General features: G+C 37.2%; 12 protein-coding genes across 21 annotated transcripts in view; 5 read left to right on the top strand and 7 right to left on the bottom strand.

Annotated features, from left to right (window-relative positions):
• The window catches only part of LOC113094202 (uncharacterized), a 4,709-nt gene extending 1,403 nt beyond the window's left edge, over positions 1-3,306 (bottom strand). Inside the window, exons 1-7 of the mRNA XM_026259905.1 lie at positions 3,205-3,306; positions 2,672-2,722; positions 1,615-1,947; positions 1,210-1,521; positions 702-1,037; positions 356-483; positions 70-250 (exon numbers count right to left, since the gene is read on the bottom strand). Coding sequence (XP_026115690.1) covers positions 70-250; positions 356-483; positions 702-1,037; positions 1,210-1,521; positions 1,615-1,947; positions 2,672-2,722; positions 3,205-3,226 — 1,363 coding nt within the window. The 5' untranslated portion in view covers positions 3,227-3,306. The remainder of the gene's footprint in view (positions 1-69; positions 251-355; positions 484-701; positions 1,038-1,209; positions 1,522-1,614; positions 1,948-2,671; positions 2,723-3,204) is intronic.
• A 911-nt stretch (positions 3,307-4,217) lies between these two features.
• Positions 4,218-9,317, bottom strand: ankrd33ab (ankyrin repeat domain 33Ab). 2 transcript variants are annotated; one of them, XM_026259893.1, is made up of 5 exons: positions 9,157-9,317; positions 8,240-8,576; positions 7,473-7,602; positions 7,071-7,211; positions 4,218-6,198 (listed from the first exon to the last, which is right to left on the bottom strand). In XM_026259893.1, exons 2-5 carry the CDS (start codon positions 8,510-8,512, stop codon positions 5,345-5,347), a joined length of 1,398 nt encoding a protein of 465 aa, XP_026115678.1. In that variant the 5' UTR covers positions 8,513-8,576; positions 9,157-9,317; the 3' UTR covers positions 4,218-5,344. The 2 variants fall into 2 exon arrangements, with proteins under 2 accessions (XP_026115678.1, XP_026115681.1); XM_026259896.1 differs by lacking the exon at positions 9,157-9,317 and having other exon boundaries at positions 8,240-8,626.
• A 1,365-nt stretch (positions 9,318-10,682) lies between these two features.
• Positions 10,683-22,792, top strand: arhgef25b (Rho guanine nucleotide exchange factor (GEF) 25b). Of its 2 annotated transcripts, XM_026259835.1 has the most exons (16): positions 10,683-10,901; positions 12,629-12,755; positions 16,261-16,604; positions 17,094-17,162; positions 17,249-17,373; positions 17,460-17,526; positions 17,609-17,712; positions 17,816-17,885; positions 17,991-18,080; positions 18,171-18,263; positions 19,104-19,154; positions 19,240-19,317; positions 19,519-19,710; positions 19,782-19,962; positions 20,067-20,242; positions 20,407-22,792. In XM_026259835.1, the coding sequence occupies exons 1-15, from the start codon at positions 10,806-10,808 to the stop codon at positions 20,237-20,239; spliced, it is 1,860 nt and encodes a 619-aa protein (XP_026115620.1). In that variant the 5' UTR covers positions 10,683-10,805; the 3' UTR covers positions 20,240-20,242; positions 20,407-22,792. The 2 variants fall into 2 exon arrangements, with proteins under 2 accessions (XP_026115620.1, XP_026115631.1); XM_026259846.1 differs by lacking the exons at positions 10,683-10,901; positions 12,629-12,755 and adding an exon at positions 13,178-14,638.
• On the bottom strand, positions 21,352-38,939 carry b4galnt1b (beta-1,4-N-acetyl-galactosaminyl transferase 1b). Of its 5 annotated transcripts, XM_026259881.1 has the most exons (13): positions 38,565-38,939; positions 38,141-38,286; positions 35,281-35,409; positions 33,196-33,418; positions 32,693-32,869; positions 31,219-31,325; positions 29,103-29,140; positions 28,841-29,021; positions 28,642-28,740; positions 27,823-28,010; positions 27,594-27,734; positions 24,640-24,877; positions 21,352-24,137 (listed from the first exon to the last, which is right to left on the bottom strand). In XM_026259881.1, exons 4-13 carry the CDS (start codon positions 33,408-33,410, stop codon positions 23,923-23,925), a joined length of 1,599 nt encoding a protein of 532 aa, XP_026115666.1. In that variant the 5' UTR covers positions 33,411-33,418; positions 35,281-35,409; positions 38,141-38,286; positions 38,565-38,939; the 3' UTR covers positions 21,352-23,922. The 5 variants fall into 5 exon arrangements, with proteins under 5 accessions (XP_026115666.1, XP_026115647.1, XP_026115669.1 ...); XM_026259862.1 differs by lacking the exon at positions 38,141-38,286; XM_026259884.1 differs by lacking the exon at positions 38,141-38,286 and having other exon boundaries at positions 35,281-35,406.
• Positions 38,940-51,558: 12,619 nt separating this feature from the next.
• On the top strand, positions 51,559-70,127 carry os9 (OS9 endoplasmic reticulum lectin). Of its 2 annotated transcripts, XM_026259816.1 has the most exons (15): positions 51,559-51,747; positions 52,039-52,215; positions 52,397-52,460; positions 52,695-52,771; positions 53,033-53,131; positions 63,268-63,469; positions 64,512-64,673; positions 65,089-65,201; positions 65,328-65,370; positions 65,502-65,593; positions 65,829-66,062; positions 66,152-66,386; positions 67,584-67,793; positions 68,434-68,543; positions 69,069-70,127. In XM_026259816.1, exons 1-15 carry the CDS (start codon positions 51,598-51,600, stop codon positions 69,204-69,206), a joined length of 2,106 nt encoding a protein of 701 aa, XP_026115601.1. In that variant the 5' UTR covers positions 51,559-51,597; the 3' UTR covers positions 69,207-70,127. The 2 variants fall into 2 exon arrangements, with proteins under 2 accessions (XP_026115601.1, XP_026115606.1); XM_026259821.1 differs by lacking the exon at positions 67,584-67,793.
• Positions 70,128-72,377: 2,250 nt separating this feature from the next.
• c1galt1lb (core 1 synthase, glycoprotein-N-acetylgalactosamine 3-beta-galactosyltransferase 1, like b) lies at positions 72,378-79,852 on the top strand. The gene is made up of 4 exons (XM_026259805.1): positions 72,378-72,817; positions 73,503-73,760; positions 74,805-75,469; positions 76,603-79,852. The coding sequence occupies exons 2-4, from the start codon at positions 73,541-73,543 to the stop codon at positions 76,864-76,866; spliced, it is 1,149 nt and encodes a 382-aa protein (XP_026115590.1). The 5' UTR covers positions 72,378-72,817; positions 73,503-73,540; the 3' UTR covers positions 76,867-79,852.
• Positions 79,210-85,892, bottom strand: tac3b (tachykinin precursor 3b). The gene is made up of 7 exons (XM_026259815.1): positions 82,552-85,892; positions 82,354-82,466; positions 81,175-81,265; positions 80,924-80,956; positions 80,779-80,832; positions 80,418-80,478; positions 79,210-80,265 (listed from the first exon to the last, which is right to left on the bottom strand). The coding sequence occupies exons 2-7, from the start codon at positions 82,450-82,452 to the stop codon at positions 80,247-80,249; spliced, it is 357 nt and encodes a 118-aa protein (XP_026115600.1). The 5' UTR covers positions 82,453-82,466; positions 82,552-85,892; the 3' UTR covers positions 79,210-80,246.
• A 2,933-nt stretch (positions 85,893-88,825) lies between these two features.
• Positions 88,826-92,563, top strand: apof (apolipoprotein F). Its single transcript, XM_026259771.1, has 2 exons — positions 88,826-89,591; positions 90,613-92,563. Exon 2 carries the CDS (start codon positions 90,629-90,631, stop codon positions 91,844-91,846), a length of 1,218 nt encoding a protein of 405 aa, XP_026115556.1. The 5' UTR covers positions 88,826-89,591; positions 90,613-90,628; the 3' UTR covers positions 91,847-92,563.
• A 459-nt stretch (positions 92,564-93,022) lies between these two features.
• Positions 93,023-104,978, top strand: stat2 (signal transducer and activator of transcription 2). Of its 2 annotated transcripts, none has more exons than XM_026259725.1 (24): positions 93,023-93,171; positions 93,952-94,083; positions 94,238-94,385; positions 94,734-94,829; positions 94,910-95,002; positions 95,089-95,167; positions 95,255-95,331; positions 95,443-95,594; positions 95,679-95,837; positions 95,922-96,011; positions 96,730-96,789; positions 96,956-96,976; positions 97,073-97,166; positions 97,422-97,469; positions 100,076-100,159; positions 100,262-100,360; positions 100,481-100,616; positions 100,719-100,771; positions 100,862-100,956; positions 101,051-101,190; positions 101,352-101,540; positions 101,860-101,911; positions 102,552-102,610; positions 104,148-104,978. In XM_026259725.1, exons 2-24 carry the CDS (start codon positions 93,953-93,955, stop codon positions 104,534-104,536), a joined length of 2,544 nt encoding a protein of 847 aa, XP_026115510.1. In that variant the 5' UTR covers positions 93,023-93,171; position 93,952; the 3' UTR covers positions 104,537-104,978. The 2 variants fall into 2 exon arrangements, with proteins under 2 accessions (XP_026115510.1, XP_026115501.1); XM_026259716.1 differs by having other exon boundaries at positions 93,024-93,171; positions 102,549-102,610.
• A 942-nt stretch (positions 104,979-105,920) lies between these two features.
• gpr84 (G protein-coupled receptor 84) lies at positions 105,921-114,151 on the bottom strand. Of its 2 annotated transcripts, none has more exons than XM_026259759.1 (2): positions 114,034-114,151; positions 105,921-108,790 (listed from the first exon to the last, which is right to left on the bottom strand). In XM_026259759.1, exon 2 carries the CDS (start codon positions 108,787-108,789, stop codon positions 107,569-107,571), a length of 1,221 nt encoding a protein of 406 aa, XP_026115544.1. In that variant the 5' UTR covers position 108,790; positions 114,034-114,151; the 3' UTR covers positions 105,921-107,568. The 2 variants fall into 2 exon arrangements, with proteins under 2 accessions (XP_026115544.1, XP_026115535.1); XM_026259750.1 differs by lacking the exon at positions 114,034-114,151 and adding an exon at positions 110,182-110,391.
• Positions 114,152-114,215: 64 nt separating this feature from the next.
• On the bottom strand, positions 114,216-119,158 carry prss60.2 (serine protease 60.2). Its single transcript, XM_026259783.1, has 8 exons — positions 118,998-119,158; positions 118,034-118,054; positions 117,788-117,956; positions 117,225-117,493; positions 116,988-117,133; positions 116,479-116,692; positions 116,278-116,391; positions 114,216-114,809 (listed from the first exon to the last, which is right to left on the bottom strand). Exons 1-8 carry the CDS (start codon positions 119,044-119,046, stop codon positions 114,805-114,807), a joined length of 987 nt encoding a protein of 328 aa, XP_026115568.1. The 5' UTR covers positions 119,047-119,158; the 3' UTR covers positions 114,216-114,804.
• Positions 119,159-135,610: 16,452 nt separating this feature from the next.
• Positions 135,611-140,776, bottom strand: LOC113094118 (trypsin-like). Its single transcript, XM_026259793.1, has 8 exons — positions 140,627-140,776; positions 139,683-139,703; positions 139,435-139,603; positions 138,873-139,141; positions 138,636-138,781; positions 137,971-138,184; positions 137,770-137,883; positions 135,611-136,185 (listed from the first exon to the last, which is right to left on the bottom strand). Exons 1-8 carry the CDS (start codon positions 140,673-140,675, stop codon positions 136,181-136,183), a joined length of 987 nt encoding a protein of 328 aa, XP_026115578.1. The 5' UTR covers positions 140,676-140,776; the 3' UTR covers positions 135,611-136,180.
• Positions 140,777-142,204: the final 1,428 nt, after the last annotated feature.

Genomic DNA, 142,204 nt, shown 5'->3' with positions numbered 1-142,204 from the left:
AATGTGCTGTAACAAAGTCATTTATATTAATTATAATGCATTAAAATGTTATTGTTTATAGGAACTCACTGTAAATGAAGACTGAATTGCTGGGCTGAGACACTGGTTTAATTTTAGAAGACGTAAGATGGAATACACATTCATACTCTCCTTGAGGCACTGGGGCATCCTCTGTGAAAGATGCGGGGTAGCCTGGCATGTTTTGACGCTGAGTCAAATATGCACCATCCTTTCGAAACTCAAAGTACCCCTAAACAGGAAAGAAAGACTGCTGTATATGTACCTAAAACATTATTTGAAATGTAATTACAAAATAATTCAGGGTAACAACAAAAGTGTGAGTGGGGTGATTTACATAGTCGTCTGATTTTAAATAAGCTGAGTGGATGGAGCAGGAGATTTTCATATTTTCTTTGTCCGTGACATAAAGTTTGGGGTCAGGACCATACCTATCCACAGACAGTTTAGGACGGGGCAATGTATCTGGCAAAGTGGAGAGTGAGAGCAAGACATTTACTAGAAAGGTCACATTAGTTAGAGTTTTATGGGTCTTAGGTATAACAGACACTATTTTAATTTTGTCACCCCCCACCCACCCCAATAATACCAGTTAATTAAAACACATTAGGTAATTTCATGGGGCCTTTAAACCATTTTCTTGTAAAATGTCATTTTGTACAATTACCCTCAAACTGTCTCACCTGAGCAAACAATATAGAGAGTGCCTCTCTGCCTGCAAACGTCAATTTCCTCCACTGAACAATCTTTGATCTTTTTTTCTTCCCCAGTGCATCTGATGCCCCCAACTGTCTGTGTGAACTGCCGTCTGTTGTCCAAAAGCCTTTCCCACTTCAGCACATGCCCACATCCCAGTTCCCTGCACACCACTTCAGCCGTGGCAGCAGCGGCAGATGAATCGGCTGTGGTATCGATTTCCTTCTGACAAACAGGTTCCCACTTGCCTTTGAGAGTGATATCCAGATATCCTAGACAGCTCTCGCCACGTTCCTGCTCCCAGAGCCGAACCGGAAGCTCTTCTAATGGAGCACACGGGTAGAAAATATACATACACACTTTACTTGTATCCCAAATCAGATCCCAATTGTTTCTTCTAGACGTCAACTAAATGAAAACTACATTTAAATGATGAATGGACACACTTAAACACTTAAATTTCCTCATAAAAGGGAATGCATTGCTCTTCTGTACCTGGGATGGCTTGTTCACTGTTGGACAGAGATGAATGTAAGAGTTTCCCATTGTACAACATCTCCATACTGCAAGCAAACTCTATTGGGACAACAACATTTGTCTGTCTTAAAACGATACTGGTGACATTTGTGAGAAACACTGAACCAGCGAGGGTCCAGTTGGTGCCAGGGGTGACGGGGAGGAGGCGGTAATACAGACTCAGTGTGAAGTTTGTGGCTAGGATATCGCCTGAGTCACAATATACATTGTAATTTTCACCCTTACGAAAAAGTTTGGGTTGCACAGTCACTTTGGGATGAGGGAGGGCAGCTGGGAAAAAGAGAGAAAGAAACAGTGACATTCAGTAGAAAATGTCTAATACATAATACATTAAGATATAATCATATGCTTAATAAAACTTACATACGACTAAGGTTATAGGGCTGCTTAATTCAGAATATGGATTCTTTAAGTGAGTTTTAGTGGATTTGTACCAGCATACAATTTTTCCTTCAAACTTGGCCGTTGCAGGGATTGTGAAATATTTGACATCTGAATGATTGATGACGTCAGATGTCACCCAGGCTTCTGAGGTTTCTGGGGTCTGCGAGGGGCTTTCCAACCTGCCCACAGACAAAGTTATGGGATACGGAGCATTCCAGGTGGTGCTACAAGCAACCTCTACTATAGTGTTTAGCTCAATATTACTTTCATTTATTCTGAATCTATATCCGAATGTAGGGGCTGGAGCATATGCTGGAGGTGAGAGACAGAAAAAGAAAAGGACAAGGACAACACTCATTATAAACAGCAATGTTGGATCAGCATTTCTGCAGCTGCTTTTCATTTAATTTACTATGTGCTTGTTCATTTTCGAATCGATTATCATATTCAGCAAATCCTATAATCAACACTAAATAAAAGCAAATCATAACAGGCAATTTGTAGTCTAACTGTTTCAAACATTAATTCTTGAGTAAAACTTTTAGGCTTAAAACAAACAACCATATGTGACACTGAAGTTTAGAGTATTGGTTGCTGAACTAAAAATTCAGCCTTTCTATTACAGGAATAAATTACATTTTAAAATGAGTTAAAATACAAAGCAGTTATTATAAATAAATAAATAAATAAATCAGGCTTTTTAAAAAAAAAAAAAAACAAGTTTCATGTTACTGCGTGCATCATGAGCTGATTATTATTATTGCACATCCAATTTAATGTCTATTTATGTTTTTACAGACACAGTATACAGTATATACTTTTTAAAAAGAATCCCAACAACCTATATTAACGTTTAGTTAATGTATTTTTATGAACAGGACAGTTTAGTGAGAATACTTCATACATACAAACAACGTGACAGATAAATGTAAGATGACTAACTGAGAAAAGATAAACTTCCTTCTTCATTTTACTGACCCGACCATACAGTATGTGTCTATCAGCTTATGAACAGGACTAGGTGAATGATTCTTACCCTGAGACTCTGCGTTTCTCACACACATTATCCAGCACACCACAGTTAGCGCTATGAAGAAAGAGTGATTGCAATATACTGTGAAAAACAGCATTTTCCCAAACTAAAGTACATGAAATATCCATGTTGCAACGTGCAACATGCAAGACATTATACTCAGATATATACCAAAAAAAAAAAAAAAGTTTATATTTTGCAGAGTTAGCTTTAAGGCCTACTGTCTGTGAATACATTTGAACATGTATTAATGTGAATTAAATTAAATTAACTCAAGACAAACTTCTACCCTGGCCAGACTGACCTGTCTGAATCTGATCAGTCCTGCTTACTCTGTGTTATATGTTTAGAAACAATAATAGTTATATAAATTAATTTTCTCCCTCACTGTGAAGAACTGGGTACCCTGATTCAAATGTTCTAATTTATACTGTTAGCTGCAATTTACTGTAAATATAATTAACTGAAACAAAGTTAATTTGAATTCAGAGAAGCCAGTCGTTTAAAAACATCAGGTAAATTAAATAAACCCTTACCTCCTATGTTGGGAAGAATCATCCTGACACCAGCAAATGAAACTGCAGCACGATAAGAATGAAAACTGCTTAAATTCACAACAAAGCAGAGCTGAAATTTCCAACTGGTGAAACACTGTGTTAACCAATAGGAAGTTCACTGACCTCAAAAAGGATGCAATTTTTTTTCTTTTAGCCCACTACATTGTGTGTAAGCTATTTCAGTGAATTTTGCTAAAGTTTTTTAGCAATATATATATATATATATATATATATATCTTAAATTAAAGTATGTAAATGTATTAATTCTTATATAAAAAAATCATTGAAATAGTTTACACACAATGAAGTGGGCTAAAAGAAAAAAAAAGCATCCTTTTTTTGAGGTCAGCGAACTTCCTATTGGTTAACACAGTGTTTCACCAGTTGGAAATTTCAGCTCTGCTTTGTTGTGAATTTAAGCAGTTTTCATTCTTATCGTGCTGCAGTTTTCATTTACAATATATATATATATATATATTTTTTTTTTAGTACAATTACAATTTTTCTAATTGGCCTTAATTGATTTTGACACCTCTGTCCACACATTAGAAATCTTAAAGAAATATCTAACAATTTTCCTTTTAAATTTATAAGTGGTGTGAATTCCTTAATTCTAAAATGTTTAGTTGTCACTTATGGCCACTCAGTTAATTTCAGATCTAGTCTTTATGTTCTGTAATATTGGGTGCACATCATTTATCTCTCCTTGGTGATATAGATCTTAAAACTACAAAAGGGATTCCAGAGCATGTCTTTTAGTAGCCATGGCTCACGATCCCAAACTTATCCAGAGACCTCTGCCTGACCTGAGAGACAAGGCTAGATCTCTAATCCAGCTTGGTTTTACCGCTGCTCTCCACATGGTTGTGTTGCATAACTGTGAGAGAGCAGATTACTGACTGTTCAGCCTCACGTCTGTCCCTTCAGTGCTGTCAGAGATGTAAACAGGTAGAAGAGAGGGTAAGAGATAGCCAATAAGATATTTGTGTACTTCGGTTTACATAGTTTATTAAATCATATTTACAGTATGTTACAATACAATCATACACATTTACAAACATAATACATCATCAATATTATTTGTATATCTTCCTTCTTTAACACACCTGATTGAAATCATCAGCTCATTAGAAGAGAATCCATCAACTGAACTGAGTGTGTTAGACAAGAGAGACATACAAAGGATCTCCTCAGGAACAAAGTTCAGAACCACTGCCTTTAAGTTACTAATATGTAGCATAATATGTAGTAGATGGAGGTAAATAAGGTACAAGAATGTACCTTATAGCATTGTACTTTTTCTGAAAGTACAGTAGTTGCAAAAAATAGTTTTTTAGTTTTTTAGGAGGTGAATAGGGTATTTTGTTGTCATCTGACCAAACCGCAAAGCTGGTCTCGTTGCATCCGCTTGTCAAGAAAGTATTAATAGCAGTATGAACGGAGTGCTATCTATGAACTTTTAATGTAACTTAGCTATTTGTTTTTATTGCAGGAATTTATTCAGTTTTAATATCCAAATTTTAGTGAGAAGAAGAAAAATATATATTTTTTAGATAGCAATCTGCGTTTGTGATTGACATTTGTTATGAGTGGTATATTTGCTTCAAAGGCATCTTGAGTGAAAAAACTCCATATTTAAGAAAGCACATACAAAAGAAATCTGATCTGGAAATGATGTAACCTGATTACAGAAGTTTGTTGCACATAACCCTAATTGCTGTGGGATACAGTAATTTTGCAAGTAAACTGTGGTTAATGTAACTGTGTTTTTTTTTTCTGAAAAAGCACTATTCAGTTCTGATGATGTACTGTATGTGATTATTTACATACAGCACTCTTTCAGGAATTATTCTACACGTAAGTCATCCAATCAGAGACCTTAAAGCCTATAAGACTGACTTAAACCGTCATAGATAAATTGCCCTGATAGGAAGTTGGAAGGGATTTTCGTGAGACAGGAATGCACCACTGAGGTTTCAAAATGCACTTCCTCTTTTCAGGGCCCATGCGTTCTTCACTGCATTGCTTTACTGAATCTGTCATCAAGCATTTCCCCACACACAATTACACTGAAGGCATCTACAACCTTACTGAGGGTTCAGAAAGCCCATCTTAGTCATCACGCTTTTTCCTTTTTCCTTTTTCCTTTATCCTTGTCTTTGCTTTTCTTCTCCTTTTCCTTTTCCTTCTCTTCCTTTTCCTTCAATACTTTCTTCTCTTTCTTCTTCTCATCCTTGGCCTCCTTATACTTCCACTTTGGAGGCTCCAGGTAACCTTTCTGCTTTTTTTTCTTCTTCTCCTTTTTTGGGGTGGGCTCAGAGGATTTAGTAACTTCAATCTGTGGGATACAGCCAGAGGGGAAGATGCTACTGCGCCTTGATGCCATACTACGAGGAATGAATGTGCGCATTCCAGACTGAGCAATGGACAGCACACTGCCGCGTCTCTCTGTATCGGCACAGCAGGACAAAGAGACAGACTCAGCCGAGTGGACAGAAGAAGAAATGAAGGAGATGGAGCTGTTTCGATGGCACAGTGAACTCTCCTCCAGCTGCTTCTGTGAGTACTTCTGCATCAGTTCAGCCACAGCAAGCCGACGTTTACCCATCTGTGGAGGGCTGCTTGGGCACAGCGGCCGTGTGGCCGTGGCTATGAGCGGGCTGTGTAGGCTGGTGGTCATTCGCACCATGTGATCCATGACACCATTTTCCTGCGGGTCACGTGGGAAACTGAAACCAAAAGTACCCTTGAGATGATGGGTCAGCTTCTGGCTGGCACTCTTATTGGCTGTTGCTTTGCTGACCAGCACCTTAAGGTTGGGCCACTCTGGAACGTAGGTGTCACAGAACTGTTCAGCTGTGGGATGGAGCGCAAGGTGACGCAGACGATTCAGCGTGTCAAAGCGACCTGTTTTCAGTGCCCAGTCACGTGCACATTTACCACGGTTGGAGTCTACAGCCTTTACATCAGCACCTAAAACAGAACAATACAGAGAATTTAACAAGTTGTATATCAGAAGAATGCTGGAGGAATATACTTCTAAAAATAAAGAATACTGTGTAAGAAATCCCTTTGTCTGTCTAGTCATGTTGTGTCTTCCACAGATCTTTTGCTGGGCTGCTTAATTAATTAATCTTATGGATGCTACTGAGGCAGCTGATTCAATGCCAGCTACGCCATTCTTGATTGGCAATGTGGGATACTTCTCGTCTCCCCCCAGTGATGTGATGGATATATGCAATGCCAAAATAATGAGGGACCATTTTCAACATATCAGCATGTGTGTGTTCAAGGTCGCTGTGATTCTGCCAAGTAAGACATGTTCCTGGATCATCATCTTTTGAAGACACTGGATCAACATTATTGTACAAAAATATAGATTTAACCCAATCCCAATCCCTACCCCTAAACCTAACCCTACCCATAATATATTCCTAAAATCAGTGGGAAATGATTCGACTGATCTCACAGCAATTCGTACATATTTTACAAGGTTGCTAATTCGTAGGAATTTGTGTGACCTCATTTGTACAAATTCATACAATTTCTACTTAATCATAGATATTTTACGAGTTGCACAATTCGTATGAAATTGTTTGAATGACCTTCACTTAACGCCGCCCCTAAACCTACCCGTCACTGGGGTCTAGACAATTCGTACAAATTGGTAATCAGACAGCATTGTAACAAGAGTGTAGAAGCACCTTACCCTGATTGTAAACCTAAAACAGATATTTTCTGAAAAAGTTATATCTCTATCTGATTTCTTGATTGGAATGGATGTTGATTCAGGAACATTTTTTACTTGGTGAAATCATGCTCACCATTTGTTCAACTATACTAACCGTGCATTATAAGAGCTGCCACCACATCATTCCTGCCCTGTATGGCAGCTTTAATGAGGGCAGTGAATCCTCTGTAGTCTCTGATCTCTGTCTCTGCTCCAGGGAAGTAATTCATGATGTAGTTACATATGGAGACATGACCTGTGTACAGAAAGATTAAACACTTTTTTTTTACTTTATAGTTTTGAATATATACAAAATGAAGAAATGGGGTACATTCATAAAAACTCAAATAGTATTTAACACGAAGTCTTTGTCATTCCTTAATTCTATGTAAATTAGAGTTATTCCATCATATTCACAAAAATCAACACTATTTGCCTGGAACACTATTATTGAGTCCAGGCAGCAGTTCATCTAATTTCCACCAAGACATTGGCATCACATATTGCAACAACTGACCAGCTTGAGCTGCGATCATTAAAGCAGTGTTGCCTTCATTGTCTTGGTGGTTAATATCCAGATGTGGACAGCCGTGCAACTCGTAAACAACTGGAAGAAAGCCTTTATATGCAGCCACCATCAGTCCATTCTACAAGAAAGAATCATGGTAATTCTTAGACAGGTGAAAAGGTAAAGAGATATGAAAAAATATATGGACACTTTAGATCAACAGGTAACTATGTTCTAATCAACCAAACTGTAATAACCCCGTGACACTAATAAAATGATCAAAAACTGTTCCATGAGTTTTTTTTTTTTTCAAGACAGTGGTTTCCTCAGGAATTTCCAGTGATGAGTTAGGAGTACAATATCTGTTAACATTACTTAAACTGACTTTTTCTTGCTGTTAGGTTACAAGTGCATGTAGCCATGCCGCAAACATGAATTTTGAAAGTGTTAACAAGTTGCTACATAAAGACTATGTAGTCTGATTTCTTAAGTAAACATACCCTTATTGCAGTTGTACTTCACATCTGGAGTGACAATGTTTGTCTTATCTTATCAATTGTCTTATCATGTCTTATCAAGAAATGTTAACTTCAGACATAATTCTACTTATACAGTAAAATATATTTACATTTTGGAAACCAAAACAGCGATCCAGGTTGACCTAAAAATTATATATAAAAAAAGTACTGTACATATTTTTATTGCATGATTTTACTCCTCTGTGATTGGCCAGTCTGTCTCATGTCCTTTTAATACTAATCTGTCATCTGTCTTACCCTGCCATTAAGGTCAACTTCCATGACCTCATCATAGGTCACACCTCGTTCCAACACTCTCTTCAGTGCCTCTGGGTCATTTTGGACACAAGCCTCATATAGTGTGTTGGCAGTTCCTTTTTTCCTTTCCTCTTGTTCATAATCCGGAAGAACAGAATCATCGGACAACAAGCTTCCAGAGTCCGACTCTTCTTCCAACAATGAGATTTCATCCTCGTCCGGGCCTGACCCCAGATTTGGGTCCACAAAGGCAGATCTTTGAACTGCTGCCATGCCTCCAGAGATCAGTCTTGCCTATACCATCTTTGTTGGCATATGAGGAAAGTGAGGCCCCTGTCTTGAGGTAAACAGACCAGATAAACCACAAGGCTCTCTGATCAAGTGAAAGAACCTTCAAATAGATCAATAAACAAACAAATAAAGCACTGTCAGTGATGGCAACCGTTACCATTCAATTGACTCAAAAGCTTATGATGCAAGAAAGTTAGGAGTTTTCATAGCTCCAGATTTAGCCTGGGTCAGCTGTGCTGTAATTGTCAGTTCTAAATCTGGCCTGCTCAGGCTTAAAATACACAGATATCTGTAAACAGGCTTATATATACGGTACACTCTAAAAACACACGTTACCTCAGTTAACTCTACTATTCATATGTGTATATGTTGATACAACAATTTTAAGTTGTTACAAAACTGGTAATTCTATTAATTAATTAAATGTTGTTCTGGTTCTGTGTGTCATACAAAAATAGCAAAAAACAAAACCAAAGGTTTCAACAATAAAGTAAAAACATTCTCTTTAGTGCTCTAATGAACAATTTAGAAAACCGCAGGATGCTCTTGAAAGCTTACTGACAGTCTGGCAATACATTTTAAACTAGATTTCAAATAGATATAGATTTCAAAAGAGTTTAACTCACCTGTGTTCACACTTCAGAAGAAGTGAATGCTGCTAATCCCTTAAAAAATGTCTCAAGTCATTATCAGAAACCTTAGCTTGCAGAAAATACAACCATCAGCTTGACATCTTCCTCATCGTGTGTGCAGTAGTATGTGATGTGAACACACAGGGGTGTATAAATGCTCTGTAACACCTCAGGTCATTAGACTGACTAATGCCTTTCGGGATCAAAAAGGACCTAATTCTTTTGGAGAATAATCACCTTTCACACACACATACTCAAAATGGTCTCTGATTCTTTATCTCCGTCTCATACTGACAAACAAACCCAATCATGCTCTCACTTGTTAATTAAAGTATAAGTATTAAAGATCATGCATGCAATAATCCTGATGAAGTTTAACATACAGTGGGTGTGTTTCAGGGCTTTGTTTGTTTTATGTCACAGGGACTCACCTTTTAGCTCAGAGAATTATATGGATTGTGATGAAAAGTAAATTACAAGCTGTCTTTGATAAGATTTCAAGACAGAATGACATACTTTGCTGACTAAACTGTCCTTACATGACCAGTTGCAATGTTTAATTATTAATTAACATTTTATGTCTGCCTCTTCAGAGAGTCAAAATAGGACAAACCATCTCCGTAAAGCAGCCCCACAGAAATTTGTCTGATTACTGTGCCACAAATAAATACCAATGATCATTATGGAATTAACAAAAACATTTTGTGCTTATTAACTGAACAAGCAGACTCACAATAAGATTTTATGTAAAAATATATAAATAACCTACAGTAAAATTGCAAGCAAATTTGCATTCATTCTTGCAATTCTAAAGGAATTTTATATTTTATATTAAAATATAGAATAAAAACTTGTTTATCATCAAGTCTTCACAAAACAACACAAGTATCTAATTTAAGCACATATTAAGTTAATCCTCCTGTATCCCAGCAGCACTTAAGGAAGTGAGTGATCCTTGTTACTCACACACACACACACACACACACACACACGTGACCCAGGACCACAAAACTAGTCATAAGGGGACATTTGAATTATTATTGAGATGTATACACAATGTATTTCCATTGATGGTTTGTTAGGATAGGACAATATATATATATATATATATATATATATATATATATATATATATATATATATATATATATATATATATATATATATATATATATATATATATATATATATATATATATATATATATATATATATAATGATTTCTGGCATAAAAGAAAAATATATATAATTTTAACCCAATACAATGTATTACTGGCTATTGCTACAAATATACCCATGCTAGTTATGACTGGAGTTGTGGTCCAGGGTCACATAGAAAACATGCTGTTTTTTATTTTAGAAGTACATTAGACTAACCCTAAGAATAACATTCTCAACCTTTCAATTTTTTTCTCTCGTTGCACTCTTTCTCTGGCCCAGGGAGGTCAAGATGGAGCAAGAGGGTGTTGGAGAAGAGGGAGGGATTGGGTGGTGGACAGCAGAGGGGGAGAAGATAAGAATGTGTGTCTGTGAGTCAGGAAGAGCTGAGTGGGGATTAAGCGGGACAGCACTGAGAAGACACAGCAAAACATACAAGCAAAAATTTCCTTCATCAGTCTGGAGACAGAGAAGAGAAAGAGAAGATGAAGAGCTTGGCCAAACTTCAGGGAAACACAGAGCAACTGCTGATGTCTCTATCAAACACTCTCCCATCCTTGGCCCTGAGTAATCAGCACTGGGTGAGCAAACACAAACTTACATGTTAACTTTTAAATTGTTCCATTGAGCTTTAATAAAATTCTCATTTTAATTACAACAACAACTCTAACCGGAACCATAACCATACATTATTGCATATTTAAAATGATAAATATAAACCACTTTTGGAGACCACTTTCAACCAAACTATAGTGTAAAGTATATACTGTACATAGTCATATAATAGACTACTGTCTATATCAGTAGAAGCTGAATGTTGACTCTTTATGACATACTAAATGATGCATTTTCAGTGTGTGATTTTGTAATAATGTACATTAACTTCTTTTACATCAATGTTTATTAAACCCTTTCACAGACACATTTCTACAGTACGTAAATGTTGTGTCTGTATATTACATTTCCCTAGATATCAAAAATATGCATTCGCAAAATGTAATGTTTTAATGTAAGTACAAAGCAGCATATTAAACCCCAGGACATGTCAACTATCCTTATGCTGACTGTTTTAATCAGTACACAACACTATATTATTATTAGTTTTTACCTTTCTTACAGTATAGTATTTTCTCTCTTGTGCTTGTGTAAATAACTTGGATGCTTTAGCAATACCATAATAATGTGCAAGCATGCCAACAACACTTTGTCACAAAGTCTGTGGCTCTTTTCTTATGCCTAAGGATGCATGTTTTCTGTTCACCAGCAACACAATCAGCAAAAATTACATGGACCGCGTGCAAATCTGTCTCAAGTATTTTTAGTGAGTCTTTACAGTCGCTGTCTTTTTGAAAGACGGTGGGCTTCTTTGAACTTCTCTAAACAGAAAATGATTACTTCATAGACTTTAAGTCTTCAATAGAAATTTGTCAAACCTGTCACAACAAGTAATCAGCTCAGTGCAGAGATTGCTCCAACTAGGCCAACCTGCCGAATGTTTGCTGCAAACAAAGGAAGCAAGCACACAAGATAAGGCCTCGGGCACACTGTAATTTGGATGTATTCCTACAATAGATACAGTAGGCATGATCAATCAATCAAAAATCAACATTTATTTATACAGCCCTTTACAAAACTCAAGGTGAACCATGTGCTTTCCAATAAAAAAAATTCAAATAATTATAAAATCAAACAACAACAAAAATACATAAAATACATAAAATTGTCACAACAATTGCTAGATATTAAAAGCCAGACTAAATAAGTTTTAAGCTTAGCTTTAAAAAGGCCCAGGTCAGTTGTGGTAAGCTTATCCGTGGGAAGCATATTCCAGAGTCTGGGCCCAGCTATAGAAAAAGCCCAATCACCCCAGTGTTTGTATCATGACCTTGGGACTTCCAGCAAAAGTTGATTTGTTGACCTAAGAACCCTGTTTGGCTGATAAATAGTGAGCATCTCAGCTACATAAGGAGGGGCGAGGCCATTAAGAGCTTTAGAAAACAAACAATTATACACACTCATTTTAGCTTAAAATGCATTGTCTGGATCGTCTGTTAATGGAAAGATGTGTAAAGACTGTAAATCCCAACAAAAACATTAAAAAACATGGATTGTCAACATATCCATATAATTACTTATAATAAAAAAGGAAAATAAAGACATCAGGGTCATATTTCACCCAAAATCCTAAATGTTTTCTTGAGAAATAAAGTGTCTTGTTGGTCTGGATGAGGTATGCATTTTTTAAGAGTCATATGAATTTGCCCTTTCAGAGCTTGAGGATAACATAAAATTTTATGATCCGTTTCAGATGCAAGAACACACCGAAAGGAGTCTTTTACTCCAAGACAAGCAGGGTTGTTCAGAGAAGGGTACAGAGTGGGAAAATGGAGAACAAAGCTGGAGCTCAAGACCCAAACACATACCTGAGGGCAAAGGTGAGGGGTCAAACATACCCTTGCATTATGATTAGGAGAGCTCTTCTTTCCACTGAACAGGAATTCTTCATTACACACACAAAACATGTAAACACACTCTTTCTCATTCTCTAATAAATTTACATGGAGATGCCCAAAAACAAGAACAAAAATCCTTACATGGTTTATCTTCAGGTGAATATTTGGTAACACTTTAGAATAAGGTTCCATTAGTTAATGTTAGTTAACTACTTTCGTTAACATGAACTAAGCAAGAACAATCCTTCTACAGCATTTATAAGTCTTAGTTCATGTTAATTTCAAGATTTCCTAATGCATTATTTAAATCAAAAGTTGTGCTTGTTAACATTAGTTAATGCACTGTGAATTACCATGAGCTAACAATGAATAACTGTATTTTCATTAACTAACATTAACGAAGATGAATAAATACAGTAATAAATGTATTATTCATTGTTTGTTCATGTTAATTAATACATTAACTAACATTAACTAATGGAACCTTATTCTAAAGTGTTACCGAATATTTCACTCTGTACAGATATAGCCTACATTATTCCAAGATAAATGTTTTAGTAGCCTACCATGAACGAGAAAAAGGAACCTTTTATATGTTTCTTGATGTTTCACCATAAGATGGCAATACTAGGTTGTTTTTAAATGTGGAGTGAACTGTAGTACCTGAAGACTGATATACATCCTGTGCTATTATTCGTTTATCCTGTCTTTACGTCTTGTGCATACGGAAGTGTATGTTGTCAAGTGTTGTAGCCTTTCTAGATTCACTCCAACAACAGTGTAGATTTATGGCACATTTTAAAATCAAACGCATGTTGAATGTCACCATGAAATCAAAATCGACAACTCTTATTTTAATGTATTAATGCAATGTTTATTATAGGATAAATTAATAATCTGTACACATCATTTATTCTTTTATTTTTTATTTTTTTTCTCAAAAACTTGAACTTTCCCTCCCCATTCCAGCAAAATGACAAGAAAGTCCCTTTCTACTTTTTTTTTCTCAAGAATGCATTTTACTCTCCTTAACTTCACAATACAGAAGAAAATATTATAAGAATTTTCTGAAGTTAAAATTTACCCATATTTGAATTTTTATATATTTTTTTACTGGTTCATGTAAATGTTTCATGAAATAAAACATGATGCTTCTGTTTTGCAAGATTACATCTAAAAATCAGATTAACAAATGATTCAACCAATTCCCTGCCCTGCATTTTTCTTCTTTTTCAATAATTTGTTAAACTTTCTTGGATATATGTCGTATAACATAAATATATGTTTCACTGTTTCCATTTCATTGTGACTTTAAGGAACTTGTTTGGAAATGGTCATTATTTTTATTATTTTTTTAGCACTAAAAGGAATTTGCCATTCCTTTTAGTGCTGCTAGATGTGCACAGTTAACAGCAGCTAGAAAGTAAAGGTGAGATAACATTAGGAGCATCTCTCACCCTCTCTCACACACCAACTTTCAGTACAGTAGTAATAAAGTAGGATCACTGTTTTTAAATACCCCTCCCATTTTTTCACTTTCTGACCCTCTTCTTTGCCGAAGAGGTGAAGAGGCAGTCTACAGAAATAATATCTTTTTGAATCCAGGCATGATGTGATGTGGGTCTATGTGGATAAGAGCAGAGGGATTATACAGATGTTGCATGTAAATTCAGAGCTCAGGATTACCTCTGAACCGAGAGTAGGAGAGTAGGAGTAAACATCGTCACAGTGCCATGCTGCAGGGTGGTGGTACAGCTGTGTTTACCCGGCTGGTATAATGGGGCGTCGTGGCCCAGGGGTGTGTGGCGGTGCACACTTCTGTCGGAAAGTTTTGGCCAGGTGTAAGTGCTGCTTCACACAGCAAGGTAAGAGATCCGTTAGTAGCTTTTTCACTTTTGACATGTGTACCTTAAGTGTATTTGCACATTGTTAGGCTTTGCTGTTTTTACAGGATTAACATTCTGAATGTGTTCCCAGAAAACTTGATAAGGCCAAAATGATTAATTGACAATAAAATCTTAATTTATAGAGTTTGAAAAACATCGCTTGCATGTAAACTTGTTATTTTGCTTCATAATAATACATGCATTCAACCTTTGTAGACATGAACTGTTATTTTGTTATTTTGTTCACCATTAACTTTTAAATTTTTTTGTGTGTGTGTGTGTGTGTGTTAGTGTTATTGTTCATGGATTATCTATAGAAATGTATTATTTCTGATGTATTGTGTGTGTGTGTGAATGGTTGTTGCAGGATTATGGTAATGTGACCTTTAGAAACAGCTAATCCATATATCACACAGAAATTGTAGAATCCCCTCTGTTCTGTCCCTCATTCTCTCTCTCAGCCTTTCTTTCCCTTCATGCCCTTCAGATAGGGCATGTTTCCCCCATTTTGCACTGTAAAGCTTTTAAATCGTGTGTGTGTGTACAAACCATTTTAAGCTGTATCATCTGCTTATAAGGCAGAATCTCTTCAGTGTGCTGCCAGTTATATTTATATTCCACCTTTCATGACTATGTGGAAAATTTAGCAAAAATAACTACAAGATGATTATTTGTGATGGAGCTGGAAATTCCCTTGCGATATTTCAACCTTATAACTCTATCTCATTCTCATTCTCATACATGGACATTTTACCTACCACATTGCTTTTATATTAGTTGATTGATCGTTTGTTTGATTGAAAGAGTTTAATACTTTTATTCAGCGAGGATATGCATTAAATTGATCAAAAGAAAGTGACAGTAAATACTTTTACATGGTTGCAAAAAAATTGTTTAAAATAAATGCCATTCATTTTTTTGAGCAGCACAACCATTTTTAAATATGGTTATAACAATAAATGTTTCTTGAGCACAAATAAACATATGTGCAAATGGAACTTTGCAGATGTGCCAACTGAGATTTTTTTAGCAAGTCCGAAATTAGCCAAAAAAAAGTAAAACTACTTCAAACTATGTTTTAATTTATCATTTATTATATAAAAAAAATATTTTATAGCAAAGTATTTTTAAACCATAATATTTTAATAGACAAAAGATGAACTTTAATGGTAAATATTGTTAAAATTATTAATAAAGAATAATAAATTACTAAACAAACCATGAAAGACATATCACTTATTTAAGGCTGACCAACGGTAATGGAGAGTAAAGGTAATTTCTAAAGATTTTTATTGTACTTATTGTAGTGGTTGTCAGTACAATATCAGTGCATATTCACAGTATATTATTTAATTATGCATAAAAATATATAGTCGGTAATATGTGTAGTCAACTAAAAATTCCATCCAATAATTTGTAAAATGTTGCAACATTATATTTTCTGATAACAGAAAATATCACAGCTGCCATTATTTATTTAAAAAAAAAATTCAGTGTAAATATGAATGCTGTTTATTTTTTTCGTTTGTTTTTTTGGAAATGTTGTTTTAAAGCTCTTCTGCTACATTTCTTTTCTCTCTCTGTCTGTCTGTCTATTGTAGAGGCATACACATTGACAGAGCTCAGCGATGTCTCCTTGCCTCCTGATATACCTTCAATCTCCATCTCCATTGATGACCTTTCTCCAATCTCACCCAGCAACCATCAGCCTCTTTCCACCAGGCAACCATCTAGCACACCCAAATGCTCCATTAAAGCCTTCAAGAGATGGTTGAGCAGCCCAGTTCGAAGGTTTAGCTTGGGCGGAGGTGGCAAGAGTCAGAGCTCAGAGGACATTCAGGGCCTAGATGGGTCATCCTATGTGTTTCTCCCTCTCTCACCTGCTCAAAGCTCATTGAGCCCAACAGCGAAGTCCAAAAAACTGTCCCGCTCCTACAGATCTCTGGTATGGACATCATTTAGTCTATACTGTTTAAAAGAAATGTGGTCAGTTAGATAGTAATAATTTTCTTCAGCAAGTATGCTTTAAATTAAACAAAAATGACAGAACAGACGTTTACTTTGTTACAAATTCATCAAAGGATCCTAAAAAAGTATCACCGTTTCAACAAAAATATTAAACAGCACAACTATTTTCAAAATCTGCATTATTACAGCTATTTCTTAATGATTATGTGAACATTTTTAAATATATTAAAGTAGAAAACATAATAATAATAAATAATAATAATAATAATATATCACAATATTTCTCTCTTTAACAAACAAATGCAGCCTTGGTGTTTTTCTTTCAAAAAAAAAATCCAACCCCAAACTTTTGAATGGTTCTTTTTATTACAGAGACGGGGGACTTGCTGTTATTTTAATATAGTAATATATTAATATTATTTTAATATACCAAAACTGAACACCTTTTTCTGTCTGTGGCATACAGGAGTGTGCTGAACTTTCAAGGTCGTCATCTCCTGACAGTTACCCAAGATACCTAAATGATCTCTTGCAGGTGCACAACACTGAGTACTAGACTTAAGGTTTTTTTATACGTAATTGCTCATTTGTGCTTGTGATGGCTAATGAATCCAATTCCAGGGGCATCGATCTTGCGATGTGCGTTCTGTGGAGAGAGATCTGGACTTGACTGATGAGACACAGGTACAATCACAGAGTCCAGAGGATGAGGAGCAGGAGAGAAGAACAGCCTTAGAGAAAAGCATGTAGGTAATTATAAGATAATAATAATAATAATGATATTGTTAATAATCCTTCTCCGAATCTGGCATACCTTATGTCTCACTTATAGATATGTGCTGACAGAGCTGGTAGAAACAGAGAAGCTGTATGTGGAGGATCTGGGGCTTGTGGTGGAGGTAACATATAAATGCATTCAGTTAGTAGATCTTACTCATTCTTTCTTTTTCTTTTTTAACTCTCATTTCCTCCCTTCTTCAGGGTTATATGGCTACAATGAATAGTGTTGGGGTGCCCGAGTATTTGGAGGGAAAGGATAAAATTGTGTTTGGGAACATTCATCAGATCTACGATTGGCACAAAGAGTAGGTCACCTATTGTTCTGTGGATGACCAGGATCTGTGTCTATTGAGGTGTGTACACCTGACCTTCTTACAGCTGCTACCATTATTTTTTCTTTTGTCCCAGCTATTTTCTTGGAGAGTTGGAGAAATGTGTGTGTGAACCTGACCTGCTGGCACTACTGTTTATCAAACATGTAAGTTTATGGTTTGCTGGAGATATGGTAAACATCAAATGCAGTAAACCATCTTGCATAAATTGAAACAGATGTTAAGAATCGAATATCTCTGTGTGCTTGCAGGAGAGGCGGCTCAACATGTATGTGGTTTATTGTCAGAACAAGCCAAAATCAGAGCACATTGTCTCAGAGTATATTGAAACCTATTTTGAGGTAAAATCTGAATGTAATAATAAGGCAAAGTTTGCTTGTTGGTGTATGAGGTCAATGTCTATGACTGTCCTGTACTCTTTCTCCATGTAGGAGCTGAGGCAACAGCTGGGTCACAGACTGCAGTTAAATGACCTGCTCATCAAACCTGTTCAGAGAATCATGAAGTATCAGCTGCTGTTGAAGGTGTGTTCGTGTAAGCATGTGCAAAAATACATGCTCTTTTTATTTTATTTTTCAAATGACTTAAAAATTATGACAAACAATGATGTATTAATATTTGTGTTAAATTGGTAAAGGATCAGAATGGTCCCGTTCTATGTCTTCGCCACCAAAAGTTTTCTCAGTCCAAGTAATATCTGACAGAGTTCATGATATAATCTAACAATTTGTTTCCAAAATTGTGTTTATTCTTTATTTCATTCCTCTGTCAGCCTAAACTTTTTTAAGTTTTTAAAATTAGTCTATAATGCTCACCACAAAAATTAAGTTCAAACATTATAATAATTTAAAATCGCTATTTTCTATTTAATGTATTTCCAAATGTGATTTATTCTTGTGATAGTGAAAGCTGCAATTCAGAAGTCATTTCTCAAGTCTTTAGTGTCACATGATCATTTTAAAATCCACATTTTTGGTGCTTAAGTAACATTTTATGTTAAAAACTCTGATACATTTTTGAAGGGTAGGGTATTTATTCCAGGGATTATCCTCAAACGTGTTTAGTCATTGTTATAAATCTTGTCATTGTATGTGCTGATACCAAGTACAGCAACAAACAGGTAATGATAGTATTATGATGTCTTTTGTTGCTATATAGTGATTTGTAAGAAAATAAAACTTACCATGCTGAAACCAGTTTAAAACTGTATATAGTTAAGTTTTTAAAAAATGTAAATGAAACAGAACTTTTGAGACATTTCCTCAGTTTTCTTTTTATATTCTTGTCCTTCTTTATAAATTAAGGAATCCATAATGCCTGTTCTTCTAATATCCTCCCTTTTCTGTTTATGTGTTTATTTACAGGACTTCTTGAAGTACTACACTAAAGCAGGCAGACAAACAGAAGATCTTGAGGTAGGCACAGTACAGGCTTATAAGACTGAGCAACTCAGGTGACACTGAATTATTATTCTGTCCTCTTTTTGTGTCCTTATCTCAGAGTGCAGTAGAGGTGATGTGTTTTGTGCCAAAGCGATGTAATGACATGATGAATGTTGGAAGACTACAGGGTTTTGAGGTGAGATGACACACAAATACTCTGCAGAAATGGAAATGGTTTACTTCACCTTGGACTGCTCCAGAATCCAAAATGAACACAGCACAGAGTCCATTATTTATCAAATAACCTATTTATAGAATTTATAGTTTTATTAGCACTTCTACCTTTATCTTACACTAAAAATTCACACGGATCACCCATGATTGATTGGGTTCATAGGGTCAGCTGAGAGCACAAGGGAAACTCTTGCAACAGGACACCTTCAAATTCATTGAAAATGAGAACAGTATTCTCTCCCGTCCCAAAGAGAGACGGGTGTTCCTCTTCGAGCAACTTGTCATCCTCAGTGAGCCAATCGACCACAAGAAAGGTTTTTGCCTGTCAGGATACATCTATAAAAACAGCATCAAGGTGAGAAGCAGAGAAAGTGGAAGATTGTAGACAAAAACAAATATGAGCATAAATATTTGTGTCTTTCGTAGATTAGTTGTTTAGGAATTGAGGATCATTGCCTATATGATCCATGTCGGATGGTGTTGACGTCTCGTAATATCGATGGAAGCACGCACCGATTCATTCTTCGAGCATCATCTCCAGAAATCAGAATGACCTGGGCAAATGACATCATACAGATTCTGGAGACACAGCGCAACTTCTTAAATGGTATCATCATCATACCTTCCAATGACCTTTCTGTGACCCTGCCTTAGAGCAGGATTCTTAATGGACTCTGTTCTGTTTCTTCTCCTTCATCTCACCTGCCATAGCCCTGCAGTCTCCTATTGAATTCCAGAGAAAAGAAACTGAATCTTTTAATCTGGGAAAGAGCTTGACAACTTCACCCTCACTGAACTCTGGCCTGCAACCCTATAGCTCTGCCTTCACAGACCCCCAGGCTCTGCCCTCCTGGACTTCTTCACAGCCTTCTACGCCTCACTGAAAGGTTAGTGTTTGCTGGGTTGTGAAGTTGCATTATCATGATTTGTCCATTAAAAGCTCAAAAACATGTCCAGAATTCCCTCTGATCTCATGGTGTTATATTTTGTAAGAGTATTGATATTTCATTTAAAAACTAACATGATTTCACTCTTCTCCTATCATTTTCAGATTTCTATCATTCCTGAAAAGGCATTTTCTTATCTTCCTCTGTCATCAACTCATAAAATGCCTGTCTGCTACCCTCAGTAGAACATTACAAGGAGATAAAGGAAGACTTAATCAATTTTCAAGTTAATTATGTCTGATAGAAAAGTGATTTAATCATTTATTAGAACCTAATTATTCTTCCATTATGATATTGCACACAAACTGAAAATCTATCACAACCTTTAGCATTTTTACATTTTTTGCTACCATAACAAATTTAAGGTAGTGAACTGTATATGCTAAACTTAATGTCACTGACAGGATATATTTCATGAAAGAATGAATATGATCATATAAATTATTTTTGTAGCTACTGCTAATTCTAAATTACTGAAATTGTGGATGAGGAGGTGATATACTGTATAACCCCAATTCAAGAGAAATCGGGACATTTTGTAAAAATGCAACAAAATCAAGAATCTGGTATTTGTTGACTACCAAAAAAAAAAAAAAAAAATGCGAAAAAAAGATTTCCAAAGTTTAATGTATTTTGATTTCCAACATAAATGTATTTTGTAAATATGAACAAATTTTGATGTTGATGACTGCACCACACTCCAAGAATACTCCATAACAAGAATGGTTGCCATGTCAGGTACTGTAAATAAATATCAGGTGTGTACTTGATCCTCTATTAGGTTGTATCCAATGTGTTACTTTTTCTTATTTCAATTTAGACATTTTCATAAGCAGTGTATATTCACTGAATGACTGAGTTTCATTTCAAAAGCTGTCAATTAAAAGGTTTTCAAGTTATCCCTGAAATCTTTGTCTATATTCTATAACAAGATTTACTTAATATTTTTTTCAGAAAAACAGAACAAAATGTTATCACCAAAGCCTTTATCTCATTCCATTGGACAACAAATGCTTTTTCTTACATTTACAAAAAAGGAAAAAAAAAAACATTGTTTATTTTTTTTATTTTCCTCTTTTATATTTAAGTGACTTTTACATACTACATTATTTTCTTTACAAAATGATCGATAGGCAGCCACACTTTTTTAGGGGGACAGAGAATTAGCAACCTACTGGTAGAGATAAAAACACCAACAGAAATTAGGAGTCATGCAGACACAGTGAGAAACCCAAAGATGGGGAGACAGAATCATTGCAGTGAAGTGAGGGGCAAGCAGGGAGGTTTTTAGAAATAGTATAATCAAAAAGTCAATCTCCTAATTTAATACGCAGCCAGAAAATCGATATTCTGCTTCCTATCTGTTCAAGCTCCCATGACCTTAATCTCATCTGAAACTAACCATAAGAGTCAAATAGCCTTACACCAATGCTTTTACATGCTCCTTTTTGATCTTGCGCTCATGCTTACACCTGGATATGCAGGGCAGATAAATGGATGCATTCTCCAAACAGAATCATAGCAGCTCTATTCTTACAGTAGTATCGCAGGACTTCAATCTTCTCTTGTCTTTTTCAGGACTAAAATGAGCTCAGTGACTGGTAGAGAGTGATAAAAAAACATTTAAAAGGATTTCATTCCTTTTTTCTGCTTTGAGGGGTGTCACATGGCATTCAAGATACGAAACAAGTGCACAAGAGTTAGTTTTCAATTCCATTTTACACTATTGCTTGCCATATTGCACCTGCGATTTTTATACTGAAGTGTTTTTTCACTTCCTTGACCTCTTTTAAGGCTTGCTGGACAGTCTTGCACTTATTTACTCCTGTATGACACAATTTTTAGACAGGATGTAACAGAAAGTCACATATTCGCACACACTTTGACAAGGCCATAACATTATTTGAAGAATTTGTGGTTCAGTGGATAATGCAGCAAAACGTCATTAGGGCCTCATGCTGTTCATGAGCGACAATGTAAAGCCCACTTGATGTAGTTTCAAAAACACTTATCTCTCTCTCACACACACACACACACACACACATTAAACAAACAATATGCAGACAAATATAACTACTAAAATTATGCATGAGGATGCTGTACTGTACATTGGATTAAAAAGCAATTACACTGGCTTCTTACATGCTTTTACTCTACAGAAGGTGGCTGCACACAGTCCAGGTCTTGTTTTTAATGACTTAATTCTATCAAATATAGAAATATTTGCAAATCAAGGTTTGAACACATTTAAATAGTTTATCATTACCTTTTGATCTTAAAGGTAAATTTTTGTTGCGGAATATATAGTGACTTTTTATGCATGTCTTTTAAATATCGAATCACTTTTTTCTTCAGTTTTTAATGGATTACTTGAACATCTGCATCATCTACTCTGAAAGGTCTATCAATGTTGCTTTTTCTATTTTAATAAAGTTAGTTATCTCAGCCATTCTGCATAGCAAAAGCCACCGACTGAACTTTTGAAATCCAGCTCAAAAAATAAATAAATTAATTAAAATAAAATAAAATAAAATAAAATTAGGAAACAATCTTAAAAAGACCCCAAAATAAAGGAAATAAAAAAAGTACAAACAATAAACAAGTCACACCAGGACAGTGATTAAGCCTTTGGCACAGTCACTCTTTAGAACTAAAAAATATCAAATGCAGATTTTACTGATGTACAATGAATCACCCCTCCATCTATCACTGATAAATCGGTCAGAGTGTGTATGTGAGAGAGAGAGAGAGAGAGAGAGAGAGAGAGAGAGAATGAAAGTGATATGTTGGATTGTCTGTGGTTTTTGCTTGCTAATGATGTTCAGTTTGTTCCTTCTTTTAGTGGCGCTGAGGGTCCGGTCTCTCCAATTGAAGTCCATTTGTTTTAGTGCAAACGTACAGAGAGATGACCCTCAATAAAACGCACACAGACACACAAACACAAGTACACACACGATTAATGCCAGGCAGGGAGCTGATGTGAGCTCCATGTGAATGTCCCAAAGAAACTTTTAACTGGATTGAAAAATTCTAAACATCATGGTTAAAAATGTTTCCCTCCACAGACTTCTCTTCGTTCTTCATTTTCAAAAGAAACTACTTCTGTATTCTCATCTGTTAAAGGTCTAGTTCAATCAAAATGAACAATTCTGTCATAATTTAAGGAGCTTGAACATCTGCTTAATAAGTCTGAAATAACATCCGCGTGAGTAAATGATGACAGAATTCCTTTTTGGTCTTAATATCCCTTTAAAGTGATACTGAAACATGATTGGCTGAGGAGAAAAGGATGGCTCTGCATAATTTACGGAATGCTATGATCTGTATCTGAATAATTCTTCTGAACAAAAATCAAGCTAAAGAAAGGAGACATCTTCAAGTATAGAAAAAAAATCTTAATCAGCCAACACTGCATCTCATCCGTCAGTCATGTTCGATCACATTATGATCCTTTCCAAAAGAAGAGGCCTATTTGAAGTCCCCCATACTCACATGGGACCATATACAGTACATCCACAGCACACTTCCAGTGTCTTCACAAGCCCCTTCACCTCCTCAGAGAGAGAGTGTTTGTTTGAGGGAGGATGAGAGAAAGGAAAGAAGGCATAGTCAGGGAGTGTTCAGTTGTGTGTAAGACACTGGAAGCGGTTTTTGAAGTACAAGAGGCCATTTCTGGTGTGTATCGCATCAGATGAAGCAGGAGGGTAACGGAACTTCGCGTAAATTTTGTCACTCTCCGACTGGCCCCATGGCAGCTTGATCTTGGTGGCGTGGTTCACGATGACATCATCACAAGACCCAACATGCAGGGAGCCAAGCCCATCAATAAAAAACTCTGTAAAACAAAATATGGAAATGAGGAAATCAGAGTTTTTGTAATTTGCATATATATATATATATATATATATATATATATATATATATATATATATATATATATATATATGTAGATTGATAGATACTTAGATAGATAGATAGATAGATAGATAGATAGATAGATAGATAGATAGATAGATAGATATGTATGTATATAGATATATATGTTATCAATTTAAACATATTTTTACATTATTCTTTTGTAGAATCTGTTATACATATTTTCAGGATTATTTGATGCATACAAAGTTCAACTGCATTTATTTAAAAGATTTTTATTTTTATATACCGTACATGTCTTTACTGTCACTTTAATTTAATGCATCCATGCTGAATAATTTATTTAATATTATTGTTTACTGAATATTTATTGAATAATTTAAGTATTTATTGCTTTCAAATCTTTTGAATGCTGGTGGTGTGTAAACACACACACACATGTTTGTCCATAGAAAACTCACCCAAATGCGCAACACGGGCTAGCCGGGGGTCAAAGCCCACCTGCTGCACTTTATCTGTCCTGGCAAGAAAGAAATTGATGACTCCATCAGTGACCACACAGTGAGGAAAGCCCTGGATGATGTGATGGAAGCCTCGCCGCATGTGCAGACAGTCCCCATCTTCCTCTCCAGTTTCAATTGAGATCGTCTGTCTATAGGTGGCAGTGTAGCCTGTGACTTCACGCACCGCTCCTCCAACCTAAACACACAGCAGCCAAACACTAAGAACAATGCAGTTGAACGGGAGGTATCGCTTCCTATATAAAAAAAACACCTTTCATCTATTTTTGTCTCTTTCTCTTTATAAAAGCAGGTGTGCTTTTCTCCATCGCTAGATCTGCTACTGCCTAAACAAAATTTATTTTTCATATTTTGTGATTCGACAATCAACTATGGAGGACCAAACCTGCAGAAATAAATACATACATATATACATACATAAATAAATAAATAAATAAATAAATATAATAAAAAGGAAAATAAATAAATAAATAAATTGTCGTATGTAACCTTAGAGATGGTCCCTAAACTTGCGAATATCGAGCATCTAGCGCCAAACCAACATTATGCCAGTGGGTCGATCGCATTTCCAAAAAGCATTGTGAGTCTGAGCAGACTGTAGAGACATTAAGTGCAACTGGTTTTATGATAAACGTATGCTCACAGTGTTTTGGGGGTCTCTCATATTAAATCCTATAGTGTTTTTGAACCACTTTAATAAAGTGTATTATACTGTATATATATAGTAGGCTATTTACAACACTTTGTTAATGAATGCTTCAGCATACTGTAGTATTAACTATAGTGAACTGTAATAAATACTGTAGTATACTTTAATTTTTTCTACAGTAACCTGAAGTATATTGTAGTATAATATAGGCTACCATACAGTTGTAGAAAACATAGTACAGTATTGGGTAAAGTCATTTGTTTATATTACTATAATTGTTATATTAACTGTAGAATTACCACAACAAATTAATTAAAATACTTTACTATAGCATGGTTCAAAAACACTACAGTATTTACTTCAAATTACTACAGTATTTTTTCATGTGGGCTGTTGGACCATTTAGACCTCAACAGATTTAAACAACTGTTTCCTCTCTTTGAATTCCCCAGCAATCACTGTCAGGAAATCATGCACATTCTTCTCGTGCACACCCTGCACACCCTTCCTAATAGATAGAATAATCTCTTCTCTCAAGGAGTTACATTTTGGAGCTTGTCATAGCGCAGGAAGGTTTTAGTTGCTATGGTCACAAGAGCACTGATGTTGTACTCTGAAATTGGACAAACAGAAAGGCAAATAGACATGGAAACATGATGGTTTGGTTTCCTTACTATATCAATAACAAATAACATTTAAATCACAGAGTGAAACATTGTTTTGCCATGAGCAAGTGTAAATCCGCTGACACTGTTATAAAAAAGGATAAATTCAACTGTAGCAGAAAACAACTGCTTATTAAATTATTGATTTTTAGACAGCGGTACCGGAACCACTTTCTGTCATCTGATTATAACTGGTGGCTGATAGTGAAATATGTTATTCTCTTGGCTTGCATTATAAGTACATACAAATCATACTTATCCCTGCATACTGTATGCCCACTACTCAAAACATTTCCAGGCCGATAGGCTGCCAGAAGGCAATGAAAGCACGCTCTCCTGACAGTGTTTAATGGATGAGAAATCAGAAGAAATCCTGATTTTTTTCTTCTTGCCAGTCAAGTTTTGCTCATGATTATCACAGTATTTTTCATAGTATTATAGGTATTAATCACAGTATTAATTTACCATTAATGGGGAAGGAAATGCTTTCTACTTGTTCATTAGACCTTGAGAATAAATATAAGTGTTTGTATGATATTGAAAAATGCTTGTATTATTAATGCTGCTTTAAGAATTACATTTTAGTATACAGTAGTAATATATTTGTCTATTATAATACAACTCTAATATATTATATTTGTGTAATATATCAGATGCTGAAATACCGCTAGATACCGATAGATCATGTGTTTGAGTTTGGGCAATAGACAAAACTACACCATTCATTCATACAGACTTATTAGCAACATGAACTGACTGGCTGTAGTCCTGTTTCTTCTGCTGTGTGATAGGATGTCAGATGAATCTATATTGAGTAAAACTGTCCACAGTTCATAATCATTATCAACAGAAATGTTACCATTATCTCAATATGATAGCGGCCTTAGAACTAATCTTTCCAATTATTTTAACCACCTAGTATTTTAGCAGTTGTTTGAAGTCAGTTCCCTTTACATTTGCAAATGTGTCCAAGAAAATAACCACAGATTTCTAATGAACATAATCCAAAAACAACCAGCAAGTGTCCAAATATATTTTTAAGCAATCTTTATGCTATGCTAAAAGCCACTTAAATGATATTTTGTTACATGATACAATATCAATCATATAATTTATGTGTGACATACTGTAGATGCACAATTATATTTTGGTGCCACTGGATAAATAGTAAAAGATAGAGATAGGACATTTAAAAAAATAATTAATTAACAGAGACTGAGCCTGTTGTTGTGGATATCGTGAGGTGGGACTGCGTCTTCTTGATTAAAGGTTTAACTGGGGACTGTGACGGTTCCAAAGGTGTAAGTCCCTTACCACAAGAGGGACCTGAAGAAACACCTTGCTTCCTGTGCAATGGAAAAAGTACTCAAGGGGTTTTTAAGCTTCAGATGCGCACCTGATCCACTCAACACCTACAATATCTCTGCAATGGCTGTTCAGTACATAAGACTGAATTAAAAGTGCACTGACTGGTTGTTTTGTTTTTATTTGATGGAAAATATTCACAGTGCTTTGTAAAACCCTTGCATTAATGAGAGCTGTCACATACTTTACATATCATGCTACATTTATTTTCTCACCAGGTCAAGTGTGGTTTTCTCCAGCACATCCACCAGCTTCTCCAGCTTTGTGTTGGCAGTAAAGATAAAGTCATCATCCACCCACAGCACATACTTGGTAGTGACCTGTGACACGGCCAGGTTACGACCAGCAAACCAGCCCTGAGACACAGATGTACATATTCAGATCCCATCATACTGCATGTAAACGCAGACAGAAATGTGTCATAATCTCAATCAAGTGACCCACCTTTCCGAAGGGCATGATGTAATGTTCAATATAAGGGCCTGATACTGTTTTTGGGTGCTCACTGTCATCTGCTATCACTATTGTAACGGTTGGATAGTACTGTCGTATGCTGTCAATTAAGTCTTGGAGCTTGTCATAGCGCAGGAAGGTTTTAGTTGCTATGGTCACAAGAGCACTGATGTTGTACTCTGAAATTGGACAAACAGAAAAGCAAATGACACTAAAATCAAGAGTAAAACATTGTTTTGCCATGAAGAAGTGTAAATCTGCTGATACATCTGTTATAAAAAAGGATAAATTCAACTGTAGCAACCCACAACTGCTTATTACATTATTGATTTTTTTGACAGAAGTAAACCACTTTCTGTCATCTGATTATAACTGGTGGCTGATATTGAAATAATAGTGTCATTCTCTTAGCTTGCATTATAAGTACATTCAATTTACTAATTTACTTTACTTCTGATTTTGCATCTTTGCACAGGTTATTTTGATATTATTTATATAATTTTATATCTGAATATTTTGAATTAGCTTTTTTGGTGGGCTTTTATGATTTATTTATAAAAAAAAATTGTATTTTAGATTTGTGTTTGTATTTTTATTTTATATTTGTGTTCTATTTAGCTAGTTTTAGTAAAAAAAAAATGTCAGTACTACAAATTAAATGTATTTATTCAGGGAGCATTTATAATTTAGAAAAGAAAATCCATCTAATTATTATATTTTCTATTTCTACTATTCTACTATTTCAATTAAAAATAGCTAATTTTAATAGTTAATAGTTTTGGTTAACAATAACAGCAATGATGTATTTACCTTTATCTGCATCAGAGCCTGTGTTGTAGAGTTTGGGTGTTATTCCATGACGGATCTTGATGGTAAAAAGAGCTTGATGTCCTTCTGTGTCTAACTGCACTGAATCACAAGCACATCAAAATAAAGATTATCCAGTCCTGAGTTTAAATGTACATTTGGGATAAGTATTTTTTACAAGAATTACCCAGAAGCTGCATACCTGTGTCAGCTGTGCTGGGGTGGAACAGTGTGTTAGTATATGTGATAAACTGGAGCTGTCGATTCAGACTGGACAAAAGGGTGCTGCTCAGGGTCATGTGCATCTCGCCATCACCCCTGACCTTTACCCCCTCTACCTCTGCTGCAACATTAAATGTGCCCAGTGATGCTGAAAAGTTCATCTACAGAGAAAGATGAAAAACATAGTGTTCAGGAAGCATCCACACCACAAATAGACACAAATTATTCATAATATCACTTACAGTATATACATCTCGGGGCAGCTCTTTTAAGGCCAAACCTGAAATACATTACAGCCATGTATTCAGTGCAGGAAGTGAAATTGGCAAAAAAAAAAAAAAAAAAAATGTTGGGGCTTAACTTCCCTGTTAATATATATTATTAAGACCCCAAAACAGCAAATAAAAATAAATTGTAATCCAAAGAAACCATTGCAGTATTCACAAGAAGTACAAAGTCGGTCTGCTTGCATGCAGTCATTTCAGATTAAATGTAGTTCTTCACTCCTTTGAGAACAGAGAAAGACTAATTAAGTTAGCAATAACTGACTCCAGGGTTGTCGCTGCATTATCATTATGCATTATTTGTCTAACAATTCAACACCACAGAATCAATTATTCCACTTAAACTACTATTATCACACCTCATGAGATTGTTCATGCTTTATTTCAAGACATTTGTCACGTTTTGTCCTTAAAACGCTCTTGTGTGTTATCTTGTTTATCTAATCCTAAGCCTAAATATAAGACATAATTAAAAAATAAATAAAGGCTTGGGCAATTGATATGCATAATAGGCTAATGTAGTTATTAGAAATGTGTTAAGTATTAGTATTTATTATTATTAGAACTGTGTGAATTACCTTAGCCTGTGCATCTCTCAACAACAGTGTCCGGCTATTGCATCTCTACTTATAGCAAAACTAAAAGTTTAACTGCTTCAAAAACAGCTACATTAAAAATAGCATGCAGTTTTACAGCTGTGAAAATATTTTGATGAAGTTGCAGGGCAGCATTAACAACAAGTTTCTGTCTGTGTGTGTGTGTGTCAGAACTGTTATCATTTGTTAATAATTGATATTTCTTTGATAATAAAATGTAATTTCTTTTTTTTAAGTTTGACATTGACATCTTTTTTTTTTATTCATTGGTCATTCATGTCTTTTGGAGATTTTTTTTTTTACATTTAATAACATGCTCTCAGTTCTCAGTTGTGAGCTTCACATTATTATTCTGCATAAACATATATCACAATATCGTTGCATATATCACTAAAATCTAAAACACACACACACACACACACAAAAAAACAATCCAGGCCCATTGGAAGTAATTACTGTGGCTAAATTTCTGTTAAAACACACACATTTCATTGCGGTTTTAATTTTTTTATTTGTAATTTTCCTAAGCTGTAAGTTGTAATCATCAGAATTAAAACAAATAAATCTTAAAATTTTTCAGTTTGTGTGCAATGAATGTAGAATAAAAGAAAGTTTTTTTATTATTATTATAAAAAAATAAAGACTTTTTTTTTTAGATGCACCTGCACTATCGTATATGACTGAGCTGGTGATTTTTCTTCACTGAAAAAATCTGACTGCTGATTCTGGCAAAATATCAATGCTGGAACTACTAGATCTTAGTGCTGTGTTAGACGGTATTGATCATCTTCTAGAGAGACTGGAAAACTAGGTCTGGCTTTCTGTGATGTTGCTTAAATGGCTCAGGTCATACTTAAAAGAGAGAGAGGTTATTATGTGAGTATAGGAGAGCCTAAGTCTAAGTGGACGTCCATTACAGGTGGAGTCCCACAAAGCTTAAATCCTGCACAGCTCTTGTTTAGCCTGTATATGCTCCCACTAATTTCTTAATGAGAAAGAATCCAATTGCCATCACAGTTCTGCTTATGTTACCCAGATTTACCTAGCCTTATCGCCAAATGACCACAACCCCATTGACTACCTCTGCCAATGCATTGATGAAATTAACAGTTGGATGTGCCCGAACTTTCTTCAATTAAACAAGGAGAAAACTTGTAGTCAAAACGAGTCATTCATTGTAGCTTTTGAAAAGTTATTTCTGTTAAATAAAATATCTCCTTTTGAAGTGGACTTTGTAACTTTGCAGACATTTTTTATGCTCAAACAGCAACATTACAGACTAACTAAAGTTGAACAAGTCAAAAAGCATAATAGGTCCCCTTTAAGTGTTAAGACCATGGGTTGTAAATCTTATTTAATATTGACTGTAATATTCTTTATATTATATTAAAGATTTATTATTATAATGCTTAGTCTCATCACAGTTCTTCAGTCACATGGCAATACAAAAATCTTACTAGGAACAAGAAGTGTAATACCTGGTATAAGGATAGTTTTAAGAGGCCGAACCTCCACTCCCTGTGTTGGGTACTGCAGAGGGTTGTTAGCTTCAGCTACAATCAGTAGATCAGCTGGGGTCTGCGACCTATACAAACCAGGGTTACTATCGTTAACTAAAACTAAAACCATAAAATAAATCTTCAAGATCAGACATTCTCTGCATATACAGAATTCATTTAATAACTTTTATAATATTGAGAAAACAGCATATGCTGGTTAGGTATATTTTGAAGTATGCTAGCTGGTGAGCTGATATAAGCTGGTCCTTGGTTGGTCATGAGCTGGTTTAAGCTGGTCCTGAACAGCGATGGATACAGAGAACCAGTATTTTTTGGACCAGTACGTAGTTGTGTCAGTACCGGACTACCGATAAGCTTCAGGTCAATCAAAACTCTTATCAATACTTGCGTTGTTTTATCTCTATATACTTCGGAGTTAATGGCAAATTAAAAGCTGATCTCACAACCCAATCTCAAACTGACTTCACGCCTGCTGTGAGAGGTTTGACATAACACGCAGCGGCACCATCTCAATCTCTGTCCAGCACAGGTAAAATACTTGTAATGCTAAAGGTAAGGTACGATTCAGATTTCTTTATTAAATAACTTACAAAGTAATTAGAAAACTTTCTGAGATTTAATTTAGTGTGATTTAATTTCTGCACGCTCTTTCCCTCTCAAAATGTACAAATGGCTTCAAACCATCACATTGTGTCAGCACTACAAGCAAGCTGCACACTGCACAGTGGAAATTTAAACCACTTTGCACTCCCGTGCTTTTGACATTGTGCTCATACACATTTAAAGCGCACACACATAAGACTGCCTCAAATACAGCTCACAAAATCAACCTTGTGCTTTGTGTAAGCTATTATTGCCCCATTCTAAAAACAAAAGTTTACTGCATGATCAAACATAATTATATATTTTTGAATAATGTCTAAAAAAACAAACCCCCCTCCACAAATTATGATGAGGAAATCTCTTTCTCACTTTGAAGGGAATTTTTTTTTAAAAAATGTATGTTTCATGTATCTTTTCTGTTTGCTTAGAGGCATTTACAAACTGCAGTACTGACGTTCAGCAGTAATAAAATAACTTGAAATGTCTTTTCACATCCTTTTTTTGCACCAAATTGTAGAGAGAAGTAACAGTATCAGTATAGGCAGTATCAGTATCGATATCAGTCAAATTTAAACAACACTTGTCCCTAGCCCTGAGCTTGTTATAAGCTGGATATGAGCTGGTCCTGAGCAGGAACTAGTTGCTTTGGACCAGCACATGATCAGCTTAAACAATCTCATAACCAGCTAAGGACCAGCTTAAATCAGTTCAAACCAGCTGTAATGTTTCAAAACATACCTAACCAGAATATGCTGATTTTTTCAACAGCGATATAGATTTATGAATCAAACAGCTAAACACTGACACTGGTATAAATGATTAAATGCACCTCATTTGGAAGCTCTGATACTCTTTGGCGCGCCGTTTCTTCATCTCATGGAGCTGGGAGGCCTGGAAGGCAGTGTGCAGGGGATGGGCAGACACTCTAGGGAACAATAGCTGAGCAAAGGGCAGGTTGACCCCTCTGCTTTCTCCTTCACAAATACACCCGTTGCGAGCCAAAAGCCTTGTGAAAGAGGAGGAGAGTTATTTTTGACCGGAAGGAAAATGTTTGCATCCTCCGGGTGACAGTAGACAGTCTCTGTGTACAAATATAAATCAACGTGTCACTTCTTAGTTAACAAAATAAATTCATGTACAGAATTTAAAGTGACGCTTACAGATTAGTAGTTTTCTGAATAACTTTAAAAGTTTATGGTCATTACATTTTTGGTTTTCAAAGAGAAATATATTATTGTATACTGCAAGGATTACATTAAATTTTCAAAAAATTCACACTTCTAATGAAATTAAAGGTTTCCATTTCAAATAAATAGCTACTGACTAACTGACCTAGCCACACTCTCCCTCACTCTGTAAGGGATGGTGCTAGTGCTGGGATCCGATTCAGGAAGTCTCTCCTCCAGCAGCCGCTCAGCTCCAGGACCCAGTCTGTACCGGACATCCACAGTGCTGTAGACCCGTGTGGGCCAGGAATGTAGCACTGCCAAAACCAGCACCACTGATGCTACCAGAGCTAACAGCACAGTCTTACGTAGGGAACGCATGCTAAAAGCTACGACACAAACAGAAACACAACACTGTTGAAACTTCCTTCAGTGTAATTAAATTAATTTGTACAAAAACAAAAGGGGTTTAACACAAATTAGCTTTCTCTTAAAGGAGACTTTTTATGCCTCTTTTTTACGAAATGTAATATAATGCTGAGTACACACCAAAAGAGTTTTCACATCTTATAAGATTTTCAAAATGTGATAGACCACAAACATAAGAATAGAAAATCCTATATTTTGCTCCTATAGTGTGTGGTGTGCCATGATGTGACAAAAACAGCACACCACACATGAACAGATTTTCAGAGAGTCTCAACTGTGAACACGGGAAATCTCACTAAATCTTGCGAGACTTCAGCATAAGCATGACAGACGATATGCAGGAAGAAATTGAAATGATAGTGTTTGGAATTATTTTTTACACGACACATTGTATAAACATTCGTGATGTTGGCACAAATCAACAAGCTGATCCTCCATCTCAGCTGTCCACATCAATTTCACTTTGTGCTATGTCATGCCTGCTTCCATCTTCCATCATCTTGCTTTCTGATTGAATATTGTTTCGTTTCAGTTGACAATCTCCAGAGCGTCCATGCGTTTGTTCTTGGGGTTCCCCCCACACATCAGGATTTCTAATCCTAAATATTAAACGTTTAATATTTACGATTCGCGATCGGGGCTGCTCCGACATTCTTCTGATCAGGTTTGGACACTCTTAACACACCCCACACCAAGGGAAAATCTGATAAAATAGTCTGTAGAACCATCAATATAATCGGGACATAGCTAGGATTGTCGGAAGGGGCGAAATCGGCCCAAAATCAGCCTGATTATCTTTTGGTGTGTACCCAGCATAAGTCTCTTGTGTCCCTGGAATCAGGCTGTGAAGTTTTTGCTCAAAATACTCCACAGTACTTATACTTCTATCATTTTGAAAATGCCTATTTTGAGTGGAAGCAGAAAACACACTCTTTTTTCATGCCTGTCTCTTTAAATGCAAATGAGCTGCTGCTCTCCATCCTCTTTTCCAGAATAGAGCTGCTTCATTACAGCTGGGAAGCCTGCTAAAAACATCTGTTTTGGTTCTGATTATCCTGTTTATTGTGCTGAAATCATGTATTTTAAACCATATGAGTTTAAAACTCTTCATATATATATACGGTTTTCTGAGCAAACAAATCCAAAGCACACGGACAGAAAATGGCTAAACTAAGTTATCTTTCACATAGGAGTTTACGTTAAAAACACACAAGTTTCAAAAACAGTCAGTTATGTCTGTTAAGGTAAACTGCTGGGAAATAAATCACATGGTTATTTTAGATCTGTTTGGTAGCAGCAATGTACAGTAAATAAATCAATAAATCCAATGCTGTGTTGTCTCCACTGAGGCTGGGACTCTAAACAGTGTTTTGTGCTCGTCTGTGCAGCCAAAGGCAGAACAGTTCGTATGTTTTGCTCAAACTTTCACCATGGCATTAAAGCTTCTACATCGTTGTCACTTGCAATTTTTACATATTAAGGGGCAATAATATTATAATGAGATCTCTTTTCCACGTCACTTAGGGAGCAAAATCAGACACGCTCGTTTTCTCAGACGCTTGCAGAAACAGGCTTACCAAAACAAAGTTACTGGGTTAATCTTTTTCTCATTTCCTTGGTTGGTAGATGCACCGGGGACCTGATTATGGCACTTAACACTTAGAAAAGTCAAATTTTTATGATATATCACTTTTAAATGAAATAATGAAGCATTCACTTCAATTCAATTTCTTAATTCGCCTTCCCTTGACTTCCCTTCACTTAATAATAATGTGGATGGAAGCACTTTAATGATTCCACAAACACATCATAATACACTTACTCTATCAAATCAGAGCGAGAGGTACAGCAAGTTGCCATTACTGCTCCTAAAGGTCCATGGTACTGATTGGCTCAATCTTGATCTGACTGTCAGTAGCTGATAAGGTTGATGGAGGGCTCTCTCCATCTGCTGAGGTAGAAAAAAAACCTTAGTCATGTCAGTTGTAGGCGTTCATTTACTGTATTCATTACTGTACATAAAACATTCCAATGTACACTCTTTACAAAGGTTCTTTATTTGGATCTGTGGTTCCAGGATGAACCTTTAACATCAATGAAGGTTGTTTTTTGTGGAAAAGGGTTATTCAAACTGTGAAACCCCCATTTTGCAACCTTTATTTCTAAAAATTTACTCATTCACTATATATTCATAAGACTTCTGAATGCAATATTTCATGAGGAAAAGGACCAAATGCCAGGCTTTATCATTTGAAAATGTTGACACAGTAGTCGCCATTTAAAAAACACATAAGACTTCCTCAAATACAGCTCACAAAATCAACCTTGTGCTTTGTGTAAGCTATTATTGCCCCATTCTAAAAACAAAAGTTTACTGCATTATCAAACATAATTATATATTTTTGAATAATGTCTAAAAAAACAAACCCCCCCTCCACAAATTATGATGAGGAAATCTCTTTCTCACTTTGAAGGGAATTTTTATTAAAAAAATGTATGTTTCATGTATCTTTTCTGTTTGCTTAGAGGCATTTACAAACTGCAGTACTGACATTCAGCAGTAATAAAATAACTTGAAATGTCTTTTCACATCCTTTTTTTGCACCAAATTGTAGAGAGAAGTAACAGTATCAGTATAGGCAGTATCAGTATCTATATCAGTCAAATTTAAACAACACTTGTCCCTAGCCCTGAGCTTGTTATATTCATTACTGTACATAAAACATTCCAATGTACACTCTTTACAAAGGTTCTTTATTTGGATCTGTGGTTCCAGGATGAACCTTTAACATCAATGAAGGTTGTTTTTTGTGGAAAAGGGTTATTCAAACTGTGAAACCCCCATTTTGCAACCTTTATTTCTAAAAATGTACTCATTCACTATATATTCATAAGACTTCTGAATGCAATATTTCATGAGGAAAAGGACCAAATGCCAGGCTTTATCATTTGAAAATGTTGACACAGTAGTCGCCATTTAAAAAAAAAAAAGATTTTACACAAGATACACTATTCAGCTAATATCAAACAAAATCATTTGGTTAATGATTTTAAATAGTAAGTTACATCATCATCCAGGATTGTGAAAACACACCAACCTGTGGAGAGGAAGTAGGGGTGGTTTGGATGGGAATATATATACCTGTTTGTTTGTGCTCTGGTTCGGGTGGTTTATGGGGACACAAATTTGTATGACATGGACAGAGGTTTTACAATGTGAAGGTAGTTTGTGAGGACACTGCCTATGTCCGTGTAATTCAAAAGGCTTAAAAACATACTTGAAAAATTTAGTTTTTTTTAAGTCTAAAAATGCACACATTTTTCTGTAAAGTGTAGGTTTAGGTGTAGGGTAGGTGTATGGTGATAGAAAATACTGTTTGTATGCTACAGCATAAAAACCATTATGGAGAGATACGTAAACCACCAGTACATGTGTGTGTGTGTGTGTGTGTGTGTGTGAGCTGTAATTTTTTCCAGCTACATTGAAACCATTTACATCATATTTTTCAATTAACTTTTTTCATCATTTACTTTTAATAATAAATGCTTAATATTATGCTGAGTGATATATATTATCATTATTATACAAATGTCAAAGGTTGTATTCTGAGTTTCTCTCTTGAGTATACTGTTAAAGAAACTAGTGATAACCCAACATGATGACCCAACATTTCCTGTGGTGCATAGCAAGAGATGAGAGGATTACTTGTTGTTCAGCTACTATGTCAAAATTTGTAGTTAGTAATTACACATTTTAGTTAAACATTTTAAGTAATGTAATCAGACTACTTTTAGATTACAACTATCTCGTTTATTGCATTGATTTAAATTGGATAATCTATGTTGAGATTCTTCTTAAACCAAATGATTATGTGAATGTGGACAAAACAGAAAGACATTCAGTGTGTATAACCAGTAGGCTATTTTAGAAAGGAACACTAAAGAGGAAAAAGGAATTAGGTAGAATCATTAAATTATTAATAATTTATTGCTATTTGTAAATAGTAACTAATGATGTAATCCTGTAAATATTTTAAAATGTAATTTAATCTAATTACAAGTATTTCATTTTTGGAATCTGATTACATAATCCAGATTACATGTAATCAGTTACTACCAAGCAATGCCTATAGCTAATTGCAATATTCAGTCTTCACATGATCTGAGATTACTAACAATGAGGTGGTTTATGCAGTATCCTGATTATAATAATCTAAAATATAACAAGGATGTAAAATTTATTTTAAGACACAATTCAATTGTCTTCATCTCTACAACAAAAATATATTTCTATAAAGTGAAAAGGCCTTTTCTGAACTTCAAGAATATCCTTTTAATTCATTACCACCTTGGTAAATGTGGAATATTCAACAACTTAAAAATGTTTGCATGAAAAGGAAATCAACAGTTAGTCGCTGTCAGCTGATACAATTATTTAAAAAAAAAAATATATATATATATATATAACAGATGAATTCATCAACAGAATTAGATGTTTTGGTTTTGAAGACATTTGTAAACAATCAAATACAAACGGGAAAAACATTGCGCAACTAACGCGGTGAATAAAACATTCCCCTGCACTTTCATCCATGGCTCCAGAGATAAAAACGACTTCCCTCCGGCTCATCATACTGATGTGTCTATCTATACAGAAGACAGTAAACTACAGCTATAGCTACCTCACACAGGCCGAACAGCTGACAGCATGTACCGTTGGCCTTCGAGACAGAAGCCGTTCAAAGCCTTGGCAAATAGTCAATAGCCATTAAGGGACACGATAACGGGCGTACTCATCATTGCCTCTGTCTTATGCCCATTCTGCCGCCTGTACAACAATACAGATGACGCCATATGTCACATGAACAGATAATTACATCAGGCAATGCAGAGCCATAATTCCATTAGAAATATACCCAAATAAGCAAATCCATAATTAAAAAAACACAGAGTAAGTGGCGATCAATTTAGCTGTGCATGTTTAATTAGATTCACTCAATCGTGCGGCAGAAACAAATAAATGTGCCGTAAATAACTGAGAAAATGATATCGATGCTAATCACAACAGGGCGGATGAGCACCCGAACACGTTCAGATAAATCTTACCCGTAATGTCGTAACCAAGAGGGATCCCCTACCCTTAAAATACCTCCGGCGCGCTTGTCATGTGGACGCAAAGAGCTGATAAATTGAGAAATCCCGATGGCATGGCATCCACCTCTGAGACAGAATGAAGGAGAGCGGAAAGGAGTCGGGCTACCCCTTCAGTGAATAGCGATGGAGGGCTGCGGCGCTCAGGAGGAGGAGAGAGTATGCAGCTTCACAACACCTTAACGACTGCCGCTCAGGCTCAGCACAAGGGTTTATAAATGCTTAATGATCTTAATGGAGACTGTTTTTTTGTTGGGAAATTAACTAGATTTCTCGCACATCATGAGCGCATCTACGTGGTAGCTAGGGGTGCACCCCCGACCCCCCGACCCCCCCTCCCGAAATCTGGCTGACCACCCCAGGTGCCCCACCCTTCCAGATCTTGCTATAGGTTTGTTTTAGTACATTTTTAACTGTCGGATCCTGGCATGTGTAGGCAGCTGCATGCCTATGGCCGCTTTCTTCTCCTCTTTACACTTTATTTTAGGCGGTTTCTATAGCGTGATATATGACAAATATCCAGAGCGCATAATGTTACGTGATCCATGTAATGAGCGAGGACAAATCTCACCACTCGCGAGCGGATTTTCTTCACTCATAGAAAACTGGAAGCGTGCATTTAATTATATCCTACATTGTTCTTTTATGAATTGGCGCTGCTCTCGCTCAGATATTACGGGTATGCTCAAACGTTGTCGCATCACTAAAGACCAGAAGAGCTTTTTTCTAATTCAGATGAAGAGTCATATCTAACTAAATGGAAGCAGGCTAATTCTCTATTTATTTAATTTATTAAAAGCCTACTTATTTAAAGGGATAGTTCACCCAAACAACAAAATGTCATTAATAACTGACCCTCATGTCGTTCTAAACCCGTGAGACCGCCTTTTATCTTCAGAAGACAGTTTAAGATATTTTAGATTTAGTCCAAGAGCTCAGTCCCTCCATTGAAGCTGTGTGAACGGTATACTGTCCATGTCCAGAAAGGTAAGAAAAACATCTTCAAAGTAGTCCATGTGACATCAGTTAGAATTTTTTGAAGCAAAAACTACGACTTTATTCATCATTGTCTCCTCTGTTGTGAGAGAGAGTTAAAAACAAAGCAGTTTGTGATATCCGGTTCGCAAACGAATCATTCGATGTAACCGGATCTTTTTGAACCAGTTCACCAAATCGAACTGAATCGTTTTAAGTGGTTTGCATCTCCAAAAAGCATTAATCCACAAATGACTTAAGCTGTTAACTTGTTTAATATGACTGACACTCCCTCTGAGTTGAAACAAACCAATATTCCGGTGTAATTCATTTACTCAATCAGTACACTGACTGAATTGCTGTGAAGAGAGAACTGAAGATGAACACAGAGCCGAGCCAGAAAATGAACGTAAGATTGACTCTTTCACAAGTCAAGAACCGGTTGCATCGGTTTTGCATCGTTTTTTTTTTTTGCAGCAGTCGATCTTTCGAACATTTCAATTCAATAAACCGGTTGAAGTAAACGCTTCACTGGTTCTTTTGCCCTCGACGTAATGTCTTTTGCGATGGTAGCCCCTGATTCAAGCCTTCGGTTTACCCGTGCTCATAACATTAGCACAGAATCAGTTCAGAAACAATCACCAAAAGAATCAGTTCGGTTCAGACACTCTGTGTGTTGGTCTGCTTCACGCTGAATCACACATACGCAGTATCATCAGCTCCTCGGTTCTCGAATCGGACACATCTGACAGAAACGGTTCTTGGCTCATGAACGAGTCTATGTTTTGTTCATTATCTGGCTCGGCTCTGTGTTCATCTTCAGTTCTCTTTTCACAGCAGTTCAGTCAGTGTACTGATTGAGTAAATGAATTACTCCAGGATATTGGTTTGTTTTAACTCAGAGGGAATGTCAGCCACATTAAAAAAGATTAAACAGCTTAAAGTAATTTGTGGATTAATGCTTATTGGAGACGCAAACTGTTTAAAATGATTCAGTTTGATTTGGTGAACTGGTTCAAAAAGATCCGGTTACATCGAATGATTTGTTCGTGAACCGGATATCACAAACTTCTTTGTTTTGAAACTCTCTCACAAAAGACACGGACGGAAGAGAAGACAATGCTGAATAAAGTCATAGTTTTTGCTATTTTTGGACCAAAATGTATTTTCTATGCTTCAAAAAATTCTAACAGACCCTCTGATGTCACATGGACTACTTTGATGATGTTTTTCTTACCTTTCTGAACATGGACAGTATACCGTACACACAGCTTCAATGGAGGGACTGAGAGCTCTCGGACTAAATCTAAAATATCTTAAACTGTGTTCTGAAGATAAAAGGAGGCCTTCCATGTTTGGAACAGCACAAGGGTGAGTTATTAATGACATAATTTTCATTTTTGGGGCGAACTAACCCTTTAAGGGCACCTCAGTCACGATATAGCCAGCCCAAGATTAAAACTCACAACTCTAGGGTTAGGAGTCAAACTCTCTAACCACTATAGGCCACAACTTCCCCTTTCAAATAAGTTTTTTAATTTTGCCTTCTTTTTACTTACAAAGACCCATTTACCACATTTTAATTTCATTGCTCCTCTTGATCTGACATCATTCAATGAAAAGAGCTATTTTCCTCCAAAATATAATATGTGTTTGTTTCAGATGAAGTCAAAGTGTTCTAGCTACTCAATGAGTTTGTATGTTTTGTTTTTAAGTATTTAAACAGGTTTCAGTCAAATGTGGGCAGCCAGAGAGCCTGCCACAAACTTCCTATCTCATTGTAAATAAAAATGTAATTTTTATTTATGCATTAATCACTTGGTTTTCACTTGCATTTGAAAGGATGCGATTCTGCAAACATCAGGATGCAGCTGTTTTCTGTGTAATGAGGAAGCACCGACTAGGTACAAATACTGTGAGTACACATATTTCTCAATTCTTTATTTTTGTTTGCAAAACAATTTTTTTCTCACATTACTTCATTTTCTTTTGCAATTCTTTATTTTTGTTTGCAAAGATCACATTTACTTTTTCTCAATGCTTTTTTTTTATTTGCAAAACTTTATTTTCTTTTGCGAAACTTTATTATTTTGTATATGTATGCGGCATTATATTGACTCCACAATCCTATGGTCATAATAAACTACAGTAGGTTCAATGCTGCTGTCACCAATCCACTTTAAAGACAGAAATTTTGAAATAAGTGAACTATTAAAAAATATCAACACTGCATGTGTCAGACACAGACGAGGACACAGAGGATTCAGTGATAAGGTAGTTTAATGTGAATGAGAGGTTTCAGACACAGGTGAATCTTGACACGTGGATAGAACGGTGACAACACAACTTCCCTTATGGTGAACGGTGATCCAGATGGTGCTCAGATGAAGACGATGGGGACAGGAAGACTGATGAGGATGAAGAGGGTTCAAGAGTTCAGGTAGGTTTAATATTGGCATTCAGGCAAGTGAGGAGATCGGTGCAAGACCAGACGATGAGTGATGGTGACTGATGGCTTTATATGTGGTTCTGGTGATGATGCACAGGAGTTCAGAATTCGGGTGATTGGGGACGAGTGGGTGTGGCGTAAGTGTCCGATTCCGGGAGTGTAGAAGGTGTGGCTGTGACAGTACCCCCTCCTCCACGGGCGGCTCCTGACGGCTGGGATCTTGTGCGACGACGGGTCTACCTTGGCCACGGGGAGCGGGGCGGTCTGGATGGTCTTGATGAAAGTCAGTGAGAAGGCTGGGGTCCAGGATGTCGTTACGATTAACCCAGCAATGCTCCTCCGGGCCGTAGTTTTCCCAGTCCACAAGGTACTCCAGTTGAGGACCCCGTCGTCGAGAGTCGAGGATAGCTCTCACCCGGAAGATGTCGTTGTCGTCTTCGATGGCCGGAGGAGGAGGTACGGCATCATCACCAGGTTCTGTGGATGGAGGAGACAAAGGTTCAGTGAAGGGTTTGAGGAGTGAGACATGGAATGAAGGTGAGATACGGTACTGTGCAGGGAGTTGGAGTCTATAGGTCACTTCGTTCAGTTGCCGTTCAATAGTGAATGGTCCGATGTATCGGGGACTCAGCTTACGGCAGCGCAGTCGGAGGCGGATGTCCCTCGTCGAGAGCCAGACTTGTTGTCCAGGTTGGTATTGCGGCGTGGGTCCTCGACGAGCGTCCGCTTGCTCCTTATGCCTCCGCACTGCCCGCTGGAGATGCACGTGAGCCGAGTCCCAGACCCTCTCGCTCTGTCGGAACCAGTGATCTACCGCTGGGACCTGCGAGGGCTCACCTGACCATGGGAAGAGCGGAGGTTGGTATCCAAGGACACATTGGAAGGGGGTGAGCCCGGTGGTAGATTGCTGGAGGGAGTTCTGAGCGTATTCGGCCCAGGGTAGGTACTGGCTCCAACAGTCCTGGTTACGGTGGCAGTAAATCCTCAGGAACCTCCCCAGCTCCTGAATCTTACGCTCCGTCTGGTTGTTGGTCTGAGGATGGTATCCCGAGGAGAGACTGACGGACACCCCTAGAAGACGGAAGAAAGCTGACCAGACTCTAGAGATGAATTGGGGGCCTCTGTCGGAGACGATATCTTCTGGGATGCCAAAGTGACGGAAGACGTTGTGGAATAGTGCCTCTGCCGCTTCGAACGCAGTGGGGAGTCCTTTGAGAGGGATGAGTTTACATGATTTTGAAAACCTGTCGACCACTACCAGTACACAGGTGTAGCCTTGAGAGAGAGGGAGGTCAGTCATGAAATCAATGCCGATATGGGTCCATGGACGTTCAGGAATGGACAGAGGCACCAGTTTACCTTCCGGGAGTCTTCTAGGGGTGTCTGCTATGGCGCAGACGGAGCATCCTTTGAGGTAGCGGACCGTATCCAGAGCTATCGATGGCCACCAGTAACGCTGTTGTAGGAGCGAGAGGGTCCGCCTCCTGCCTGGGTGTCCAGAGCCCGGAGAGGTGTGAGCTAAGTCCAGGAGGTTAATCCGATGTTGAGGGGGGACGAAGAGTTTCCCTTCTGGACCTCCCGGCGGAGCAGGGTGTTGAAGGTTTTCCTGTGCAATCAGATGATCAATACTCCACTGGATAGGACTAACTATCATGGCTGAAGGGAGGATTGGTTCTGGAGATTCGGGTTCGGGATCTGCTTGATAAAGATGGGAGAGGGCGTCGGCTCTATTGATCTGGGAGCCAGGGCGATAGGTGACCTTGAAGTTGAATCTCGTGAAGAACAAGGCCCATCTAGCTTGGCGATGATTCAGTCTTTTGGCTTCACGGAGGTATTCCAGGTTCCGGTGGTCGGTTACCACCTCGAAAGGGAACTGGGCTCCCTCCAGCCAGTGACGCCATTCTTCCAGAGCCAGCTTAATGGCCAGTAGTTCACGGTTACCGATGTCATAATTCTGCCCTGCCGGGGATAGCTTCTTCGAGAAGAAGGCACATGGATGGAGTCGTGGTGGATTCCCCTGCCGCTGGGAGAGGACTGCTCCGACCCCGGTGGATGAGGCGTCCACTTCCACGATGAACTGGTGGCTGGGATCAGGGTGGATGAGGATTGGAGCGGTCTTGAAGGCTTGTTTGAGCAGGTGGAAAGCTTCAGTGGCCTCGGGGTTCCAGGACAGAGACTTGGGCCGGTTCCGGAGGAGAGAAGTTAGAGGGGAGCTGAGTAAACTGTAGTCCTTGATGAATCTTCGATAAAAGTTGGCAAAGCCCAGGAAGCGTTGAAGTTCTTTTATGGAGCCGGGTTGAGGCCAGTGTGTGATGGCGTCCACCTTCCCCTGGTCCATCTTCACGCCACATGGGTCGATGATGTAACCTAGGAACTGGACTGAGGGCGTATGGAACTCACATTTTCCGGATTTGAGGTAAAGGTGGTGTTCCCGGAGTTTTCGGAGTACGAGGATGACATGATGGATATGTTCTTGCTTGGATGTGGAGTAGATGAGGATGTCGTCGATGTAGACAATTACGAACTTGTTAAGGTAATCTCTGAAGACTTCATTCATGTAGTTTTGGAAGACGGATGGACTGTTGGATAACCCATACGGCATGACCCGGTATTCATAGTGCCCGGAAGGAGTGATGAAAGCGGTCTTCCATTCGTCCCCCTTCCGGATGCGGATTAGGTTGTAGGCGCTCCTCAAGTCCAGTTTCGTGAAGATCCTGGCTCCGCGTAGTTGTTCCAACGCCGCTGGGACCAGGGGAAGAGGATAACTGAATTTGACGGTTTGTGAATTGAGGTGGCGATAATCGATGCACGGCCTCAAGCCTCCGTCCTTCTTGGCGACGAAGAAGAAGCTGGAAGCGGCAGGGGAAGTAGATGGTCGGATGAACTCCTGAGCGAGGGCTTCCTGTATATACTCCTCCATGGCCTTCTGCTCCGGGATGGACAGGGGATAGATTCGTCCTTTAGGAAGGGTTGCTCCAGGCAGGAGGTCAATGGCGCAGTCCCATGGCCTATGATGTGGTAGCTTTGTTGCCAACCGCTTACTGAACACATCCTGGAACGCCCGATATTCAGGAGGGATGATATGATCCATCTTCGTGTCGGGGCTCTCCACTGATGTGGACTGGACCGGTAGGGAAGACTTCCTTAAAGGAGGACTGACCTTGGGGATTTTAGCTGGAGGAGTGATGCAGGTATGATGGCAGGACATTCCCCATTTCAGGATCTCGCCAGTGGGCCAATGGATGTGAGGTTGGTGGAGGTTAAGCCAGGGGCGTCCCAGGATGATGTCTGCGGTGGATTCCTCCAGCACCATGAACGTGATGTCTTCTTCGTGCAGGAGTCCCACGCGGAGGATGATTGTGGGGGAGAAATAGTGGACACGACCCTTGCCCAGCGGCTTTCCCTGTATGGTGGTTACTTTGAGTTCGACAGGGCTTCGGTGATGTTTGGCGTTGAGACGAGTTAAGGTTTGCCGGTTGATGAAGTTCCCCGCCGAACCGGAGTCGATGAGGGCTTGTACTGAAACAGAAGAGCGAAGGTGTCTTAGAGTAACCCAGGTCTTAGTTAGATGAGCAGTTTGAGGAGGTATATGGATGGTACTCACCGCTGGGCGTGGAGGTCGAACTGGACAGGATGGTAAGAGGTGTCCATCTCCCCCACAATAGAGACATAGCCCGGCGTTGATCCTCCGCTGACGTTCCGATGCGGACAGATGGTGAGAGTCCACTTGCATGGGTTCAGGTGCTGGAGGAGCGACAGATGGTATAGCGGGCGGAGGAAGTACAGCGGGAGTGAGCGGATGACAGGCAGTGAGTCTCTGGGCAACTCGAATGGATTTCTGAATGAGATTCTCTAGTCCTAGTGAGTCTTCGTACACAACTATCAAACGTTGTATCTTGTCATTCAATCCGTGGCGATATGCTGTAATTAAGGCAGTTTCATTCCAGCCGCTTATGTAAGCGAGAGTACGGAAGTGTATGGCATAATCACTCACAGATTCATCTCTCTGTTGGTGAATGGTAAATAATTGGTCATGGACAGACAATGCAGAAGTTTGATGGCCAAAGACGGATTTTAACTGGGAACAGAAGTTAGTGACGGATCCAAGGGCAGGTGAGTTCGAGTCCCAGAGAGATTCAGCCCATTGGAGGGCCTTACCTGAGAGTAGGTTGATGATGAAGGCTACTCGACTGCGTTCGGAGGTGAATAAATGAGAGTTGGATTCCATATAGAGGGAACACTGTAGCAGGAACCCGCTGCAATCCTCCGCCGTGCCGCTGTATGTCGCTGGTTTGGCCATGGGACTCGCAGGGGCAACTGAAGAAGTGACCGGAGTTGTAGTGGTGTTTGAGTTGTTGACAGCCGGTGAAGAAGGGGGAGTTTGTTGCATCAGTGAGGACCGTACAGTGTGAACCAGTTGCGTGAAGGGATCCGCGGTGCGGTCCTCGCCCGTTTCCGAAGAGCTCTGCATGCGGTCTGGTCTTCTGTCAGACACAGACGAGGACACAGAGGATTCAGTGATAAGGTAGTTTAATGTGAATCAGAGGTTTCAGACACAGGTGAATCTTGACACGTGGATAGAACGGTGACAACACAACTTCCCTTATGGTGAACGGTGATCCAGATGGTGCTCAGATGAAGACGATGGGGACAGGAAGACTGACGAGGATGAAGAGGGTTCAAGAGTTCAGGTAGGTTTAATAATGGCGTTCAGGCAAGTGAGGAGATCGGTGCAAGACCAGACGATGAGTGATGGTGACTGATGGCTTTATATGTGGTTCTGGTGATGATGCACAGGAGTTCAGACTTCGGGTGATTGGGGACGAGTGGGTGTGGCGTAAGTGTCCGATTCCGGGAGTGTAGAAGGTGTGGCTGTGACAGCATGAACCTCCTGCTATCTGTGATTTGTTTACTTTTGCTGAGACTTCCATTGTTTATTTTCTCCATATAACTTATTTAGCACAATGACAATGTAACTTGGAGTAAAAAAAGATGGATAATGAATAAGCTAATTACAAAGAGATACTATTTATATCTAATATAATGGCATTTTATTTCTCTCTCAGATATTTTTTTATTCCCTCAAAAATGGTCTATGCTGCGAACACAACGTAGGCTACCTTGTGGGGCTGTGGAGAGGCATCCAGCTGCAGCCTCGCAGACTCACTTCTTGCAGACACCAGTGGCTGGACACCAGTGGATGGACAGCAGACGTCATTTCCGTATCGTCATTCACTTTTCAATTTTAACACGCCATGTAGATGTCAGCGGTAAGAAAAAAATAATAAACTGTTGATGATTTATAGGTCATGTCAGAATTCAAATGCACAAACTAGCTAGTTAAAAAAAACGTCTTGTTTTCAAGGTACTGTGTCGTGTTTTTTAAAGGTATAAGTGAACTCTGGTGTGCCTCAATTCTAGAGCTAACGTTAGGTTGCTACAATAGATTTTCCAATTAAATCGTTCTTTGAGTGGTATGATTTAATATTGTAAACATGTTTTTTATTCAATTGGATGTGTGAAGATTGTACCCAGTTAACGAGATTTCATAGAACAGTCTTGGTAGAGAATAGTCTAAAATGCTAGGTTGTCTATGCACACGAGAGTTTGTTAGCTAACTATGTTTTTTTGTTTTTTAGTTGAAGTAGTACTTTTCCCTATGCAGGTGTAAATGCCTGATGTTTAATATGTTTATGATGATGTTTAAAGTGCTTTGGTGGCCATGGGTCTGTTGAAAGTGCTATATAGCCTAAATGCAGTCCATTAACCATTTTACATATTTTGTATAGGAGAATGTTAACATTTATATAAGTTTTTTTTTTTTTTTTGTTACCACACAATTTTTTACAGTCCATCTACCACACACAACTTTTCACCTACATTGTTCAATTCCTTTTCTTTTTTTTTTAAAGTTATTAATTGGATTTTTGTAAACTCTTATGAATTATAAGGTACTACCGGTATTTCATATGTGTCACTATACTTATTACGTAAACAATCTATTAATACTACCCTCTTCTTTAAGGCAAATCACATTAGTGTGCGTAAAGGGACGGAGCTACCACCAATACAGAAATGCACATAGTGCTGCAGCCGGTATCACTGCCCGCTGTGCAATTCAAACACAGTGGGGTACTGTGGAAACGGAAGACGTGGAGACCTTTGAAGGATTTATACAGACCCTGAATTTCGTGAGCATTGCCCAGACTGCTAGTTTTAGGGGGCAGGAATGAGGTGTGGTGTGCACAGTGTGCAATAGTTTATTTGGAACTGTTCATGTTTTATTTTCTCTTGAAATAGTGACTTCCCCCACAACCTTACGGGCCTGACTGTGGCATCTTCATTCTGATGGTCAGATTTGACAAATTTTACTAATTAGATTGTGTAATTTCAAATAAATATTGCAAAACCATGAAGTGTTTATTTGATCTGGATTGTTTGGTAAATTGTCTGATCATGTGAATCTACGTATATATTTTAAAAACAGAAGTGGTTACATTTACAAAAAAAAAGAAAAATAAAGGATTGAATATCCAAATGGGCAAGGCAAAAAAACTGTGGTCCATTAACATGTACAAGTCTGTTGTATTGACAAAACGTTATAGTCCATTGATCTAGGCTGAATTTAAGTCACAAAAAATAGTGATATGATCTGAACAATATATATTTTCAAGGTGGTTCTTGTGAATGCAGTTTGCATGAATTATTGATGTTATAATATTAAGTATATTATTGAGAATTGTTTTATGTAAAGAGATATGATAAAGATAATATTTCAATTTGCACACAGTTTTTATATTATATATTTTAAGTCATAAAAGTAAAAGGACAATACGGAAAATACGTGTGCAATTAAGCCTGCAAAGAATGCTGTCTATCCACTGGTGAAAACAGAAAATAAATATGCTGTCTATCCATGGGTGAAACTATAAAATAAATATATGTCTATCCAGAGGTGAAAATATAAAATAAATATACTGTCTATCCAGAGGTGATAACTAAATATGCTGTCTATCCAGAGGTGAGAACTAAATATGCTGTCTATCCAGAGGTGAGAACTAAATATGCTGTCTATCCAGAGGTGAAAATATAAAATAAATATACTGTCCATCCAGAGGTGAAAATATAAAATAAATATACTGTCCATCCAGAGGTGAAAATATAAAATAAATATACTGTCTATCCAGAGGTGAGAACTAAATATGCTGTCTATCCAGAGGTGAAATTATAAAATAAATATACTGTCCATCCAGAGGTGAGAACTAAATATGCTGTCTATCCAGAGGTGAAAATATAAAATAAATATACTGTTCATCCAGAGGTGAGAACTAAATATGCTGTCTATCCAGAGGTGAAAACATAAAATAAATATACTGTCCATCCAGAGGTGAGAACTAAATATGCTGTCTATCCAGAGGTGAAAATATAAAATAAATATACTGTCCATCCAGAGGTGAAAATATAAAATAAATATACTGTCCATCCAGAGGTGAAAATATAAAATAAATATGCTGTCCATCCAGAGGTGAGAACTAAATATGCTGTCTATCCAGAGGTGAAAATATAAAATAAATATACTGTCCATCCAGAGGTGAAAATATAAAATAAATATACTGTCCATCCAGAGGTGAAAATATAAAATAAATATGCTGTCCATCCAGAGGTGAGAACTAAATATGCTGTCTATCCAGAGGTGAAAATATAAAATAAATATACTGTCCATCCAGAGGTGAGAACTAAATATGCTGTCTATCCAGAGGTGAAAATATAAAATAAATATACTGTCCATCCAGAGGTGAAAATATAAAATAAATATACTGTCCATCCAGAGGTGAGAACCAGGGGCGTCGCTTCAGCCCCCCTAAAAAATTATTTGATTAATTAATAAGTGATCGCTTCAGTCCCCTTTAAAAACTCATTTGAAACGGTGGCAAGCTGCATCAAGTTCCGGCTCCTCCCCTGATCTGAGTCTGCACGGATTCAGCGCGTTTTTCAATCCACAGGGGCGCCGAGCAGAGCGAACATCAGAGAGTACAAGGTGTGTGTGCGTGTGTGTGTGTTCTCGCATCCAATACCAATACGTCTTCGCTGCGTTCACCTTCAGCCTTTATCACGGTGTGACAGTTGTTTTTTCTTCCAACAAAAATGAAGCGATTAACACCCATGAAAACATACTTTAGAAAACGATCATGATTTATTTTAATTTACTTTTCAAAATTCAAAACATATTATTGTGTATTTCGGCATTACATTATGCAGCCATTCACAGAAATGATTAAAGACACACATCATTGTCTGAAAGCACTAAATGTCACAGAGAGAGAAACATCATGTGGAGTTATTTTGTTTTGTATTATTAAATATGATTTTGTATTAAGTAATAATGAATCATTAGTGTATCATGATACATATATTAGAGTAAGAGTAAAGGGATCTGTGATTTGTTTTTTTGTTTTTTTGTTTGTTTTTTTTAAGTAATTGATTTATAGAAGTGGCAAATTGATAATGGTGTTATTTTTAATAAATAGAAATAAATATAGAACAGATTAAACATATTGCCAATAGACAACTACATTAATACATGTTTTGTCTATATTCTTAATGAATATTAGCTGGTTAGTTAAATGATTTGAAATGAAATTAATTTCCAGGGGCTGACTTGATGTATAACCAACCGTATTGTTGATTATAAAGGCTAAAAAGCTAAAAATTAATAATAATAATAATAATAATAAAATATAATAATTTATTTTTCATTGTAGATGGATATACAAAATTTTTTTGTCGTGCGGGAGTAGGTCTGCAAATGAGCAACAGTCAGGTGAGAATAGAACAGACAGCCTCACACACACAATACCACTGTATTCCCAAGATTCATTGCAGTCATTGAACCCTTATGTTGTTTTAATTTTCTGCCAATTTCCACGTACATTTCATAAGAAAAAGCAGTGGTATCATCAAAGGATAAACATGAATGTCCTAATACTGAATCAGGAAGTCTTTATTGTAAAAATCTACATTCCCAATTCAAAATTTTCCAGTGACTGGTCACATCTAAAAAACTGTATTAGTTTTTTTTACAGTGTTGTATATGGCTCAGTCAGTACTCCTACTCCCATATATGAAATTCAGGGAATACAATGGAATAGTGGATTGCAATAAGGTTAGTAGTATACAACCAGGGGCGATTCTAAGATTTTCATTTTAGGGGGGCTCAGCCCCCAATAAGGGTATGATTAAAAAATTCTATTTGACTATTAGGGTAGGGCTGTGCGCTTTCACATGCTCTATAGCGACCCCATGAGTCCGAGGCCTAACATTACATTGATGCGCAAATACTCGGGCGGGTCCCTCCAAGTCCAATAGAACTCATTTTCGTGGCTGGTGGGTTGCTATTATTGCATGTGATCCAATCAATGCACGTCTTAAACCTGACTGGCGTTGGTATTATCCAATCACGTGTCAGCTTTTAACAGCATTGTCCAATCCCCGTTCCTTAGAGCACATTGACGTTCACCAAATAACAAGTCATTTGACAACGCTAGTTTGCGATATGAGAGAACTATGGCTTCCTCCTTGATTAAGTGGTTAAGAGGATTATATGTTTTTTTCTTAACATTTCTCCTGTCGGTCTTTGGTTTTTTGAATTTAGAGGAATTAAATGAAATGAAATATGGAATACAAATTCTTCCCGATCCTGTTATTATGGGACAGGTACGGTTGTTTTGGCTAGGGATGCAGTTAGCTAGGGATGTATGTTTATTTTACCTTTATGCAAAGCTTGACGAACAAGACATGAAAAAAATGCCTATGTGACATATTTTACTATTAAGTGTCTACTAAATGACTCCAATAGAAAATAGCAAAAGTTAGGTACAAAAAAAAATCTGTATAGTAAAGTTAGCAATGTGGTGTAAACTATATCGACAAATTTACCTGATTCTCCTTTTCTAAGATGTTTCATTTTCTTTGTGTCTCTCATGTTTTGTTTCTTCCTTTTTTTAGATGGAAGATGTGATGTTGGTCTCTAATAAATACAAGCAGCTGTATGAGTGTCGTTTGCCAGCTCAGGCAGTGCGTTTCCATCAGGACCCGGTGTCAGAACCTGATGTTCAGGGCTACAGTGGCCCAGGAGTCCCTGATCTCCTCAAGCCCATGCAGACTGCACCATGCCTAGTTAAGGTTGACATCCCCTCTAACTCTGTCACAGTGACTTACAGACTGGAATATACAGTATTAAATATACACAACCACTGACATTGGCAAAAGTACTTTTGGAGTGGACATGTTTGTTTGGATAATGACATTTTCATGATGACATGTCACGTGACATAAAACGTGTTTATTTTTATTCTGTTTAAAGACCAAAGACTGGTGGACTTATGAGTTCTGCTATGGCCAGCACATCAGGCAATACCACTTAGAAGGTGTGTCAAATCATTAAAGTCATGCCTCTTTATTAAAATTATGCCTAAATTGTTTTATCATTTCTAATGGAATTGTAGTATAGTGGTGTAATCCCAGGTATATCCTTGAGATTTTTGGTAGAAAAAAAAGAGTTTACGTGTAACATGTAACGTGTAACGTATAACATGTAGTCTATAATGTGTATTTGCACTATTCAAGTTTTTTAAAATGTATTCCATGTCTGTGATTTATAGATTCTGAGATCAAGGGAGATGTGCTCTTCTTGGGATATTATGATTCAGAGTTTGATTGGACCAACGAAACCGCCAAGGTAAGTCCATAAGTTCATGTGCTTCATTTGATTATTTTTATTTATTTGTTGCATGTTATTCATTTTTTGATAATTACAGAAAATAGAGGAAATTCTCTTTATAGCTAATAGTTAGTATTAGTAATACAGGGTGCAATGTTATGAACATGCTAACACATATATTAAGAAGGATGCTATTTTGCATGCCATCTTTGTAGTTATCTTATGTATATTCATTTATTTGTTTTATATGAGTGTATTATTATTTTTTTTCTATTTTAGGCATCTAAGCAGCATAAGCTAAAGAGGTATCATAGTCATTCATATGACAATGGCTCTAAATGTGACTTGAACGGGAATCCTAGAGAGACAGAAGTCAGAGTAAGATTGCCCACACACACACGCATACATACTCACGCACACACACGCATATCTCTCTCTCGTTCTATCTCTCTCTCTACATATATACATATAAACAGGTGCTGGTTATATAATTAGAATATCATCAAAAAGTTGATTTATTTCACTAATTCCATTCAAAAAGTGAAACTTGTATATTATATTAATTCATTACACCCAGACGGATATATTTCAAATGTTTTTTTTGTTTTTTTTTGATAATTATAACTGACAATTAAGGAAAATCACAAGTTCAGTATCTCAGACTTTCAGTCCTTAAACCAGGTACTGGAAGCTTTGGCACTGTGTGCTGGGGCCAAGTCCTGTTGGGAAACGAAATCTGCATCTCCATAAAGTTGGTCAGCAGCAGGAAGCATGAAGTGCTCTGGACCTCAGAAAACACAGTGGACCAACTCCAGCAGATGACATGGCACCGCAAACCATCACTGAATGTGAAAACTTTACACTTGACCTCAAGCAACATGGATTGTGTGCCTCTCCTCTCTTCTTCCAGACTCTGGGACCCTTATTTCCAAAGTAAATGCAAAATTTACTTTCATCAGAGAACATAACTTTAAACCACTCAGCAGCAGTCCAGTCCTTTTTGAAGCGAGACGCTTCTGATGCTGTCTCTTGTTCAAGAGTGGGTTGACCCAAGGAATCCGACAGCTGAAACCCATGTCTTGCATACGTCTGTGCGTAGTGCAGTGTTGTAGTCGAGTCACCAACTATCTAGTCAGAGTCGAGTCTCGAGTCCCGGTGTTCGAGTCCGAGTCCAAATCCGAGTCACCAAAGAAGAGTCCGACTCGAGTCCAAGTCGAGTAACCATTACCAGAGTTCGAGTCTGAGTCGAGTCTCGAGTCCCGTATTCGAGTCTGAGTCGAGTCTCGAGCTCCCAGGGCCTACATTTCTCCACTCTGGGACCTTCAAAGAACTGATGAAATGTATTAAAGAGGTTCTACATTAAACAAAAATGACACAACTGTCACGATTGCAAAGGGAGTTTATTTACTGATTTGACATATACACTTTGCAACACACTTTGCAACTTTACGACGCCATCAAAAGCATGTGTTTACTTCCATTGTTGTGAACTTGTGATTGAGAACTAGCGTAGAAAATTTACAAATTGCATGTTTAATCATGCTGCATCTAAGATATCCATGTCTTTCTTTCTTCAGTGGAAAAGATTTTATGTTTTTTTTAGGAAACAATAGCAACCAACTGAGTTGGTAGGCATTGAAGTCCATTATATGAAGAAAACATCCTGAAATGTTTTCCTTGAAAAACATAATTTATTTTCCACTGAAGAAAAAAAGCCATGTGTGAAGAAAGCAACGTGTAACGTTAGCCTGACATGTTTCCTGTCCACGACACCATAGGATTTTAGGAGTCAAAATTGCATCAGCCATCTGACACAGTGACCGTTGCAACAGATGAAAAAAATTGTGTAATCTGACTATCGCAACAGACCAAAAATCATGTAATCTGATCTGACACAGTGACTACCGGTAATAAATTATCAACAGAAAAAAAAAATTTGTGATCTGAACCAGACATTAGACTTCGTCGATGTCTGATGCCAAATTGATAAACATCACCCAATCCTAGCTTCTTCTGTTTATTATCATATATGCATTAGTTAATAATAGTTTTTTTTTAAAAGCTAACATTAGCCAGTGGAAAGCATTTTACTTACTTTTCTGGGTACATCTGTGACAGGTGTCTGATAAAGTTTGAAGTTGTCCCATTCTTTACCTCAATTGTGCGATTACACACACAACATTTAGCGCTGCTCTTTCCAGCATTAGATGCAAAATTCGTGTAGGCGAAGTTCACGATCAGGGGCACATCTTTCTGCATTTTCCAAATGTGAACATTTAGCCCTCGAATCATGCATGACCGTTAACCCTTTAACTGTCCCACCAAGAAAAAAGCATTTGAAAAATTTTTTGTTTGCATTTCTTATCTCCTTATGTCATTAGTTACCACACTCAATGTATTTTTTTTTCAACACGTCCCATAATTTTTAAAATATCGGCCTCTACCAAATGGTTGATATGTCACTTTATGGCAAAAGTACCGGAATTCATACACATACTATGGAAATCAGAAAATATGAACTATAATGAATGATCAGAAAGTTATATTTCTCAGCAAATAGTACATTCTGACAGCAGAAAGGATTATCTGAAAACATTAGCTTAGCTTTTCTAAGTTTACCATAAAGTGGCAAATCAACCATTTGGTTGAGCAGGCAGTTAAAGGGTTTTAAAGTGAGTGACGCCAGTGAGTGTGTTGTCAAGCAAAGAGAGCGAGCAGTAGCAGTGTCTGTGAGGGGAAAAAAATAGATCCCGGCTGGTCTTGGGCACGAAACAGGAAAAGTGTAACACCTTATATATATATATTTTTTACAACATATTTAGTCAAAAACAACGTGATGAATGCTCAAGTCCGATTTTATATATCCTTGAGTCCGAGTCCAAGTACAAGTCATTAGTCCACGAGGCCAAGTCGAGTCACAAGTCCAGAGAATGGAGTCTCGAGTGGGACTCGAGTCCAAAGAATAGTGACTCGAGTCGGACTCGAGTACTCCATCACTGGAGTAGTGGTTCTTGAAGCACTGACTCCAGCTGCAGTCCACTCTTTGTGAATCTCCCCCACATTTTTGTATGGGTTTTGTTTCGCAATCCTCCCAGGGTGCAGTTATCCCTATTGCTTGTACACTTTTTTTTCTACAACAGCTTTTCCCCTTCGCCTCTCTATTAATGTGCTTGGACACAGAGCTCTGTGAACAGCCATCTCTTTTGCAATGACCTTTTGTGTTCCGCCCTCCTTGTACAAGGTGTCAATGGTTGTGTTTTGGACAAGTCCGCAGTCTTCCCCATGATTGTGTAGTCTACAGAACTAGACTGAGAGAATTTAAAGGCCTTTGCAGGTGTTTTGAGTTAATTAGCTGATTAGAGTGTGGCACCAGGTGTCTTCATTATTGAACCTTTTCACAATATTACAATTTTCTGAGATACTGAATTTGGGATTTTCCTTAGTTGTCAGTTATAAACATAAACATTTAAAGAAATAAACATTTGAAATATATCCATCTGTGTGTAATGAATGAATTTAATATTCAAGTTTCACTTTTTGAATGGAATTTGTGAAATAAATCAACATTTTGATGAAATCCTAATTATATGACCAGCACCTGTGTATGTGTGTGTGTGTGTCTATATATATATATATATATATATATATATATATATATATATATATATAGACACACACACACACACACACACACGCAGTGCCATGAAAAGGTTTTTGCCCCCTTCCTGTTTTTAATTTTTTGTATATATATCACACTTAAACTAGATAGTAAAGTTTGTTTTCAAACTTTAAGTTGGCTTGAAAAAGCCTGGCCAGAAAGTTAGAAAAATGTAAAAAGTTTGAAAAGCTTAAAAAGTTTTAAAAATTTAAAAGTTTTAAAAGTTAAGAAGTTTAAAAAAGAAAGTGATTAACATATTATTAACATTATAAGCAAGTGACTACCATGTCGTTAGCATGATTAGCAAAGTTGTTAACATGTTTCTAGAATGTTGAGAGCATGATTTTAGCATGATTAGCATTTTGCTAGCATGTGACTAGCATATTTCTAGCATGATTAGCATGTTGCTAGCATGTCGCTAACATTTTGCTAGCATAATTAGCATGTTGCTAGCATGTTTGTAGCATGATTAGCATGTTGCTAACATGTTTCTAGCATGATTAGCATTTGGCTAGCATGTCTCTAGCATGTTGTTAGCATGTTTCGAGCATGATTAGCATGTTGCTAGTATGTCGCTAACATTTTGCTAGCATGATTAGCATGTTGCTAGCATGTTTGTAGCATGATTAGCATGTTGTTAACATTTTAGTAGCATGATTAGCATGTGGCTAGCATGTCTCTAGCATGATTTTCATGTTGCTAGCATTTTATTAACATGATTAGCAAGTGACTAGCATGTCGTTAGCATGTTTGTAGCATGATTAGCATTTTGCTAGCATGATTAGCATGTTGCTAGCATTCCACTAGCATGTTTGTAGAATGATTAGCATGTTGTTAACATTTCGCTAGCATTTTGTTAGCATGATTAGCATTTTGCTAATATGTTTGTAGCATGATTAGCATGTTGCTAGCATGTCGCTAGCATGTTTGTAGCATTATTAGCATTTTGCTAACATGTTTCTAGTATGATTAGCATGTTGCTAGCATGTTGCTAACATTTTTGTAGCATGATTAGCATGTTGTTAGCATGTAACTAACATTTTGCTAGCATGATTAGCATGTTGCTAGCATGTTTCTAGCATGATTAGCATGTTGCTAGCATGTTTCTAGCATGATTAGCATGTGGCTAGCATGTCTCTAGCATGTTGTTAGCATGTTTCTAGCATGATTAGCATGTTGCTAGCATGTCGCTAACATTTTGCTAGCATGATTAGCATGTTGCTAGCATGTTTGTAGCATGATTAGCATGTTGCTAACACGTTTCTAGCATGATTAGCATGTGGCTAGCATGTCTCTAGCATGTTGTTAGCATTTTTCTAGCATGATTAGCATGTTGATAGCATGTCGCTAACATTTTGCTAGCATGATTAGCATGTTGCTAGCATGTTTGTAGCATGATTAACATGTTTCTAACATGTTTCTAGCATGATTAGCATGTGGCTAGCATGTCTCTAGCATGTTGCTAGCATGTCGCTAACATTTTGCTAGCATGATTAGCATGTTGCTAGCATGTTTGTAGCATGATTAGCATGTTTCTAGCATGATTAGCATGTGGCTAGCATGTCTCTAGCATGTCGCTAACATTTTGCTAGCATGATTAGCATGTTGCTAGCATGTTTGTAGCATGATTAGCATGTTGCTAGCATTTTATTAACATGATTAGCAAGTGACTAGCATGTCATTAGCATGTTTGTAGCATGATTAACATGTTGCTAGTATGTCTCTAGCATGTTTTTAGAATGATTAGTATACATCTAGCATGTTGCTAGCATGATTAACATGTGACTAGCATGTGGCTAGCATGGCTAGCAAGTGACTAACATGTTTCTATGCTAATCCAGGTAAAACCAGTTGATTCAGTTAGAAACCAGCTAAGACCAGCGTGACAGTGGCCAAAACTACTTTAAAACCATGTTAAAAGCATGTTCTTGACATGATTATCAAGTTACTAACATGTTGTTAACATGTTTCTATGATAATCGAGCTAAAACCAGTTGATTCAGTTAGAAACCAGCTAAGACCAGCTTGACAGTGGCCAAAACCACTTTAAACCATGTTAGAAGTATGTTTCTAGTCTGATTAGCAAGTTACTAGCATGTTATTAACATGTTTCTATGATAATCTAGTTAAAACCAGTTGATTCAGTAAAGAAAACCACCTAAAACCAGCTAAGACCAGCTAAAGCCAGCTTGACAGTGGCCAAAATCACTTTAAACCATGTTAGAAGTATGTTTCTAGTCTGATTATCAAGTTACTAACATGTTGTTAACATGTTTCTATGATAATCTAGCTAAAACCAGTTGATTCAGTAAAGAAAACCAGCTAAAACCAGCTAAGACCAGCTAAAGCCAGCTTGACAGTGGCTAATACCACTTTAAACCATGTTAGAAGTATGTTTCTAGACTGATTAGCAAATTACTAACATGTTGTTAATATGTTTTTATGATAATCTAGCTAAAACCAGTTGATTCATTAAAGAAAACCACCTAAAACCAGCTAAGACCAGCTAAAGCCAGCTTGACAGTGGCCAAAACCACTTTAAACCATGTTAGAAGTATGTTTCTAGTCTGATTAGCAAGTAACTAGGATGTTGTTTTCATTTTTCTATACTAAACCACCTAAAACCAGCTAAGACCAGCTAAGGCCAGCATGACAGTGGCCGAAACCACTTTAAAACCATGTTATAGGCATGTTTCTAGTCTGATAAGTGAGTAACTAGCATGTTGTTAGCATGTTTCTATGCGAATCTGGCAAAAACCAGCTAAAAACAGTGGATTCAGTAAAAACCAGCTAAAACCCAGCTAAGACCAGCGTGAGAGTGGTCAAAACCACTTAAAAACCAGTTTGGGAGACTAGCCAAAACAACTGATCAGCTTAGGCTGGTTTTAGCTGTATTCTCAGTAGAGAGTTTTTAAGGTTTGCTATGGTAGTAGACAGCTTAAATATATTATAAGCCTTATTTTTCAAAAGTTTGTACCCCCTCAATGAAAGTCTATGGGATTTAAGGTGGTTTTGGTAGTCTGGTTTACGAAAACCATAAGCTGGATCAGTTAGAAAAGATATAGCAACCCGAGTCAGACCAGTCTGAAGGTCTGACCCGAGTTTGGTGGTTCTAGCTTGAAAGCTCTAGGAGGAGATAGTGTTTAAAATTTGGCTCAGAAGAATAATAATAATAAGACTAGAAGGTACATTTCCTGAAGAAAATGTGAGTGGTGCTTGCAGTGGCAAAACTCGCCCCTCTGTTGCTAGGGTGTGGTTGCTAGGGTACCCGGGGTGGTTGCTAGGGCGGTTGCTAGGGTCCCCATGATGGTTGCTAGGGCCGTTGCTAAGGTACCCAGGGTGGTTGCTAGGGTAATCGGGGCGGTTGCTAGGGTGTTGCTATGCGGTTGCTAGGGTACCCGGGGTGGTTGCTAGGGCGATTGCTAGGGTCCCCATGATGGTTGCTAGGGCGGTTGCTAGGGTACTCAGGGTGGTTGCTAGGGTAATCGGGGTGGTTGCTAGGGTGTTGCTATGTGGTTGCTAGGGTACCCACGGTGGTTGCTAGGGCGGTTGTTAGGGTCCCCATAATGGTTGCTAGGGCCGTTGCTAAGGTACCCAGGGTGGTTGCTAGGGTAATCGGGGCGGTTGCTAGGGTGTTGCTATGTGGTTGCTAGGGTACCCGGGGTGGTTGCTAGGGCGGTTGCTATGGTAACCTGGGTGGTTGCTAGGCAGTTGCTACGGTACTTGGGGTGGTTGCTAAGGTGTTGCTAGGCGGTTGCTAGGGTGTTTTGGCTGATTGCTAGGCAGTTGCTATGGTCTCCTGGGTGGTTGCTATGATGTTACTAGGTGGTTGGTAGTTGTCACAGATGGTCACTATGTAGTTATTATAGAGTTCTTAGCCCATTTGAGCACTTAGCTAATCACTATTAGCATGTAGCTAATCACTGCTAGCATGACTAGCATGTTGGAAGTCCAGTCTGCTAGCATGAGTCAAAAGAATCCAACTGGCATGTCTGTACGATGTTCTGATGCAGAGATATAGGTCGTGCAAAACGGTTGCTAGGGTACTCCGTTTGGTTGCTATGGAGTGGCTTGGCAGCTGCCAGTGGTGATACTACAAAGGCTGCTCGCCAATATAAACCAACCCCCATGCCTCTACGATGTTCTTATGCAGAGATATTGGTCTTGCAAAATGGTTGCTAGGGTACTGTGTTTGGTTGCTAGGGAGTGGCCTGGCAACTGCCAATGATGATACTCCGAAGTCTGCTTGCTAGTATGAATGACATAAACCAACCCCCATGCCTTTATGATATTCAGATTTGAAGATATCTCTCTATGCTTTTGGTCGCTAGGGAGGTCCAAATGGTTGCTAGGGCGTGGCTATGAAGTGTTGAAGGTGATTTGTGATTGGCCATTTGCCGCCCCGAGTCAAACGAGCCCACCCTCATGTTTCTATGACACTTCTATCCAAAGTTATTCATTTTTACTTTTTCAATGGAAGTCTATGGAGCTTGTTGCTATGGTGCTCTATATGGTTGCTAGGGCGTGGCTTGATAGCTTCATAATGATCATGAGAGACTGATTGGTTGCCTGATTCAAATGAGCCCACCCCCTTGTCTGTATGACTATGTGATCCATAGTTATGTTCAATGCAAAATCCCTATGTAATTTCCCACAGTAGGAAAAACACATTGTTTCATGGGCGATCCCTCCCCATTGGCTTAGTATGGGGCAACTTTGGGGGGCTCTTGCGCCCCAGGGGTACAACTTATACCCCATTGCGGGGTATGATCGCGCACAGCCTGATAGCCTCTCCAAATGTGGTGATTCACATGTTTCTGCGAAATTCTCTCTCGGAGCTACGATCCGTCAAAGTTGGCCGTAATGCATTGTCTATGCGATTTTTCGGCCGTTTTTTCGCCCGGTGTACGAACATCGTACGCCCGATCGCTTATAAAAGTCATAGCACACCATTCCCGATTAGGCCGCACGATTTGACGCCTGTTTCGTTGGTCTGTGTCAAAAACTGCGGGACAAGTTACGCGCCAAAGTTTTGGCGGAAGAAGAATAAGAATAAGAATAATAAGTATGTGAGATAATAATAGTGATGCTTTGCCTCCGGCAAGCACCACTAATTAAATAGTAGATCAGTAAGTTGGCTTTTTCAAGCCAACTTAAATATTTGAATATTACACAAAGATAAAGCAAGTAAGTACTAAAGGCAGTTTGTAAATGATGATCTCATTTGTTAAGGGAAAACAGCTGTCCAAAGCTACCTGGCCCTACATGAAAAATTAATTTGCCCCATCCGGTTTAATCATGAAAGAACTGTGATTAACCACATTAACAAAATAGTTGACGTATCAGTATGGAAAGGGTTATAAGGCCATTTCTAAGGCTTTGGGACTGCAGCGAACCATGTTCAGAGCCATTATCCAACAAATGGAGAAAATTGGGAACACTAGGGAACCTTACCAGGAGTGGCCAGCCAATCAAATTTACTCCAAGAGTGCAATGATGACTCATCCAGGAGGTCATAAAAGAACCCAGAACAACTTCTAAAGAACTGCAGGCCTCAATTAAGGTCAGTGTTCATGATTCAACAATAAGAAAGAGACTGAGCAAAAACGGCATTCATGAGAGCGTTTCAAGGCAAAAGCCACCGCTGACCAAAAAGACAAAAATACATTTGGGCAAATATTCTGAAGACTGATGAGACAAAAGTTAAATTTTTTTGTAAGGTGTGTGTTCTGTTACTTCTGCCGTAAAAACAACACAGTCTTTCATAAAAAAGAATCATACCAACAGTCAAACATAGTGGTGGTAGTGTTCTGTACCTTCAGGACCTGGATGACTTGCCATAATTTATGGAAGCATGAATTCGGCACTCATTCAGAAAATCCTGAAGGAGTATGTCTGGATGTCAGTTTTGACCTCAAACTCAAGCGCATTTGGGTTATGCAGCAGGATAATGATCCCAAACACACCAGCAAGTCCACCTCTGAATTGCAAGAAAAATAAAAAGGTTTTAGAGTGGTCAAGTCCAAGTCTGGACTTAAATCATGCTGTGGCATGACCTTAAACAGTGTATTCATGCTCGAAACCCTCCGATGTGGCTGAATTAAAACAATTCTGCAAAGAAGAGTGGGCCAAATTCCTCCACAGCGATGTGAAATACTCATTGCCAGTCATTGCAAAGCTTGCTAGGAATTGTTAATGCAAAAGGGTGGCACAGCCAGTTATTAGATTTAGGGGGGCAACTACTTTTTCATGAAGTGCCAAGCAGGTTTGAACAGATTTTTTCCCTTTAAAAAATGTAAAGAAATATTTCAAAACTGCATTTTGAATTTACTCGGATTTATCTTTGTTACATTAAAATTTGTTTGATGATCTGAATGTTTTAAGTGTGACAAATGTGGAAAAAAAAACTTTTCACCACACTATATACATGCATGCATAGTATATATGTGTATATATATGAAAGTATTACTTTAATTTTGAAATTATGCATAAATTGATCAAAACCATAGTACAGACTTCTACATTGTTAAAACAAATCAGTTCCAGGGAATCCTGAAAAAAGGTTTCATTCCACAACAATATGAACTGTTTTCCACATTTTAATATGTATTAAAAAGTAATTAATATTTCACATTATTGCTGTTAAGTTGTTTTGAAACTAAATGTTAAAAAGATCATATAGTGTCAAAGTCAAAAGCAATCATAATGTGAAAATGTGTTTTATGACTGTGAAAAATTTTATTTTGGGATTGAGTTACTGCTGTGCTATGTCATTTGAATCCAATAACAATGATCATCTAAATCAATGTGTGTGTGTGTGTGTGTGTGTGTGTGTGTGTGTGTGTGTTTTCAACAGTTTGTATGTGAGGAGGGCTCTAGTGACTATATCGCAAGGGTAGATGAACCTCAGTCTTGTCGCTACGTCTTAACAGTGCACACCTCTCGTACATGCCAGCATCCCCTCCTGCGCCCACCTTCCACTGCCAAGCCCCAAGGCATTGTGTGCCAACCTGCTCTCAGCGCCCAGCAGTATATGGACTATGTCAAGGCTCAAGTCTGTAAGTATGAGAGGTTCTGTTTTTTCTGTCCATCAGGGCTTTGTCATTTAGTTAAAAACATAACGGGCAATATCTCAAATATGCCTAATATATTTGCCATGATTTTTCTAGTAATACACAATTTAACAATGTTGTGGATGAAATCTTTTTATTTGGCTTTTCAAGAGCATTTCATATGACTGGTTTCACAATCCTTCCTTGTTGTGCTGTGTACCGTATTTTCCGGACTATAAGTCGCACTTTTTTTTATAAGTGCGACTTATTTATCAAAATTAATTTGACATGAACCAAGAGAAATTAACTAACAGAAAACATTACCGGCTAGAGCTGCAAGAGGGCGCTATATTCTGCCAGAGATGCTGCTCAGTGCTCCTGTAGTCTACACTGAAGACATAGAGCGCCCTCTCACGGCTGTAGATGGTATAATGTTTTCTCTTGGTTCTTGGTTCTAAATAAATGCGCCTTATAGTCCAGTGCAACTTATAGTCCGAAAATGTGTTTTCAAGACATCTCAGATTTAAAAATCAGTGGTACAAGTGGTGTTCAAAATCAGTTGAAACGCTATATATAAATACATTTTAGTAGGGCTGGGCGATATATAGATTTTTCTTCTTAAGCGATTCAATATGAGGCAATACCGTTTACCATATATCATAATTCATGATGCAGATTCATTCAGAAATAATGCTTAGAGAAGCACAAGAGTTCTGCTGTGGCTTTAAAAAGATAATATTTCCTTTAGCATAACTGAGCACAAACAGACAATATTGTGTCTAAAATGTAACACAATATTAAGTTCTTATGATCTTCTCTGTTATCATATCACATTATTATTGACTATTAGAATTACATTCGATTTATTGATTAGATAGACAGCTCAGTCCCACTGTACCACTGCACAAGTGATATTCTATTAGATAAGCTCTCCAGAGATTCACCCTACATTTAATCTCATTCTGTTCTCCAGTTGATTCATTATTTTTAGCTAATTGACATGTCTCTTTCTATATCTCTCTCTCTCTCCTCCTTTCTCTGTACTCAGCTGACACTAAACGTAAAGTGGAGCAGATATCGGAGGAGCTCAAGAACCTGGATGAAATTCTGTCCAAGGATGACAAGAACAAGGGATTGCAGGACGACAAAACAAATGAGAAACCTGCAGTCCATTCAGATGAGCCTCCACTTTCAGAGTCAGAAACAAAAGGTCTGCATGCAATGATTTGATTTGTTTAACCAACCACAATCTCTTATGCTCTAGCCTAAATCATGCAGTTACAAATTAATACATTGGGTGGCGCTGTGTAAATGTGACATTGAGGTGCTGAGAAGTGATACCATGCACATTCACTTCTTGTTTGTACTAAAACTATAACAGTGTTTATTTTCAAATCCTCATTTTTTTAATCAAACATAATTAGTGTGTATGCTTGTTTGTGCATATTTGTATATATGATATCAACGTTAACATTATAGATATTTTTTATTTTCTCCAGGTTAACCTTTTTTTGGTCTTGGTTTTTTACGATCTCACACTCTCTTTTTTTTAGATTTCTCTCTTTGTTTTGTTAGCAGCATTCAAACAGTATGGCATTTGTGTGTGCATGTTAATGTGTCAACAGAAGGTGAAGTACCTGAAGGAGTGGGCTCAGTGAGTGAAGAGTCTGAGGACAAGGACTTCTGGGATGGAGTTACCAAACCAGCAAGCACAGAGTCAAGCACACCTGACTCAGAGGTGCAGCATCATTTAGAGCATATCTTCAACCTGTAATATAAACCATAACTCTAATGCCTTTACGTTTGTTTAAAGAACCCTTTGAGTGTGCACTGATCATAACCATGGTTTACAACTGTCTTACAGAGCCCTCAGGAGCCTCAGGACAGCCAGTTACATGAAAATGACAGTAAGAGAATTAATTAAAGTTTAAATAGACCTTGTTTAAGTCTATATACGATTATAGCATCAACAAAGTTGTCTTAAATGAAAGCAGTTCACTTCATTTTTTGTGTGTTCATCTGTCTTTTTCTCTTTTAGTATTTGCAGAGGAAAAATTTAATTTTAAAATAATCACAGACCCTGCAGACCTCATGAAATTTGTACAACATCTCAGAGAGAGCAACCAAAAAGTAAGTATTTTGAATTTGTGCAAAGGCTTTTACAGAAGCTGATTTGTCAGCCAACATCTTGCCGTCCGGAGAATATGGGCAAAAATTACAAAAGCACCTTTGGTAATTGCATAATGTCTTGCAGTTTTTCAAAATATCCTGCCATAAAGTGTTTCAAAGACCTTGTGTCAAGCTAAAACCACTCACCCATTGAAAACACATTGATTGACCATTAATTTGTATGCTTTATGTTCAGAACAGAAAAGCCGAACTGGAAAAAGAGAGCCAGCACAAGAGAGAGGAGCAGGAGGAGAAGGAGAAAAGAGAGGAGAGGGCAGCAGGAAGGGAGGTGGAGGTAGAGGAAGGGGATGAGGATGAAAGATTCCTGCAGGAGGAGGAGGATGAGATGGCAGATCTGTCCGTTCCCTCCTCCAAGATGGAAGAGATAAAACAAGAGATGCAGAAAGAGTTCGACAACATCATAGAGGAAGTACGAGTTATTACTGCTATAGCCTGCTCGTGTAAAAATCAGCCAGAAGACTTGGCAGTGAATATATTCTATTGTGTTTTACCTCCCAGGCTCAGCAGGAGTTAGAGAACGAAGGTCTTAAGGGCGAGTTTGATCGCACTCAGGCTACGCAAACTCTAGAGAACACACTGGGGAAACTTTTGGACCGCCTTGAAGACAAGACCGGACATCAGAGTGAACCAGAAACAGAAAAAAATACAGACATGCATAAAAACACACACTCACAGCATAAGACAGAGGGAGGCCCTTCTCCTGGCAGCCCAAACCTGGTTCCCAAAACACCTGGTAAATATACAGAACGGATGCTGAGTGAACGGGTGCATGAATGAACAGATGGTAGAATGAATGGCTCATTAAATTGCTGGTAACTTCCATCTTTGCACCCCAGGCATTCACTGAACCTGCTTCTGAGCATATTATACTATACACGCACAGTGTAATGTCTGTAAATATTAACAGAACCTGCTTCTGAACATATTATACTATTCATATATAGTATAATGTCTATTCCCTAAATCTGTTTATGATGGATATATGCATTATACAGTGGCCCTGAAAAGTAATAATCTGAAAACAAATTATTCTAGACCTTTTCACTTCACTCCAATTTAACCTTTCCCTGCTCTCAAAGACAAATTATTGGCAAATTATCGTAATTTTTAATGATAACATTAATGTATGGAATTTCAGGGTTTGTAAGGTTTTTTAAAAAATTTTATGAAGGAAGTATTTATGCTTACCAAGGCTAAATTTGTTTGGAAAAATACAGTAAAAACTGTAATGTTATGAACAATAATTTATTATGACATATTCTAAAATATATTTTATTCCTGTGATGGAATGGCCGAAATATGACTATTTGAAAATCTGGAATCTGAGGGGGCAAAATAATCAAAATATTGAGAAAACCTCTTTTAAAGTTGTCCAAATTAAGTTCGGATATATCTACAGTAGTTAATTTACAAAATATCTTTATGAAATATAAACTTAATATCCAAATTATTTTTTTGCATAAAAGGAAAATTGATAATTTTGACCCATACAATGTTGGCTATTGCTAAAAAATATATAAAATACTCTTCAACATGTTTGTAATAAATTTTTTCAGGTTTCTTTGATTAATGGAGAGTTAAAAATAGCTCCATATAGTTGAAATAGAAATCTATATCAATATATATATATATTATGCTATCACTTTTATTAGTTAAATGTATCCTTGCGTTAAAAAAAACTGACACCAACATTTTGAACATTTGCTTTAATGCATTTTCAACAAATTATGGTCCAAATACTTTGTGGGTCCACTGTATGCTTTATCTGTATACTACATCATTGTCGCCACTTACACTAATACTACACAGTGTCATACTGTTGTGCCATTGATGGTGTTAGAGAGAGACTATGATAGGTAAAATAGGGACGGGGAATTTTCCGCCCATCTTTGCGGTAACCTCCCCTTCCCTCTGTCTCTCATCACCCAAGCCCAAGCGGGCAGCAGTGGCGAGCGGGTAAAAGTCAGGGTGACTAAATATAAGGTGGGCGGAGGTGTGGCTGCAGGAGCGGTTACCGGGGGCAACGATGATGATGAGGGGGGTGTGAAGGTGAAGGAACTGGGCGTGGGCGACCCCCAGTGGCAGCAGATTCAGGAAGTGGTCAAAGAGCAGCTAGAGAGAGCCGGCATCAAGGCCGAAGGTAGGCCAGAACACACTAACACACACACCAAAGTATTCTTATTTCCCTGTGTGTGTTTCATCCTGAAATCTTAAATTCTTCTTCTTCTTGGGCTTTGCTCTGAGTAACTTGTTTCCTCAAATAAGCATAACTGTTCTTCAATTTGACTCTGTTCCACTAAAACACTTCCAGACATACATGTTTCACAATTCTTTTAGATGCCAGTGATTTAGTTTTTCCCTTGATGCTGGCTTGCATGGCTGCAGAGAACGGTGGAGGAGGTCTTTTTCAGCCTTATGAATGGCTTTGAAAGAAAGCATTGTAGGATTTGTGTGCACTCACATTTGTCAGTAGAGGGTGGTGGCTGTCGTTCCAGTTTTTTTGGTTTTGGAGTTGATCTGATGATAAGGCTGAGAGAATGTGAAAATTTAGGATTGTGACAGCAGTTTGTTTGCCCTTCCTATTTTCTACAGCCTTTATTACCATCTATGCATGCATCATTTCTGTCACTACTTATTTCTTCTACCAGCTGTGTGTATGGGAATTAAAAATAATCATTTTGTTATTCTGTCTGTTGTTGGACTAACAATATATAATAATGTTACACAATAATGTTAATGTACTTGGGTGTTGACTAAGGATTTTTGGGCCTGTTTTTCAGGAAAGATTGAGGTGAAGATTTTAACCCGTAAAACAGCAGAGGAAGCGGGAGATCAGTGGCTCACTGAAGAGGATACAAAATCATTTAGAGAGCTTCTCATCAACCTTCTGGTATGAAGCTACACACACAACTATACCTGCAACATGCTAAAAGCAACACCTTACTGCAAGTTCACTAAAGTAGTCATAGATGTAGAATAAAGTTTTCTTCATCTTTGGAGAAAAGAGTTCACATTTGTGACATTGCAGTGAAATTTGGAGGGTGAGAATGTCCATTGTAAATGGTGTGGCGATGCATGAAGCAGCTTACACAGAAATCACTTACAAAACAAGAAGCTTTCTGATGGTCAATGTGGTCAATTCAGGGAATTTGTTGTGCAAATTTCTATTTGAGTGTATAGTGAATATCGCCAGTGAAATTTAGCAAAAAATAGGGCAGAGAAAGGAGGAAATGAACTTATGACTACTATTTAAATTAATTATCGTGATTTTAAATTGTTGGAAAATGTGTGATGTTACCATTATAATATAAACACCCTATATATGGTACATTTCAGTGTCTGTTAAGGAAAATGTCCTTGTTTCTTACACTGATTCAACAGGTAAATAAATTGGTTTTTACTCTTTTGTATGCAGACGGGAGGTACAGAAGAAGTGTATAAAGAGCAGAAGAGACAGCAAGAGTTGGAGAATAACTACAAATTTGTCTGGGGAGAAAAACAGGAAGAAAGGCAGTCCACAGGAAAGAGTGATTCTGATGAAGCAGACTTTTGAGCTTTTCCTAAAGTACTGTTAACCTCAAGAAGGGCAGCCAGCATTCTATGAACTATAAACTGACTGGTCATCTCATGCATCGCAACCAAACTGCTCTTTCAGATCGTTTAAGTCATGTGAGCCCTGTGAGTGGTGCAGTCCACTGCCGTGAATTCTGATTATTCTGAATGAGCATCTGTGAGGGGTTTATATCTTGCTTGTTTTCAGTCTTGGGATTTTTTTTTCTTCATATACAAATACACACAGTTCAGTTGTGTTGACAATGTAAATTGAATGAAAGATGAGCCAATGTAATGCACATAGAAGCAGTGTCCTACCACCATTATCTTCTGGCTTATAAATTTTTTTTTTTTATATATATATATATATATTGTTTTATATTGTTTGGCCACAGTTTCACAGCTGAGGGAAATGTCTAAAGCTACTTTCTCTAACAAATCCTAAAGCTGATCCTCACCTAAGCAAAAAAAAAAAATGTGTCCACTGCTTCAGTTTTGTCTCAGTTTATCTTTTTTTGACATTTTTGTTTGTGCAGACCGCCCAGGTATAAGATGCAAAATTAGTTTAAAAATTGGATGAAAACTGTTGCCAGACATTTGGAATCTACTGCATTTAGCCAGTGCGTTCATGTCAAGGGGCTCTTTTTGTTGTAAATGTTTTGAATGATCATCATACTTTAGTCAGTTGTAAATGTTGCTGCAGCATTCGATTTGTGATAATTTAAGGCATACTTTCAGTTTCTGTTTTCTAATGTAAGCACACTTGCCCTTTTGTGAGGGATTGAATGGTTAAAGCAATTTATCAAAAAAAAAAAAAAAAAAACAGATACCAATGAAGTATGTCTTGAGATGTCCTTGCACTATCTCTGTGAGAGCCCCTGTATTTGGAAAACCATCAAATAAAGAAGAAAAAGATTGATGTTGGTCCATGCGTGTTATCCAATCAGAACCTGGTGGCATACGTTTGGGGCGGGACTACTTGTTCAATTCAAGTTTATTTGTATAGCGCTTTTCACAATCTTTCTTCAGGTTTTTAAGTTTCTACAGTATATTTAGTAGTAGCTACATTGATTGTCAAGTTGATGTACATATGGAAGAAATGTACGGTAAAAATTGGTTAATGACATAATCAAACAGACGCTATTAACTATAATGATTATATTTTGCAATCAAACTTGTAGGAAAATTTGGTAGTTCTGTGTGTTGTTTCAGGGTTGGCATCATCTGAGGTCCTTTGAGGGGTTTGGCATCATCTCTTCTCTGGTGTTCTGTAATCTTAGTTCTTTTAAGGGTTGGACTAGACAGAAGCTTGTGTAATTCCTAGTTATCACCGGATGTCAATGCCGTGGCAGAATCAGAGAACCAAATGGAGACATAATTAGTGTAGCTTTGTTTCCCACCAAGCAAAAATTATTTGTTCAATCCAAGCTAAAAATAATAACGTGCATTTGTTTAGATAGAATTGCAATACAAGATTATGATATGCATAATGTGAATTCTTGGTTTAAGATATGTGTCTTTAATGTAGATTTAAACAGAGTGTCTCTGAACCCCAGATGTTATCAGGAACACTATTCAAGACTTTAGGAGCAAAATGCATAACTTGTCAGTGTTTCTAAGATGAAAGAATTCTGTTTTTGTAACATTGGAAATATGATTTTCAAAAGACAAGTTGCTGTCTAATATAACACCCAGATTTTTGACTGTAGAGGAAGTAACAGTACATCCATCTAGTTGCAAACTGTAAACCAAGAGATTCTGTTTACCTGTAGTAAGTTATACCTCTTCTAATTATCCAAATTTAATTAAATAAAATTATTGGTCATCCAATCTTTTACATTAACACACTCTGTTAGCTTAGATAATTTAAAAGTTTCATCTAGTGTTGTTGAGTTGAGTATCTACATCTTAACAATGGAAACTAATCCAGTTTTTTCTAATAATATTAACAAGGGGAAATATGTAAATTAAAAATAGCAGAGGACCAAGGCAAATCTTTGTGGCACTACATACTTTACTGGTGATCCCGGTTTAAATAAAGTGGTAGTGATTGGACAGGTAAGATCTTAACCATCTTTAAACCTGCCCTTGAATACCTGTATTGTTTTTTTTGTTTTTTTTTTTTTTTTCAAGGAGCAGAATTGAGCAAATACAATTTTTCTAAAATTTTAGACAGAAACTAAAGGTTTGGAACAAGTGAAAAGTGTTCCAAAGTATTGCATCTAATAGATGAAGTAGGGAAAGTCAGAAGAAAAGCTAAAAAAAAAATAACGATATCTGCAGATTGCAAGAAAATAAGAAAAGAAGAAGGGAGAAGTAGTAATAAAGAGTAAAGAGGTACAAGCAATATGCAGGAAACGTACTTCCTCCCAGTTCAAATAGACTTGTCATATGTTGTTGTATCAACTACAGGACAGGTTAGGCTAGGTCATCGTGACCAGTCAAATGGATGTGGTTAGACATCGTTTCCACACAAATGTTTCAAAATAAGCACTTTTAAATATCATGTTTTACATATTACAAAAGCAGATTCTAGAAAAGAACATCTAGTACCATTAATGACTAATTCTGAGAAACATTGCTCAGGCAGTTGTAGAAAGATGTCCAATATCTAACAGAATACCAGTAGAAGATGTAACTTTCAAACAGAAAATGTGCATACACATTATTTTGGATAATACTCAAAATATCACAAAACATAATTCAAACAAAGTAAATGATAAACATAAATTAATCATAGTATTTGAATATCAATATATGATTAGGATTATTATACAAAGCATAAATATGTTATAACTCATATAACATTTATTATTTGGATACATCAGTCATACATCAGTTAATAATGCTTGATTTGGAAGAAAATAAATAGGGTTGTGCTCATAAGCATTTGAGAAAGCAGACACGACACGGCTTGAACGGTCTCGACCCTTCATCACAACCGGCTAGGCTAAGCTTAGTAGATGTGTCGATCAAACTTTTCCCGACGTGATTTTTTTGGCTCCCTGCCATCCCTTGCAGGAATATGTTCCACGGTTGGATACATGTGGTCCAATCATATCCCGTCGTTTAAATGACGTCATCGTTTGGCCTAAGATTGACAGTCGATCCATCCAATCAAGTGCGCTTCCGTATGGCTTGTAATAGTTGTGACCATGACGCGAACATTTCACACTGTAGTCGAAAAGGTTTCCTTTTCCCTACCTTTTTTTTTCTTGAAATAATAGCGACACAACTTACTGATATGGGTGTGTGTCACTATCCACGAAACAAAGTTTGACAGGGAGTAGCTCTGAAAAATGTCGGCTAATTATTATAATACCGAACTGAACCGCCCCCTCTCGGTGTACAACATTCAGTTAACAGGAAGAGATAGGAAGCACATTGCTAGTTAGCTTGAAGTAAAGCATTATATTATCCCCAAGACAAATTTTTATGGGTCAGAAAATAGCCAGGGTATGAATTTGTAGCCGATGTACATGATTAAGCTGTCAGATTTATTGGATTCAACAGCTATACTGTTATGCTAGCTCTCTGAGTTGGACTGAAGTGGCCTCGGCGCCGAATCCTGCAGTTTTTCACACTTCTGTTATGGTGGAAATAAACTGTCTGGTAAGATTGTCACTTTGTTACACAAAAAAGGCTAAAATATTTGCTCTGGTACTTCTGCTGTAATCACGACAAAGCTGTTTGTTTTGAAACTTTTTTTGTGATCAGAAATAGACAAAAAAGTGTTTATTGATTACAATTCATTAGTCCTTCAAAAGTTGTATGTTCTTCAGTAGTAACAAAGACAACAGTTGATTATGTCACTTTATAGGGTGTATTTCGTCTAAACATTTTAGGGGTTAGTTATTAATACAATTAGGCCCCTTTAGTTCACTACTAATGTGCCAATAAACAATTGTCATTTTTTTTATATTACGTCTCAAAATTCAGGACTAACGTTACTAAAGACAGATTTGATGAGTGCCAATTGCACAACGCCTGATAGTGTTGTCTAAACTAATTTTACAATGTAAACGATTTAATCCAGCATAATTTTTCAGTGTAGACGTTTAGCTGTCATTAATTGTATCCTGGTATGACGACGCATGCTGCTCTCTATCGCAATGCTGTCACAATCAGTCCTAGACCACGGAGCTGCTGTCACGCAGACTGTACACGCATAACATCGGGTTTATTTTAGATTAATGAGATCTGAATCGTGAACTTAGCCTAATGACAGGTTTAGTGAACACTGCGCCGTCCTCTGTTGGCTGTAGTTAGTGTTTTTGTGTTTCTGTCTTCTAAATAGACACTCTGAGGTGAGAGTCTCTACACACAGAGCTCGTGATGAAAGCTCTCGGCGCGCGCTTCGCGTTCTACGTGGGCTTTGTGGTGGGCACGTGCACCCTGTACGTGCTCCTGCGTCAGGTTGGGTTCACGCGGAACGTGGGGTCTGTTGGTCCCGAGGTCCACAAGGAAAGCCTGATGGAGATGATTGAAGAAGAAAACAAGAACTGGAAGAAGGAAAGGTCGGCTCTCTTCAACCTTAATCATCCTCACCATACAGGTAAAAACAACGAGGAAACGAATCATTATTATAAGCAAACACGATATATTCATAGTATGAGCACTACAAGTGAAACTGTAGTATAAATTGTATAATGTATAAATTGCCACAGTGTAAATTAAATCGATCAATCGCCTAGATATGATCTAAACCTTTATTACTGTCATATGTGAAACCTGAAAGAAGATAATGGGCAGAATCACAAAACATGAAATGCAAGTGAATAGTAGCAAATCAAGTCATACAGGTTTGGTACAACAGAAGGTGAGTAAATGAGAGCAGAATCTGAATTGTTTTTTGTTCTTAAGCATATTTACTATAAGGTAATTGTGTGTATGGGGCTGGAATAACTTTTTTTTAAAAATTAAAATACATTCCTTGTGCTCTGTTATTTCTCCTGTAAAACTTGTTTTCCATGGATTTGTTGGAAACTATAAAATGGAATTAAATGTTTTTGAAATTGTTGTTTGTCAGGTCTTATGATCCACAAAGTGTTTTGTGAATCTTTTAATTAATGGAAAAAAAAAGGCATTCCCAAAAGGGGTGTGTTAGACAAGTCAGATGATGTATATACAGTGCTTCAGCTTTTACACCCTTTCATTGATATGACTTGTGGATATAATATCACACCCTGATTTAACAATTGAACAAACAGTTAACCTGTTCCAAGCCTTCTGTGTGTGAGGAACTCTTTATGGGCATGTTTGCGTCTGACTGTGTATACTCCCTGGAGAGATGGACTTTGCTTTTAATTTTGGGCTCACATCTTGTGTTGTCCTTGTTAAAGTTTACAGAAAGGTTTTATCACCAAGTTGGTTATCAGTAAACCATCCCAATTGTAATAAACTGTGGACTCAGATGCTGGCTCTAAATTTTATGAATAAATATTTGATATAAAAATGTAAACAGATAATGGTATTCCATACTTCATAGAAAATGATTTCTTAATTGTTTATCACATTCAAAATATTCTTATCTACTTAGTGGCATGTGATTTTGGTTTGTTTTGAGTATTTGTCTGAGTAATCATTCGGTCTCTTGTAGGTGAGGATGGCACCCTAGCTGACGCTCTCTATAAGAAAGTACGTATTTTGTGTTGGGTCATGACCGGCCCTAATAACCTTGAGAAGAAAGCTCGGCACGTGAAAGCCACGTGGAGCCGCCACTGCAACATTGTGGTCTTCATAAGCTCTGTGGACGACCCTGATTTTCCTACGGTTGGCCTAAACACCAAGGAAGGTCGGGATCAGCTGTACTGGAAAACCATTCGTGCTTTCCACTACGTCATGGAAAAGCACGGGGACGAGGCAGACTGGTTCCTCAAAGCGGATGACGACACTTACGTGGTCGTCGACAACCTGCGCTGGATTCTGGCCAGCCACTCTCCAGAGGACCCGGTGTATTTTGGCCGGCGGTTTAAGCCGTATGTAAAACAGGGTTACATGAGTGGCGGCGCTGGTTACGTGCTTAGCAAAGAGGCTCTGAGGAGGTTTGTGGAGGGCTTCCGCACCAAAGTGTGCACTCACACTAGCTCAGTGGAGGACCTAGCTCTGGGTCAGTGTATGGAGAAAATAGGCGTTGTGGCAGGAGACTCCAGAGACACTTTAGAAAGAGAGACATTCCACCCTTTCGTTCCAGAGTCCCATCTCACTGGTACATTTCCTAAGACCTTCTGGTATTGGAACTACTGTTATTACCCCATTGTGCAGGTGAGTTCGAATTCAGTGAAGATTGCCTTATATCTATTCTGAAAACTAGTAAGATGCCTACTTAGATGGTATCATTTGCTCCAGTAGTCTCCTTTATCAATATTTGTATTGTTTTGTATAGAGTATCATGCAATGAGAACAGCGTATTAGTTTTTTTTTTTTTTTTTTTTCAGATAACCATGAATTGATTTTTTTAGTGAAAGGACAGGGTTCTCTCTGGTGACACATGAGAGACTTTATTTGCAGTCGACTGATCGTTTGCATTCAGATCTGCTTCCATCCAATCAACAACTGAGTGCCCGTCCTACTTTTTTTTTTTTTTCCCCTTTTTGATAATCTGTAAAACTTGTATTTGTGTCACAATACAGAAGAAAATGTGTTGCTACTTTTGTGGCATTATAACTTTACTTCAATTCAGTAACTTTTTAGTTAATATGCTACCGGTGTAGACCTTGAAGAGAGTCATATTAAAGGTGAAAAATTTAGACTAGAGTCTTTTTTATGTCTGCATTTAGGGCACCCTGAGGGTGCGAATCTCACCCTTTACATACGTACTATTTAAATAAATGACGCACAAGGATATTTACCATGTGCTTGTCTAGTAAAAAGCCACTAATCCCTGTGTCACTACAGGCCCGCATGAGCTCAGGTTTGTTTTGGCACAGGTCAAAGTCTACCCGAGTGCATTTGTGCTGGCACTTATTACTTTAAGCACTTCTGTCAATTTAACTGCCTTTAATTTAATTTTACATTATTGACACACTGTTTTCCTAATTAATGTTGTTCATTTGCTTTGACACAATCTTTTTTTTAAAGCACTATATAAATAAAGGTTACTTGACTTGACTTAAAAACAAGAAAAGACTAGCTTAAAGTTAAGAGTTTTATAAAGTAGAGAAAAATCTGTCATTACTTGCAGTATTAATACTTGTTTTGATTCAAACATGTATTTTTATGTTTTTTCTTTTATTGGAACTGCCTAAAAAAGAGCTATCAGTATTTTAGCTATCAGTTATTAAAATGACAAGCAAGCAAGGGTTTTGGAACAACATGGCAAGTACGCAGTTACAGGTCATATATAATAATATAATTTATTAATATAATAATGTATTGTTTCTCTCTGTTTTTCTCAGGGCCCACAATGTTGCTCAGATCTGGCGGTTTCTTTCCACTATGTGGATCCGTCACACATGTACCTGCTGGAATACTACACTTACCACTTGCGTGCCTTTGGCTACAAATACCGCTATCAGCCCCCTGAGCCCAGTGTCATAAAAGATTTAAATGCTCCAGCCCCAGACAAAGTGGAAATTGGAGACATAGAGGAAAAGCTGGGGGCAGAAGGAGAAAAGAAATCCCACGAACATAATGAAAAGTTACAGCAGATTTCTGCGTAGGAATTTTTACAAGTTACATTTAATATCTTCTTCCAAAAGAACAGTTTTTGGGATGGCTTTATTTTTTTTGGATAATGTCTTAAAATACCTTCTATATTGTGCCACAGAAACGTGTGCATGACATGTCTGTGTGATTTAATGAGCTGGTACAGTTGGGAGTGTGGTCCTCTCAATAATGTGAATGTTTAAATATGACAGTGTGGAACTGTATGACATGAAGGTTTAGACTTGTAGAGCGAGTATGTGGTTCTTGGGGTATGAGTGTAGGACGTTGCCTTAATAAGATAATAACATTGGGTAATATTTTGGGGCCAGAAGCAAGTATTAGTTTATACTTAATTTCATATTTTATTTCTTTATATAAAAATATGTCATAAACACACCGCCATGTATGATTTAACAGCAATGCCATAAGAAAAAGGGGAACCTTAATTTACTTTCATTTGCTCATTCCCTTCAATTAGTGCCTCTGCTCTGATCCAGAAAAATCAATCATTTCCATATGTCCCTGGGCCACATTTGTATTGAGATTAGGCAATATTTAAACAAAGCAGCTTATAGATTTTATAGCTTGCAAACAAATTCTGCAAACATTCAAGCTCCAGTTGTGTTTTCTCAACACTGTCTACAATAGCTTTGCCAAAGCTGCACAATTTACTTTGACTAAGATTACAAAGAACAAATTAACCAGGATGTAGTCCTTTAACTGACACCAAAACAGCATATTACCTTTCTCTAAATGGTAAAGGGATAGTTCACCCAAAAAGGAAAATTGTCATCATTTGCTTTTCGCAAAAGTTGCTCCAAAACCTGTATGAGCTTGTTTGAGAAGATATTGCGAAGAATGTAAGTAACCAAACAGTTTCTGGTAGACATATACTTATATACAGTAGTATGGAAAAAAATACTGTCGAGTTCATTAACTACCGGCAATTGTTTTGTTCTTCAAAATATCTTACTTTGTGTTCAGCAGAAGAAAGATGTTCATACAGGTTTGGAAAACATGAGGATGAGCAAACGATGACAACTTTGTCATTTTTGGGTAAACTACTCCTGTAGGAAAGTTGCGGATTAGTAAGATCCTGTTGGCTGGCCCAGTAGTTCAAGAGTGCCTGGGAAAGAAGTAAAGCTAGCAAGGTAGATAAGACGGTGTAAGTATACGCAGTTTTTTCACCATGCTAATGGGAATTGTGGTTTTCTAGATGAATGGTGTAGTGTAATACGCAGTGAAGCAAAGCAGCTTGTGAGTTATTGCACCTGACCACATAAAGCTTTTTTTTTTAAATTGTTTGGAGTGTGACTGTGGAGGCTTTTGCTTATCTGGGATTGAATGTCAGGTTTCGCTAGTGTTGAAACTCCTACAGCAGTCTGTGAGTGACATTAGATGTGTTGACTTTGAAGCTGACGTAGCCGCTTGTCCAGGGTGGTGAAATTGATTCAGTTTCTTGTGGTTCTGCTTAATGTCTCTATTACTCAATTATTTGTGTGTATTTGCTGTACTTAAAGGGATAGTGCACTCAAAAATAAAAACTGCTATCATTTACTCACCCTCATGTCATTCAAAACCTGACTATATCTCTTTTGAGAAACAAAGTTATATGTATTCTATTTTTCATGATTGCACCCTATTATATAAACAATGCATCCTTCAGCATGCGTGTTGTAAAACATGAGGCGGAGTAAATAACAGAATTTTCCCTTTAAATGTGCTGGAGTTGGTAAGTTTTCTGAAAGGACCTTTTTAACATAATGCACACTAAATGTGTATCATTCAAATGTTTTTATTCCAGTATAGGATTAGAGATAAAGCTGTGGGTTAAATCAAATGCAGCAGTGCTCAAACTCTGTCCATGCACTTGCAGATATTTTGACTGCGTGTATGACACCACAATTATGAAGGGATTCAAATAAAGTTTATTTGAATGAATAAACTTATTTGAACTGGAAATGAGTGTATTTGAATACCAACCACTTTTGTCCTTTGACCACTCCAAGCACAAAGTCACTTGCTTTTGTCATAGAACTGAATGATTTTTGAAGTTAATGCAAACAGGTTATATGTTATTGGTAAAATTATCTTCGTTTTAGTTCCTAATCAAATTCTGCATAAATCTTGAAATTGTTAATGGAATGACTATGGTTTTGACTAACACGATTGCTTTTCAGTGAGTATTCAGGAATAAATGGTGTGAATTACCAGTATGCTTGGGAAATCTCTGTGAAAGTGCCAGAGTAAATGGAAGTTTTTGCAGTTTTGTTCTAGTCTGTTGATTCAAAGAGGAAAAGCACTCTTGAGTGTGCACCATCCACTTTAGGTATGATCTAATAGTTATTTTTTTGTGGGGTAAATTTCCATGATTTCAAAGAGAAGTTAGCTGTTGTCAGCTAAATGTTTGAACATGCTCATATGTTCCTAGTATGCAAATGATCTTCCTTAGAAAAGTGCTGGCTAAAATTCCTTTGTAAACATTCCCTTTGCAGAGTTTACTTTTGTAAGTTGACATAAGTTTGCATATTTCAGCTCTTGAACAGAGAGAAAGAAATGCAAATCTTAAGATGACTAGAGTTTTCTTTGGAGACGTTGCATTGATTGAGCAAAGTTTTTTGCAAATTGTGTTGACTAAGAAGGCCCATAGAAATTTGCATCTGCACTCTGGGAGATGTGTAGTGGATTATGTAATGAAAAGGGAAGCCAGCTTGTCATAAATGAAGCAGAACCACTCTGTGCGAACATTAAAACCAGCCCTGCATTTCTGCATTCCTGAATTCATGCGTTTCATGCCCTTGTCTTTAATCCAAAGGTATATGTGTTCCTTTCTTATTCTCTTTTGTCGGTAGGGTCTTTTATGTACAAAGGGGAATCCTGCACAGTACTTCCACAGCAATCTTTTATTTATAAAAGAGTGTGTGAGGCAAATGTGTGACAAGAATAATTCAATGAGGAAGAATAACCAGCATATTAAATAAAGACTTGTTTTACATTAAACTATTTTTATGTGGTCTGTTCTATGAATAAATAAATAAAATAGTATTTTTACAGCATATGTAAAATTAATCAAGAAAATTTACAATGTTTACCTTATATATTTTTCAGTCTTCCTACATCTGTCTTTTCATCCCAGGATTGTTGTCGTTCCTGAATTGCTAAGTAAATCTATCAACACACCTTTGATTTGAGTCTGGTGCATTTTGTACTCAGAAATCTTAATGGCGTTAATGTAAATGTTATCTTACATAAAAAGAGACAAAATATACTACAATGAACACACTGACAATAAACTGAAACTCGTACATCTTGGTTATCGTACAAAGACGGACAATTTTTCTTCAGAATGGCAAAATTGCACGGTGGATGAGTTCTGGACTGAAGAAGTCAGGCTTCATACACCACAGCAAAACCTTCATGAAAAACAATAACAATGCAATAAAATCAATACAATTATGTAGAAACCTCTCACAAAAAATAACTTCTGTTGATCATCAGCAATTCATCAACTCTGACTTTAAAGCGACCGTCCATTTAAATTCAAGCTAAACTTACATGTTCTCACCTCTGCATTCTGTCCTTTAAGAAAATGTTGCCTCTTCTCTGTCCTCTCCGAACAGGAATATCTGGTAGAAATAAATAATAATAATTTAAGGCTTGGTATTTTTCAGATGTTCTCTTACTACAATTCTATATAGTGGCCACTAGAGGTCAGTGTATTCGCTTCAGTGTTGTCTGTCACTCATTCTGCACTGTGCATATTTCAAACCCTGGGAGTGTGGTATATAGGTTTGCTTGGGCGTGGGGACATAAATATAGACAATAAATAATAAATTAACCTCAAATTATTGCACTTTCTTATTTCCTATTCACTCTTTAGATTGACAAATATTGACCACCTTTTACATGTCCTTTCACAGACTTACCAGACACGGTGTTTCTCCGTCCTAACAATCCAACAAAGATGTCATTCATATTAGCTGCAAAAGACCAAAGAGTAAAATCTCATCAAGCTCTGATGTTACTTTAATTAATAATAGGTGTATGTTAATGAAGAAAACTGGAACTTACGTCTAAATGGTGGATTGGTGTCACGATTTGTTCCTGTGAAATAAAAATGAATGATAAATCAAACGTAAAATACTATTGACCTTGAAGGAATAGTTCTCAGTTTTGTCATTTACTCATCCTCAAGTTGTTTTAAACCTTTTCTGTGAAACAACAACATGAAGGTAAGAGAATGATGTCCCAATATTTAGCATTTTTAATACTGTTAAAAGCAAATTTCATCATTGAAATGATTTAGTTTGCCTGGGTCTCACCTGCGCTCCTCCTGCCCATCAGGCCAATAAAACTGTCATAATCAATATCATTGTATCGTTTCTCATAGCGCTCCGACTGGTCGCTGTCGTCCTGTACAGAAAACACAATCGCAAATGAAAGTCAAACCCATGTGACTCCAGACTGTGATGATCATTGAAGTTATAAAAACAACTGAAAAGAAACAAAGATCAGGGAACTGCTTTGAAAAATGGATTTTACCATACAATAAAATAATCCAAGAAGCGGTCATTTTGCGTGTGTGTGTGTGTGTGTGTGTGTGTGTGTGTGTATATAAGAACCTGTATGTGTGTAGTTTGCCAGTGTGGACACTCGTGACTGAACCTCTGTATGAGCCCATTTTTTAACAGTCAGATATCACTTTGATAGAGTCATTAAGGTTTTAATGGTGCCATTATAATTTATTCTAGCCATCTCCATATATTCTCTCCATATCAGTTCAAAATTTAAAGGGTCATATTCCCAATATATATAGCCTAACTGAATAGGCTATTAAATGAAATAATAATAATAATAATAATAATAATAAACATCTATATTAGCCTACATAAATATTCTCTATTTTGTCCTCCAAACTAAAATTTAGATTTTTGCAAAATCTGTTGAGTAAACAAGTGACCCCACAATCAAAATACATATTGTGGAAGGTATTTATAGGCTATATATTCATAGTAGGCAATATGTAAATAGTTGAGATGATAGATAGATAGATAGATAGATAGATAGATAGATAGATAGATAGATAGATAGATAGATAGATAGATAGATAGATAGATAGAGTAGCATAGTTAACGTTCACATTTGTACAGGTTAAGGTGAAATAAAAAAAATGACGTTGCGTTGCGTACATTATGCTACTCTGGAAAGGTTCATTTGTATTAACGTAGTTAGCCTATAAATAATTACAGTTAGTTATATTTTTAAGAATATACTTTTGATTAAAAAAATCTATATAAATTATTATTTTTTTATTTTTTAACCGGAGGAGGTATAGTTTAGAATGCAACTTTTAAGTAGTCTATATGCTAACTTTTATTTAGTGTGACAACTAGCCCCTATTCGATTCTTAGGCACATAGCGCACCTTTTAATCTCATAGAGCAAGCCCGTCTAACAAACCAACGATATTAGTTTTTAAAGTGTCGTTTAATGTGAACTTACCGTGAATGACGGATAGTCGAGCGCACAGCTCGAGTGTCGAGGACACGCGAGCATCAGCAGCACATGAGAGAACAGCACGAGCAACCAACCGCAGGACATCCTTAGATCCACACCTGCGCCAAACTTTATTTAGACAATCCAAACCAAACACTTCTGTCATATAAAGCTAGAATAATTTGATCAAAGAAGTAATAATACCTCTTAGATACACTGAGATGAGCGGGGGTTCAGGAGGATGCTGTTCAGTTGTGTCTTTCCAGAGTTGTAAATGCTCGCAGGTGCGCGCGTTCCTTTATTTGTGGCGTTCGCGCGCTCCGCTCACTCAACCCCGGGCAAGCTGGCTCTCCAAATACGAACCAAATAATGATGCTAACATATTCTAGTGACGCAAAGTCATTAACACATAGAGCCTTGACGTATTTGTGCGGTCAGTTATACTACTACTACTCACAGCTCGTCTTAGTCTTGAGTTGCACGCAAAATTCAGTCCAGTCTATGTTTGACCGTGGCTTATTATTTCTGTAAGATTTGTGAAGCAGTGATTAATGAGAAAATTCGAAGAGTATAGGCTTTGCAGTTTATTAAATGCAGAATCGTAAGTTGGCAGATGGACAAGGTTATTTGCATTGTGTTCTGGGTAATAGGGAGTGTGTGAGTTTTAGAAGATTTCTGATTCAGAAAGACACGTGTTTGACAGGGTTCAAGGCTTATTATTCAGTGGGATTATGAGTCATCTATACTGCTCATTCCATTTGCTCCATCTCATTACAGATATGTCCTTGATAGGACAAAGCTGTCTGTGAGTTATAGAAAAGGTGCTGCCTTGATTAAGATCTGTAGGAGCCTGATTGATGAATGCTTATGGCTTTAAAGCAAGGCTTAGATTTAAAATTCTCTGAAACTGGAAGAAATGTTCTTTAAAGTGTATACATTTTGTAAGAAAAATACATTTGACCTGTTGACCTCTTTAGTCTGTTCCCGTGTGATGATTTCTGTATATCTTTTCCTATATAAAGACAGAGATGAAATCAAGATTGACGTTTGCCATCAGACGCCTCCATTCCAAACAGTTCAGTAGTGAGTTTGTTTGGGGGGAATTAGTTAAAATACTCACCATGGCAACAGCAATGAGAGTTTCTTGCTGGTGTGACAACTTGCCCCCTAGATGAATTATCTTTATTTCTTTCGTTCACTAGTGTCATTTGTTGCCTTTTAACATTCAATTTTATTGGCCTCTATGTTTTAGGGTATGTAATTCTACTAAATTAATTTGCATAGAGAAGCCAATACTGTAATTAGTTTTTTCAAATTATTCTTATTTCTCTCTTTTGATTCCTCAGCAAGGCGGAAAGCTCTTAATGATACACCGACGCACTACATTCCTCATGAAGCAGGATTTGCTGTATAGAAGGGATGTGGAGCTGGAAAACAGGGCTTTGAAGTGATTAAGTCCAGTTGTTTGCATTGAGAACAAATGATTCCTTCAGTTCTGAACATTTCCATGCCATCAAAACAAGTGATTATTTACGATAGTCTTGTCTCTGAAGCCTGATTTGTTTCCTGCATTTGTAAGAAAGTGTTGCTTGTGTTTGCTGAAGCGGACATGAAACATTAGAACAGTTCGGAAGTACACCCACACTCACAAGTCCAGTCACTGCTTCTCAATGGTGAGTGACACCTACCAACTTTTGCTTACGCAAATAAACTCACACAGTATCGCTCTCATTTTCTTTCTTATAGCCTAATTTCCTTGAATTTTTACTGTATTTCTGGTCTCATTCTTTCACCAAATAATATAGATTACAATGAAAGACTGAATGCAAAGAAGTTCAGCGAATTTACAGACTTTGTTCTGCCAGCTGAAAAAAAAACCTTCACTATCGTCATCACCATCATCCTTCTTTCTTATATTATTTACTATGTCCAAATGTGCCATATAATAGTACACTTACCCTTTCAACCCACGGTCTCACCCAAACAGCTTTGAGTCTTTTGATCAAGAAGAAAATAGTGGTTGAATGCTTCCTCTGTCCATGTTTTAAAAAGAAATGTTGATTGTTTGTCTCATGGTCAGAGATCATTGTAAGTACAGAGCATTTATCAGACTTCATATCCTCATAGAAAGCATAACCCAAAGTGACCTCGGTTACTGAAAACTTTGCAAAGAAGATGTATCACTTTCCATCACACATACATATGACATGACAATGAGCAGCAGTGAGAGATAACTTGAATCTTTCAGTTTTCAGCATAAATTAAACCAAGGAATTTATCACTGCCATATATTGTTGCTGGATGCATTATGCCACACTTTTAAGGCTGGACTTATTTAGGGGTCAATTCAAAACAAAAAACAAGTAAATAAAATAAAATAAAAAAGTTCTCCCTACCTCTGACACAGTATACTTATGCAAGATTATGTGTGTGACTATGAATGTATGTGAGAGAGATTTGCTCACTGGTTTAGTAATAATGCATTACCCTATGCATGCCCCATCCTGAGGCTACTCTGGGTAATTTTGTGAAATCCAATTATAACCATCCAATTATATTCAATTATGACTAAATAAGATTGCACCGAGTCCTATCTAACACATTTTACTACTCTGTGGCTTCTATAATGACAGATGTCATTGACAGTAAACTGGGAGATATTTGACTTATGTTCTCACACATGAATACACTCAAAAAGCAAAGCCCCCCTAATTGATAATATGCTGAGTTCCCCCTTAAGGGTTTATTAATCCTGGATATATGGCACTGTGTGTGATCACACATGTGACTCAAGTGTAAAAATCCCTTTGTGTTTAGGCCAATAAGTTGACATGTGAAAATGAGAATCGCACTTCTGCATATTTCTGCTTGTACCTCACTCCTCCCACCCGTTTCTGTGTTCCTCACTTAAGTGAGAAATGATGGAATTGACGCTGGAGTCATTAGCGAAATTTATTAGACCCCACGTAATCAGACAACTGTGAGCTAGGCTCAGTATTTCATAACAGCATCCCTGAATGCACAACACATTGAACCTTGAAGCAACTGGGCTAAAGCAGCAGAAGACAACAAAGTGCCAGTCCTATCAGCTAAGAAGAGGGGGGGAAAGGCTAGAATTAACACTAGCTCACTTAAACTGGACAATAGGAGATTGGAAAAAGGTTGTCTGGTCTGATGAGTCTAAATTTCATTTAGATGGCAGGTTCAGAATATGGCATAAACAACATATAAGCACCCATCAATCCTGTCTTGTATCAGTGGTTCAGGCTGGTGATGGTGATGTAATGGTGTGGGGGATATGTTCTTGGAAAACTTTGAGCCACTCAGTACCAACTGAGCATCGTTTACTTGCCACAGCCTTCCCTTTAATTATTTTTTTTTTAGACATTTATTCATACACTGAACCGAGAACTGTTTCTTCTTGACTTGAGACACGAATAAAAGATTGATTCGTTACCTGGCTCCGCTCGGTGTTCATCTTCAGTTCTCTCTTCACATAAGTTCAGTCAGTGTACTGTTTGAGTAAATGAATTACTCCAGGATATTGGTTTGTTTGAACTCAGGGGGAGTGTCAGCCACATTAAAAAAGTTAACAGCTTAAGTCATTTGTGGATTAATGCGTATTGGAGACGCGAACCGTTTCAAACGATTCAGTTCGATTTGGTGAACTGGTTCAAGAAGATCCGGTTACATCGAGTGATTCGTTTGCGAACTGGATATCAACTGTTGTGTTTGAACACTCTCACAACAGACCCGGAAAAGAAGACAATGCTGAATAAAAAAAGTCATAGTTTTTGCTATTTTTGGACCAAAATTCTATACAAATTCTAACTGACCCTCTGACGTCACATGGACTACTTTGATGATGTTTTTCTTACCTTTCTGGACATGGACAGAATACTGTACATACATTTTCAATGGAGGGACAGAAAGCTCTCGGACTAAATCTAAAATATTTTAAACTGTGTTCTGAAGATGAACGGAGGTCTTACGGGTTTGGAACGACATGAGGGTGAGTTATTAATGACACAATTTTCATTTTTGGGGCGAACTAACCCTTTAAAGTTTGAGCATATTGTTTGCAAACTGCATTTGATTAATCAAAACAAAAGTAAGTTAGTTGATATGCTGTTTTGTTATTGTTGTTTAGAAGCAGTAATATGCAGTTATTAGCCATGTCAACTGTATTTTTTGTTGGTTTTCATGAGACCCCCCTTGAAATTACCAGGACCCCCCATTGCCCCCCCCCCCCCCAATTAAAATTGTCTGGAGCCACCATTGATTGTTGCTGATCATGTCCATATCCTTTTATGACCACAGTGTTCCTATCTTGTGATGGATACTTTCAGAAGGACGATGTGCCATGTCTCATTGCTCAAATCATCTCAAACTGGTTTCTTGAACAAGACAATAAGCTCACTACACTCCACCAGATCTCAGTCCAGTAGAACATTTTTGGAATGGTGGAATGGGAGATTTGCATGGATGTGCAGCCAACAAATCTGCAACAACTGCGTCATATTATCTGGTCATGATAGACCAAAGTCCCTGAAGAATTTTTCCAGCACAGTGAGAAATCTGCGCCCTGAAGAATCAAGGCAGTTCTTTGCCCAAATGTTAGTTCTTTGGCACAAAAATATTTGTGGTACATTCCACCTCCCCACCCAAATGATTTGTTAGTTTCCCTCTGCTGACGTCAATCTGCAAAGTCATCTATAGGAAATGTTTCTCTGGCTAAGCCATTTGCATAATCTAAATGAGCTTTAAAGGGTCATGAAACCCTGTTTCAGCACTTTAATTCTCACCAGTTTTAAAGAACGCTTAAAAAGTGTGCGTGAGGAGTTGAGAGGGAAGGGGGGGGACAGACAACACAGCTTTGGGTTCAGACAGTTTCATTTCGCTCCCATCGAGTTAAATGGACAGCCATTTGCACTCTGCATCGAAAATATCTCCTCGTCTCTGATAACTTTTAAGGCTTATTCTGCGGGGTTAATATATACGCCTTTTGACAGATTGTGTCAAGGAGCTAGAAAATTGGTTGTGAATTAATCAACTTTGTACCGAACTCTTCTTACAAAGCAAAAACAAACACTCTTTCAATCCATGAACGTTTCTCTTGCTTAATATGCCTTATGCACGGTCTCACAATCTGAACTGTCTGTCATAGCAAATCAAAGCATGCTGTTGTGAATAATTAAGCGAAGCATCTTCTCATAGGATAAGAACACGCAGTCTCATTAATAATTTAACAGTCCTTTGCCACGTCACAAATTGCGACGTCAACAAGATGTAGATTTTAAACCCAGAAGATGAAAATAGCTCAAAAAAGCTTTAAATTAACCAGATTTATCTGACAGTTAAAATTATCGGAAGCTAACATCTTCTATGATGTGCAACACAAACACCTCTGCTAAAAGGCGTCATCCACATTCAAACATGTGCCCCATCAAATTTTTTGAGCCATTTGAATGAGGCTTCAAAAAGACAAACAAATAAAAGCTGATTAATATTTTTATATTTGATACAATCACACCAGTGTGGTTAAAACTTTCAGTGCTGCATAGATCCATCTGCTAAATTTAAATTTGTTGGCTGGAACAGCCATGCTGCGCATATTAACCAGTCACACATTACTCTGTTGAGCTAATGAATGCAAAGGCCAATCAGAGGGCATAAATCGAATAAAAATAAAACATATGTTTATATCAGTTATATAGTGCCATCGTGACTGCTGTGAATCACATGTCAAGCACCATACCCCCACTCACCCTCACTCCTGCCCCCTCAAAAATGGAGAGTGCATCTAGTGACGCACCTGGAATGGGGTTTCGTGACCCTTTAAATCTGGTGACTCATGGTAAGTCTGCTTATTGCAATGATTACTGAGTTAAAAAAATCAACAATGTTGTTGCAAATAAACAAAGACAGTTTTACTGTTCACCTGTTTTTATTTTACAGTGTATTTGCATGCTATTACAATCAAAGGTCTCATTAAGTTGGAAATGATGGAGAAATGATTATATGTGAAATGATGCCCTCTGTTGGCAAGATAATATAGCAGGGTCCAAAGTCCAATGACACACAGACACACACAACACACACAGGGGTTTTTTTGTGAAAAGTGGGGACATCCCATATGCGTAATAGTTTTTATACTGTACAAACTGTATATTCTACGGCCCTACACCAACCCTACACCTAACCCTAACCCTCACAGGAAACTTTGTGCATTGTTACTTTCAAAAAAAAAAAAAACAAAAAAAAAAAAACTAATTCTGTATGATTTATAGGCGTTTTGAAAAATGGGGACATGGGTTATGTCCTCATAAGTCACCCTCTCCTTGTAATATCTGTGTCATACCCAGGTCATTATACAGAGTTGTGTCCTGATATGTCACAAAAACATGGCCACACACACACACACACACACACACACACACACACACACACACACAGCATTTATTTATTTATTTATTTATCTTATTTAAGCCTGGTATAAATAAATAAATGGTTTAGCTACTTTATAAAGTAGATATTTATATAAATGAACTAAGAAATAATTATGATTCAAATATTAACATGAATTAAACAGCCAACAGAAAACTTATGTATACTTTATTTCTTTTTTTAAGTATGATTGACTAATCATTGCAATAATCAGACCACCAGACTTTAGTCACCAGAATTATTTAAAATTGGATTTAGATTACGCAATATATCTGTCTGTGATCTCTGAGCAGATGTTGGATGTTGTATATTGATCCAAATATGTGGTCTGAGCAAAAGAATAATGTTTAACTTGACTGAACCAAGTGGATCTTTGTGTGAGGGAAATGGCCTGTAAGCAAAACATGAAGTCCTCCATCTTTTTATAATCACTTCATTAAAAATGTATGCACGGGTGCACAATCCTGCTCTCTCTCACACATGCACACTCTCACACAGTCTTCCCAGGCATGAAACGAGTATTCTGCGATTTATCTGGGTCAAACACAAAGCCCCTGCACCCCTCCATGGTCTTCAAGAGAGAAAGCAGAGAAAAAATGAGAGGAGGAGAGAGGGGACATGAGGGTAAATAAACAAAACGCCCATAGAACACATTGATCCTCTCCACGTGATGTCACATTCATCACTGGGCAATGGGGCCAGTGAGAGAGAAGGGGGCAAAACCAGAGAGAGGGAGATGTATATGTTTTTGTGAAGGCTGGATTCTAACAGAGAGGTACTATCGGGATTGTTAGAAGGTAAGAGCCTTATTATTCTCATATTAATCTGATAATCAATCATCAATCAAAGCAAGTGTAACATGCAAATGAGTGGAGATATAATTTCCTCTGTAATTTAGATTTTAAAAAAACTGACAGACTGCATGCTTGAGAAAAGTATTTAAAATTACATTATAGAACCTTATGATGAAAGTTTTGTTTTTGTTTTATTTAATCCATATTTAATTTGAAACTATTTAATAACATTCATACAGTAAATCAGAATTGGATTATACATTTGCAAATATATTTAAAAATTCAATACAGTAGAATCCAAGTCAAAAACTGCATACACTTTCTCCATTTAAATATGGAAATAAACACAAAATGATTTGAGATCAAATTTTAAAAAAAACAAATAAATGAGAAGCAAAGTTGACGTTTCACTTATTCTGTTTCGATAACTTGAATTATATGTTAAATATATGGTGTATGTTTAGAGAGGAAGTGTCTATAGGAGTCTTTTAGATTGAGGAGTCTTACAAAAAAAAGTGCTCATCCCTTTTCTTTCCCATCTTCCTTCCGTCTTTTTGTCCATTTCCACTTTAAAAAACACAAATACACATATCTCATTTTCTCACCCCTGTGGTGTAGATACAGCTGCAGATATTTGTGCGGATACAGTATATACATAAACAGCTTCATGGACACTGCATGCACAAATGTAAAAGTCTACACAAAAATGAAAATGAAACATCATTTACTCACCCTCATGTTGTTCTAAACCTGTGTGACTTACTTTCTTCCAGGGAACACAAAATGTATGTTAAAGAATGTTGGTATCCAAACGGTTTCAGGTGCCACTGATTTCCATTGTAAGGACAAAAATACAAGTAATTGGGACCCAAAACTGTTTGGTTACCAACATTCTTCAAAATGTCTACTTTTGTGTTGCACAGAAAAAAAATACATAAATACACAGAGATGAGTAAATGATCATTTGGTGGACAATTGCTTCAAAACATTCAACACAGAAACCATGATTTGCTTGATGTTGCAGGTCTCCACAGGTCAAAATGACTAAAAGGAACTCAAACCTCAGATGGTTACTTCTCACCCACCTCTTACTGTCTGATGTAGTATTTGGCAGAGCTCCCCACCCTCAAAGCAACCCGAGGCCTTCTGTCACTTCAATGCCTCAAACAGAGCAAGCAGAATCACAAGTTGTAGAAGATGATCTTGCCGCCGCCCATCAGTTGGTCTCAAACCTCTCAGCCTCTCTACAAGGTCAGCTGGATATTCAAAGCAATGTAAGCTGTGCAGAACTCTCTAATGGAGGCTGGATTGGAAAGGGTTTCTCTCAGGAGCTATTAGGGTTGGCAATGGTGCCAGTGCTGGTGTCAGCAGGATGTTTGTTTGAAGCCCAAGCACTAGTAATGCAACTCTATGCGGTGTTGGGGCAAAAGGACACACATGGATTTCTACAGGACATTCTGGAGCTGATCAAGAGAGGTAAAGAGAGAGATTCAACACACATGGTCCATCAAAGAGTATTCCAAACCCCTTCCTCTCCTTCTATGCAAAACTCTGGGTCTCAACGCCACCTACAGGCTGTAATATTTAACATTCATCAGCTAGCTGAGGTGGGTGAGAAAGATGATAAAGGTAAAGTTGGGCCTAGTGGGAATTGCAATGGATGGGTGAGAGTGAAAGGCACTCGGTTCCTCGGGCAGACCACTGAACAGAGCAAGCCATTGTGTCTTGAAGAAGCACAGCAGGCTTGTGGAAGCTTGGGATTCCAATGTGCAGGTGTGACACAGGATGGCGATTCTGGATATTTCCTTGTTATCTTGAGGCCTGGAAGCCGCGTGGTGCCTTCATCTAACTTTGAGAGCTGGATCCAGAATTGCAAGGTGGGGTCTGTCCGTTGGCGCAGAAACGGGATCCCTCAACATCACTGTGTAAATGAAAAAGAGGAGCGAGTGTATACAGTAGTGGAGTGGATTCCAGCAGTCTCCACACTGTATAATCTGGGAACAGCTGTTTACTATGCTTCGGTCAGCTGCTATGACACTGCAAAAGAGAGAGCCATCTTCAGTACTGTGGATCTGGGCACAGACGCCCTCATGGCCGCAACAGGGGGAACCGCAGGGGTTGCCGGTTATGCGTTGGGGGCTGGTTTAAAAACAAGTGTGAAGGCAGGGATTAAATATCTGCTGAACAGCATGAAAGAGGAAGATGACCTGGTAATGAACCAGAACAGCTGGGAGGATGGAACTCTCAATGTCCAGTAAAAGACCAAGGAGAAACCTATGAGGAGATTAAAGAACAACAGCTACATTGCTCCAGGGCCTCAAGGATTTTTACACCTGTAGTAAATGATGTTTAGAATTCTCTATTGCTATATGTCCAGTCACAATAAATTTGTTCAGTCATAAATACCTTAATATCCAAAAGGTATTTAATGACATCAGCAGGAAGTGACATTATTTTTTGGTGGGAAATAATAGCAGCCTAAACATGAGCACCCCCCCCCCCCCCCCTTTTCAACATTCCATACTGTTAGGTTATAGAAATATGGATTTATTTTATTTTATATATATTATACTATTATAATACGATATAATGTGTCATTATTGTTTCAGAAAACATCCTTTTTATGCATCACGATTAATTTGCTTGTCATTATGTAAATAATTCCTGAGTTTGATCATATATTTTAAATCCTAATAATCCTATTTTAATTTAGTTAGAGACTTCAAAATGTACCTTTATAACAGTAGCCACTTATTATAACGTAGCTACTCAATATTTACATCAGTTCTCCAGCGTCAGCGGAGACTTTGCGGAGACTCACGTTAAGCATGTGTAATATTTAACTGTTATAGGCCATCACACCAGAACACTACTAGATTACAAGACAAACAGAATAGACTGCATAAAACCAAACTTTATAACTTTATATATGTGATTAGAGTGTAGCAGTTACAAGTAAAGTAAAATAGAAATGTTTCTACCTGCATTTCAGTTTTGAACTCCTTGTTTTATATAAATGTATAATCGTGTTTTATATATGCATAGAGTAAAATAAAGAAAAGTATTATTAACGTATTCTCACATGTTGATCTTATAATGTTTTCGTGAAGAGACCGTATGGCCTTTTAAATTTCGGCGGTAGGTCCACCCCTCCATAACATGACTTTCACTTCGTCATTTCTTGGAACACGAGAAGAGAGCTCATGAGTTTCGTTTCTACGGCTGTTCTATCAACACCCCTCTGTTGTGATGAGTTTGATTGACGGGTGATTCTACCAATTGGGGTGGTCATTGTGCCCGTCTGCGCCAATAAACGAACGCGACGGTTTCAAGATGGGTGGGACTATTAGACTGTTTGGGTGGGACTTATGATTTAGTGGGTGGACAGAAGTGCACAGAAGAGGGAGGTTTATTGAAGAGCCGTCGGTTTCCTGAGAAGTGCTTGTTGTGTGTTTATTGACTCTTCGTCAGCTGATGTTCAGTTCAGTGCTGCATTGTTGTCTTTACTGCATGTCTGCAAAACGCGCTTTGCAAAACTGAGGTTTGAGGATTACTTCTTCAAAAGTGCAGACTATTGTCTCAGGTAAGATGTTCACTTGTACGCTAATATGACAGTTATTTACCATGAGATGCTCATTCAGTCACCTGCAGTCATTGTTCTGTCAAATGAATCGGTCTAGTGTACGATTACTGTATATGTATATACTGTATATAATAGACTGTATTATTATTATGACCGAGGTGTTTAGAAATGCAGTTCTTGAATCAGTTTTTCCGTCTGTTGTTTGTGCAGTGGTGTGCAGGTGTGGGGGAACTTACCACTGTGAGGGCCGAGTGCATGTAAATTAAACGTGTTCTTCAGCTTTGGTCTACTTTAATTGAAATGGTCTTAAAACACATTTAATTATTTTTTTTTATTATTTTTTGTTTTTGCATTTTGCATTTTGTAATCGAAATACAGTAAAATTGTGAAATAAAATTTCAGTTAAAGATATTGCTTAATATTTTTGTGGAGAGTGTTTTTAATGACTCTCTGATGAATAAAAAGTACAAAAGAAAAACGTTTATTTGAAATAGAAATCTTCTGAAAGATTATAAATGGGTTTATTTTTTTTTCAATATGCCACCCTTTTTGGCCTTACAATAAAAAATGGCATTGTGAAAAGTCACACCAGACAGTATTATTCTGTGCTTTAACTTCCAACTCCTGGATTTCTCTTCTTGGCTTGTTTTCAAAACATCCACTGGAAAAGGGCTTAAGCTCAGACATCTGACTTGCAAAGCAGTTGCAGGACAGACCTAGTCCTGACCAGTCCTTGACCTTTCAACAGATATGAAATGTTTTTTATATTTTATTTTGTAGAATGACACAGTGGGAGCGATTGCAGCAGCTGGATACAGTGTATTCTCAGAGGGCTTCTGATCTGTACAACAGAGATGAGTTCCCTATGGAAGTGAGACATTACTTATCACATTGGATCGAGGGCCAAGACTGGTGAGTGCAGTACCTGTGTGAGCAACAAGTAAAACCTGTGGATTGATTGTTAAAGTTCTCTATTCCAAAACATATTAAGAACCATGAATGAAGAGAAGCACACAGCTCCATCAAGGTCTATCAACGAGTCTGTGTGTGTGTGTGTGTGTTACAGGGAACGTGCTTCGCGGGACTCCTCCCAAGCTGCATTCCTGTTTCAGGTGCTTCTGGAGAATCTGGACAACCAGTTCAGTCGTTTTGCGCAAGAGAAAGATAGTTTCCTACTGCAGCGTAATTTCAGACGCTACAAACAAAACTTTCAGGTAAGTGTACTTCTGTTGCCAAAACCATCATGCCCGATGCCCTCTTTGGATTCAGGATCTTAAAATGCTAAACATGCAAAACAAAAACAAAAGGCGATACTGGTAGCCTATAGGCCTGTTTACACCAGGCGCGATAAGTATAACCTCAACTGTTTTACAGTCCACACCAAATGGTGATAAGGTTATTTTTATGTCTGTTTTTGCTGTGAACATAATTCCATTTTATTGTTCATCATCAGCTGGTAACAAAAAATCTCTGTATGGTTATAGTTTCTCATTTACAGAAGCAAAGTGTTAATCATTGACAGCTATGGTATGAGATAATGGGTTACAATTGCTTGTTTGCAGAAGTATCAAGAGGAGCCTTACACTCTTGCTAGTATTATCAACTGGTTCCTGGTGAAGGAGCGAGAAATCCTGAATGATGCAGAGCTTGCACAGCAAGTTAGTACCTTAAAGTATCATCATCATTATCACTGTCATTATCAACTTCAGCATCTTCTGATTCTCTCTCAACGTCTCAGGTGCAGACATTGCAGGTTCAGCCAACGGCAATGGAGTTGGAGAGCCAGAGAAAAGTAGAAAAGAGTTTGAAAGACCTTAAGACCAAAGTAGAGGTGTGTGTCTGTGAGTATACAAATGTGTTTGTGTGTGTTTGTTTGTGTGTTTGTTCAAGAACATGATTCATTTTTCAATTTGGCAGGTGATGGAGCACAGCATAAGGTGTTTGGAGGAGCAACAGGATGAGTTTGATTTCAAATATCAGACCCACCTAATGGACTGTGAGGCTGCATACTTTATTTAAACATGCTGTCTTTGCTTTCACTGTATATGGTGGTGTTAATGTATGTGTGTTAATGTGCCTTTAGGTTGCACAGAAGAAGAGAAGAAAATGCAAGCAGAAGGGCTTCAGAAGCTGCTCAATGCACTCGATAAATGCAGAAAGGTAGGCAAATTTTGTGTTTGTTTCTATTCTATTCAGGCTTTTTATTATTGTTAACTTAACCTAGTAAATAAGTTTATTATGTTTATTAACCGTGCTGTATCATTGTCTCAGAACTTCCTGTCTGAAATCTCGACTATGTTGGACGCTGCTGATGTTCTGAGCTCAGCGCTCATAGATGAGGAACTGGTGGACTGGAAGTGGAGACAACAGAAGTCCTGCATTGGTGCTCCTGATGATACAAGTCTGGAGCACTTAGAGAAATGGTAACTGCACAGGAATTTCTCTGAGCGATGATCTGTACAAACAATTTTCAGATCTGTTTTTAAGATGTCTATGGCTTTCGGCAGGTTCACTCAAATTATAGAGTGCATGTTCCAGCTGCAGAAGTTCTTACAGAAGCTGGATGAGCTGGTAGGAAAGATGACCTACGAAAAGGACCCTATCCCAATCCAAAAACCCCGTTTAAAGAGGAGAGTGGAAACTCTGCTGACCAACCTGATAAAGAGGTATACACATACACAACAACCCACACACAAACATGACTCTCTCTTCATGCATATGTGCTTCATTATTGGTTGGTCTGTTTTCAGCTCATTTGTCATAGAGACTCAGCCATCCATGCCACAAGGTCGAGGCCCCCTGGTGCTGCGCACAAACATTCAGTTCTCAGTTAAAGTCAGGTCAGTCTCTAGCATTATACGATGCATTAATCCACGTATGAAACTGAAAACCAATATTGTTCCTATTTGCTATAGCAATGATTATTATTATGCTTCATTCTAATACAGTTGCTTGTGACACAGGTATATACTTTCAAACATTAGGAAACTGAGCATATGTTAATTCAGTTTAGTGTAATTTTCTCTATATGATCCCTTTTAGTTTTAAAGGGTTAGTGCACCCAAAAATGAAAATTATGTATTGACTCATCCATATGTCGTTCCAAATCTCTAACACCACTGTTTATCTTTGGAACAAAGTTTAAGATATTTTAGATTTAGTCCGAGAGCTTTCAGTCCCTCCATTGAAGCTGTGTGAACGGTATACTGTCCATGTCCAGAAAGGTAAGAAAAACATCTTCAAAGTAGTCCATGTATATAATATTCAGCATTGTCTTCTCTTCTGGGTCTGTAGTGAGTGCGTATGACGTATGAAAAATGTATTTTCGATGCTCTCGGAATAAATCTGAAATATCTTAAACTGTGTCCCGAAGATGAAAGGAGGTCTCACGGGTTTGGAACGACGTGAGGGTATTATTAATGACACAATTTTCATTTTTGGGTGAATTAACCCTTTAAGGAACTAGGTAATAAGAAATATTTGTGAATGTTACCTACTTAAATATCAGTACTGCTTTTTTTCTCATATATAAAATGACCATAACCCTCCTTTTTACAGATTGTTATATAAAGCTTCTGAACTGAACCATGTTATGAAGGTGACTGTTTCTGTTAACAAGTAAGCCCGCTGTCTATCTTTCTTTCCTCATTTTGTATGATTTTTATTACTGAGACTATAGAATCTGAGAGTCTTTCGTGTTAGATTTATGTGTTTTGATATGGTTTCAAATTATTCAGTTGGGGTTTAAGAATCCTTACTCACTTTACTCAATGTTTTTGTTTAGTGCTGCTTCACAACTAAAAGGGTGAGTGTTCACTTATACAGATTTTTATCACCCCACCCCACAAATATATGATTATTTTAAATACCATGTTTGTATTTATATGTGTATATATTGTAGGTTTCGGAAATTTAATGTGCTCGGCACCTTAAGTAAAGCTCTTAACATGGCTGAGAGTTTGAATGGGAGCATGGTCGCTGATTTCAGACATTTGGTGAGTCCTTCCAGTGTGAGTTTGAATGTATTGCCAAACAAAGTAACATTATACCATTATTACATACTATGAACTAATTAATAACTTATTAAGTGATGGCACAACAACATCTAAGATAATATACCATGGTAGACAATTTGGACCGGGTTAAACATTTTTTTAATCCAAATAATGATTATAAAGATTAAAAGATAAATTGTTGCGTATGAATTGTGTGTTAATGATAAATCATTGTGTATATGTTCTTTTTCACAGACCTTGAAAGATCAGAAAGTTACTAGTGGAGGAAAAGGAATCAGTGATGTGAGTTCTCTAAGGATCTTATGTATCATAAATGCTAGAGTCAATACTGATTAAAGGCATTTCTACATCTGTAGATCATTTGCTGTTTCAGAAAAGGGGCTTACATTTTGCAATGCATATTCTCCTTGGTTTGGTTTGCTTTAAAATTAAAAAATGTAAAGCTCACCCAAAATGTGATTACGTTTACATTTAGCAAACACTTTTATCCAAAGCGACTTACAAATGATAACAGTGGAAGCAATCAAAACCAACAAAAGAGTAATGATACGCAAATGCTAACAAGTCTCAGTTAGCTTAACGCAGTACACATAGCAAGGTTTAGTTTTTTTATTCTATAATAAATAAAAAGAAAACAGATAGAATAGAAAAAGATAAGAGCAAGATAGTGTTGGAGGCATTTTTTCTTTTGTTAATTTTATAATAAATAAAAAGAAAATGAATAGATAGAATAGAGAAGCTACCAGCAGTTAGTAAATAGAGTTCAAGTCTATTCTTTTAAGAATGGAAATAGAATATTAAGTTCTTATTATTGGAATAATAATAATATTACTACTTACTATACATACATTCATACACACACACACACACACACACATATATAAATAAATATATATATATATATATATATATATATATATATATATATATATATATATATATATATATATATATATATATATATATATAGTATTACTACCGTATTTTCCGGACTATAAGTCGCACTTTTTTTCATAGCTTGGCTGGTCCTGCGACTTATAGTCAGGTGCGACTTATTTATCAAAATTAATTTGACATGAACCAAGAGAAACATTACCGTCTACCAGAGATGCTCACAAGTCTCTGAGCTAGAGTCCAAGTCAAGTCTCAAGTCTCTGAGCTAGAGTCCAAGTCAAGTCTCAAGTCTCTGAGCTAGAGTCCAAGTCAAGTCTCAAGTCTCTTTATTATATTAAGTCTCTGGTTATAATAAATGTTGCATCACGTACAGCGACCCATCCAAGCTGCTTAGAACACTGCATAGCTATATATAAGGAATTCAAAGCATGTAATATGTTATTATGACAACTCTATTTATTAGCATACAATATCAACTTTGATTTTGGTATATAATCAGTGTAAACAGGCTATTGCAACATGACAAAAACACCAAGAATGCTTTACTTTTAAGTTAATATCTGTATTTTGCATTTGTGGATTCAGTAATGGCCTTCTGTCTGTCCTGGCTGTATAGCTGCACACCTCTTGTCTGGCTTAAGAATGAACAAAGCTACGCTGACTTATGTTATTCATACAATACCTACTCACAAATAAACATCAAAAACAAAGCCGGCTGCAATGAATTTCTGTGCAAAACAACTTTTACTACAAACACTTCAACACAAGAACATTGTTAATCACACAAGAACATTTTGATAGAGAACCAAAAATATTTAAAGTAGATAAAATTAGAATAAATAAAATGGAAATGTCTACATACTATTACTACTGTAAACTTTGCAAATAGGACATCAGCCCCTTCAAGTCAATGAACAATAACAAAGTGGGCTGCAATGAATATCTGTGCAAAACGTCATGGCTCCGCTCCTACCCAATGACAGAGGCACGCAGGTTTTTTTCCACTGGAGTACTCACGTGAAGGATGCGTGCACAACTAATAACTAATATCATCACGCTATAAAGGGTTGGCCTGCGCTGGGTGCGCCCCTCCCCCTATAACTGTCCTGTCTCGCGGAGGAGCTCATTTGTGTGCATCTGTGTGAAACACGCGCTCTGAAACACGCATAGGAAAAAAGAGCGACAGAAAGAACGGCTCCCCTCCAGCCGTGACTCGGCTCCCATCGTTCATGTTTATGAGCCGTTCAAAAGAATCGGTTCGTTCGCGAACGTCACAACTCTAACAGCGAGCTCATCTGACGTTTACTAAAAATTAACATTGTTCACGAGTCCCGGAGCTCGAGTCCGAGTCGAGTCTGAAGTCTTTCGAGGACGAGTCTCAAGTCGAGTCTGAAGTCACTGTTTGTGCGACTTAAGTCGCACTCGAGTCCGAGTCTCAAACTCGAGTCCCCATCTCTGCCGTCTACAGCTGCGAGAAGGCGCTCTATGCTGCTCAGTGCTCTTGTAGTCTACACTGAAGACATAGAGCGCCCTCTCGCGGCTGTAGACGGTAATGTTTTCTCTTGGTTCTTGGTTCTAAATAAATGCGACTTATAGTCCAGTGCGACTTTTATATGTTTTTTTCCTCATCATGACATATTTTGGACTGATGAGACTTAAACTCGGGTGCGATTTATAGTCTGAAAAATATGGGTACTTAATATTACTACTAACTACTTAATAATAATACTTTTATTTACTCGATCTCAAGCCAGTTTTTTTTTTGGTATAGATCTAATTGCAATGTTCGAAATACTCCTAAATGAACCAAACTAATGGACAAAACATGCCAAGTTGAGTGTGAATTGAAAACACAATAACAGTCACTTCTAATAAAACACATTTGAATTACAGTGCTGGTGATATTTAGATAAATAATTCCAAAGCTGTAATATATATATTTTATCAGAATTCAGAGATGTATGTTTCTAAATCTGGTTTTGGGTTTTGTGCAGCTCTCATTGAGTGTGACTGAAGAACTGCACAGAATAACCTTTCAAACTCAGTTTGACTACCAAGGCCTGTCTGTCCCTTTGGAGGTAAAACATATTTCCTCATTCAAAACATCCTCAGTAAAGTTTGAAAATTCCATAGATTTGGCAGTCCTGTTTTTATGACCATGCTTCCTTTTTCCATCTCAGACCTCTTCCCTTCCTGTTGTGGTGATCTCAAACTCCAGTCAGCAGCAGAGCGCTTGGGCATCTGTTCTGTGGTTTAACATGCTCTGTTCAGATCCCACGGTCAGGAGCAAGAGTTGCTTTTTGGTTCATGAAAAGCTTGAATCATCATAATAAATTTGTTTTTTTATTATTATTATTATTATTTGCATCACTAAAATTCACTCTTGTGTGTGCATCTAGAACGTCAAGTTTTTTGAAACCTCTCCTGCAGCCACTTGGCCACAGTTTGGGGAAATGCTAAGTTGGCAGTTTCACTCTTGTGGGAAACGTGGTCTCGACAGTGACCAGTTGGAGACCCTCGCCATCAAGCTCTTTGGTATGCACTTGCCAAACCTTTCATTCTTTAATAGAAAACATAATATAAAGTAAAAAAAGGTCATAATCTTGTATTTGTTAATAATGTCATATTCCTTATTAGGTAAACAACAGAGTTATGACAACTGTAAGATATCCTGGACCAAGTTCAGTAAGGTAAAAACACTATTATGCAAGCCTTTGTGAAATGCTGATATGGATGTATGAGTGTTTTGTTTACACGTGGTTGTTTTTAATGTGGTTTAGGAGAACCTCCCTGATACAAACTTCACCCTGTGGGTGTGGCTGGATGGCATTCTAACCCTGGTTAAACTCTACTTGTCAGACCTGTGGAGTGATGGGTATGGATGCCATGAATAGATAGACAGACCGATAGATAGATAGATTCATCACGGAGTGTGTGTGTTTTCAACACAAGTGTGTCTGTTATTGTAGGTCTATAATGGGCTTTGTCAGCAAGGGGAAGGAGAGACTTTTATTAAAGAAGAAGCAGGATGGCACTTTCTTATTGCGTTTTAGCGAAAGCATCAAAGATGGAGGAATCACATTCAGCTGGGTGCAGTATGCTAACGATGGTAAACCATCTCATAAAATAATATGTACTTCTTTCATACATAGTTCAGTATTCGGCCACACAGGGTCCAGTGAATGTGAGACTGAATACACACACACACACACACACACACATCATGTAATGTAATGTAATATAATATAATATAATTGTTTTTATTATTAGGCACTCCAAGTGTGCAAACAGTGAAACCATTCACCAGTGCTGACCTAAAGCAGATTGCTTTACCTGATATCCTCTGCAACTTTCGGATGATGATAGCGGAAAATGTTCCGATTAACCCACTGTGTTACCTTTACCCTGACACACCCAAGGACCAGGCCTTCAGTAAATATTACAGTGAAAAGACTGGAGGTAAGTTGCTTATGTAGAATGTGGTGAATTTCAGGCATTGTAAAAAACATTATAGAAAAAGAAAACATTTTCAAATACATTTTCCCTTAAGTCTGCATATAAATTACACTTTGACCAATTATTTTGGAATAAATGTTAATATTAAAAAACTACCCCAAGCACTATTTACTTGTTATTTAGAACTTTCTTTTCTTTATCCTTTAACTGAGTGTACAGTAAATATAACATTTGTTCAAACTAACCTAAACCTATTTAATGTAACAAGTACTAAATTGTTCATTTTAATAATTTTCTTTGTCTTGTGATGTTTTTGTTTTAGAGGAGAATCCTTACCTGAAGTACCTCAAACAAAAACTGGTTTTTGTCTCTGAGTAAGTCTGTGTTTGTTTGCGTGTTGTATGTTTGCATAATTACATAACATTTCAGTGATATTTAGTATGTATCTTGTGAATGTATTTATTTTTTTTCCCTTCATAATTTCAACTAAGCGGACTCATTTTTTGCTCCTAAAGTTTTAATCATAAGGTATTATGATCTAGGTTTACACTTAATAAGAAGAAATAATAGTCAATAGTCAGTAATAACGCGGAAATTAGGCAAATAAAAAGCGCATTACTATAACTATTTAAGATATTGTTCATTTTATGTCACTAGCTAATTTGTGAACTCTTAATAAATCGACCAGCCTTAACCTTAGTTTAGTGCTTCATTACTGCACATTTGGTCCCGCATACATGCGGACATATGGGAAATTAAGTATATCTGGGCCTTCAAAACAAGATGTACTTGGCATAATTTTTATTGCTGCCTGTGTAAAGGTGATACAGGTTTTCACTAGATTATTATATTATGTGATGATTTGGGATAACAGCATTCAAGACATTACAGCAATATTATTTGACGATAAGTGTGATGTTCTGGAGTGAACAGACTTTAAGAGTGTGGAATAAGTAGACACTGAGATGGCTGTTCTGCTGGTTTACTGGAGTGATCTGTGCTTGATTGCAGCAGGAATGGCTGTTCCGGCGTCAGAGAGGGGACAGAATCTGATCTGTCCACACAGGACAGAGGTGAGTCCCATCTCCACAGCCCCTCCAAATCCAATCAGCTCGACCCTAACCTGTATCTGATTTGCTGGATGATCACAAAATATGTCATGATTGCAAAAAGCTTTCTGATAGATGCTACCTTTATGGATGCTTTTCTGTCATTCAGAGGCCCGGTCAACTTCATCATTTTGTTAAGATTCTTTCTTTCTACCTTCCTTCCTTCCTTCCTTCCTTCCTTCCTTCCTTTCCATACCCAAGTGCATTTGTTTCACTTTGCACGGAGACCTTGTGTTTGTGTGGTGGGCTGTGACTGTGGTGTTGCTGTTTTTCAATAACACAATCTAACCATAATAGTAACAATGATTTAAAAACGGTTGTGGAAGCTTAAGGTTGCATGCCACATGCACATGCAAAATATAGGGATGCATGATATCGATAAGCTGAAGGTATGGATGATTTTGAAATTCGCCACTGTTTTGATTTTTAAAGGTGCAATGTGTAATATTTACAATGATCTATTTACAGAAATGCAATATAATATACATAACTATGTTTTCAGAGGTGTATAAAGACCTTACTAAATGAGCCGTTATGTTTTTATTACCTTAGATTGAGCAATTTATATTTACATACACCGGGTCCCCTTACACGGGAAGTCACCATCATGTTTCTAAATGGACAAAATGCTCTAATGAGTGCATTTTCGTAACTTTGTTGTTCTTGCGAATAAAACACGGACACAATCATGAACAAGTACTTTTACATTAGCAATAACATCGATTTATTGAATAAAGTTATTATTATTAGTTCATATTAGTCATTATTAGTTCGTTTACAGTTGTAATGAAATCTCATTGCTTTCTGCTGTCTTTACCAACGAGATCTTTACCTGTGTCGGCCACCATAGTTTCTCTAAAGGGAGGGGTGAAGTGGGGGACTGAGCCGTTGGTTGCAATTCGCAACTTCACCGCTAGATGCCGCTAAAATCTACACATTGCACCATTAATAAATGAATAACAGATGTCAAACATGTTACACTGCATTAATGAAGACTGATATTTTTTATTATTATTAGGGTTATTATATTTTTTAAGTTTTTAAAGATTAACTTTGATCATTTGTTGACAGCAATGGTTATATAAATCTCTAAAACTAGCTGATAACTGATATAGTACTGATATATTGTGCATCTCTAAAGGTGAACCATGCAACACTCTTTTGAATAGAAGGGTTTTAATTGGAATTTATGGTTCCGTGAAGAACCTTTTAGATCCTTTGGATCTTTCCACTGTACAAAAGGGTCTTTATAGTGGAAAATGATTCTTTGATTATTAAAATGTTCTTCAGACAAAACAAATGGTTCCTTACTGAAGTGTACTTTGAGGATCTAAAAGGGGTTCTTCTATGTCAGAGCGATGGTTTTGGATCCTTTTTGAACCATTTTTTTTTTTTTTTAAGTAAAGCCAAGAGCATCAGAAATACAATATGTTATTATTGTGATGATGCTATTGAGTTTATAACATCTCTCTTGCTTTCTCATCTCCTTCATGTTTAAAAGACCCTCCATCTGTGTCTGACGCGGGTAATGATGACTTGTTGCTCCAAGTGCTTGAGAAGTCTCCAATGCTTTCCAGCTCTACCATTGATGATGATACGCTTAACAGTATTTTGGACAGTGATAGTGAGAGCACTATTCCAGAAGCATTTCCTCCAACTGCCCCCCACACTTCACCATCATGGCTCCAAGACAACTTTTCAGAGAATCTCTTTGCAGAAGCACTTTCTCCAGGAATTGATGTTAATCTCACATTGCATGAGTTTCTAAACTCTCCAAACATCCTAAATGGCATAAATCTTCGAATGCCGCCAGAGGAGTCAGATGACTTTTTCCTTAATTCTGGTTTGATTCAAGAGCTTGGCTATCCCAACATACCACTGACCCCCTGAATTTCACCCATTTAACACAAAACCATGATCCGTGTGATTAGCTAAATCTCAAGCCATATAATGATTTCCATAACTCTGATTTGTTGTAAATATGGATCAAGTAGACAGGCAAAATACAGCTCATTACTTCATTTTCTGTACTGATTTTATTATTACTTTATCCATTTAGTGTTTATATCTGAATTTCATCACATCTAGTCATCTGTTACTTAGCTCTATTCCTAAAGCCTTTGTAAAGGCTAAGAGGTCAAAAATAGAACATTTAGGACATAGTCTTGTGACCTCACTATTTGTAAGCTGCTAGCAAATATGTCCCTATAAAAAAAAAAAACTTTATTTTGGAATTAATTCAAACAATATCAGAGCACTTTTGCAAATGTAAATTAGCGGAGATTAGAGAATAGAGTTTGGATGACTACTTATGTAAAAAAAAAAAAAAAAACGCCTCTCTTCAAATTGACCCAAGTAAAGATCCCATGATTTGTTTTATGATACAAGTATACAGCTTTTATGCAGGTCCAAAGAAAAGTTTGTATTCTTTTATTCCGATTAACTGGGCTTTATTGGAAAAGATAATTTGATCGTGAACGCAATAAACTTTATTAATGTTAAGCACCTTTAGTTATGTGAATCAGGCATTAGCTTTGAGCTAATGGTTTAAAAAGCATCTCAACAGCAAAGACATTTTTGTGCATGCATTTATGACTAAAGAACAAATTCTCCACGAAAAATGTCTTCACAACAATCAAATTAAAGCACCTTAAAATAGTGCCTGGTTTAAATGTTATCACTTTATTTTACATTTAAAGGCACCAATGTTGATGCTTTTACAGTAGTATTTAACTCTAGGATTTGAGGCACCTTCACTTTTTTTTTTTTGTCTTTTAGAATGCATTTTTTATTTTGTATAACCACTTTTGAGATTGTAGGAAAACATGAAAGCTTTGTTTTTTATATTTGATTGCTTTGACTTAACTGTCCAACCTAAAGCCAATAGAAATTCTCCATTATCCTGTTTTTGGTACTGGATAGTTGAGTCATTAATAAAAGAGTTTGATTAGACAGATACTATTTGAAAATGGAAATAATAATTTTGGCACTGCTCTATTATTTTAAAAGTTGAAATTAGTTCTGTTATCCCAATTGAAGAGAGTTTATTCAGAGCTTTGTCTCTCTGGTGAAAATACTTGATAGTGTTTGTAGATGTTAATATTTTTTTTTTTAAAGAAAATGAATTTAAATAAGACTGTATGATTACTCTGAGAGTAATACTGAGTGGAAATGTGTAAGAATATAATTCTTCTGATTTCTTAAGTGAGATTATTTTTTGTGTAACAGCGTTTACAGATAAAGTGAATGTGTTTCTCTAACTGAATCTGTTGTGTCCCCCGCCCCCCGCCTCTCACTTTCTTGCAGAAGCATTTTGTCACCCCATGAGCACTTCTGTTTTTGAATTTGTAGACTTTGTTTCAAATGCATGTAACCAAGTTTTCGATTGTATCCACTGTCAATCCTACCATACTGTGTTTTGTATCTGTGAACAAGACATTGTAGAGCTGAAAAACAATATTACAATATTCTCCAATAAAAAATCTAATGAGAGAAAAGTCTGTCATGATGTCTTTCTAATTGAAAATCAAGGCAATTACCTGATAAAGCAGAATTTTAATAGACGGTTGAGATATTGTGTTACATTGTTAAAACCAGTTACCGGTTACCATCTGTTCCCTTACACAGAGGCATTGCACATGTGCATTTCATATATAGACTTGCAAACTGAATTTGGAATTGGTGTGAGTTATTTAACACATCACAAATAATATAATAATCAACACAACCAATCTGAGATCCATGAGCACCCGGGATGACCTTACATTTCTAAATACAATGATGCCTTAGCTTTGAAGTCATTTGTGATATGGCTCTTCCTTTGTTGCAATGTTAAGAAATTTTACAGATTACGCAGTCAGGAACACTTGTCTGGACTTGCGAAATGCTTGGTTTTGTGTCCGGCTCTAAAAAAGCTGGACGCTGACTTAAGATAGTAATTTAAAAACATATAATAAAATTCAAATAGATAATAAAAATAGGATCTGAACAGATTCAAACTTTAATCTCCATTATACCAGAAGCAAGTTCATAAACTTTCTGTACCAAAATTGTAACAGTAAAAAGCACTTTTGCTGACTTTATATTTTATGTTGCTTTATTTTAAAAGAAATGTTCATACATGTGTTACCATTCTAGAACACTGATATGATGTGCAATATAACCACATTACATCCACCTACATTTCGAGGAATTTTTCAAATAATCCTTAATAAAAATAAGATCACACAAGTTATCTCATATTCTGGAGGTCGAGCTAAAACAGTACATAAATAAAACTGGAAACAACACAGCAACAAAAGAGGACTTAAAAATTTTGTGAGGTATTAAACGAAGCAGTGAGGCGTATCTGTTCTTGTTTTCTCCATCACCCAGCTTCAAACTTCCATGTTCATTTGTGCCTGAGGTTATAAATGTTCTTAAAGTCATTATGAATCACTCCTGTGAGGGCATGCATGATTACAGCATATGTACAAAAAGAAAAATGAGGAAATGAAATAGAGAAAGTTTTTGCATTTGCAGTAAAAAAAAAGCCACATGACATGTTTCCTTTCTGATCTTTGATGGAACTGGAAAATCCCACTTGTGAAAGAAATGCCTCCATTATAGTCAAAGATGAGCTAAATAAAGAAGTGCAAGCTATTTGATAATATAGAAAGTGAATGGAAAATAAAACCGTGCGTAATACATAAAATGTATATGGCATGTCATTTTGAGTTCGATTTGGTTGTATTGCTTTAATTGTGCTTTATATGCGGCTGATGGAGATGAATAAACCTGAGAACTGTGATGTTCTCCACAGAATAAATAGAGTGCAGCTCCATGTTTAATTTTGCATAATCTGTGAAGTCAATGAACATCTACAACACAACATCACTTTCAGATTGAAAGGAGTTGGATCGCATTCTTCATTATCGCTTTTTCTAATTCCGACGGGTTCTCCATATCCAAGTTAATGGATGCAGAGCTTTGCCTAGTAGGTCTTTGTAGGCCTGGTTAAACTGCCGGTTCATGGCTGCGTACAACAAAGGGTTAATGCAACTATTTAACCAAGTGAGGTTTGCACAAAACATATGAACGACCTGTGGCGCACGGTTCGCCTTATCAGCGACATTCAGCAGCAGAAATGGTGCAAAGCAGCCGACAAAACACATGAAAACTGTAAAGCACATTCGAGTTACACGCTTAAATTCACTGTCCTCTCCTGAGCTGGCAGCTGGAGTGGTCTGGATTGTTACCGGTGTTGGTTTAGAAGACGTTTCGGTTTCTTTTGGGGCTTCTTTAATGGAGTTATTTGGTTCTTTTGTGCTCGTGTGGTCCTCAGATGTCTCCAGTCCTTTGTTCTTATTCTGCTCCGCTCCTGCCTCATCATGACTGATCTCACAGCTTTGAGTTGTTGAAGCTCCAGCACTGATCCCGCTGTCATCCGTCGATGCTTCGGCTTTAGTCCTCTTGCGTTCTGATGAGCGGCGACTGGGCCTGTACTTCAGGAAAGCCTTAGAGGCTACTCGCACCTTACGGTAGATCAGGAAGTAGAAAAGCCCCACACAACCCAGGCCCAAGATGAAGTACAGGAAGAGCAGCACGGTGGTGTAAGGCCTCCCTTTAGTACGGTGAAAACTGCAGGTGCATACTTGTGGGGCAAACACATAGACGGGCCAAAGTGGGCCAAAACTTGCTACACCCAGTAGCCAGGATGATATTAGGAGCACCGCCACTCCACGGTGGGACAGGAGCAGACGGGCACAGCGAGAAGTGCGATGCGCAACAACCAAATAACGGCTCATAGCGATGAAGCACAATGTAATAATGGACACGCTGTTGGACAGGAACAGGAGGAATCCAAACATACGGCACCATGTGGCTCCACCTCTCCAGTGCAGGTGCAGGTATGAGTCAACGCTGACCGGTTGCAGGATGGTGCAGTAAAGAAGGTCAGCGAAGGCGAGGTTTACTATGAGGACATTGAAACGTGTCCTCAGGCTGGCATCAGTAGCAAAGGCGAGGACGGTCAGAATATTCCCTATGGTTCCTACTATGGTCACAGCCGATCCCAGGAGGACGCCAAAGTAACGGTAGCCCTCCACAGACGGGGACGCACAAGAAAAGGTATCATTTCTCGGAAGATCTGTGTCGTTCCACATCCTGAGAAGACACATAACAGTAAGCTCATCAAAATCAATGTTACATCCTTGTGGTCACTAATTGTCACATTTTTGGTGTACTTTGGTAAGAGTGCATGTTTTATTGTCCACATGTCACTTTATTAAGAGCTGCTGGTTTCTTTTTCTTTCTGAAACTAAGTGCCACATTTTAAGGTCACAAACCACTTCCTGTTAAGGCACCTCTGAATATCACACCTTTGTTTTGTTTTTCCTATACGTGAACTATACCCTACAGACAGCAAGCATTGTGGACATTCCAAGAGACTGCCTTTTCTTCTGAATACAAACTGAGATACATAATTAGCCTACATTTTGAACTATTTTATATTATATTAATATTTATATTATACTATAAACATATATATATATATAACAGTTTGCAAAATTGTTCTTATTTGCTTATTATTAACAAACAAACAGATGACAATAGAGTGTATTTTGTTAGGCTGATTAAAAATAAAAAAGTTCCAGTCAGTGAATTTGATTGACTGTCAGCCTGTGCATTAGTGGTGGGAATTTAAAACGAGGTGAAGACAAGTGACAAATCTTTAATATCAAATCTTCATGACTTCCTGTTCAATTAGCCGAATTAGGGTAGATAATACAATAAAATAATAGTAAGACACACCAACTGTGATCAATATCAAGCCGCAAAACCATCTGTTTTATACAGCAGATTAGCTGAAAGTGATGAGATAGGAAGCCTCGCACATGCAGATAAAATATAAAAATGGTCGCGCTCACGGTGAGTAACATTTGCTTCCATTCGTCTAAATATCACTATTCACTATTGCTATCTGTAACTGCCTGTAAATCTTTCTTATGGAGTACTGCTTACATTGTACAGTTATTCAATCTAAAGTTATATAAAATTTCATTGGAGTGAAATGTATACATTGTTTTGAATTGTTGAATTGAATTTACAAGGAAATTCATAGTTAAACCCCATATGAAAATCTGTCGTCATTTACCAAACCTGTATGACTTCCATTTGTGGAACACGTAAAAAAGATTATGAACCACACCTTTCTGGTGCTCTGACTACCACGGACAACACCTTCACTTCATTTAACCTTTTTATTTTTATTTTTTATGTTCCACAGAATAAAGTTGTTTATAATGACTTTAAATTGGGACAGATTTTTCAGCTATCCCTTTAATCTGTCTGTCAACACATTTGCAAAATATAAGCATATTAACGCAGGGCCATTTTATGCTACTTGTATTTGAGGGCAGTTTTCACCAGCAGTTATCTATAGCATGCTTTATGATATAGTTTAGAAGAAAATTAACAACACAGTCAAACTCATAAAGCACAGAAAGAATTAATTAGTCAAAGAAATAAGATATTTTTGGCCATCAGTGGCTTACCTTGTAACAGCTGTGGTGTCCATCCTTTATTCTCTAGTTCTGTTTCCCCCTTGATTTATGTAGCTATCTCTACTTCGTTCCCTTTTTAGTACTATTTGTCTCTGCTTACATATGTCTCTTCTCTGTTTTGTCAGATAGACCCTCTAGCCACGCCTCCAGTCTCCTCTAGCCTCTTAACTGGTAGGCTACTGATGTTTTACCACAGCACCTTATGTGTACGTCTGCTTGAGACGTCTGTAATCAAGTGTGAGGTCACTGTGAGCCAACCCTGTTGCACAATCCTGGAAGAAACTTACACACTAACGGTATTTTGCTAATAGATATGGAGAAATAAAGAAAGAAAGAAAGAAAGAAAATGTTTGCCAACGTCTTGCTGTTTTTTTTTTTGTTTTTTTTGCTGATTCATTCAGGTTAATATTTAGATTTTTTTGTCACTTTGAAAAGCAGCTTGACTAATCAAATTAGAGAACTGGAACTATTATATAAATCTAAATGTACATCACCCTTTAAATCCCTGATTGTACTGTATTATATATAACTAGTCATAAAGGTTAAAAACTGTTTAAACAATTTTAACAACCACCACCTTCGCTGAAACATAATTGTCAATTTGGTTTTTCAATGAAGGTTTATGGCAGCAGCACAATATCCCTAGACAAAGAATGAAGTGTTTACAAAGTAGACAACAAAAATATACAAGCAGTTTGGCTGATAAATAGTAGACCTAAATTCTGAATCACAGCAATAGTGCCAGTTTATTAATGTATAAAGTCTCTTATATATATATATATAGTACATGAATTAAACAGATCAGTAGAACGAAAGCCTGATATTCTGAACTTTATATATGGGCATTAATATTACCCCTGCTTTGAACAGATGTGTGTGTATATATTGAACCCCCAGGGGCCCATCTAAATGGGAAGGATGGTAATGTTTGGGGTGTTTGTTTTAAGCCACCTAGGCATTGCCATTGACTTATGATAATGAATTGTATATCCTGAAAATGTGCTGAATTTGCCAGTTGTGTATAGACGAGCTGTGGTAGAGGTATCAGCATTCACCATGAATATCAAAATATTGTCAACATATAGGGCAATCTTATTTTGATTGTTTTCTACCAGTAACCCACACATTTTATTATATGTTCTTATAACTTCTGCCAATGGTTCAATTATCACAGCAAATAAAAGAAGTGAAAGAGGGCAGCTTTATCTTGTCCCTCTCCCAACCTTGAATGTAGAGGAGCGACATCCATTAGAGATAACAGCACTAAGAGTTTCATTATACTATAACTTGACCCACTTAATATACTGCTCACCAATACCCATTTTATGTAACGTATGAAATAAATAGGGCCTTCTCTAGAGAGATCACAAGACCATCTATTGATTGCTGTTTAGCACACTGTATCACAATCAACAGGCGACGTATATTATTGACAGAGTTGCATCCTACAATAAAGTCTGTTTGGTCATCCTTTAATAGAGCATGGAGAAGTCCTTCTAACCGTATTGCTATGATTTTGGAAAGAATATTCAGTTCTACAGTTAAATTCGCTACAATCCATCACGCTCCCTAATGTCACAAAACGTTGGACTTTTGGTAGTACCTAGGATAGCAAAGTCCACTAAAGGAAGTAGAGCTTTTTCGCATTTGGCTCCCAAACTCTGGAATAGCCTTCCTGATAATGTTTGGGGTTCAGACACACTCTCTCTGTTTAAATCTAGATTAAAAACATCTCTTTCGCCAAGCATTCAAATAATGCATCTCATAATTTGTGACTGCAGTTGTATCTGATCAAATGCACATTATTATTCTTTAGCTTGGGTTAAACAAATTAAATTTTTTTTTTTTAATTAATTAGCTACGCTAATTCTGTCTCGATTTACACAAGCTCCAGTCTGGATCTGGATCCAGAACACCTGAGAAGAAATGATGCTGACCCCTCAGAGGACCTCAGACGATTCTAACCCTAAAACAACATACAGAACTAACAAATATTGCTACAAGTGTGATTGCATCATATAATAATTGCTGTATAGTGTTCACTGCCTGGTTGACTACGTCTTGTATTAATTTTTTCTGAAAATTCCTGTTATATGTACCTAAACTTACAGTCACCACTGATAAGCTACTACTAAATATTGTAGAAACGTAATTTTCTGAAAAGTTGCTTTGCAGTGATTTGTATCATAAAAAGCACTATACAAATAAACTCAAATTGAATTGAATTGTACATTCAGCAGTGAAATGGGTCAATATGGCGAAAAGTCCTCTGCTTGCTTACCTTTTTTTTTAAATTAAGGATATATTTGCCTCTCTCAGGGACTGTAGTAAATGGTCTTTTAAGAATGAGTCACTCAGCATATTTAGTAAGGGGTCAACTAATAAATTTCTAAATTCTTTGTAAAATTCACTATTAAGCCCATTTGGGCCAAGTGCATTCCCAGATTGTAAACTCCAGTTTTTGAAATCTTAAAAAAAAGGTACAGATTAGTACAGCTAAAAATGGATTCCGCTTGTACTTCTGCTAATTCCAACATGACATGAACACATCTGTGACTGGTGTTTTGTGAGTTACACCAGAGGTGGCTTTGTGCAAAAAAAAAACTTTTTATGCTTGAGAAGCATGTTACTGGGGTGACACAGCAAATTTTACCAGTTCATGAAGTCAACTTACAAGGACCTACTATTATTTATTGCTTATTACTTTGGACAGAAATTTAAATCTGCAATATTTTAAAAGGAAATTTATATATGCTAATTTATACATTAGACATGCTGTGCTATTTGGTATGCCAGTTATTCGTATTATCATTGAGTCCAGATTTACCCGCCTGTTACAAACAATAACATAATAAACTCGACAATTGCCTGCTCAACCAGACTATCTTGCCATCTTGTGAAAATAGATTTTAAAGAGGAAATCGACTATTAAAACAAAAAAAAAATCACAAATGTTTTGGATTTTGAGCATTAATATTAAAATAATATAGCAACATTTAAGCTAAGGACCATCTGTTTCACAAAGTCACATTTTGATTTGCACATTCCGTTTATCACATTAACCTACGGGCTACATTGAAAAATAACAGAAAATGTACTGGTAATTTTCATCCAGGAGTCCCAGAACATTATCTTTTAATTTAAGGACATTTAAATTAGTGCAAAAAGGTAAGACACCTGTTAAAATAAATCAATATGGATCCCTTACATCAATAAAATAAAACATTTTTGAAGTAGCCTATATATAAATGGTCATAGTGATTATTTCATACTTTTGTAATTTTATGTCACAAAATAAGTGTGTTATAAAGCAGATACATTATATTTAGTGGCGATATCATGGTAATTTGTCTGGATTCATGGTAAACCTGCTGAAACAGTGTAGCCTAAGACATACTTTTACCTCAGGATCTAAAACATGTTTGTATCATGAATATTGAGTCAAATATGCAAATATGGAGGTCTACGTTTTTGTTATATGTAAGATTATTAAGCATTGAGTAAAGACAGGTTTGTTTAAGCCTGACAAATGCGTAAATGGATCACTTGCTAACTGCTTTCAATTAAAAGTAGCTAAAACTGGTAGCTTTATGTTACTAGATGACATCATAATGGCAAATTCACTTATCTACATGAAGATGAAGGTAGATCAAGGTGCAAGATGAGAACTTAGATAAGGTTTGTCCAAGAAGTTGCAATATTTGTCCCTAAACTTGTAAAAAGTCTCAAAAGGGTTGGGGAAGTCGCTTAATCTAGATACAAAGTAGCTAAATTGGCAACACTGAGTCACTTCAACATAGCAAGTGGATACTAGGATTATGTAGGATATATTATGATACTTGCGTTGCGTCATCAACCGCTTTCTTTATTTCAGATGCCCCTCTTCAGTGCTGTGCTGGTGCGACTCTGACTAGACTTTATTCTACCAGACTTTATGCTGAAGTCTGCTGCATTACTCTCAGTGTCTTATCAGTGTCAGCGTGTGGTTTCTGTTGTGAAATCAATACACGTTTCACGTGTGCTCACATCACCCCCTGTTGGAAAGATTTATTACAGCAAAAGCCACTAAAAACAGACAGTGTTTTGATTTAACGATTCTGATCAAAGTCATGGCATACCACTATATTCACATAATATAATACAAACATAGTAAAGAATCGTGTGAAATAAGAATAAGGTTAAACATAAAGAAATCACCACTTATTCGTCATCATAAATGACACACCTCTTCCGCAAACACTTCAAGGGATTTTTTATTTTTTTATTTTTTTTATGTGCAAATGCTAAATGAAAAAGAGAGAGAAAGGTTTCCTGGGCCTACATTTAATCTTGTTGGTAAAATGCTGATTAAGACAGAGAAAAATAAAAATATTCTACTAATGGACTGAGCTAAGTGCTTTGTTAACAAATGTTAAGGTACTATTTACACCCCTGAGTGAAGTCAGTGCAGCAGTTCTTTGACTGTGTTTGCATTGTTGCTCGTTTCTGACTGTGCAACGCATCCAAAGTATAGCAAGAGTAAAATCTCAGAACAAGCAGGTAAAGATCATCAGACTTATGTGCAAGTGATGTGATTAAGCCTTTTTTCATATGATCCATAGAATATGACAGACCTCACACTGCAGAGACAAGAACAAAAATATAAATTAAGCAAGAGAGAATGACTTTTTATTTCACTTTTTATGTATGCAATGTGTGTTTAATGCATTTTATGGTGACGTTATTTTTGGTTATGAGTATGTATGCAGATTTGTTTTATGTATCAAAATATCAGAGCAAGTGGCATTTATAAAAAATAGTAAACACTTCAAGACATGTAATAAAAAGAACTGGTAACACTTTACTACAAAGCTGTATTAATTAACCTACAAATGTCCATTGTTAGTTCCTGTTAGCTCAGATCCATTAAATAATATTAACAAATATATCTAATGTTTACAAATCGAATACAAATGGTTACCAAAATCAGTGTCTTTATACACCCATTAAAAATCATATTTAATTAAAGGGATACTCCACACCAAAATGGAGATTTTGTCATTAATTGCTTACTCCCATGTCTTTCCAAACCCACAAAAGCTTTGTCCGTCTTCGGAACACAATTTAAAATATTTTGGATGGAAACTGGGAGGCTTGTGACTGTCCCATAGACTGCCTAGTGAGTTACACTGTCATGGTCCAGGAAAGTATGTAAGACATCGTCAGAATAGTCCATCTGCAGTCAGTGGTTCAACTGTAATGTTATGAAGCAACGAGAATACTTTATGTAAATGAAGAAAACAAAAATAATGACTTTATTCAACAATTCCTTTGTCAACAGTCTCCTCTGTGTCACTGATAGCAGATGGACTTTTCTTACGATGTCTTTCATACTTTTCTGGACCTTGATCCAACAAGACATATCTGTTACTTAAAGGTATTATTTTTGGACACTTTGATTCCGATTATAATAATAACAATGTTTTGTTATAAATTTGATTTATTTTCTTGGCATATTCTATATCCATAAATGTAAATTCACCAACAACAAACCAATTTTTCGTGGTTTTTTTTTTAAAGAATTTAAAATGTATCTTAAAACTCTTTCATCCTCCGTAAATAAGACAGCGAGAAAAACAATCTCAATTTGTAATGACTTTCATTTGTATACTCTTATTGAAATATAAATGAATAGCTTACCCTCATGTTCTTCTGTATCTTTTTTCTTTTAGCAATTGTTAAATTGTTTGTTTGTTTTGTATGTTCAGATGGCATATTGTTGATACATGTTGTGAATTCACAAAGTTGTATATCATTGATGTCTTCTTTGTATTGTTTGCATTCATAAAAATAAAAAAAAATCTTGACCTTGACACTTTATTTACTTGGTAGTCTATGGGACAATTTAAAGCCTCTGGGTTTTCATCCAAAATGTCTTAAATTGTGTTCTGAAGACAAACAAAGCTTTTACGGGTTTGGAACGACAATGTGGTAAGTGATTAATGTCAAAAAATGTATTTTGAGGTGAAGTATCCCTTTAAAGGCGTGAATTAAGTTTTCTAAAAGTGCGTTTGTGTTTTTTACTGAAATGAATGTGTTTGAACTTACTGGCACAACGCTGTCTGTAATCTTGGCAGCAGTTTAAACTGCAGTTAGTATTGCAGTTGCAGCGAAAGCGACTGTTGTACTTCTCATTGCATCTCCCTCTACAGGAGGTTGAGGCTGCACACACAAACCAGTATTAGTCAAACAAGTATGCTACCGCTTAAGTGGGTATACGCTGTGTACGTGTTTGAGAGAGATTTTTACTTAGGCTGCCAGAGGAGCATGAGGTCGGTGGGTTGAAGGTGACAAATCCTGGCAGGTTCTGACCAATAGTGTTGGTTATCCAGCTCTGATATCGAGACACGCGGGTGTAAACACCAGGAGTGTTGGGATCAGCACATCCATAACCCCAGCTGGTGATACCAGACTGAACCCACACTGTGCACTGCCTGCTCACCATTGGACCTCCAGAATCCCCCTGCAGACAGGGACAAGAGGAAAGAAAAGGAATATTCTTATTCTCCTTATCAATAGAGTACAGTTAGTTTTGACCAGAAAACAGCTCTTGCTATTTCCATTCTTTGCCCAAAAGAAGCAAATCAGCCCATGTGTTTCATGAACAGAAAAGGAGCGTAATTTTAACAGTAAAAGTCTATACAAATTCTACAGTAAAACCCTTTATATGATAAAAAATTTAATTTTTGTATGTTTACACTACTGAAGCTACTTAATTTTAAGCATTTATGTTAAATAGAAAAAAAAACCTGTCACACCTGGCAGGTGTCTTTGCCTCCCTGTGTTAAACCAGCACACATCATGTTGCTGGTAACAGATCCAGAACCCAGAAGAGTATTACACTGATCATTAGCTACCACTGGAACCATAGTCTCCTGCAGGATCCCAGGAGAAGGTAAACTCACTGAACAACAAAAACACACATACACAACCATCTATTAGTGATGTTATGAGTAGATATATACTTGAATGAATGGGTTTGTGTGTGTTTGTACCTCCAGCTTGAACATCTCCCCAGCCTGTGATCCAGCTGCTGGTGCCAGAAAGGAAGGCACTGCTCTGGGCCGCCAGACACACGGGTCTAATATAGTTATTAAAGGTGACTGTGGATGACAGCCGGAGCAGAGCGATGTCATTGTCTTGTGTTCTGCTGTTATAAGAGGGGTGAACGATTTTTGTTCTCACATTTCTACTGATTTCATTGGCATTGACTCCCTGCTGTGTTCTCCTTCCCAAATATACACGCAGACTGGATGCGCTGACACTGAAAACAGTTAGAGAAAGTGAACATGAGAAAAAAAGAAGAACTAACAACAAAAAATGAAGTACTTTTATTTTCTAATATAGTAAAGTAATAGTTAATTCAAAGAATTTCAAACTGGCCCAACAAGTTAATTTCAGAGGAAAATGTGAAAAGGCAGAACAAATGGAAACCTAAATGTCTTTGAATGTCAACCATAACAAAATATCTTAAGACATTACGACAACCTTTCTTTCTGTCATTCTCTCTACCTTTTAAAACAAAACAGGTGTGTATGTGTGTTTAGGTGAATCTTACTCAGGTAAACAATGAGCTGCTGTCAGCACCCATTCATTGTTGATGAGGGAGCCTCCGCAAAAATGACCTCCATAGACACTGCTGTGCAGACTGACCTGCCACGGCCACGACCCATCAGGCGCGTTCACACCACCCACAATACGAGTGTTTAGAGGAGCCTGTCCACAAACTACAAGAAAGAGAAAGAGGTTCTTCATATACCTATTTCTATACAAACTATTTGGCTTGAATGAGAGGAGCTCTTACCATTCAGTTGAGAAAGTGAACCTGCAAGGGCAGAAATAAAGTGTACATTAAAGAACAATTTCATCTTCATTTTGATTTTTCACCTTAACAATGATCCTGCCAGAGTTCACTGCACTGATTGTGGTAGATTAGTTGTATCATTAATTTGTGGGACTGAAAGTATTTCTGGGCAAACTGGTTTAATTGCAGTATGCAAAACTAGCAGCTTTTCTTTCCCCATTACTATTCAACTATGACTTGCTCCATGTCCTGTGATTACATTCCGTATGCTCGGCAGGTGTGGCTCACAATGTAAAACATTCATAGGCTTCCGTAACAGTAAAAAATAAATAATAATTCATTATGTATAAAAAGACTGTGACCTAGAAAAAGTATTTACATAATTATCTCACAGGATTATTACAATTCAGAAATCTTTGTATTAAGTAAGAATAGTTCTTGTGAACCTAGATGTACCATGTGTAATTTAACTACTTATTTTAAGACTTCAATCTGTAGTCTTTCAATCTGTACAAGTTCAGTTGTATTTCTGTTTTTCATCAAATAAATGCAGCCTTTTTCAAAACATTAAAAATCTTTAATTGTTCCAAACTTTTGCACTTCAGACATGACATATCACAGCAGTTTCTTGCACTGCTGCTCTTCACAGGCTTCATGCAGATACAAGAAGCGACTCATAATTCATTCATAAGTCAATTATTTGTGAATCGATTTGCACAGCCACGTTTAGTCTGATGAACAAATGATTCTAATGAAACAGCTCTTTGATTTAAACGAGACTCACTAACCCAGGAGTTAACCTGTCAAATGAATCATTCATAGGAATCTACACATGAACTCAAGTTTCCTATCAATGAGTCATTATTTTAACAAAGCCCTTAGACTATTATTATGCACTGTGCCAAAAAATAAATAAAAATGATCTCTTTTCTATATAATTTCTTTGCTTCTGGTTAGACCTTACCTTTGGCACACACAAGCAGGATCAAAGTGACACACGTTAATCTCCACATCTTCACACAGTCCCTCTGTTTGCTAGCAGAATAGATGTTGATGGTAATCTGGTTCACTGTTCCTCTTACATCCCCTTTATATAGTTCTAAAAGCTTCTCAGGTTGCTCTTCTCGTCTGTCACTCACCTGCCCACTTCTTTTCTCTTTATGCTCCTCCTCCGTTTTTATCATGCTTTTTCATTCTTCACATTTTTTTTGTATCCAAAGCTGTCAAGCATGTACCCACTACACTAAGAACATTTTTCACTATTTGTGCTTCTTGTTACAGTTTGGCAATTAATATTTTCAAAGTCATGATAAATGCAAATATCCGAGGTCATTGTCAAAAAAGTCAGAGACATTTTTCTTTTTTTGATTTGATATTATTTTGTATTTGGTTACATTTTAGATGAATTTCAAACTGGCTCAAAGAGTATAATTTTGCTTTTATTTAGATAGAACAGTGTAATGACAGAAAGTGAATTGAAGGGGGGGGGGGGGGGTTGAAAAGATAAAAAAAAAAAAAAGAAAGAAAAAATGGAATAACAGATTAAATATAAATTGAAATATATATATTTAAATGTCAAAGGTATTCACATTGCATTGGGATTCAAGCATTAAACATTTCTTAAGACATCACCACAACACTTTCTATTTTTCATTCAGTTTGTCTTTTTTTTTTTTCTTGTTACACACAAATAAAGGAAAATCATTACACATTAAAAGGCATGATGATAATATACCCTTTTTACACAAAGAAAGACAATGGACCATGGAGATGAAGATTGGGTATGACAACTTATTATTAGCCACAATTACTCATACATTCCATACACAGGGCAGGAGTGTGTGTGTGTGTCTGTGTGTGTTTCTTACCTGATGTCACACCCCTTGGCCGGGTTTCCAAATAACGCAATTGTTTGTAAAGCAATTGCATGTAGACGTGCTTTAAGTGCTACTTACTGTAGGAGTCGCTATCCGTTTGTCAAGTGCTGAAATGTCGCCTTATAGATGGCTTGTAATACTATAGTTTATTAATGTTAACCAAATTCTGCGTTCCAGACAGACAATACAATATTATATTATAGTGTAAAATGTTATACTTTACATAATAACATATAATATACTTTATATTCTCAGGGCTGGCATTTTGGGTCCCTAAGCGGATTTCCAAAAGGGACAGTTTAATCTAACCACCTGCAACCCACCCAAATGTACACATCCTACACTGACACCTAAATGCAAAATTTTAGCTTTTATTTATTTATATATATATATATATATATATATATATATATATGTATATATATATATATATATATATATATATATATTTCAAGATGTAGATAGGATAATAGATTTGGGTAGCTGACAATTTTTTTTAAAAAATTTTTGTAAAACAATATTCCTGGTCCTTCAACTAATTAAAATTGTCCATAGAGTTTAATAACAGGATATGGTGTCACACCAAAGGACAGAGATTTTAGTGTCATAGTGTATCAATTTCATATGCTTTTAGAAATATATGGATTAAAAAAAGTCTTGTAAAATTATGCCTGAGGTATTTTATTAACAATTGTATATTTTAAATGTGTAAAAGTTGGAATTTATTGAACATCCTTTAGACACACCATATGAAAATTTATATATATATATATATATATATATATATATATATATATATATATATATATATATATATATATAACATTTAAAATGATGACAATATTATTTAAGTTTATCTTATGACAGTGAAAAAAAATGTCATGTAATGCAACATGACATAATTGTGACATTGCTTAAGAATATTTAAGTTAAGCAAACTTTTGAAATTTTTTAAAATGTAAAATTAAAGAGTTTAACAATTGCTTGGGAGAAATGTATAAACATTTAGGGAAATTAATGCTTAAAAAATTAATTAGAGAACATAATAATAATAATAATAATAATAATAATAACAAATGGGTTGCCATGACAGGACAGAAAAAAATTTAGATGAGACACAAGATAGGGTTCACAAGAATGAGAGTAGATAAGATTTTTACACTATTTAAAGAAATCTTAACTGATGAAAAACATGCCTGGAGACTGCAGGTGCATTTGGAATGTTTGAACTAATCTTGCAGTAAATGCCATTTCTGCTTTCTGAGAATGAATTATTATATGCAATAACAGACAATACTCAAACACTGTGAAAAATAGTTAGACACAAAATCAACTCGATTTCACAACGATTTTATGAGTCTATTCAGGACTATTGTACTTGCAGGCTATTAGTTCAAGTTTTTATAATGTTTGACCTCCTATCTGAATTATTTTCCACAAATTTGTCATTGAAATAGAAAACAAACAGACCAAAAGATGATTTATATACATTGTTATTTATCTGTTGCAAACTTTAAAAAATTAACATTAAAATTACATGCGCTAACTAGACATATGCTGAGTCCCAATTCGCCTACTTATACTACGACCTAAAAGTATGTACTTTTTTTGTGAGGGAAAAGTACATGCTTTTGAGTGTGTAGCAAAAGAGTATGCACGCTCTGGGACATACTTCGATGACGTCATGCAACATGAACGACTAGTTACTAGTTGACTAGTTACGCACACCACAACTGTTAACGTTTCATTCATTCTTTATGTCCAATAAAATTTTATTTACTATTCCCATCATTTTTTCTCATCGTTTTTTTTTTCACAATACATTTCACTATGTGTGCTTCTACCAAGTTGAGGAGTGAGGAATCAGGGCTGCGTCGTCGTAGAACCAAACGCAGGTCGTTTGTGAGGCGGCTTGTTCTGACGTTCATGTGCAATGTGTGTAACGAAATAAAATATAACTTTAATTAGGGTTAAACATTTGAATTCTTACACTTAATAGCTGAGGGCGCATCTCCGCTGCTGCACCCGGCTGCCATGTTACATCAAACATGGCTCCTCCCTCCCGTACGCAATGGGTTGTGGGCAATATTAGCACTTATAGTGTGCATTGATCTGCACTTCGAATTCTAACCGGAAATAGTAGACCATCCGGGTATCTTTGGAATACTATTTTCAACATACTACGATTTGGGACGTACTAATTCTAGTTTCGCATGCTATTTAGGACGGATAGTATGCGAATTGGGACTCAGCAATAGTTTCGGTTTAAAACGTATTTAAAGGGTTACGCAATGTAGCCAATCATAGACTCAGCTGTTGATTTCTGGAACGCAATGGCCAATCAGAGGTGATTAAGTTAGAATGTACTCTAATATTTTATCGGGAGTGTTTATTCTGGGATGTTGTGGAGCTTAGGAGATGCTACAGAACCATTTCATGTAAATGTATTCGATGTACTGGAAAAAATCTACATAGATTACTTTTATGTGGACGGGAGCAAGACAAAAGGTCCTTTTTAGTTTCGCTTTTGATCTCGCTATCGGGACCGGAGCTACTGAGCGCGCAATGCATTCTACACAATTTGTCAGACACCCACAGTGCGTGTATACGAAGGAATTTGTATTAATTCCTATGGAAGTACAGCTTCAGAGAATGCTCCAGTTTAGGAGTAGGTTTGGGGGAAGGGTTATGATTAAGGGTGGGGTTAGGATTAGGCAATCTGGTAGCGATTTGAACAAGGGGGGTAATAATTTGGCAAGGGGTCAAAATTGGGCACAACACTGGATTACTGTATATTGTTTTGCCGCTGTTCCGGTTTTATGATTTGCAGCTCCTGAACCCATCCATTTGTGAACTGTACATGACACTTCAATGACTTGTAGCTTCGGAACTAAAGCTCACAAAACAAACAAGGTAGCCGAAGATATCTGTAATGCAAAAGTGCGGCAGCAAGTTCGTCAGTACTCTACTCTTTGTTGGGAATTTCATATGGACCCAAACTGTTAATAGTGCAGATTTTGTCCACATACTGGTCCCTGGCATTCCTGTTTAGCGTATCCCTATAAATCCCACAACCTTTTCGCGATTTTAACATCTTTTTTCTTTCTCCCAACTCTTCTCATTCAACTTGCTGTAGGTTTACATTCGCGAAGCCAGCAACATGGCCGCCACGTCCCAGAATGCAACTCGGCGCCAAAGTCCTAATAGGGCTCTCTGAGCTCCCGACATGGGGCCCCCTAGTGGCCACGGGGCACTATGCAGCCACTTATATGGCTTATTAGGTAGGGCCGGAACAGGTGTTGTGTACGGTGGCCGAGGCAGCTCAACACTCTGCAACTTATGAAAACACATGCTATTTGAAAAAACATCAGCAAATGAAGAAAACATCTTCATTAGTTTGACAACACAAGTGTTGCAAATCATCACAACACATGCATATAACGAAATGCGCTGCAAATCATCGCAACACATGCATATAGTGAAACACGCTGCAAATCATCGCAACACATGCATATAGTGAAACACGCTGCAAATCATCACAACACATGCATATAGTGAAACACTCTGCAAATCATCACAACACATGCAGATAAAGAAACGCTGCAAATCCTCACAATACATGCATTAACGAAATGCGCTGAAAATCCTCACAACACATGCAATTAACAAATGCGCTGCAAATAGCACTGACCACAATGGAAATGTTTCAAGGAAACCTCAAAAGTGTCGGACCCGGCTTAGATTTGTTTATCGTGCAGTGGCTACTGGTCAGTGGAGTTGTTGGTGAACTGAAAGGTGTTTTTTTTTTTTTGTTTGTTTGTTTTTTTTGTTAGCGCATTTCGTTAATGCATGTATTGTGAGGATTTGCAGCGTTTCTTTATATGTATGTGTTGTGAAGGATTTGCAGCGCGTTTCGTTATATGCATGTGTTGTGATGATTTGCAGCGCGTTTCGTATATGCATGTGTTGTGATGATTTGCAGCGCGTTTGGTTATCTGCATGAGTTGTGAAGTATTTGCAGCGTGTTTCGTTGTATGCATGTGTTGTGAAGGATTTGCAGTGCGTTTCGTTGTATGCAAGTGTTGTGAGGATTTGTAGCGCGTTTCGCTGTATGCATGTGTTGTGAGCTGGTTTTCGTGCACTTCAGCAAGTCACTGAAATATTTCCCCCCATCAGTCGTTGAAGAATTTCCTACATTACTTCTTTTATTCTTTTTTTTTTTTTCATTTTTCCTGCCCTTTTTGATTAGAGCTTAACGACTACTCCAGAGCACACGTAGATCTATGATGATTTTCAAGTGCTACTTAAGTCACGATGCTTTTGGGAAACAGACCATAATATTAAGAACAGTCGTACGATCATTTTTACGAACTTCTTAGGCCTAACAAGCTTTTGGGAAACTCAGCCCTGGACTCTTTATGTGTGTTTTTGCCCTGTGATCCAGTTTCTGTCTCCCGTGTTTGGTTTGAATGGTTCTCAGATTTGTCTAGCTTTCTTCCCCATGTGTTCCATGTCCCTGTTAATTAAGTTATTCTATGCAACTGTGATTTCCGAATTATCCTGTCTTTATAAGCCTTGTCCTTTCTGTTCAGTTTTGTAGGGTCTACAAACCACTTACGTGTGTCTTCCTTAGTGTTCTATGTTGGATATCTATGGGATCAGAATCCCGCCAAATGTATTGCAGCCAGATTGAAAAATAATAAGCATAGATCAAATATTTAAAAACGAGTAAAATAATAACACACAAAACCGAAAAACAAATGCAATTTTTTAAAATAACAAACAGCGCAGTCATGGATCGAAAAATATAAGCGTGAATCAAGAATGTAAACACATTTAAAATTATATTGCACAAAACTGAAACATGAATTAAAAAAAATTCCAAATCACAATCAGAATCAGGTTTCCTGCTGATATGTTATTTTTGTGTGTGCTTGTCTTTTCACCTTTGCTCTTGTTTCCAAGTTCTGCGCTTGCATTTCTAAATATTGCAGTTAGAGTTTCATGTAAATCGGGGGGCTTCAGCATCACCATTGGCCAACAAGTTCTAGATTGACAGCTGCTCCTCTAGCCCAGTGGTTCCCAAACCTGTCCTGGAGTACCCCCAACACTGCACATTTTCTTTGTCTCCCTAATTAAACACACCTGATTCAACTCATCAGCTCATTATCACATGGGTTAATGGGCTGATGAGTTTAATCAGATGTGTTTGATAAGGGAAACAAAGAAAATGTGCAGTGTTGGGGGTACTCCAGGACAGGTTTGGGAACCACTGCTCTAGCCAATCATTCCAAGGGAGAGTTGACATCACTCCAATGTGACTCGTGGCTGTCTGTGGGAGTGTGTGAAGTAGAGGGTGACACCATAGACAGTAAAAGAAATGGACACAGCAACCCCATTGGATTCAACGGAGAGAAGTGAAGTCATTTAGAAGCATGCACTTCCTGGGGGTCGGGCGTACTGCGCAGAATCAAACTGAGCTTGATGACGTAGATGTCATGTGAGCAACCTGTCTGACAATTGTAAGTCTTCTAACTGCTGTGCCAAGAGAGATCTGAATCACCCACCGAATCTTGCAGATGTTGTTGAATAATTTTGTACCGTGTCTTTTATGGACTCTCTATGGGCTTCTCCCTTGACTTTATGCCTCCACATCCTCCCGATTGCTTCATAGAAGGTAAAAGATTGTCTGCGAGCTTCTCCTCCTGTCCATGAGGTAATTTATCTACTGTGCGACAGAGAGTCGCACCTATTTTTTACAAAAACTGCTTTTACGGGGCCACAACGTATACAAGGTAATGGGGCCTTTTATACATCGAGAATGAGTCAATTGTTAGTAGTTTTTGCAATTTTTGGATCAAAATGATTTCTGATGCTTCAATATATTCGAACTGATCCTCTGATGTCACATGGACTACCTTGATGATGTATTTCTTACCTTTCAGGATATGGACAGTATACCGTATGTAACGGTAGGCCAGCGGGTAGTGCTGTGCAGGTAAACCTCACTCCGTGATCTCAAGAGATGCATTAGCGACTGACGCTAGTGGCTGTAGCCATTTAGCCTCCTTGTTAGTACGTCCTTCCATGCTGGAGACCCGGGTTCGAGCCCCGCTCAGTGTGATTGTGAGGAGTGGTGGAGAAGACCCGGGAGAGAGGGGTTACATTGGTGCTGTGACCTGGATGGGAGTGAGTTTTAGGGGGGTTAGTGTAACGGAGGCCAGAGGGTAGTGCTGTGCAGGTAAACCTCACTCCCCAATCTCAAAAGACGCACTACCGACTAGCGCTAGTGGCTGTAACCCTTTAGTCTCCTTGTTAGTACGTCCGCCTCCTATGCCGGAGACCTGGGTTTTGAGCCCCGCTCGGTGCGAGTGCGAGGAGTGGCAGAGAGGGGTTACCATATACACACAGTTTCAATGGAGGGACTGAGAGCTCCCGGACTAAATCTAAAATACCTTAAACTGTGTTCCGAAGATAAACGGGGGTCTTACTGGTTTGGAACAACATGAGAGTGAGTTATTAATGACACAATTTAGATTTTTCGGTGAACCAGGGCCGCGGGAAGTAATTTTGAACAGGGGGTGCTGTGAATTTTTTTTTTTTTTTTTTTTTGACAAAAAAACTATGAGCCTATAGGCCTATTTAAAATACATTTTAAAAATAAATACATTGAGATTTACTACTTTATTGTCATATACACTTCAGTGCACAGCCAGCCAGGGTCTGAAACACACAGACATCAGTTCTCAGATATGCGCAATGCCTTATTAATCTGAAGCAGAAGCAGAATCAGAAATAATAGTTTAATAATCGAAAGAAAACGAAATAATTACTTTCATTACAATTTCAGATAGCCTATACATACATACATGCAACTTATTTAGATACAGCAAATGATATTACAACAAAATATAATATTAATAAAACTTCACAATAACGCTAAAACAATGCAATCGATTTGGGCAGCTGGCTTGAGTCACTGCACGTTTATTTCACACGCAACTCTATTAACTCCAAAATCTTTTTACGCACACCACAAGGAAATAATCTTTGACTATTTAAGCAATTTGTTTATTGAACAGTTCTCCACATCCATTACGCAAAAAACACACGCACAGTATAAAGCTTTCTGTCTCCATCTCCAACCTTTTTACACAAACCACAAGGAAATAATCTCCAACTATTTAAACGTTATTTAACAGTTCTCCACAACCATTACGCAAAGAACACACGAACGAAATAATACTCTCCATCCCCACCACCTTACAAAAATACTATAGTATAGTACTTACAATTGCTTGGCTAGTCAAAGCTGATCCCACACTTGTTGCCAAAAAAAATAAATGTTACAAGTGCGGCAGCACCATGCTCTTACCTGAGCTACATGCAGGGGAGGGTGCCCTGGTTACAGGTGTACAAATGACGAGGTGCGCTGTATTATATAAAGATGAATGTCTTCTGCATGGAACGAGCGGGAACCCTCGTTACTCGGCGACCAAACCTGCCTGCCTGACGTTGACAACGTAACTTCCGAACCTGTGTTGATTAGGCCTCAAAAAATAAAATTAAAATCCAAAATATACGTAATAGATAGACTGCGTGTGTCAAAATCATTTTCTAAAATATTCATAAGGAATTTATAAATTGTGCAAAATAATTTAATAGGCCTACATTTTGTTTTATCTCCCTCTCGTCACTAGGGGGTGCTGCAGCACCCCCAGCACCCCCACTTCCTGCGGCCATGCGGTGAACTAACCCTTTAAGAATTAGTGAGAATGCATTTGGAGATATCTTCATTTAAACAGCTCATTACATAACATGAGTACCTCTCCACCGTCCAATCAGAGTCCACATGCTAATACAATACGCATAATAAATTTGCATTAGGATTGCATTTTAAACTTTATTCTTATAAAAATATGCGCAATGGTTTGAAGAGCAGAGATAAAAGCATATATTGTCGCAGTCATTGTTTATTTTCATCAAGTTTCATCAGTAAAACGTCTATCTGAATGTTATTCAGCTACATTTACAGCAAAAGCTGAATTTCCTGGAACTTCAGCAGTGAGTCTCACTTGTAGAGTTTCTGCGCGAGGGCGCCCTCCGGCGACGAGTATGAATTAAAAATAAATGAATTGAGTACTCATTATTGCTTGCGAAACCCTAATTCTAGTAAAAAATAGCTTAAATAATTATGAACTTTGAGGTAAAAATTTGCAATTCTTTACGTTTTTCTCCAGGGTAAAGAAGTGTGCATGGGACCACAAGGTTTTGGGTCCCCTGTAAAGAATATTAATGTAAAAACCTTCAGTGTCTGCAGCACCAGTGTGCTCTGTACAGAATATTAATGTAAAAACATTCAATGTTTGTAGCACCAGTGTGCCCTGTACAGAATATTAGTGTAAAAACATTCAGTGTCTGCAGCAGCAGTGTGCCCTGTACAGAATATTAATGTAAAACATTCAGTGTTTGTAGCACCAGTGTGGCCTGTACAGAATATTAAAGGGGGAGGGGGGGGGTGAAATGCTATTTCATGCATATTGAGTTTTTTACACTGTTAAAGAGTTGGATTCCCATGCTAAACATGGACAAAGTTTCAAAAATTAAATTGTATGTTTGAAGGAGTATTTTTGTTCCAAAAATACCTCTTCCGGTTTGTCACAAGTTTCAGAAAGTTTTTTTCTAGTATGGGTCTGTGTGACATTAGATGGAGCGGAATTTCCTTATATGGGTGCTAAGGGCACTTCTCCCGGAAGAGCGCGCGCTCCCGTGGAGCAGAGAAGAGACATTCACTGATCAGAGCAGATACATTCACTGATCAGAGCGAGAGACCGAATTGTCACAAAAGAAGTGTGTTTTTGGTTGCCGGGGCAAGACAACCATGCACAGATTACCAAAAAAAACCAGCATTAAGGGACCAGTGGATGGAGTTTATTTTTACAGAGCATCAACGGAGTTGTGCAAGTGTTTGTGTTTGTTCCCTGCATTTTGAAGATGCTTGTTTTACAAACAAGGCCCAGTTTGACGCTGGATTTGCACATCGTTTATTTCTAAAGGATAATGCAGTCCCAACGAAAAAGGGTCACGATCGTGTGTTGGAACCGCAGGCGGTGAGTAAAACTGCTTCAAATATCTCTGTGTTGTTAACTTCGCTATCGGCGTGTAAGCACATCAAGTAAACAACATAAGATGTTGTCATCAAACTGCACTTTCCACATGTACAGCTTAAAAAAAAAAAAAAGACGACATAAAGTGGAACTTAGTCATTTTCCAAAACCGCTAAGCCAATATATACAGTTTCTATACATACCAAATAGAGACGTCGTTGCTGATGCTGCTCTTGTGTAACCCCTCTCTCTCAGGTCCTCTCTGACGCTCCTCGCATTCGCTCCGAGCGGGACTCGAACCCGGGTCGACCGCACTAACAAGGAGGCTAAATGGCTACAGCCACTAACGTCTGTCGCTAGTGCATCTCTTGAGGTCAGGGAGTGAGGTTTACCTGCACAGCACTACTCGCTGGCCTCCATTACACTTGTTAAATTTCAGCCTCTGGATCTGATTCTGGATCATAAATATACGGCTGAATCTGACTGTTAGCCGTGGTTTGTTTTGGATGTTTTTTTCCTCACGGTAATGTCACAGACGCTCTCAACGCAAAAGCTTACTCGCGCTCGTGATTCTTTAGCTCCGCCCACACGTCACGCCTTCAGGCACTCATGTTTTTCCAGGAAAAATTGGTACAGACTATCTTTCTCTTATAAATATAATAAAACTAAAGACTTTTTGGAGTTATGAAGGATGCAGTACTACTCTATAGGTACTCAAGATTAACAGGATATTGAGTGAAAATGAGCATTTCACCCCCCCTTTAATGTAAAAACCTTCAGTGTCTGCAGCACCAGTGTGCCCTGTACAGAATATAAGTGTAAAAACATTCAGTGTTTGTAGCACCAGTGTGCCCTGTACAGAATATTAGTATAAAAACATTCAGTGTTTGTAGCACCAGTGCTACAGTCATGCCAAAAAATATGGACACCCTTGCTAAATATCATCAAAGAAGGCTGTGAAAATTAATCTGCATTGTTAATCCTTTTGATCTTTTATTAAAAAAATTCACAAAAATCGAACCTTTCATTGTATAATAAGAATTTAAAATGGGGGAAATATCATTATGAAATAAAAAAATTTCTCTAATACACATTGGCCACAATTAAGGACACCCTTTTATTGAATTGTTTTTTAAACCTCCATTTGCCAGTTTAATAGGTCTAAATATTCTCCTCTAATGCCCGATGAGGTTAGAGAACACCTGACAAAAGATCAGAGACCATTCCTTCATCCAGAACCACTCCAGACTCTTTAGATTCCCAGCTCCATGTTGGTGCTTCTCCTCTTCAGTTCTCCACACTCCTTGTCTATATGGGTTCAGGTCAGAGGACTGGAATGGCTATAGCAGAAGCTTGGTTTTGTGCCCAGTGACCCAAGATGTCCAGGACCTCCAACAGAAATATAGGCCCACAACATCACCAATCTTGAGTGTTTGCTGAAATATTTTTATTTTTTTTAGTTTCATCTGACTATAGAAGCCAGTCCCATTTGAAGTTCCAGTCGTGTCTGATAAATTAATATGCCGGAGTTCGTTTTGGGATGAGCTAGGATAATTTTTCTTGAAACCCTCCTAAACAACATGTGGTGATGTAGTTTCTGTTTGACAATTTTTTTAAGGTTTTCTGAACCAGAGACTCAACTATTTTCTGCAATTCTGCAGCTGTGGTCTTTGGAGAGTCTTTAGTCACTCAAACTGACTTCTTCACCATGCATTAGAACGATACAGTGGTGTCAAAAGTATTGGCATTCATTACTCAAGTAGAAGTATAGATACTAGGGTTTAAAAAGACTTTTGTAGAAGTTGAAGTATCAACTCAAGCTTTTTACTCAAGTAAAAGTGTAAAAGTACTGGTTTAAAAAACTACCTAAAGTATAAAAGTAAAAGTAATATAAGGAAATAAAATGCCATTAAGAACAAAAGCTTGGGCCGTGCCACAAGGGCCTATTGTGCACTACCCCACCTCCTCAAAAAAAAATTTTTCTAAAGGCCATAATGACTATAATGTTATATTAAAATGTTCATGTTGAAAAATTTGGGAGGCACTAGGCTACCTGTTTCAGCCGCATATATGCCCATTGAAAATGAACTCATTTTAGTACAATGCAAATACATTAAAGAGCTAGAGATATGATGACTAGTTGCCAATAAGTATTGTTATGGTGCAAAAAGTCAAACTTCAGAGGCATGTCATCAATAACCTTGAATGGAATGTAAATGTACATCCAAGCTTAGCTGCAGGACTCTGTGAGGCCAATGGACAAGAACATTGGTGCAGGCTAAGAAACAATTACTCTTGTGTGGTTGACTATTTACAATAAACATTATAGTGCTGTCAAAATGAAAGATTAATCTAAGTGATTATTCAAAAACTAAAAATGAAAAATAACTCATAATCCTGATACCTTCTTGATTGATAGCTTCTTTTATTCGTTACATACGTCTGCTATGTCCAGTGTTCGGGGGGTAACGAGTTACAAAGTTGATATAGAGCTTCACAGTCCCACCCACAGCCCGAGAGAGCTCTGGTGCCGGAAGTAAATTTCCCATTCATTTCTCCCATTCACTTTCGGAAAAATCCGTATCTAAAGAGTTTTAGAGCATGTGTGAGGATAACCAGCTACGGCTGAACTCATAAGCATATAACATATCATTTCAAGTGAAAAAATTAAGACAAAATCCAAAAAAAGTCAAAGGTACAAGACTGTATACATATTTTCATTTCGAGCGCAGGAACTACTCATCCCATAAACCACCGCGCCCCATTGAATTCGACTGAAGCCACAACTGCGAACGAGGCAACGAGCCTTTTGAGCGACATCCAAATCTGATGATGGCCGCTCGCGCGAACTTTTTCCTCCAGTGAATTTTATTTTATATAGTGAATGTGCAGTAATAGCAGTTCTTTCAGTATTAATCGTGTAAATAAATAGTGTTTTATATATGTATTGTGTATTGATTTTTATTTTATCATCGTGTATTTTATATTGTGTGCGTGTGTGAAAGTGGTTAACGATAACGTCAGCAATGGTGCAGTGCTTTGTATCTGACTGCAATCACTGCTCAGTTGTCAACACATGTCGTTGCCATTACACAAATGTTCAGTAAATGCACAAAAAGGTATGTCTAGGCTAAATATTGTTTTGACAGTGGCATTATAAAATGCTTGATATGACTCATTTCATATGGAGGCTACAGTAGCCTAGCTAAAGTGTACGATAATGCTAACTAAAGTTACCAACCTCCCTGCAAAACTCTCAATGGCAGCCAAGGAGATCATGATTGCACTGATAAGTCTACCATGCAAAAACGCAATACAGGTTTTTATTTTATTTTATTTTTTTATTAATGATCTTCAGTCTTCACGGACCTTCGAGGGGTTTAACCAGACGGTTATACGAGCTCCACCAATCAAATGCATCACTGTGGGATTGTGGGATTGTTCAGGATTGTGGGTAATGAAGTACTTAGCCAAGACATAGCGAATAAAAGGCATTTAGATCAAAACAAGGTTAGTGCCCCCATGATCTTTTTACGTTTATATGAGCATATACTGTTGCTTAGTACAGCCTTAGCTGGTTTTAAGTCTACCATGTATGGTTACGTTTTAATGGCTTATACCCCAAATGTCAATGCAGAAATTGCATTGAATTTTTAGTTCCGGCACCAGCTGTGGGTGGGACTGTGATGCTCTATAGCCTAGATATCACAACATTGTCATTTGCGTCATTAATCGCAAACGATAATTTATTAAAACATCGCACTACCCAACTACCTACAGTAGCTTAATTTGTGGAGGATGAAGAGAAAGCACCCATTTGGCAAATGAGCCAGTAGTGAGAAATAAATAATAACTTAAGTAGGGTCCAGTGCCTTTTCGATACTTTTAAAATGTACTGGCGCCTCAACGTGCCTGAACCGATACTTAAAAAAAAAAAAAAAAGAACTACAAAAAAACTATGGATAACATTAAAGAACATTACAAATATTTAAACTAAATCCATAGCTTTCACCTTGGATGCTCTCATTTCCCAAGTTGTGCTTCCCTTAATCTAAGGCTAATAAATGTATTTCACAATCTGGGTCATTATTTAATACAAAAGTACACATAATGTTTCTACTGTATCTCTGTCACTCACTCTGATATTTAGTTAAGATGAGTGCTGTCTGTCACTGTCTTAAATCAGTTCTGTGAATGACTGTATGCTCATTCTTTATAAAGTAGCAACAATCTCGTTTTTAAAATACAGTACTGTGCAAAAGTCTTATGGAAAAGAAAGAATAGTGTTTTCACCCCAAAAAAGGGTTTTAAGCCAGTTATTTATATCTTTTGCTGCAATGTGTCAGTAGGACAGTAGTTTGCCATTAATTTTAATAATAATCTAGTGCGATTTTGAATGCACAAGCAGTTTGACGATGGCAAAATGAATGTTTGGAATTGTAAACTGATATTTTATACTGACAGTGACACTCTACAGCAAAATATATAAATAACTGGCCGAACACCATTCTTTTAAGTGAAAATACTGCCTAAGACTTTTGCACAGTAGTGTATGTACGTATGATTAAATGAAGTATATTTAAATAAGTGTAAGGAAACAGCTGTTTCGTGATTAGCGGTGACAAGCGAAAACTTTACACTAGATGAGAAACCGACTGATCGTGACCTTTTGTAAACTGTATTTATGACAAAGAACTTCACAGATACAGATATTCTAACAATCTATCGGTAAACACACACCTTGTGTCCTCTGTCTCTGTTTGAGCTCGCGCTGCTCCACCGCGGTCCGCGGATTGAAGAGCGCGCTGAAAGACGGGAGGAGACCGGACTGACGCCGGTTTCATTTGAAATTTAAGCGGACTGACTCTGAGGCGATCGGATACTACTGGTTCCAACCTACTTTTAAGAAATATATTTTTTGATAAACGAACCCAAAACTGTCTATGCAGTGTGATGTGACTTGTGTCATGTGCAGGTGTGATGGATCGCGTATGGACCAATAGGGTGTCGGAATGTATACTTCTCATCCAACCACAATCAAATTCACTCCATCCTGATGGCGCGATTTATCTGGATAGGGTTTTTTTCTTTCTCTCTCTGAACGATAACAATCCGGAATGAAATAGCAGTAACGAAGCTATTTTTTTAAATGTAAGGAGTAGAAAGTACAGATACTTGCGTGAAAATGTAAGGAGTAGAAGTAAAAAGTAAGAAGAAAAATAATTACTCAAGTAAAGTATAGATACCCCAAATTTCTACTTAAGTACAGTAACGAAGTATTTGTACTTCGTTACTTGACACCTCTGGAACGATATAGACACATTAGCTCTTCCAGGCAGTTTTGTAACATTTTATGTTGATTGGAAATTCTTAATTATTGCCTTGATGGTGGAAATGGGAATTTTCTCTACTCTAGCGCTTTTGTTAAAGTCACTTTCTAATTTGTGAAGCTCAATTATCTATTGCTGCACATCAGAAATATATTCTTTGTGAAATATATACATATTTATACCCCCCCCCCCCCCCCCATTTATATTTCTGTGAAACAGGAAGCCATGGCTGGATAATTTCATGTTTATAATCATGCTGGAGTGCTCAAAATTGTGAATATGACTGGGAATATACTTACTCATAAGAATTTCTAGGGGTGTCCTAAATTTTGGCCTGTGTATTAAAAATATTTCCCCGTTTTAAATTCTTATTGTTGTCCAATGAAAGGTTAGATTTTTGTGAATTTTTTAATTAAAAGATCAGAAGGATTAACAATGCAGATTAATTTTCAATGCCTTCTTTGATCATATTTACCAAGGGTGTCCATATTTTTGGGCATGACTGTATATGCAAAAAAAAATTTAAATAAAGTTAACATACAGCTTGAGTATGATATTTCTTGTTTTTACTGGAGGAAAAATAAGAAAATAACAGCTAATGAAATTGGTGTCGTATCTCCATCCTGCCAGCAGAGGTCACTCAAAGAGCAACAAACGCATTAGACTACTTTATTTACGAAATTATAGTTAAACTGACAAAAATACGTTTTCTGTGTGTTTTATGTAGAAATAATTGTTTCTTTTCTATTTGGTTTTCTAAAAAAAGTACATCCATCTCCTTGTTTCTGTTTCCTGTTTATTCTATCTCCTATATGTTGCTGGCTCATTAATATTCGACATACAATTAAATGCAAATTTAAAAAGTACTAGTATCTATTAAGTTCAGGATATCTCTGGTCTAAAAAGTTACTAGTAACTAAAAAATAACTATTTTTTGTTAACACGAATAGTTTAATTAAATACTAGTCACTATTGGAATAAGTACTAGTATCTAATGATTAATTACTAGTAACTTTACAAAAGACACATAAGAAAAAATAAAAACACTAGTATCTAAAGAATAAGCAGTAGTTGTTAATGAATATAAGCACTAGTACCTAATGAATAAGTACTAGTACTTAATGGAAAATATACTAGTGTCTAAAAAATAACTACTAGTAACATGAAAAAAAGATACTAGTACAGTTTATAGCTTAAATGTTACGAGGCTTGCCATAAGTCTGCTGGTTTCTGTTGTGAAATCAATACACATTTCACGTGTGCTCACATCACCCCCTGTAGGAAAGATTTATTACAGCAAAAGCCACTAAAAACAGACAGTGTTTTGATTTAACGATTCTGATCAAAGTCATGGCATACCACTATATTTACATAATATATTACAAACATAGTAAAGAATCGTGTGAAATAAGAATAAAGTTAAACTTAAAGAAATCACCACTTATTTGTCATCGTAAATGACAAACCACTTAAGCAAACTTTTTTTAGAAATGTGCAAATGCTAAATGGGGAAAAAAATAGAAGATTTTCCTGGACCTACATTTATTCTGGTTTGTTACATACTGATTTGGAAAGAGAAAAACAAGAAGATTCTACTAATGGACTGAGCTAAGTGCTTTGTTAACAAATGTTAAAGTACTATTTACACCCCTGAGTGAAGTCAGTGCAGCAGTTCTTTGACTGTGTTTGCATTGTTGCTCGTTTCTGACTGTGCAACGCATCCAAAGTATAGCAAGAGTAAAATCTCAGAACAAGCAGGTAAAGATCATCAGACTTATGTGCAAGTGATGTGATAAAGCCTTTTTTCATATGATCCATAGAATATGACAGACCTCACACTGCAGAGACAAGAACAAAAATATAAATTGTGAGATTAAGCAAGAGAGAATTACTTTTTATTTCACTTTTTATGTATGCAACGTGTGTTTAATGCATTTTATGGTGACGTTATTTTTTGTTATGTAAAATGTATGCAGATTTGTTTTATGTATCAAAATATCAGAGCAAGTGGCATTTATAAAAAAAAAGTAAAGACTTCAAGACATGTAATAAAAAGGAACTGGTAACACTTTACAACATGGCTGTATTAATTATCCTACAACTGTCCATTGTTAGTTCATGTTAGCTCAGATCCATAACATTATATTAACAGATACAACTAATGTTCACAAATGGAATCTTAGTGTAAAGTTTTACCTAAGAACTTGAAAATAAAATCATTGTCTTTATACACCCATTATCAATCACCTTTAATTAAAGGGATACTCCACCCCAAAATCTAGATTTTGTCATTAATCACTTATCCCCATTATCGTTCCAAACCCATAAAAGCTTTTTTCAACTTCGGAACACAATTTAAAATATTTTGGATGAAAAGTGTGAGGCTTGTGACTGTCCCATAGACTGCCAAGTTACACTGTCATGGTCCAGGAAAGTATGTAAGACATCGTCAGAATAGTCCATCTGCAGTCAGTGGTTCAACTGTAATGTTATGAAGCAACGAGAATACTTTATGTAAATGAAGAAAACAAAAATAATGACTTTATTCAACAATTCCTTTGTCAACAGTCTCCTCAGTGTCTCTCCAGATCACTGTATGATGTCTATGCACTTCTGTGTCAGCCGAGCCACAAGGATGTGCTGTTTCTACATGTATTTAGCTTTGATTTGAAAGAAATCACTGATAGCAGATGGACTTTTCTTACTTTTCATACTTTTCTGGACCTTGATCCAACAAGACATATCTGTGTCTTAAAGGTATTATTTTTGGACACTTTGATTCCGATTATAATAATAACAATGTTTTGTTATAAATTTGATTTATTTTCTTGGCATATTCTATATCCATAAATGTAAATTCACCAACAACAAACCAATTTTTCGTGTTTTTTTTTTAAAGAATGTATCTTAAAACTCTTTCATCCTCCGTAAATAAGAAAGCGAGAAAAACAATCTCAATTTGTAATGACTTTCATTTGTATACTCTAATTGAAATATAAATGAATAGCTTACCCTCATGTTCTTCTTTATCTTTTTTCTTTTAGCAATTGTTAAATTGTTTGTTTGTTTTGTATGTTCAGATGGCATATTGTTGATACATGTTGTGAATTCACAAAGTTGTATATCATTGATGTCTTCTTTGTATTGTTTGCATTCATAAAAAAAAAAAAAAAGCCTTGACCTTGACACTTTTATTTACTTGGTAGTCTATGGGACAATTTAAAGCCTCCGGGTTTTCATCCAAAATGTCTTAAATTGTGTTCTGAAGACAAACAAAGCTTTTACGGGTTTGGAACGACAATGTGGTAAGTGATTAATGTCAAAAAATGTATTTTGAGGTGAAGTATCCCTTTAAAGGCGTGAATTAAGTTTTCTAAAAGTGCGTTTGTGTTTTTTACTGAAATGAATGTGTTTGAACTTACTGGCACAACGCTGTCTGTAATCTTGGCAGCAGTTTAAACTGCAGTTAGTATTGCAGTTGCAGCGAAAGCGACTGTTGTACTTCTCATTGCATCTCCCTCTACAGGAGGTTGAGGCTGCACACACAAACCAGTATTAGTCAAACAAGTATGCTACCGCTTAAGTGGGTATACGCTGTGTACGTGTTTGAGAGAGATTTTTACTTAGGCTGCCAGAGGAGCATGAGGTCGGTGGGTTGAAGGTGACAAATCCTGGCAGGTTCTGACGAATAGTGTTGGTGATCCAGCTCTGATATCGAGACACGCGGGTGTAAACACCAGGAGTGTTGGGATCAGCACATCCATAACCCCAGCTGGTGATACCAGACTGAACCCACACCGTGCACTGTCTGCTCACCATTGGACCTCCAGAATCCCCCTGCAGACAGGGACAAGAGGAAAGAAAAGGAATATTCTTATTCTCCTTATCAATAGAGTACAGTTAGTTTTGACCAGAAAACAGCTCTTGCTATTTCCATTCTTTGCCCAACAGAAGCAAATCAGCCCATGTGTTTCATGAACAGAAAAGGAGTGTAATTTTAACAGTAAAAGTCTATACAAATTCTACAGTAAAACCCTTTCTATGATAAAAAATGTAATTATATATTTGTAAGGAAAAAATAAATTATCCTACAATTTACATTGAAGACATGTCCAGAATTTTAGAGTTACCATAATGGTGTTTTGGATTTTCACCTGTGGTTTTTTGATGATTGTCAGTAATTGTTATTAAAGGTACAGAACTAATTTTAGTTCATTTTTGTATGTTTACACTACTGAAGCTACTTAATTTTAAGCATTTATCTTAAATAGAAAAAATACTGTCACACCTGGCAGGTGTCTTTGCCTCCCTGTGTAAAACCAGCACACATCATGTTGCTGGTAACAGATCCAGAACCCAGCAAAGCATTGCATCGAACATTGTCCACCACTGGAACCATAGTCTCCTGCAGGATCCCAGGAGAAGGTAAACTCACTGAACAACAAAAACACACATACACAACCATCTATTAGTGATGTTATGAGTAGATATATACTTGAATGAATGGGTTTGTGTGTGTTTGTACCTCCACTTCTAACATCTCCCCAGCCTGTGATCCAGCTGCTGGTGCCAGAAAGGAAGGCACTGCTCTGGGCCGCCAGACACACGGGTCTAATATAGTTATTAAAGGTGACTGTGGAGGACAGCCGGAGCAGAGCGATGTCATTGTCTTGTGTTCTGCTGTTATAAGAGGGGTGAACGATTTTTGTTCTCACATTTCTACTGATTTCATTGGCATTGACTCCCTGCTGTGTCCTCCTTCCCAAATACACACGCAGACTGGATGCGCTGACACTAAAAACAGTTAGAGAAAGTGAACATGAGAAAAAAGAAGAACTAAAAACAAAAAACGAAGTACTTTTATTTTCTAATATAGTAAAGTAATAGTTAATTCAAAGAATTTCAAACTGGCCCAACAAGTTAATTTCAGAGGAAAATGTGAAAAGGCAGAACAAATGGAAACCTAAATGTCTTTGAATGTCAAACATAACAAAATATCTTAAGACATCACGACAACCTTTCTTTCTGTCATTCTCTCTACCTTTTAAAACAAAACAGGTGTGTATGTGTGTTTAGGTGAATCTTACCCAGGTAAACAATGAGCTGCTGTCAGCACCCATTCATTGTTGATGAGGGAGCCTCCACAAAAATGACCTCCATAGACACTGCTGTGCAGACTGACCTGCCACGGCCACGACCCATCAGGTGCGTTCACACCACCCACAATACGGGTGTTCAGAGGAGCCTGTCCACAAACTACAAGAAAGAGAAAGAGAGATTCTTCATATACCTATTTCTAAACAAACTATTTGGCTTGAATGAGAGGAGCTCTTACCATTCAGTTGAGAAAGTGAACCTGCAAGGGCAGAAATAAAGTGCACATTAAAGAACAATTTCATCTTCATTTTGATTTTTCACCTTAACAATGATCCTGCCAGAGTTCACTGCACTGATTGTGGTAGATTAGTTGTATCATTAATTTGTGGGACTGAAAGTATTTCTGGGCAAACTGGTTTAATTGCAGTATGCAAAACTAGCAGCTTTTCTTCCCCCATAACTATTCAACTATGACTTGCTCCATGTCCTGTAATTACATTCCGTATGCCCGGCAGGTGTGGCTCACAATGTAAAATATTTATAGGCTTCCGTAACAGTAAAAAATAAATAATAATTTATTGTGTATAAAAAGACTGTGACCTAGAAAGAGTATTTACATAAATAAACTCACAGGATCACTACAATTCAGAAATCTGTGTATTAAGTAAGAATAGTTCTTGTGAACCTAGATGTACAATGTGTGATTTAACTACTTATTTTAAGACTTCAATCTGTAGTCTTTCAGTACAGTTCAGTTGTATTTCTGTTTTTCATCAAATAAATGAAGTCTTGGTGAGCATTAGATGAAAAATCTTAATTGTTCCAAACTTTTATACTTCAGACATGACATATCACAGCCTCTCTTCACAGGCTTCATGCAGATACAAGAAGGGACTCATTAGAGTCATTTATCTGTGAATCGGTTTACACAGCCACAAAGTTTAGTCTGATGAACAAATGATTTATGAAACAGCTCTTTGATAAAACGAGTTAACCTGTCAAATGAATCATTCATAGAAATCTACACATGAATTCAAGTTTCCTATCAATGAGTCATTATTTTAACAAAGCTCTTAGACTGCCCTTATGCGCTGTACCAAAAAAAAACCCTTTCTCTCTTTTCTATATAATGTCTTTGATTCTGGTTAGACGCTCTTTGATAGATGTACCATGAGACCTTACCTTTGGCACACACAAGCAGGATCAAAGTGACACACGTTAATCTCCACATCTTCACACAGTCCCTCTGTTTGCTAGCAGAATAGATGTTGATGGTAATCTGGTTCACTGTTCCTCTTACATCCCCTTTATATAGTTCTAAAAGCTTCTCAGGTTGCTCTTCTCGTCTGTCACTCACCTGCCCACTTCTTTTCTCTTTATGCTCCTCCTCCATTTTTATCATGCTTTTTCATTCTTCACATTTTATTTAGTATCCATATCTGTCAAGCATATACCCACTACACTAAGAATATGTTTCACTATTTGTGCTTCTTGTTATGTTTTGGTAATTAATATTTTCGCAGTCATGATAAATACAAATATCTGAGGTAATTATCAAAAAAGTCAAAAAATTTTTTGTAATATATCAATAATGAGAACTTTGTGCTGATTTGATGTTATTTTGAATTTGGTAATGTTTTAGATGAATTTCAAACTGGCCCAAAGAGTATAATTTTGCTTTTAATATGATAGGGGGGGGGGGGGGTTGAAAAAGATCATAAGAGAAAAAAGAAAAATTGGAATGACAGATAAAATGTAAACATAAATTCGAATGTCAAAGGTATTCACATTGCATTGGGGTTCAAGCATTAAAATATCTTAAGATATCATGACAACACTCTCTGTTTTTCATTTAATTTGTCTTTCTTCTTTCCTGATTGATTTATTTCTTGTAACACACAAATAAAGGAAAATCATTACACATATAAGGCATGATGATAATATATATATTTTTTACACTATGGACAATGGAGGTGACAATGGAACATTATTAGATGACAGCCACAATTACTCATACATTCCATACACAGGACAGGTGGGTGGGTGTTTGTGTGTGTGTGTGTGTGTGTGCGTGTGTGTGTGTGTGTGTGTGTGTGTTTTTAACATGAATGTACAAGAATAAAATATCAAGCTAACACAGTTAGCTTCTATGCTGCCAACCTTATTTATAAGAAGAAGTCATGGACTAATGGTTAGAGAGTTGGACTCGCAATCAAAGGGTTGTGAGTTCGAGTCTTGGGCTGGCAGGAATCGTAGGTGGGGGGAGTGCATGTACAGTGCTTTCTCCACCCTCAATACCACGACTGAGCAATTTATGAGGGAGCAATTTATGCTGCAGCGCCCAGGGTGCAGTTGGGGTTCGGCGAACCCCAACTGCACCCTGGGCGCTGCACCTACTGCTCCAGATGTGTGTGTTCACTGCTGTATCTATGCACTTTGGATGGGTTAAGCAGAGCAAAAATTCTGAGTATGGGTCACCATACTTGGCTGTATCAGGGGCGTCGCTAGGCCCTTTAAGCCCCCCTAAACTTATGCCCAGCCCCCCTAAAAATTATTTGATTAATTAATTAGTGATCGCTTCAGTCCCCTTTAAAAACTCATTTGAGACGGTGGCAAGCTGCATCAAGTTCCGGCTCCTCCCCTTATCTGAGTCTGCATGGATTCAGCGCGTTTTTCAATCCACAGGGGCGCCGAGCAGAGCGAACATCAGAGAGTACAAGGTGTGTGTGTGCGTGCGTGTGCGCGTGTGTGTGCGTGCGT

Source organism: Carassius auratus, chromosome 6 (genome assembly GCF_003368295.1).
Source record: "Carassius auratus strain Wakin chromosome 6, ASM336829v1, whole genome shotgun sequence".
NCBI lineage: Eukaryota > Metazoa > Chordata > Actinopteri > Cypriniformes > Cyprinidae > Carassius > Carassius auratus.
The sequence above is the reverse complement of the archived record's forward strand: the minus strand, read 5'-3'. Positions and strand labels throughout refer to the sequence as shown.

What these genes read in the sequence shown, in the direction of transcription:
- gpr84 (XM_026259750.1), bottom strand. Translation starts at nt 110,204, where the DNA reads ATGGACACCACAGCTGTTACAAG. An exon ending in GACACCACAGCTGTTACAAG is followed by an intron (nt 108,791 to 110,181) that starts GTAAGCCACTGA and finishes GTGTCTTCTCAG; the next exon opens with GATGTGGAACGACACAGATC.
- ankrd33ab (XM_026259893.1), bottom strand. Translation starts at nt 8,512, where the DNA reads ATGGCAGCAGTTCAAAGATCTGCCTTTGTGGACCCAAATCTGGGGTCA. An exon ending in AAGTTGACCTTAATGGCAGG is followed by an intron (nt 7,603 to 8,239) that starts GTAAGACAGATG and finishes TCTTTCTTGTAG; the next exon opens with AATGGACTGATGGTGGCTGC. An exon ending in AATGATCGCAGCTCAAGCTG is followed by an intron (nt 7,212 to 7,472) that starts GTCAGTTGTTGC and finishes TTCTGTACACAG; the next exon opens with GTCATGTCTCCATATGTAAC.
- os9 (XM_026259816.1), top strand. Translation starts at nt 51,598, where the DNA reads ATGGCTTCCTCCTTGATTAAGTGGTTAAGAGGATTATATGTTTTTTTC. An exon ending in CAGGCAATACCACTTAGAAG is followed by an intron (nt 52,461 to 52,694) that starts GTGTGTCAAATC and finishes TGTGATTTATAG; the next exon opens with ATTCTGAGATCAAGGGAGAT. An exon ending in TTCAGAGTCAGAAACAAAAG is followed by an intron (nt 64,674 to 65,088) that starts GTCTGCATGCAA and finishes ATGTGTCAACAG; the next exon opens with AAGGTGAAGTACCTGAAGGA.
- stat2 (XM_026259716.1), top strand. Translation starts at nt 93,953, where the DNA reads ATGACACAGTGGGAGCGATTGCAGCAGCTGGATACAGTGTATTCTCAG. An exon ending in ATGCAGAGCTTGCACAGCAA is followed by an intron (nt 94,830 to 94,909) that starts GTTAGTACCTTA and finishes TCAACGTCTCAG; the next exon opens with GTGCAGACATTGCAGGTTCA. An exon ending in TTACAGTGAAAAGACTGGAG is followed by an intron (nt 101,541 to 101,859) that starts GTAAGTTGCTTA and finishes TTTTTGTTTTAG; the next exon opens with AGGAGAATCCTTACCTGAAG.
- arhgef25b (XM_026259835.1), top strand. Translation starts at nt 10,806, where the DNA reads ATGAAGAGCTTGGCCAAACTTCAGGGAAACACAGAGCAACTGCTGATG. An exon ending in ACAGCCTTAGAGAAAAGCAT is followed by an intron (nt 17,374 to 17,459) that starts GTAGGTAATTAT and finishes TCTCACTTATAG; the next exon opens with ATATGTGCTGACAGAGCTGG. An exon ending in GAAGACTACAGGGTTTTGAG is followed by an intron (nt 19,318 to 19,518) that starts GTGAGATGACAC and finishes TTGGGTTCATAG; the next exon opens with GGTCAGCTGAGAGCACAAGG.
- apof (XM_026259771.1), top strand. Translation starts at nt 90,629, where the DNA reads ATGACTAAAAGGAACTCAAACCTCAGATGGTTACTTCTCACCCACCTC.
- b4galnt1b (XM_026259881.1), bottom strand. Translation starts at nt 33,410, where the DNA reads ATGCGTTCCCTACGTAAGACTGTGCTGTTAGCTCTGGTAGCATCAGTG. An exon ending in AGAAAACCACACTTGACCTG is followed by an intron (nt 24,878 to 27,593) that starts GTGAGAAAATAA and finishes CTGTGTGTTTAG; the next exon opens with GTTGGAGGAGCGGTGCGTGA. An exon ending in AGCCCGTGTTGCGCATTTGG is followed by an intron (nt 24,138 to 24,639) that starts GTGAGTTTTCTA and finishes TTTGTTTTACAG; the next exon opens with AGTTTTTTATTGATGGGCTT.
- prss60.2 (XM_026259783.1), bottom strand. Translation starts at nt 119,046, where the DNA reads ATGTGGAGATTAACGTGTGTCACTTTGATCCTGCTTGTGTGTGCCAAA. An exon ending in GCAGCTCATTGTTTACCTGA is followed by an intron (nt 117,494 to 117,787) that starts GTAAGATTCACC and finishes AACTGTTTTCAG; the next exon opens with TGTCAGCGCATCCAGTCTGC. An exon ending in GGGAGATGTTCAAGCTGGAG is followed by an intron (nt 117,134 to 117,224) that starts GTACAAACACAC and finishes TTTGTTGTTCAG; the next exon opens with TGAGTTTACCTTCTCCTGGG.
- c1galt1lb (XM_026259805.1), top strand. Translation starts at nt 73,541, where the DNA reads ATGAAAGCTCTCGGCGCGCGCTTCGCGTTCTACGTGGGCTTTGTGGTG. An exon ending in TAATCATCCTCACCATACAG is followed by an intron (nt 73,761 to 74,804) that starts GTAAAAACAACG and finishes GGTCTCTTGTAG; the next exon opens with GTGAGGATGGCACCCTAGCT. An exon ending in GTTATTACCCCATTGTGCAG is followed by an intron (nt 75,470 to 76,602) that starts GTGAGTTCGAAT and finishes TGTTTTTCTCAG; the next exon opens with GGCCCACAATGTTGCTCAGA.
- tac3b (XM_026259815.1), bottom strand. Translation starts at nt 82,452, where the DNA reads ATGTCCTGCGGTTGGTTGCTCGTGCTGTTCTCTCATGTGCTGCTGATG. An exon ending in CACCAATCCACCATTTAGAC is followed by an intron (nt 80,833 to 80,923) that starts GTAAGTTCCAGT and finishes GGTCTTTTGCAG; the next exon opens with CTAATATGAATGACATCTTT. An exon ending in ACGGAGAAACACCGTGTCTG is followed by an intron (nt 80,479 to 80,778) that starts GTAAGTCTGTGA and finishes TATTTCTACCAG; the next exon opens with ATATTCCTGTTCGGAGAGGA.
- LOC113094118 (XM_026259793.1), bottom strand. Translation starts at nt 140,675, where the DNA reads ATGTGGAGATTAACGTGTGTCACTTTGATCCTGCTTGTGTGTGCCAAA. An exon ending in CCTGCTTGTGTGTGCCAAAG is followed by an intron (nt 139,704 to 140,626) that starts GTAAGGTCTCAT and finishes CTGCCCTTGCAG; the next exon opens with GTTCACTTTCTCAACTGAAT. An exon ending in ATGCTCCTCTGGCAGCCTAA is followed by an intron (nt 137,884 to 137,970) that starts GTAAAAATCTCT and finishes TTGTGTGTGCAG; the next exon opens with CCTCAACCTCCTGTAGAGGG.